Below are 144,179 nucleotides of genomic sequence, written 5' to 3'. Positions count from 1 at the left end.
CTGGGATATCCAACCTGCAAGTTCCACTTCAGAGGAAGAGTCCTAGAGGAGTTCCATCTATAAAACTGGGATAATCACATAAAGATTGTTTTCAGGATTAAATGAAATTTGAAAACCTTAATGGGCTTTATAAATGTGAGCTGCTGCTGCTGCTACTACCAGTACTACCAGCACCTCCACCACTACTGTTACTACCACTACCACCACTACCACTGTTACTACTACTATTCTTATACTACTACTACTACTATTACTACCACCACCACTATTACTGCTTATGTTACAACTACTACTGCCACCACTGCTACTACTTCTACTATCACTACTACTATTACTACTGCTGCTATTGCTACTGCTGCTACTACTAGTGCTACCACAATCACTACTACTTGTGCTACTACTGTTACTACTACCACCATTACTACTGCTTATACGACGTCTACTACTGCCATCACCATTACTACTTCTTTTTTTTTGTTTTGTTTTTTTAGGCAATTGGGGTTAAATGACTTGCCCAAGGTCACACAGCTAGTAAGTGTCAAGTGTTTGGTCTGAGGCTGGATTTGAACTCAGGTTCTCCTGACTTCAGTGCCGGTACTCTATCTACTGCCCCACCTAGCTGCCCACCATTACCACTTCTATTATCACCACTACTACTACTACTGCTGCTACTACTACTACTACTACTACTACTTATACTATTGCCACCACCACTACTACTACCACCACCACCACCACTATTACTTCTGCTTATGCTACAACTATTACTGCCATCACCACCACTACTTGTACAATCACCACCACCACTACTACTGCTATTATTACTGCTGTTGCTGCTACCACTACCACTACCACTACCACCACCACCACCACCACCACCACCACCACCACCACAACTACTACTATTACTGCCACTACTACTACTACCACTAAAAGAAAGAAATGAAAAGAGGGATAGAATGTGGGGCCTAAGGAGGAAAGAATCAGGAAAACAAAAACCACAACAGGGTTTTCTTGAGTCAAAGACAAGGGAACACCAGCTAGTGGTAAAGATGGTTCTACTGTCAGAATAGAAGCTAAAAGTGTAAATGTGTAGTCCAAGGAGAAAAGAGCCTTCATCCTGCAGAAATAAAACATAGAATTATAAGGATCATAAATTCTGAGTTCATAATTCTCTAGTTTAACTCCATTTTTCAGATTAAAAAAAAACAACTGAGTCCCAGAGAGTTTGAGTCTCTTGCAAGGTGACATAAGTAATAAGTGGCAAGGGGGTTTCAGGCTGAGTTCCAGTAACTCAGGTGCATCCCTCTCTCTAATGCAATGCATTTGGTCCAGGATGGACCAAGATACATTCCAAGGGAGCAAAATGAGTACCTGCCTGTCCAATGCTGTTTTAAACCTGAGTGAGCAAGATGGAAAGTAAAATATCTCAGTTCTAATTATTTCTGCCCTAAAAACCCTCACACCAGGTAGTCAGACGGGTTTGATCACTGTCAACATAGACTTGGGAAGGTTCAGAATACTAAGTACTATACAGGTAAAAGGTGCCAATCTCCCTTATCTGTCATTTTTGTTACTAGAGAAAAAAACTCCAAAGAGATACTTGGTCAGGGTCCAAGGCCTTAGTCATACCCCAGGTGTTTGAGGAGAAGCAGGAAATCCTGCCATTAATGCTCATGGTTCCTGATTGAGTTCTTGCTTTCTACATTCACTATGTCAAAAACTTGGGATACAGTTATGGTATTGAATCATTAGTCACAGCCTGAGGCCATAGCTCCTGCTTCAAAGGAGAGAAAAGCTAGGTCTGGAGGTGCAGTACTAACAGACAAAACACAGCACAAGATTGGGGGGGGGGGGGCAGAGAGAAAGGGAAACTAACAAGCTTTATTGAAGAGACATGGTAAGGGAGGTTGGACCCAGGGCAGACTACTGAGGTACTCGATGGAGTTTGGCTCCCCACTGGGCTCTAGAGGGAATAGGGCACCCTCTTCCCCCACCAATAAAGTCTGGTGGGGTTTTTTTACATTTTTTTATTTTTAATTTTCAACATTCACTTTTATAACATTTTGAGTTCCAAATTTCCCCCCTCTTTCCTCTTCCCCCTCCCTCCCAGACAGCATGCAATCTGATATAGGTTATACATGTACAATCATATACAACATATTTCCACATTACTAATGTGAAAGAAGAATCAGAACAAAAGGGAAAAACCATGAGAGAGAAGGAACAAAAAAACCCAAAAATTAGAAAATAGTATGCTTCAATCTGCATTCAGACTCTGGATGTGGATAGCATTTTCCATCATGAGTCTTTTGGAATTGTCTAAGATCATTGTATTGCTAAGAAGAGCTAAAGCTGTCAAAGTTAGTCATCGCAAAATGTTGCTGCTACTGTGTGCAATGCTCTCCTGGCTCTGCTCATTTTACTCAGCATCAGTTCATGTAAGTCTTTCCAGGTTTTTTCTAAAATCAGCCAGCTCATTATTTCTTATAGCACAATAGTATTCCATTACATTCATATAACACAACTTGTTCAGCCATTCCCCAATTGATGGGGAATTTTCAATTCTTTGCCAAAGTCTCATGGGTGTTGTTGTTATTCAGTCATGTCTGCCTTTAACCTACTTGGGTTTTTCTTGGCAAACATTCTGAAGCAGTTTGCTATTATCTTCTCCAGCTCATTTTGTAGATGAGGAATTGAATTAAGTGACTTGCCCAGGGTCAGACATCTAGTAAGTACCTAAGGCCAGATTTGAACTCAGAAAGATGTCTTCCTAACTTCAGGCCAAGCGTTTTATCCACTACACCACCTAGTCAACCTATGCAGCTCTTATGTGAGTCAAATAGGACAAAGCATTGAGGGCAGGGAGTGAGAAGCTTGGACTTGGGAGGTATGGCAAGGTTCAGGACTGATGCTGACTGTGGGGAGTGGGGGGGGGGAGGAAGATGTGGAATTGGCACACAGTTGATATTTACTCTCCCCAGTTGAAGGTGGGGTGGGGACCATCCTCTGTTATTGCTGGTCTTACATTGAAAGATGACTTGGGTTTTGTTTTTTTTTTGCTTTGTTTTTGAGGTTTCCTCTCCTAGCTGGTAGGGAATTTGTTCTATTCCTTATAATCACCCAGTAGGTTGCTGTCCTTGTTTCATAGTAGAAGAGGGTGTGGGAGCTGAAGGGGAAGCTACCTTCTTGACCCAGAACAGATCCCAGAGCAAAGGGGCCTTGTCTTATAGCAGAGGAGGAGCCAGGGACTGTGACAAGAGGAGTTCTGATGCTTGAAAAACATTTTAGAGTGATTGTGATTATTGATTGTGATTATTGTGATTTTTAAGTCTTGGGAGATCATTTTTTAGGTTGAAAGAGGACAATAATTGATAGTGTTCTTTCTTTTTGATTTGTTCAATGGGGAAGGAGAGAGGAAGAGAGGTGGATTAATTATTTTAAAGAAAAAAAAATTTATGCTATGATCAGCCATAATTATTTCAATATAGTTTGTTGATGTTCAGTGATGTTGCAACAAATCATAATTTAGTTATGGAATCACATTGACAAAGAGAAAAAGTGAAAATATGTTACATCATCTTGTTACTGAAAAAATAGTGTTCAATACACTGCCTGAATGGGGTGGGAATGCTATTGATATTATTGTTATTGGGAAATAATGGGTAGTATCAATTGAAGAAAATAATATAGAATGGTTGAAAATAAAGAAAATAAAGCAGATACCATTTGTATTTTAAATCATATTGCTAAGACACATATACTGTATAATAAATTTTTTAAAAATGTAAATGAATAAAAGAGGGGCAGCTAGGTGGTGTAGTGGATAGAGTACTGACCCTGGAGCCGGGAGGACCTGAGTTCAAATTCTGCCTCAGACACTTACTAGCTATATGTGACCCCGGGCAAGTCACTTAACCCTGATTGCCTCAAAAAATAAAAAGAAAAAAGAAATTTCTGGTTAAAATGGTGGTGTCAAAAATCCAAATCAGTCAAAAGAAGATCCAGTACCCTATACAAGACTCAGTTGATATTTGAAAAGTACCCTAGATAGACCAATGATAATGAAAACCAAAGAGAAACAGAGGTAAGCTCTTCCAGCTAGTCCAAAACTTCACAAAAAGATGGCTGGAAACTATCACAGGCTCATAAAAGGATCATATTAGGGAAGCCAGTGCAAGCTCCCACAAATCATACTGAAGCCAGCTGGAACTTTGAGGAGAGAATGAGGGATGTCACAAGCCAACTTGAGTTACAGAAATCGGAAGTCTGAAGTCAGCTCTCAGGTCAGCCTGTCATAGGTTGCCATACAGGGAGCTAGAGCCTGTCTGTGCATTTTTTTTCAAGCACTGGAAGCCAAATTGGGTGGCAAGGCCAACGTGGTACCTGTGTGCTAGCAAGGGATTGGATTGGGTCAGGAGAAGAAAGAAAAGACATTAGGGTTGTGCAAGATGTCTGAGATTAGAAGGATTTCCCAATCCAACCCCAGTTGAATGTGGCCTGCCAGGGCCACAGCTGGGGACTAAGCCAATTTTTAATGAGGCATTGTTCAGAGAGATTGAAACAGAGACCTGTTGAGACTAAATCCTGCAGTAGACCATCAGGTGCCTGAGAAAGAAACCAAGGATTTAAGAAGAGGATGTCAGCCCTGCTCTATCCATACTAGCATCAGTAATGTCATCCAGACCACAGAGGAAATAGGACCAACCCATCCAAGAGTTTTGTGATGGTAAATTAGGCTATCTTTTGTCTCAGTTCTTACCCAGCCCTTAGTCATTGAATGGGTGTGGCCTCGGACAAACTGAGATCTGGAAAAGACCTTAATTTAGAAAGGCCAAGATCATCTACTACATCCTGGGTCATTGCCAGTCCTCTTGACTGTTGTCTTGCTACTGGATTTCCCAGACTCTGGAGAAGACAGTGAGGCTGACAACTTTGTAGAGCTCTGTTTCACTTAAATCCAATTTCCGCGCAAGTGAAGACATCATCCTCGTGATATCATTGCTCCTCTTTCAGAACAAAAACAACAACTGGAGGGGAATAGCCTGAACCCAAAATCCCAATCCAAGAACTAAGAAATGAAAGGGTGAGTAAATAGAAGAAAATTCTGAGAAATTTAAGAAGTAAACCCAGAAAAAGAGCATGATCTCACAACAACTCTAAGCAGAACCTCGAAAGAAAAAAAATGGTTTATCCATAAGGACTGTGACAAGCACCTGTAAAAAATGAAGCAAGGCATAAAAAACATGAAATTATGAATAAAATTAGAATTCAATCAATCAACAAATATTAATCAAGCACATATTATCTACCAGAAACTGCACTAAGGAGGGGAAAAAAGGAAAATAAATAATTTAAAACAAGATAGAAAACTTTATCCACGTTATAAAATCTGAAAAAAATGGAATAAATGGAAATACACACATACACACACATATATACATACACACATACACACACATATATACATACATGCACATATGTCAAAAATTTGAATATCATATTTTAGTAAATTATAAAGAAAATTTAAAAATACAAATGGTATCTGCTTCATTTTCTTCATTTTCAATCATTTCACATTATTTTCTTCAATGGATACTCTTCATTTATTCCAAACAATAATAGCAATAGCATTTAGTAAAACCACAGGGTACAGTGAAAATAGAAAAAAAAATGCGCTGATCCACCTCCTAAAAGAAATGGACATACCTAGGAATGTCAGAGCCAAAAATGCAAAACTTCCAAGTCAAATAAAATGTACTGCAAGAAACCAGAAAGAAAGAATTCAAGAACTGAGGAGTCATGCTGAAGATCATAAAGGAAAATGTCACAAAAACTAAGGAGGAAAAAAAAGTTGGAATATAATTTCCCAAGAGACAAAAAATCAAAGGTGTATAACCAAAAATAATTTAGACCGCAAAATAATATAATCCTTCAATATAACTCTCATAGAATCAACAACTTCCAAATATTCCTGATGAAAATATGAAAGCTAAATAGAAACAGTAAAATGCAAAAACAGGAGTCAGGAGAAATTTCTGAACAACTGGAAGGAGCTAAATGATCCTGAACTTCTTACATTCAAATAAGAGGAGAAAAGTCTGCCTTTAGATTGCTGCTATCTGCAAGGTTTACAAAAACAGTTCAGTAAAACAATAGAAGGCCTGGGTGTGGTTTTGTTCTTTTTCATTAGTTTTAATAGAGTAGAAAAAGGGAGGAAAACTAGTCAGTTAATAAACATCTATTAAGTGCCTACTCTGTGCCAGAGACTGCACTAAGCACTGATATTACAAATCGGAAAAAGACAGTTCCTGCCCCTTAGGAATATGTCATGTAATGGGAGATGATAACACAAAAGAAAACTGAAAAGGAAGATACAGAAGGGAAGATATCCATGTTAGGGATAATGATGGAGAAATACAAAGGAGTGCACTCAATGGGAAGTGAAGAAATGTCTGACCTGGGCACCCTTCTTAAATGGAAGTTTTGGGTGGAGCTTACCACCCTCCAATCAGAGGAACCCTAGGGCAGAGGGTGCTGATTAGGTAAGTTCCAAGGCTGGAAGGATGTAGGGATTCTGGAGCAATGCAGCCTGGTAAGAAATGAAAGAAGATGGAAAGCATTACTAAAGTAATGAAGTTCCTGAAAGAGAATGGAACAAACCAAACTTTAATGACTCCAGGATACAAAAAGATTGAAAAAACAAAACAAAATGAAACAAAGTGTCCGCTATCAAGAATAACTGGCTTGAGAAACAAGCATGCTGTAGGGAAGAGAGGAGAAAAGGTGGGAGGAACTTAACAATTTTAAATAAAAGGGATGTTCAAAAAGATCATACAAACATGAAGGAATAGGTGGAGGATCAGGCTTGTCATGAACCTGACTCTTAGGTGAACAAAACAAATAAGGGTTGAACACAGACACAGACACAGGCACACACACACACACACACACACAAACACAGAGTTTGACATAGAAATACACAGGGAAACAGGATGGACACAGTAAGACAGAAGATGAGAGGAAGAGTAGAGCTAGGTAGAGAATAGTCACAAGCAAAATAGTTTTAAACTTCAAAGTTTTAACCATAAAGGAGGGATTAAAAAGAGAGAAAGAAAGTGTAAGAACCAGAGATCAGGATCTGGTTTCATGAAGAGAGAAGAGAGGCAGAGGTATAGGAAAAGTCAACTTCAACTGATTATTAGTGTGAAAATCAGATCCCTTCTCTTTCTTTAGGAACTTTTTTGTATAGAGCAGGGGAAGGGGAAAAGAGAAGGGAAAGTACTGAAGGATATGATAGAGGGAAAATTTCCGATTAACTTTCTTAGCAGTGAATATGAATGAAATTAATTTACCCATAAAACAGGAGAGAGTGGCAGAATCAATTAAAAAGCAGAACCCAATAATATATTGTTGATCATAAAAATACATGAAACACAAAGATTCAAAATGAAAAGGAACAGAATGTATTATACTTCAGTTGATTTTTAAAAGCAAAGTAGCAATTATGATTTCAGACAAGCTAACAGTAAAAATAGACATAATTGAAAGAGATAAGCAGGGAAACTACATAAAGCTTAAAGGAAAATATATATAATTAAAATAATATTAGTACTATGAAATAAAAAAATACTAGTACCATACTCTGCATTTTAGGCATGTCTGCCAAAAATAGTTTTTATGAATTTGTCATTATTCTAAATCCAAGTATTTCTAGCTAAGAGACACAGAGATGCCTAAACCAGCAGATGCCCTTGATGGCTTAGGACATGTCCCTAGACATCTTGAAGTAGCATTTCTAAGAATCTTTAGAGGAAGAGGTCACAATATGATTTTTTAAAAATTGGTTTTACATATTACTCTATCTAATAGAAAATTAGTCACTTAATCTTCTCCTAAAATTATTCAGTTTTTACTTTGACTACTCCTCTTAGTTATTGCCCTGGAGTAATCAAAGGACCTAATCCCTTCCAAGGGGTAAAGAAAGAGTGCTGCCCTTCAGTGAGTCATAACTGTTATCTCTTCAGGGGATGGAGAAGGCATTGATCTTAACTAGATAAGAAGGATTTTTGGTTCTTTTAATCACCACTCAAAACATTTTACTTAGCTTTTGTCCTTGACTTTTTTTTTTTAACAGTTTCTTATAAGGAGAAGTCTGGAAATGACTTTAAACCATAGAAACATATCTTAATATTTTCAGTTGAACTAAAAAGAAAGTTTTTACTATGCTTCCGTAGTGCTTAAAGTATAAGCACCAAATAGCATAGCACCTAAGAAAAAGTTAACTGAATTAGAAAGAAAATTATAATGCTTATAAACCTCATTGTGCCCCTTTTGGACCTAGACAAATCTAACAAAAAGATACTAACAAGAAGGAAATTAAGAATCTTTATAGAATTTTAGAAAAGTTAAAATTAATAGATTACTATTGATCAGTTAACGGGAAAAGAAAGTTTTACATTATATACATATATGTGCATGTGTACACACATACATGCATATATATTATATTTATGTGTATTTATATGTATGTGTCCATCAAAAAAAGAAAAAATCAATTGAGTATGCAAATAAAATGTAGAAAAGCAACGAAGCGAAACAAAAAATAATAAACAAATACAAAAATAGAAAGTCTAAAAATTAAAGAACAGATGAACAAATTGAAACCACATAGCCACTGAGTTAATTAATAATTTTTTTAAAAAATGACATAAATATATATTTAACTAATCTGATTTTTAGAAAGTGAGAAAAAAGTTGTCAGTAGCAAAAACCAAAAAGAACAAATCACAAGAGGAAATAAATGCAATTATTAGAAACTATTTTTCCCATTAAGTTCCAACAAAAATGACAATTTAAGTGACATGGGGAAAGATTCACAAAATATAAAATACCCAGGAAAAGAAACAGAGAATTTAAGTAACACAATCTCAGGAAAAGAAATTTAACATGTGAGAAAACTGAGGCAGACAAAAATTATGACTTGCCCAAGTTCACAGAGCTAGTAAGTGTATGAGGCAGAAAAGCCTTTGAAATAAGGTCTTCCTGACTCCAAGTCCAGCACTCGACCAGCTATGGCACTTTAGCTACCATATAAATCAGGGAGAGCAGAGAAAAGACTATGCATCTCTAATGAATATGGCTGTAAAATATTTTTAATTAGCAAAAAAGGTTACAACTATATATGTGTATATGTATATATATAATCATACATTATGAATATATATGTATATATATATATATATATCAGGAATTCAGAAATTAAATGAATGTTCAATATTAGGAAAAATAAAATTTAACAGACAACATACATTTAAAAAATTACAAAATAAAGTCACATTTTTATTATGCCAAAAATTATATCAAATAGCAATACCAAAAATATTTAAATCAATTATATCAATAGATGCAGAAAAAGCTTTTGAGAAAGTACATTAGCCCTTTATGACAAAATGTTATAAAACATAGAAATAAATAAATTGTTTCCTAATATGATAAGTAGGGTCTACCTAAAACCAAGAGATAGTGTTATCTGAAATGGAAATATTCTAAAGGCTTTTACAATAAGATAAAAGTAAAGTAAGTATTCCATTATTACCACTATTATTTGATAATTCTAGAAATATTAGCTATCTTATTAATATAGAAAATAGGCGTAGGCAAAGAAGAAACAAAACTGTTGCTGTTTGCAGATAATATGATGGTCTAATCCTAGAGAGTCAACAAAAATTTACTAAAACAATAACATCAGTCAAGAAGCAAGATATAAAATTAACCCACAAAATAATCAGTCTGTCTGTATATTACCAAGAAAACACAGCAAGAAGAGATAGAAAGAGAGAAATTTCATTCAAAATAGTTATAGAATGTAGAAAATATCTGAGGATCCCAGCTACCAAGACATAGAAGAGCTATATGAATATAAGGACAAAACATTTTTTAAAAAATAAAGATGGGCTATTTATGATTGTGTTGCCAATATAATAAACATGACAACGCTGTCTAAATTAATTTACTAATACAATACGAAGCTAACCAAAACCATTAAAAAATACATTTGAAGGAACACAAGGTCAAGAAAAAAATTAAAAACAAAACTGGGAAGGAGGAAAGCCTAGAAGCACCAGATCACAAACTATAACACAGATCAGTAATCATCAAAACTACTTGGCACTGGTTAAAAATATACAAAAATTAATCAGTGGAACAGATTAGTTCTACAAGACCCCACAACAATCAAACACAGAAGCACAGTATTTGATAAATCCAGGGTCTCCAGCTATTGGGATAAGGAATCACTATTGATAAAATTGCTGGAAAAACTGTAAAGCAATCTGGAATAAATTGGGTTTAGATCAACATCTCATACCATATGCCATAATAAGTTTCAATAAGTTTTGAACAAACAAAAGCAATATAATTTGAAAAAAAATAGTTAACTGGGAAAATTCTTTATAACAAATTTCCTTGATACACACTTTCTATCTGTGTGAACCTGGGAAAGTCATTTAACATCTGTTTGCCTCAGTTTCCTCATCTGTAAAATGAGGATAATAGTAGCACCACCTCCTAGGCTTGTTGTGACGATCAAATAAGACAATAATTGCAAAGAACTTAGCACAGTGCCTGGCACATAATAAGTGCTATATAAATGTTAGTTAGCATCATCATCATCATCATCAAAAAGGTCTGATATAAAAGATACATAGGGGTTGATGTAAAATACTTATTGATATGAATTGAACTGAGTTATCAAGCTTTTTCTATAATGTCTGAGATCAAGGAAACTCCACAAAGCAGCAGCACAAATCACGGACCTTTTTCCTGTAATTATTTGAAATTTAAACAAAGTCTGTGCTTGAGTTATTGCACGGGGTTATTGCTGCAACTTCTAACATAATTCCCAAAGTATCACACGTGACAAAACTGTAAAAGGATTAATTTGTGGACTGAAAATAAAGGAATTCTTATGGGATGAGGTTTTCTACTCCAGTTCGTGGAATACACTGTTTACTAGTCATTGCCTAATTCTGTAAAGATATATTTAAAATCAAGGCAGAGCAACGTTCAACATGACACAATGTGCTGGAAACTGTGCCCTAAAAAAAAAAACCCTCTATAGCCAAGTTTATATAACCACTCTAACGAAAGATAGAGGTGCTAATCTAATGAAGTCAGGCTGAGCAAGATAAACTAGCATGACATAAATTGCATTTGCTCAATATTTGATTTTTCTTCTGGCCTAAATCTTTCTAGCTAAGCCAAGCAGCTGACACAGCTTCCCTCAACTGAGGTAAGTTAAATTTATTATCTGGCTGATAATATAAATATTATTATTATTATATAGGCATTGTAATATAGTATATATTATCTGGCTGATAATATGTTTACCTATATTACATATAGGTAGACATGGGAGTTATGGATTAGACTTTTGATTTTATTAATATAAAAAATTACTAGATGAGGAAATTCTTTCTACAAGTGAAGGTTGACCCCTTCCCTACAATTTATAGTTTTGAGAGAGTTGCTAGATCACTGAGGCTTAAGTGACTTGCCCAGGGTCACACAGCCAATATGTGTCAGGGGAAGGACTTATATCCAGGTCTTCCAGATTTTGAGGATGACTCTTTATCCATTATATTCTCTGGGTAGAAATAGAATTGTACAATGTTGAGTTGGAAAGAAAGTTAAGGACCATTTAGCCCACCCTTTTCATTGTCCAGATGAGGTCACTGAAGCCGAGTGAGGTGAAGAGACTTGTGCAAAGTCACTAAGCAAGCTAGTAGTTATGGAAATGGAATGAGAACCCGGCTCCATTGATTCTAACTCATGTGCCCAGGGTTTGTTATGTGGTGTAATAGGAAAGACACTAGGACCAGCTCTGAGGCTGACTCTCACTTGAGAATTCAGAAGGCCTAGATTCTAGTCCTGACACCACCACAAATGAGCCCTTTAGCAATAATGAGTTAGCCCATCAATATATAGATAGATATAGATATAAATGTGCATACATATATGTATGTATGCACACACATACAGTGTGTATATACACATATGTGCATGCATATGCATGTGTATACACATATTACAATCCATATATGTATGTGTATATATACAAGTGAGTATACACATGCATATATATGTATATATGTGAGTATGTAGATAGACAAACAATATATAACAGATGCTATAGAATCTCAGGGGTGGGGAACCTGTGGCCTCAAGGCCACCTCTAGGTCCTCAAGTGCGGCCCTTTGATTGAATCCAGCCTCTGTTCCACGAAGTTGGAACTAGATCCATGTGGCCTCGAGGCTGCAGGTTCCCCACGCCTGCTGTAGATGGACAATAAGATGGACCCAGAAATGAAAAAAAAAGGGAAGAAATTCGTGAAATTGCCCAGCGCTTCCCATGAAACTGAGTTGTCTTTGTTTGTAAAAACCCAATTTTTTTATTCTTTTGGTGATGCTCTATATCCATGAATCATGGAATGCCAAAATCTCCAAGGAATCTGAGAACTATTAAGGGTTGACCTAAGGACAATGATGTAGAGATTACATCAGTACTTTAGGGCTGAAGTCTGTCTTGGACACCTAGAAAGACTTCATTGGTAGCCTCCACCACGTATAATTTAATCTATCCAGAAATTACTTCTGATGGCTTCTTCTTACCCTAAGATACAGACATGTGCTTTATGGGCACTTATAATAATTTAAAAATGTGCCGACATGACAAAAATCATTCCAAATTTCCAATCATAACTAATCTGTTTACTAATAAGGCAGACAGCTGACAGCTTTGAGGCTGATCCCATGCAAAAGGCGTTGTAATCTCTTGGGTGTGGTCCGTTCTAGTCCCATAACTCACTTTTGGCCCCAGAAATTGTTTATTCACAACTGTGAAAAAAATGATTAAATGAAACAGCCTTACCAAAGCCTTTTCAATTTAATTACTAAATCTGATGACCTCTTCTCTATCCTCATCCCTGAATTTTCTGCAACTTTTGACATTGTTGAACACCTTTACCTTCTGGATACTATTTCTTTTCTGAATTTTCATGATACTGCTCCTTCCTAGTTTTCCTCCTACCTAGCTTCTATCTTCTTGGTCTCCTCTGCTGATTCATTATCATGTCAAACTCTGTAATTGTGAGTATTCCCAGAAGCTCTGTCCTAGGCATTCTTCTCTTTTATTTTCTTCTATACTCTCTCTTAGCAATTTTATGCACTCTCATGAATGCAATTATCATCTCTATGTAAATGACCCAGAGGTTTACATATCTAGCCCTTGCCTCTCTAAAGCTACCTCTTGCATCATGAGCTGCTTATTAGAAGTTTCACACTGAATATTTCAAAGGCACCTCAAACTCAATATGTCCACAAAAAAAACCTCATTGTCTTTCCCTAAAAACCTACCAATCTTTCAAATTTTCCTATTATCATTAATTGCACTGCTATTCTCCCAGTCACCCAGGATGGCATGCTCATTAACTCCTCACTACCGCTCATCCTACCTATCCAATCAATTGCCAAATCTTGTTGTTTTTATCTCCACAACATCGTTCAAATATGTGCCATCTTATCCACTCACACAGCTGACAATCTAGTTCAATCCCATATTCTCTCTCTCACCTGGACTATTGCAATGACCTCCTATTTTGTCTCCCCGACTCAAGCCTCCTTCTAATCTATTCATTAATGTTAAAAATTACAATTGTTTCCATTGTCTTGGCCTGACTCTCATTTCCTTGGAAAAAAGTGCTTGGAATTGGAGTGTCTGGAAATTTGGGTTTGAATCCTGGCTTTGTCATTTACTTCTTATGTGACTGAGCAAATTACTTAACATCTCTGGGTCTCAGTTCCTTTATCTGTAAAATGTAGTGCTCCACTTAGATGGCTTCTGAGAATTACTACCTGAGGGGCCTTGAGAAAGTTCTCAAGTTTCCCTATATGTAAACTGATTAGAGGTCCTCTGAGGTCCTCTCTGGCTCTAACTCTTTTCCTCCAAGATACAACTCAAGTTTTACTTTCTAAGTAAAGCTTTTCCTAATAGCCCCAACTACTAGTGCCATCCCTCCCAAATTATCTTGTATTTAACCATTTTGAATTTATTTTCTTTATGTCCTGTATATACTTATAAATGTAGGTGTTGCCTTCCTTGATAGAAAGTAAGTTCATTGAAAGGAGGAGCTTCATCCTTTATATTTGTATTGACAGGGCTTAGTACAATGACTGGCACCTAGTAGGTGCTTAATAAATGCTTGTGGATTCATTGATTGATAGTGGAAGTTTTGGATCCACTGTTTCTCAAGACCAAGTTCACACAGGCTAATCTGACCGCTGAATGAATGTCTTTAATGAGCCATGTGGAGATTAGTTATTATAGTCAATCAAAAGGCTACCATGACACCCGTTAGTTCTTTCAAACATTGCACTTTATACTGACACCATTCATGTCCTGATTATGTAATGTATTTATTTGGGCAATGTCAGCCAGTTGGCTGAGTAAGCCCTGTTGTGTGGTTGAATAGAGGTGTCATTTTCCCACAGAGATAAGGATGTGGGATTGAGGGGGAGGAAGTTAGAGGGGCATTTGACTTGCTGTTTCCATTGCTGGTCTGGGTATGGGCACTAAGCTGGAATGAAGAGCAAATAAGCCAGTATCATTGAATCTCAGAGAATGTGGAGAGGGGTAAAGTATAAGAAAAGTGGAAAGGTACAAAGGGGAGTGGTACGAAGAGCTTTAAAGGACAAACAGAGATGGAGCAAGGAGGGAAAACACTCCAGTCTTAGAGGATAACCAGTGACAAGGTACAGAGATAGAGTGTCCTAAGTGAGGTCTCATCCAGCTCAAGTCACTAAACATTTATTAAGTGTCTACCATGTGCTAGGCACAGTTTTAAGTGCTGGGGATACAAGTAGGAAAAATAAATAGTTTCCCTCAAGGAGCTTACAATCTAATAGGTGAAGACAACCCACAGAAGGAAGCTGGGAAATATGGGAAACCAACAGGTGCCCAGCTTGGGGGCATCCTGTTCCATGGGATTGAAACTAAGCAGAACAGCAGATGGCTAATGTGGGTAGATGGTAAGGACTGGAAAGGCAGACAAGGGCCAGAGTATAAAAGGCTTTTAAAACCAAGCAAGATTTTATATTCCTTTCTAAAGGTAATAGGGAGCTACAGGAGTGTAATAAATAGGAGAATGACATGGTTAGACTTGTGCTTTAAGGAAGATCACTTAGTTGCATAGAGGATAGACTAGAATGGGGGCAGATTTGAGGCAGAGGCTATTGCAATAGTCCCCACATAAAGTATTGAGGGTTTGTACCAGGGTGGTGGCAGTGTCTATACAAGAGAAGGAGGATATACTAGAAATATTGCAAAGGCATAAGCAGTAGGACCTGGCAACAGATTAGATATTGAGAAGGTGAGACAATGAAGAGTAAAGAATGACATGATACCCTTCATCATTCATAGCAAAGTTAAAAGGTAAGTCTTCGGGGGGAAATAATGTGTTCAGTTTTAGATATGGTTAGTTTAAGATGTCGGCGGGATGTCCAATTTGAGATGTCCAATAGGTAATTGGAGATGTAAGATCGGAGGTCAGGAGAGGGATTAGTGCTCAGCCAGTTGTGTGTGTTTAGGGCAGGGAGGGAAAGAGAAGAGTTGCATAGAAACTACTGTGAAGTTGTAGAAGTCTGGAAAAGGTGCCTGGAAGACAATGGAATGGCTGCCTAGGGAGTCTAGGAAGCTCCCCCTTTTTCTTGGGAAGGTATAGACAAGGACGCTGTGGTAGAGTCGTAGGATCTTGGAGAAGATGCCTATAGCACAAATTAAAATTTGAATTTTATTTTATTATTATTTTCAATATTCCTCTCATTTAAAATTCTGAGTTCCAAATTCTCTTCCTTGCTCCAACCCCTTCCCACACCCACCGAGAAGGCAAGCAATATGATGTCAATTATACATGTGAAACCATGTAAAACAACTTTTCACATTAGACATTAAAAAATAAAACAAGAAAAATAAAGAGAGAAAATTATACTTCATTTTGCTCTCCAACTTCATCAGTTCTCTCTCTCTGGAGGGCATTTTTTTGGATATGGATAGCATTTTTTTTTCATCATGAGAACTTTGGAATTGTCTTGGATTATTGCATTGATGAGAGTAGCCACGTCTTTCACAGTTGATCATCATTACAACATTGCTGTTACTGCGCACATTGATCTCCTGGTTCTTCTCACTTTGCTTTGCATCAGTTCATAATTATTTTTCTGAAATCTCCCCCTTGTCATTTCTCACAGAAAAATAGTTCACCATCACAATCATATGCCGCAATTGTCCAGCCATTCTCCACTTGATGAGTAACCCTTAGATTTCCAATTCTTTGCAATCACAAAAAGAGCTGTTATAAATATTTTTGTACATGTAGGTCCTTTTCCCTTTTTATGATCTCTTTGTGATATAAACCTAGTAGTGGTATTGCTGGGTCAAAGGGCATGCACAATCTGTAGCCCTTTGAGCATCATTCCAAATTGTTCTCCAGAATAGTTGGCAAAGTTCACTACTCCACCAGCAGTTCATTTTAGTATACCTATTTTTCCTTTATCTCCTCTAGCATTTGTCATTTCTGATAGACATGAGGTGGTACCTCAGAGTTGTTTTAATCTGAATTTTTCTAATTAATAGTGATTTAAAGCATTTTTCATATGACTATAGATAGCTTTGATTTCTTCTTCTGAAAACTGTCTGTTTATATTAATACTTATTAATAAATTGGGGAATGGCTCTTAGTTTTATAAATTTGGCTCAATTCTATACTCAATATATATTTGAGAAATGACCTTTTCAGAGAAACTTGCTGTAAAAAATTTTAGTATTACTTCACTGTCTATAGTATCACTTAGAAAATGTAGTTTCCCTGATTATCTCGTTTAATTAAATCTATTTTTGCTTTTGGTTTGCCTGAGATCATGATTGCTACCCCTGCTTTTTTTTTTCTTCAGCTGAATCATTGGATTCTGCTTCAGCTCTTTACTCTGTATGTCTTTCTGTTTCAAGTGTGTCTCTTGTAAACAACACATTTGTTGGATTCTGGTTTCTAATCCATTCTGCTATCTGCTTCTGTTTTATGCATGAGCTCATTCCATTCACATCCACATAGTTATGATTACTGTGTGTTTCCCTCCATCCCATTATCTTTTGTTTCTTCCTCAATCTTTTTATACTATCCCTCTTCAAAAGTCTATTTTGCTTCTAACTACTGCCTCCCTTAATCTGCCCTCCCTTTTATCATCTTCCCTCTTTCTCTTATCCCCTTCCTCTCCCATTTCCCTATTGGGTAAGTTACAATTCAATGTGAATACTGTGTTCTTCCCTCTGAATCAATTCCAAAAAGAGTGAGATTCAAGCATTGGCCCCACCCCACTTTCACTTCCATTGTAAAAGCTCTTCCTTATGTACCTCTTTTATGTAAGGAAAATTTCCCCACTCTATCTTTCCCTTCCCCTTGTACGTCCCTCTTTCTTATCCCTTCATTTATTTTTTGGAGATCATTCTAATGTAATTAATTCATATCCATGCCCTCTGCCTATGCAAACTCCTTTTAACTGCCCTAATAATGATAGAGTTCTTAAGAGTTACAAGTATCATCTTCCCATATAGGAATGTAAATAGTTAAACTTTATTGAGTCCCTTATGATTACTCTTTCATGTTTACCTTTTTATGCTTTTCTTGAGTCTTATAATTGACTGTCAAATTTTCTATTCAACTCTGGTCTTTTCATCAGAAACGCTTGGAAGTCCTCTGTTTCATTAAATATCCACTTTTTCCCCTCTGATGGATTATACTCCGTTTTGCAGAGTAAGTGTTCTTGGTGGTAACTCTAACTCCTTTGCCTTCTGGAATCTCATTGTTTAATGTGGATGCTGCTAAACCTTGTGTGATCCTGACTATGACTCCACAATTCTTGAATTGTTTCTTTCTGGTTGAATGCAATTTCTCCTTGACCTGGGAGTTCTAGAATTTGGCTATAATATTCCTGAGAGTTTTCATTTTGTGATCTCTTTCAGGAGGTAATCAGTATATTCCTTCAATTTCTGTATTACCTTCTGGATCTAAGATACTGGGGTAGTTTTTCTTGATAATTTCTTGAAATATGATGTCTAGGCCTTTCTTTGATCACTATTTTCAGGTAGTGCAATAATTTTTAAATTATCTCTTTTTGATCTATTTTCCACATCAGTTATTTTTCCTATAAGATATTTCACATTTTATTCTATTTTTTTCATTCTTTTGTCTTTGTTTTATTGTTTCTTAATGTAACATGAAGTCATTAGCTTCCATTTGCCCAATTCTAATTTTTAAGGAATGATTTTCTTCAGTGAATTGTTGTACCTCCTTTTTCATTTGACCAATTCTGATTTTTAAGGAGTTCTCTTCAGTGAATTCTTGTTTCTTTTAACATTTGGCCAATTCTGTTTTTTAAGGTGTTATTTTCTTCCATATGTTCTTGCATGTCTTTTACCAAGCTCTTAATTCTTCTTTCATAATTTTCTTACATCACTCTCATTTCTTTTCCCAATTTTTCCTCTACCACTCTTATCTCTTTAACTCTCCCCAAAATTCTTGTTGGGTTTGGGTCCAATTAGCATTTTTCTTTGAGTTTTTTTTTTGGTAGCTGTTTTCACATTGTTGTCTTTTTCTGAGTTTATGTCTTGGTCTTCGTTGCCATCATAGTAGCTTTTCATGGTCAAATTCTTTTTTTGTTGTTTACTCATTTTCCTAGCCCATTTATTAAATTTGAACTTAATTTTAAAGTTGGTCTGCTTACCTGGGGGTGGAGAGGGACCATCTTAAGCTTCAGGCTTTTTCATGCTGCTGTTTTCAGAGCTAGTTCTGGGGGTTTACAAGTTTTTGGTGCTTCTAAGGTGGTGTGATCCTGGGAGATGTACGGTCTCTGCTGTCCTGGTCTGTGCTCTGTTATTTACTCACAGACCAGAGGGCCCCTGATCCCCTGCAGCAGTAAGTACTAGCACTCTTTTTTATTTTAGAGCTGTGATCAGGGCTTCTGTTTCCTTGTGACCAACCACCGGTATTCCTCCCTGCCCTGGAACTGCAATGCAGAACTGTGTATGGGCAATAGAGTTGCCAGTCAGTTCCAGCTGTACCCATTGCCAACAAAGGATCCCCTGTAATCTCTTTCTGACCAGTTGTCCAACCTCTTTATTGTCTTTGGGCTGAGAACTCCCAAAGCCACTGCTGCTGTTGCTATGGCCATCATTGCTACCAGTATGTGTGTGTGTGTGTGTGTGTGTGTGTGTGTGTGTGTGTGTGTGTGTGTGTGTGTGTGTATGTGCACATACTCTGGATAGGCCTCCAGTCCCCTATGCCACAGACTTCTCCTGCTCACCTCCTAAGTTTTCTTAGGCCAGAAAAAGTATCTTACTCTGACTTTTTGTTGGCTCTGCCACTCCAAAATTTTATTTGAGGCATTATTTTAAAATTAGATGGGTGGCTGCTCCTAATCAGTCAGCTTGGATTAATGGCCAAAAGCCATTAATTTTAAAAAGACTGGCAGAGAAGTGTTTGCAACAGAAGAAGGTCTAGAGGCATCCAATAATTTAATTCAGCCTTCCTTCATGCCTGACTGTAGAAAAGGCTATGGTGGGACCAAAATCACGGGAGGTTGGGTAGGTGGTGGGTGGGATGCTTTAGAATAATTTTCTCAGAAAAAAACCCCTTATTGATAAAATAGAGAAGAGTCAGTAGTATTTCAGAAATGTATCAATAGGTTAAAAATTCATTGCTTTGTGATTAAAAAAACTAAATTGTTATAGTTTTTCTCATGCATTTCCATACTTGCTGGACTGATAACATATTGAAAGTAATTTAAGGCTTACAAAGCACTTTCCTCACAACAATTCTATGAGACACAGCATTAGTACTATTACGTCCACTTTATTTTTTTAATTTTTTATCATAATTTATTTATTTTTTAGTTTTCAACATTTACTTCCACAAGATTTTGAGTTTCAGATTTTCACCCCATCTCTCCCCTTCCCCCACCCAAGATGGCATGCATTCTGAATATCCGTTCCCCTAGTCTGCCTCTCTTCTATCTCTCCCCCCTTCTCTTATCCCCTTCCCCTTCTATTTTCCTGTAGGGCAGGATAGATTTCTGTACCCCATTTCCTGTATTTCTTATTCCCCAGTTGCATGTGAAAACATTTTTTTTAAACATGTGTTTTTAAAACTTCGGGTTTCAAATTTTCTCCCTTCCTCCCTCCCCACCCACCCTCATTGAAAAGGCAAGCAACTCAATATAGGTCACACATGTGCAATTATGCAAAACACTTCCATAATAGTCATGTGAAAAACTAACTCTATTTCCCTTAATCCTATCCTGCCCCCCCATTTATTCTATTCTTTCTTTTGACCCTGTTCCTCCTCAGAAGTATTTGCTTCTGATTACCCCTTTCCCAATCTGCCCTCCTCTCTATCATCCCTGCTCTCTTGTCCCCTTCTCCCCCCATTTTCCTGTAGGGTAAGACAGATTTCCATACCCAATTGAGTGTATATGTTATTCCCTCCTTAAGCCAAATACTATGAGAATAAGATTCACTCATTCCCTCTCACCTTCCCCTGTTTCCTCTCCACTATAAGAGTCTTTCCTTTTCTGCTTTTTTGTGAGATAATTTACCCTTCTACCTCTCCCTTTTTCTTCTCCAGTATAATCCTCTCTCATCCTTAATTTTATTCTCCAGATATGACCCCTTATCTTCAACTCACCCTGTGCCCTCTATCTATCTATCATCTTCTATCTATCTATATATATCACATACATATAATTTTTTCCTCCAACTACCCTAATACTGACAAAGGTCTCATGAGTTATAAATATCATCTTTCCATGCAGGAATGTAAACAGTTCAACCTTAATAAGTCTCTTATGATTTCTCTTTCCTGTTTACCTCTTCATGTTCCACTTGAGTCTTGTATTTGAAAGTCAAATTTTCTATTCAGCTCTGGTCTTTTCATCAGAATGCTTGAAAGTCCTCTATTTCACTGAATGACCATTTTTCCCCTGAAGGATTATACTCAGTTTTGCTGGGTAGGTGATTCTTGGTTGTAATCCTATCTCCTTTGCCCTCTGGAATATTATATTCCATGCCCTGCGGTCCCTTAATGTAGAAGCTGCTAAATCTTGTGTTATCCTGATTGTGTTTCCACAGTACTTGAATTGTTTCTTTCTGGCTGCTTGCAATATTTTCTCCTTGACCTGGGAACTCTGGAATTTGGCTACAATATTCCTAGGAGTTTTCCTTTGGGGATCTCTTTCAGGAGATCGGTGGATTCTTTCAATTTCTATTTTGCCCTCTGGTTCTATATCAGGGCAGTTTTCCTTGATAATTTCTTGAAAGATGATGTCTAGGCTCTTTTTTTGATCATGGCTTTCAGATAGTCCAATAATTTTTAAATTCTCTCTCCTGGATCTATTTTCCAGGTCAGTTGTTTTTCCAATGAGATATTTCACATTGTTTTCTAATTTTTCATTCTTTTGGATTTGTTTTACAGTGTCTTGATTTCTCATAAAGTCACTATCTTCCAATTGCTCTATTCTAATTTTTAAGGAAGTATTTTCTTCAGTAATCTTTTGGACTTCCTTTCCCATTTGGCCAATTTTCCTTTTTAGGGCATTCTTCTCCTCATTGGCTTTTTGGACCTCTTTTGCCATTTGGGTTAGGCTATTTTTTAAGGTGTTATTTTCTTCAGTATTTTTTTGGGTCTCCTTTAGCAAGGTGTTGACTTGTTTTTCATGATTTTCTTGCATCACTCTTCAGTTTTTCCTCTACTTCCTTACTTGCTTCTCAAAATCCCTTTTGAGCTCTTCCAAGGCCTGGGACTGATTGATGTTTTTCTTGGAGGCTTTGGATGTAGGAGCTTTGACTTTGCTGTCTTCTTCTGGCTGTATGTTTTGATCTTCTTTGTTACCAAAAAGAGATTCTATGGTCTGACACTTCTTGCGCTGCTTGCGCATGATTCAAGCCAATTACTTGAGTTATAAATTCTTTATTAAGGTAGAGGTCTGCTTTCAATGTGGAGAATGTATTGTCCCAAGCTTCAGAGGTTTGTACAGCTGTTTTCAGAGATACTTCTAGGGACCTGTAAAATTTCAGTTCTTCCAAGTGATATGATAAAGGGTGAGGTGTTTACTCCTTTCCTGGCCTGTGCTCTGGTCTATTAGTGACCACAAGCACTCCTTTCTGTCCTGGAACTGTGAGGAAGGTTTCTTCTCCATAGCCTCTACAAGCTCCACCACGCCAGAACTCCTCCTCCTCGCCCCAGGACCAACATCCAGAACTGTGACTCAGATCTAAACACAGGCAAAGCAAGAGATTCCTGCCTCAGCACTGACAAAGAGATCCCTGCAATTCCCCTCTGATCAGCTACTGGATTCCCCCTCAATCTGTGAGCTGGAAGCTCAGGAGGCAGCCACCACCTCGGGGCCAGCTTTGATGGGGAACTGAGGCTGAGATCTAGCTTCTCTCTCACTGCAGAAAGAGACTTTTCCCAGTGACCTTCTGAGTTGTCTTTGGTGTCTATGGGTTGAGAGGTCTGGAACTGCCACAGCTGTCCGCAGTTCAGTCCTCTGAGGCCTGCTCCAGGTTCTCTGTGGCCTGCACATCCATACCACACTGTACTCCTCTCCCTGCTTGGTGTGATAGACCTTTCTGATCAACCATCCAGGTTGTCTTGGGCTGGAAATTTGTTTCACTCTGTCTTTTTGTGGATTCTGCTGCTTTAGAATTTGTTTAGAGCCATTTTTTATAGGTGTTTGGAGGGGTTTGGGGGCAAGCTCAAGCAAGTCACTGCTTTCACTCTGCCATCTTAGCTCTGCCCCCTATTATATCCATTTTAAGGATAAGAAAACTGAATTTCAGTGAGGTTGTGATTTGCCCATGGTCACACAGTTGACAGATATTCAATCCGGGACTTGAACCCTACATGCTCTTTCTCTGTCCACTCTCATGACAAGGAGTACCTGTTCCAAAGGAATTACGGGGTCAGGGTGGCAGTAGGTATATTCAAGTGTTACTAGAAGCCTAATGCTGGAATAATAACTCCTCACTGTTTCTTCTTCTTTGCTTTTGAGTCCATATCTGACCCCCTTTCATTAGTCTGCTGGAGCCAGCTGTAAGTGGCTCTGCAAAGGCAAATATTAAATTTTCAGTGTGAGTTTTTGTGCCTTGAAAAGATAAACATTATAAATAAACATTTATAAAATAAAAGATTATAAAAATAAAACATTTATTGTTTTGATGTCTAGACTTAAGAAAGTGATGAAGAAAGTATTAATAATGCAGATTAAGTTTAAAAATGAGTTATATGTATATATATTTTATATATATGTAAATAAATATAGATAAATACATAAGCACCTATATATATGTGTATATATATATATATATATATATATATATATATATATATATATATCTGTATACATGGAGAGACAGAGACAGAGAGACAGAGAGAGAGTAGTTTTGTTAAACATTTACAAACACATCCCTACCTTTACTTCACCTCTTTTGAGATCTCAAAATATTTCTTCTTCCCTGGGCAACTCCTGAATTTTTCTTCTCACCTGCTCCTGGCTATCTCTGAATCTCAGTTCTTCCCTCCTATGACTCACCCCTGGAATTCCCTAAAACCCTTTCAGGTAATCCATGAGGTCTAAACTATCTTTATAATAATACTAAAATATTTTTACTTCCAATGCGATAAATATCAATAGATAAAATCCACATAAACTAAAACTCTTTGGGGCCCTAATGATTTGAAATGATGATTTAAAAGAGTGTGAAGGGGTCCTGAGACCAAAAAGTATGAGAATTCTTTGGTGATTTAAATGATGAGATGTCAGAGAGCAGTGAATTTTCAAATAGCTAAAGTTTGACCCTCTCAGCATCAAAATTGTTTTCTAAGTCGTTCTGAAATGGATGGAATACTTTCTTTCTTCCTTAAAGAGTATCCTGAACATTTTTTATGTTTCTTGTTTCATCAAGATCATCATATTTTCAACAATGATTGGATGAGGCTACAATAAAATGATGTCCTCAGAGGCTCTTCAAAGTATGCAGGCCTATCCGCATCTACTTTAAATTACCTGTAGGTTATTCTGCTGAGTTCTTCTATCGTTTCTTATTTTCAACTTCTCTGTCAGTTGTTACTTGCGTATTATTATGTCTTTCTGTTGTGTGCTCCCTCCTTCTTTTTCCCCTTAATTTGTTATTTTTAAACTGCTGTGGGCTAAAAATCCAGAACTCTAAACTGCTTAGAAAAGCAAAATAGGATCAAATAGGAATTAAGTGATAAATAAAGAAACAGGCTTTACACTCTCGTGCTCAAAAGGTATTTTTTTTTTGCTTGCTTTTCAGGTATATTTTTGGTTTGCTAAGGTTTCCAGAAGTCTGACCTACAGATACCTGAGGTGTTATTTTAGAATGTTGTTTTTTTTTCAAAATTTGTTATAAAATAGAAATAATAAAATTTCAGAGCTGGAAGGGATATTAGAAATGATTAAACATAAACCCCTCATTTTATAGAAGAGGCAACTGCAAATTAGTGGTAAAGCCAAGACTAGAACATGTGGTATCCTGATTCCCAATTTTGTGCTGTTTCCAGTATAGCAGTGTTACTTTGAGAGCTCAAAAGCTGGGTCATAAGTGATTTATTTAAAACTTAAATTTTATTTTTAAGAAAAATAAAACTTCTGTATGATTTCCTTTTGGTCTGTATAGTATCATTTCCTTTAAAAAAAAACCAATAATCTAATTTCAAATCTTTAAAAGAAAGCATATAATTTCTCATTCATTCTCTCAAAGTATATATTAAAAAAAAACCCAAACCCAACATTATCCAGCTATGTTTCACAGAAAGTACAATTCAATATTCATCACTAAGTAGGGGAAAAAAAGAGTTTATTTGTTAGGTCAAAGTATAGCAACCTATGAAATGTTTGTTCTTATTACAAACAATTGCTGCGTAGGAGGGAAAAAGTGTAGAAGAAAAATTATGAAACTTGAATGAGGAAATATAAGAGACAATATGGCATAAGCCTGATTTTTTTTTTAATGTAGCTTCTTTCAGTCCAGGTATGGCCCTATTAAAAACTTGAGCTCCATACAGGAAGTCCCATGTCCAGATCTAGAGCAATAGAAGACAATTTGAAAAATTTATTTTAAGCAATATGGTACCCTGGCCTTAGGACAAATTGATCAGTTTAAGAGGTCTTACAAGCAGAGTTTGGGCTAGAAAGTATAATTAATAATAACATATTATGTATTATATCATAATATAATAGATGATGTAATAGTATAATTATTATATAACATATAATAATTCTACAGTATTTTTTCCCTAATTTGTTTAGAATTATAATAACAATAATAATACACACAATATACCACTTTAAGGTTTACTAAGTATTTTCCTCACGATAACCTAGGAGTTACACAATGCAGAGAAAGGAAAAAAACAACTTTATACCCATTGCCTCCACTTCCTCTCCCCTCAATCACTTCTAGAAACCTTTGCAATCTGGATCCCATCCTCATTGTTGTTCAGCTGTGTCTGACTCTTTGTGGCCATAGCACACCAATACTGGCTATGGAATTTTCTTGGCAAAAATTCTGGAGTGGTTTGCCATTTTCCTGTCCAGTGGATTATGACAAATAGAAGTTAAGTGACTTGCCCAAGATCACGCAGTTAGTATGTTTCTTAGGCCATATTTGAACTCAGGTGTCCCTGACTCCAGGCCCAGCACTCTATCCGCTGAGCCACCTAGCTGCCTCCCTCCACTCTCATTACTCAACTAAAATTGCTATCTCCAGGGTTACCAGTGATTACTTAACAGCCAAATGTGATGACTTTGTCTCAATCACTCTTGACCTCCCTGAAGCATTTGGCCACTCTTTCCTCTCTGAGTACTCCTGACACTGCTCTCTCTTGATCCTCCTACGTATCTAAATCCTCTTTCTCAGTCTCCTTTGCTGGATCTTCATCCACCCCTAACTGTGGGTGTCCGCCAGGGTCTGCCCAGTGACCTCTTCTCTTCTCTCTCCCTACATCCTCTCACTTGCTGACCTCATTGCCTCATGGATTGAATGATCATCACTATGAAAAACCCAGACATTTCAAACTGGGTGTTCCATAGGCATCTCAAACGTAACATGTACAAAACAAAACCTATTATCTGTCCCCTCCAACTCACCCCACTTGTGCACTTCTCTGTTTCTGTCAAGGACACAACCATCCTTCCAGTCACCCAGGTTCACAACCTCAGTGTATTATCAAATCCTCACTCTTTCTCATTCCATACATATAAACACAGTTGCCAAATATTTTAGTTTCTCCCTCTGCGACATCTTCTCTGCACTCACACAGCCACCATCCTATTTCAGGCCTCTCTTTTGGACTATTGCCACAGCCTCCTAATTGGTCTTTCTGCCTCAGTTCTGTCATCTTTCCAGTCCATCCTTCACCTGGTTGTTACAGTAAGTTTTCTAAAGTGTAGGTTTGACTTTGTCAATGCCCTTCTCAATAAACATTAGTGGGGCCTTGTTACCTCTACAATCGAATACAAAATGTAGCATTTAGAGCTCTTTACAACCTAGTTCTACCCTACCTTTCAAATCTTATTACACATTAAACCGTTTTGTGCACACAATGGCCTCTCCAAAGTGGATTTCTCTTTGTCATTTTTTTTTAGGCAATCAATGTTAAATGACTTGCCCAAGGTCACACAACTAGTAAATATCTGAGGCTGGATTTGAACTCAGATTCTCCTAACTCCAAGGCCAGTACTCTATCCATCGCGCCACCTAGCTGCCCCTTACTCCTTATCATAAATGGCTCTTTCTATCACGTCTTTAAGTCTTTGTACTCGCTATCCTCCATGGCTGCAATGTAATCCCATTTTATTAAAATCCCTGATTTCCTCATGACTTAGTTCAGATTCTACCTTCTATATGAAACCTGTCTTGTCCCACCCCGCCTCTCCCTGCCCAAGCTTCTAGTGCCTTCACCTCCAAAATATTTTGTATCTATATTATTTTTATGCTGACTACATTAAAAGCTCCCCAAGGATAAGGCCAGGGTGGTCTAGGGAATAGATTATGGGACTTACCAGTCAGGAAGAAGTGGATTCAAATACTACCTCTGATATTTGTCTGATATGTAACTTACTCGATAAGCAAGTACCTTAAACTATCTAAGCCTCCATTTCCTTATCTGTAAAATGAGCAAGTAAGACTAGATTATAATAATAATATAATTTATACAGCACTTTAAGGTTTACAAAATGCCCTATCAATATTATGTCATTTTATCTTCACAACAATTCTCAACATTTCTTCTCATTTTACAAATGGTCTCCAAGTTCCTGTCTGGCTCTAAATCCCTGATCTTACACATTTGTCTTTGTAACCCTAGTGCTGGGCATAAAATGAGCACTTAATAAATGCTTATTTATTGATTATCTCCATTTTAGAAATGAGGAAACTAGCACTTGGCACGATCATAGAACCGTCCAGGTCAACTGTCTCATTTCGCTTTCCCTTTTCTCTGCCTCTTGGCCTCTCTCACTACCTTTACTTTTTCTTTACCAATGTATTTTCCTACTCATAGCTGATCAATAAATTCATTATCTGTTTAAAAAAAAGATTAAACTCAAATCTCATCTTCTGCATGAAACCATTCCCAGGTCCAGTTCTACTCTCTTCTACTGCCTTCCCTATAATATTATCTTCTAATATATACATGCATATATAATATTATAATATATTTTATTATCATGTTGTATATATTTGTTATTAATATATATTATATATTATACACATACACACATATATGCATATATATACACATATAATGTGTATGTATGCATATGCAATTTTTTGCATGAAATCTCCCCCATTAGAATGTGAGCTCATTGAGAACAGCTACACTGTGGCTCATAAGTCCATACCAGTGTTCTTCCATTTATCAATCAGCCAGTAAATTCAATTAGCTTTTCAGAAAAGTCATTTACTTAAAAGGCATAGCAGGAATAGTAATTACAAAGTCCTTCCACCAAAACCTGGGGTACACTCTCCCACAAACACGCAGAGTCTGTTAGGGGAAGAGTGGACAGGAATTTAAATAGTAGTGAGGCACAGGTGAAGGGAAGAGACATGACCAAGGTAACTCACAGCTTTGGAACCGAAAGCCTTCCCACCCCCACCCCCATTGTCACCTCCAGAAGATTTTCATAGTTTTCTGTGGTGCTGGATTCTGTGAACATTGGTGATGAATGATGAGTACTGATACTGGACCTAGTAGCTCCTGGGTTGGGTTGAGCAGATGACTCAGCTGCTGGGTGAGCTCTGCTCTTCAGAGGGTGAGGCATCTTTGTGGACGGGTGAGTCTGTGGTTTCCACGAACCTGTTATCTGGTGGGCAAGTGCAGTCTTCCTCCCGTCCTCTGCCCTGTCTTGGTGTTACAGTAGGTCTTTTCAGCTGGAGTGCTAAGGTGCTCTTTCAGCAAGGACAAGAACCCTTAGCCTGAGATTGGAAGCAGCCTCTTCTCCTTGTCCCCCATAGGACTTTGGCAAGGAGGTTTATTATTTTTCAGTAGGAGGTGGAAGCAGTTTAGATTATTTGTTGATTCTTACTGGTTCCGAATAGGTCCCCTCAGTGAGGTACTCTACATTTACTTAGGATGATCAGGCAATTACATTTCCCAGACGACTGTTAGTGCCTCATTGAAAGGAGCAGCTAGGGACAAAGTTTTTGAAGCATTCTGTCTGCTGGGTGGAGTGAACTCATTTTCCTGCTGACCTTTTAACACGTAATTGAGCTATTCAAGTCTCAGACCCCTTCCAAGATAGAGAATTCTTCCTTTTTCACCTTAAAAGGCTTCCCCTTTAATTTTCAACAATTCTGTTTTTTCTTCTTCCAATGTTCTGTTTTGCCAACTTCTCTGTGCAACAGACTCTTCCACTTTCTTTTGTGGGTCGCTAAGGAGCTACTTGGGTGTCTTTACTAGAAAAACTAATGTAACAATTTTGTAAAACTGACAACTCCTAGTGATAGTATTTTAATTGAAATTTGATATAATAATGAAATTGAAGTAATAACTACCAATAAAAGTTTTGGACCTAGCAATAGTGAATGATGTTAAAATTGAATGGATCAAAAGAAAAATAATAATCCAGAATCACAGAGTGTCAGAGCTGGAAGGGACCTTATACTTCAAAGCTTTCATTTTTATAGTTAAGGAAACTGAGGCCCAGAGAGATAATGTAGCTTGTCAAAGGTCGCACAACTAGTAAACACCTACACTGGGACTCAAATCCATGTCTTCTAATTCAGTTTCTAGTGTTCTTTCTTTCTAATCTTCCTCCAGAGTTCTAGAAATCTGCATATCCAGGTGGGCCAGCAGAAGTTCTGTTAGTTCTATGTCAAATACTAAATAATGCAATGACCTTGGTCAAAACTCTGGGTTTCAGAGTCTCTAAAGATCTATCTATAAATGATGTCCCTTTCTTTTAGAGGGCTACCATAAGTTAATTTCATAATTAAAAAATAAATGTAAGAAGAAATGAGATTGATGTAGAAGTACCTCAAAATAAGACCTCAGTTTCCTCATTTATAAAATGAGATAATTAAGAGCATTCACAGGGTTGTTGTGAGGATCAAATGAGTTGACTTTGTAAAAGAGAGATAACAATAGGACTTACCCTATAAGGTTCTAGTAAGGATTCAGTGAGCTAACATTTGGAAAGCACTTAGCACACAATGCGGGGCATGTAGTAGGTGCTATATAAATGTTTATTACTTTCCCTCCTTCAAAGTCTAAAGTATAAGATGCTTTGGAAACCCTAAAGTGCCACTGAATGCAAGTTATTGTACAAATCAATTAATTTATTATTTACAGGCTTGCAGTATGCAACTCTAGTCCTACCATCCCATGAATATACAAGGAATGGTGGCTCAGGCACACTGTGGATTGAGTACACCTGTTGGAAGCCTAGATTCCCCTGGCCTTCTGCCCTTACTTATATCTGATGGTTGTTGCTAGGCAGATTCACAGGGTCTGAGTCAGAAGGTGGGCTTCCGGGGCAGTCAATCCCTCGGTAAATGGACATTGACCTGGTTCCCCATTTCCCTTTCAGACCCTGAGGGCATTGTGGTTAGGAAACTTTGGTAGCCTTGCTACATGTACTATGAGAAGTTGGATAAGGTGATAGTTTGCCAACACGAATTCCTAACTCTCAATGTAGCTAACCAAGCCAGTAATTGGGTACACAAGAACTTCCTGGTATATAGGCAAGTCATCAGTGGTCAAACATTGTCAGTTAGGGCCAAGCAATATGCCAATCATAGGTCAATGATCCCAGTCACACGAGTTGTAAATAGTAGATCCTCTGACACCAGAGCCATGCTCTTTCTACTGTACCAAGCTAGCTCTGTCTCTAAGTTTTATGAATACATATCTTCATTTATGAATAGAGTCAGAAAAGTAACATGTGGTTTTCTAAGATTCCCCAATTCAGATTATCTTGATCACAAGGAGTCAACTCAACTTATGAAGAATTGTAATGATGACAACAAAGAGTAAGACAGCAAGCAGTGAGAATGAACTTGGAAGGGGGGGAAGGGAATTATCTCGTTGGATCCTCACTACAACCTTGTTGGGTAAGTACTATTGTTATCTCTGTTTCACAGTGGAGGAAACTGAGGCAAACAGATGAGGTGACTTGCCCAGAGTCACACAGCTAGTTAAGTATCTTCAGCTGGATTTGAACTCAAGTCTCCTTACTCCAGGCCCAGTGCTCTATCCACAGGACCACCAGCTGCCTCTAACATTAAGAGCTGTGTTTTGAAGCCATTTTGTAGTTATAAATTGCTATCCCTCACAGCAGCTTTAGAGAGTTAAATTCCATCCATAGAAACACACAAAGATTATTTATATCAATCAGGTATTGTCTTTTGTTTATAACTTGGATAAAGTATATAGTCTTAGGACATCCCCATGATTACATGATGAAATAATCAGATCTTAATGGATAATAAACCATTACTAAGTAAATAAATCAGAAATAAAATATCTGAAATTAACATAAAAATAGAAAAATAAAATAAATAACAAATAAATAAAAATAAATGGCAGACAAATTGAGGGAAAATGTGATTCAAAGGATAATCCTTTCATCTTGTATCAGGAACAATAATAATAGCATTTAGATGTTATGCAGGGGCAGCTAGGTGGCACAGTGCATAGGGCACCGGCCCTGAAGTCAGGAGGTCCTGAGTTCAAATCTGGCCTCAAACCAAACACTTGACACTTAGTAGCTGAGTGACCCCGGTCATGTGACTCAACCCCAATTGCCTTAAAAAAAAAAAGAATTTATGCAGTAATCTCAGGTTTGCAAAGCACTTTTGCAAACCTTAAAATTTCTCACTTTATCCTCACAACAACCTTCAAAAGTAAGAAAAATAGTAAAAAAAAAAAGTAAGAAATTTTAACAAAACAATTATCAAAATTAAGTTCTATTATTATCCCCATTTTCAAGATGGGAAAAATAAACAGATTAAGTGGCTTGCCCAGAGTCTCACAACTAGTAGGTGTTTGAGCAGTAATATGCTGGAATGTTTAACAATGGGCTTCTGGGGGGTGGGGATGGATATTGGACATACTTGCATTATTAACATTTTCTTTATCACTTTCTTAAGTCTAGACAATCAGCAAAGCAAATAGTAATAAATCAAACCCTTCTTTCCAGTGTTTGCCGATTGTCAAGGTATAAATGCTTATACTAAACATTTCACAATCAGAAGATCAGCTCCAGCACACCCCTCTGTCAAAGGTACAATTTTAACTGGAGTCTTCTAGATACCAGGACCAGCACTCTAACCCTGTACCACTAGCTGCCTAATAAAATAGTCTAAGGCAGGCCAAATAGAAGGTGGTAAGAGAAACCTGAATGATTGAAAGAGAGGTAAAAGTTGCCAATGATGAAACTGAGGGTTGAGCGTATACACAAAATCTGGTGAATTACACAGACTCTGGAGAGAGAATGGCATGGCAGCTCAGTGGCCAAAATGTAATGGCCCAAAGGCTCTGCCAAGTCTGTGTAAGAATCCCTGTGATTCCTGGAGCTCTTACAAAAAATAAACTCAAGTTGGCCAGTATAGCACTAGCTTGCCAACCTCTCCAACCCCTAATTTAGAAATAATACTCTCCCCACCTCCAACACACAAACCCATGACTTCTGGAAAAATCATTCTTAATACATTGGTGTGAGGCTCAAACAAGATGGCAAATTTATTTTGTTCCACTTTCTCCCATTATTCACTCCCAATATAAGGAGCTTGGCTTTTAGTAAGCTACAATGGAAATTTTAACAAAACAGAACTATTTCTGATCTTTTTTCCCCTACAGCTTCAAAATATGCAGGCTTAATCTTCTGGCTAAAAAGATTTTTGTTGCTGAGTCATTTTTGAGTCACATCCGACTCTTCGTGACCCCATTTAGGGTTTTCTTGGCAAAGATACTGGAGTGGTTTGCCATTTCCTTCCCCAGCTCATTTTACAGATGAGGAAACTGAGACAAACAAGGTTAAATGACTTGCCCAGGGTCACACAGCTAGTAAATAAGGATTTGAACGCAGGAAGAGGAGTCTTCCTGACTCCAAGCCCAGGGCCACCTAGCTGCCCTGCTAAAATGATGTTGTGAACAAAACCAACAGAGACATGCTCACAGATTATTTAACTTCTTTTATGATAACTGTGAATTCTCTACTTTTTCAAGCAGCAAATTCATTTTAATAAGTTGTGTGGTTATTGCTGAATATCGTTCCTGTGATTTCTTCAGTGTAAGTGGTACCCGGTGAAGAACTACCTCTATCAATGCAGATCCAAATCTTTTTTTCCCAAACTTGCATTCTTAGAGAGTTGCCTGAGGGTCCCAAGGGGAAAAGTGGCTTGTCAGGATTGACATAGCTATTTATTTTAATAGTGCTGGCCCAAATTAAGCAGAAATGGTTTAAATCTCTCTGCTAGCCTACTAGCCTTAATTTCTCATGTCTTACATTTCCAGTAATTACATAAGAAAAACCAAATCCCCAGATTTCATAAGGCATAACATTCAAATTGGTTGGATAAGATTCTTTCAGTAAATAATAATTACTGAAGACATTAAACAACATTGAATAGTGTTCATTTAAGGGGCAGTGTTAGGCCTTGATTGCAAATGGAGAAATATGAAACCAACAATTCTTGAGTAATTTTAAGAATAGAAGTTTACTCACTTTTTTCTTTTTTAAAAAGAATATTTGTTAATACAGCTAAGGGGGAAAAGGGCATTTTCCCCCCTTAACCTCACAAGTAAAAGATACTTAATATTATCAAGAACATTATGATCATTTGTTATGAAATAATTTTCTTAATTAATATCTTGCTCAAATAGATCTGATTTCTGGGTATTCTCTCCAATGAGGCAGATCACAATCCTTCTACATGTGCCCATTTTGTGTGCTTTGTCCATGTCCTCTCAAAAGCTCATCACAGAGGATGTACCGTAAGTGCTGGGGGACTTCCTTTTCTTTTGATGTGATATGACAGAGAGACAGAGAGACAGACACACAGAGAAAGACTAGACAGAGACAGAGAGATCATATATTCTTATGGCACAATAATTCAATATAATTCAGTAGGCCAAGTGAGGATCTTTTAAGAATGGGTGAGACCTGATCATTTTGTTTCTTTGTTTGTGTTTGTTTTAGGCAACAGTGAATTTGCAAGCACATAGGAAGAACCTGAAGATTAGAAAAGGAAGGGGAATGATGTGGGGACGGAGACAGAAGAAGTTGGTATCAAGGCTTCAAACTGAGGGTCCATCTCTTTATCAGAGACTGGTGTAAAGAAGAGAATAAGGGTGATCAAAAGGTGTCCTGAGGTATAGAGAGGGGAAGGAGTGCACAAGTTAACAAGTATTTATTAAGTGGCTACTATATGCCAGGCACTTTGCTAAGCACTGAGGTTACAAAGAAAGGCAAAAACACAAGTCATTGCTCTTAAGAACCTCAGCCAAAAAATTTAATTTAGCTCACAGCAAATGGTCTTTATTTTCTTCACAAAGTATGAGGTGAGGTGGTCCACTAATGTGAGGAAGAAGAGGTATGGTGTAGGAGTCTTGAGAGAAGAGAAATTTTGGAATATCCACTATAGGGAGTGAAAGAGTGAATCAGAGAAAAATAAAAAAGATTGCTTTCCTGTGGTGAAAGCCCAGTTAGTTGTAGAGTTATATAGAAAACATAAAATTGTGGTGGACCCAGTCAATACAGTTGCATGACTTCTCCCAGCACAATTAAGTAGTATATGAATAGTAGTGGAGGATGTCTTCAATCCAGTGGAAATTATAAGATATAGGAGAGTTGGAATTGTTTTATTCATTTTTTATTTTATTTTCAGTTCCTATTTCTCTTCCTTCCACCTCTCCTTCATCCACCCACTGAGAAGGCAAGAAAAACAAAACCAAAATATATATAGCCAAGAAGAACAAATTCCCTCAACAGCCAGGCCACCCCAAAGGAAAAGAATACATGTTTCACTCAGTACTCTGAATCCATCAGCTGTCTGTCTGGAGATGGGTAACATGTTTCGTCATGAGTCCCTTGGAATTGTGGTTGGTCATTATGTTGATCAGAATTGGGGCATAGTTCAAATTGCTTTCTTTTTTTTCTTTTTTTCTTTTAGGCAATCGGGGTTAAATGACTTGCCCAAAGTCACACAGCTAGTAAGTGTCAAGTGTTTGGTCTGAGGTCAAATTTGAACGCAGGTCCTCCTGACTTCAGGGCTGGTGCTCTATCCACTGCGCTACCGAGCTGCCCCTTTTCAAATTGCTTTCTAGAATGGCTGGACTAGTTCACAGCTCTATCAATAGTACCTATTTTGTCACAGCCCCACCAACATCTGTTATATTAAATTTGGAATTCTTGATCATCAAAGTGGAATACTTCTGAGTAATGGTTTTAGAGTATAACAGTTCTTGCATGTGGCTGTGTCAGAGTGGAGTAGGTCATGAGAGCTGAAACGATTGGGATGTCAGGGAGTTTGAGAGAACATCAATATTTATGTTGAAGATGCCTAGTATGTGACAGGGGTTTGGGTGGACTATAAACAGGTACTGAATTACTCGAGAAAAAAGATTAAAATCACTTAGGGGCCAGTAGACCTGGATTGGGTGAGTGAACCTCAAAACAGAAGAGTGCCACGTTATGGTGACAGAAGGGAATTCTAGAAATAGCGAAGAGTATAACAACTCCCTTCATAAATTAGACATGGGGAAGAGGAACACTTGAGAAGGTGTGACCAATATTGGAGAGGCTAATTAGTTATATCACATTTTCTGGGAGGAGGCAGGTCTGTGTGAGTGTTAGAAGATGGAAAGGAACACATGAGGAAAGGTCTAAGAAGAAGAAGTTTGTTAACATTAGAGTGGAGATCCCAGAGAACATAATGGAAAGGGTAGCCAGAGCCAGATTAGGACATGGTGCAAATAGGGCTGAGTTGCTTGGAGATAACGGAACTAGAAGTCTGGGAAGTTAAGGTTGCTTAATGCCTGTTCTGAATCACAAGGACGGGAAGAGTAAGAGGTAGGACTTTGTAAGCCATCCAGGACATACTATATTTTGCCTGCAGCTCCCACTCTCCATTCCTGCAAACTGCCAAGGATTCACCAATTCTATTATTTTTCAAGTGTTAAGGAAGAAGAGGCATCAGGCTTGGTGTTACCAACTCTTTAGGTAATTGAGGTTTTGCTAAAAAAAAAAAAAGGTCTGGTATCTGAGTCTTTGTCCTAACCTAGATCCTTTAGGTGAAGACCAGTTGTTAGAGGGTCTCGTCCTGGAGGTAAGGGACCTGCTGCCTTGGCTTTAGAATGAGGGGTCTAGTTATCTGAAGAATGGGTGTACACTGGCTCCTAGAAGCAAGGACCTGATGTCTGCCAGAAGTTGACCTGAGCCAGATAGCTTAATTGCCTCTAACTTATGTTGGTGAGGGAACATTGGGGGAAAGGTAATGGAGGGAAGAAGTTCAGGGTACAGGGCCTCCTAATCTAGATAAAAGGTACTTGATGCATTTTTTTTTCTGTGTGCCTAATAAGACCAAATTTTGGAGTGATTATACACCTAAATTAGCAGATTCCAAAGTTCTGGGACTTGACAAAAACTGCATCAACCTCATCAAGGGGATCTAGAGAAACTCATCATTTATAGGGAATGCCTTTTCAATTTGGACTCTGCGCTGGAACTCCTCCAGGACATGGAGAACACCTCTGGCAAATATCCATTTTCCTCTTTATGCTTTAGTTGATGTCAATGAGCAGAGGGTCATTGAGGTTATTTGTTATATACCTGGTGGAATCTTGTATAATTTTGATGATATATATGAGAGACACCTTGCCAAAGTAGCCTTTGAGGTGATATTTTGCTCTACCAAAATAAGTGGTTTTTTTATATTTAACAAGTGTTGCAAAATTAGATTTTGAAATCTGTACACCTTTCAGCTGACTGTGTGATGATAAAGATATTGCAGGATATCATTTCTGAGAACCTCTGTTCCTTTTTAGTCATCCCATCAAGGATTGCTTCAATGCACGTCCTGACTATTCTCATAATAATTTTTACGTAGCTGAAAAAGGAGGTGTATGAGTTCTTGGTTAATGATGTTCACTCTGTCACTATTTTTATCACTGTAATGCCTTTTGCATGTTCTCCTTGCTTCAGGGACCTTCAGGGAATTGATCTGTCAGCAACCTCAGATGTGTTTGACCTCCAGCACTGACCTCCTCTGTATGTGCTTGGTCAAGTCCAGCTGCTTTTCCCATCTTGAGTTTCTTCAGCACCATTTTCCATGTCCTCTATAAGGCTATCCAGGACCATTGCTGTCACATGCACTATCATCCTCCCTGTCACCCAGGGTCATAGCCTCAATGTCTTCTACTCCTCACTGGTGCACACCCCACATATCCAAGTCTCTCAGGATGCCTTGTCATTTCCACCTTTACATCTCCAGTAGGTCTCTTTCTTTTCACTCACAGTTGCTATCTGGTGCAGGCCCTCATGCCTGGACTATTGCAAAAGCTTTCTGATTGGTCTCCCAGCCTTGCCTCTCTCCACTTCAGTCCATCTTCCACTCGGGTGCCAATGAGATCTTCCTGAAACCACAGGTCTAACTATGTCATTCCCCCTAGTCAATGAACTCCAGCATCTCTGTATTACCTCCAGGATCAGGTATAAAATCTTGTCTGGCTTTTAAAGCCCTTCACAACCTGGTCCATTCCAACCTTTCCATTCTTTTTCCTTTTACTTCTTTCCATATAATCTGTGATCCAGCAACACTAGCCTTTGTTCCTGATCTTCCTGCCAGTCCTTTCCTTCTGTAGTTCTCATCTAACCTTTACATATCTTTTATGTACATATTTATGTGTTCTTTCTACCCATTTGATTGCAAGTTCCTTGAGGCCAGAGACCAGGTTTTTGCCTTTCTTTGTATCCCCAGCACTCAATACACCTGGTACATAGTAAACACTTAGTAAATGCTTAACTAGAACATAAAAAACTGATGTGGCAATTCCACTACCCTTGATGGTTAAGAATTTATTTTCATCCTTCCAGTTTCAACCTTAAATGCCGTCAAGATGACATTGCTTATCTAATTCTCTTGCCTAATACTCTAGTTTTTCCCTCCAGTGTTCTTCCCTGTTTTGGGAAGCAATACTGATCTTTCACCATTCTTCTTTGTAAGATTTTATAAACAAGTTCATATCCAAAACCATTGTTGCCCCTGGCTGCTATGTATCTCTAGTTGGCAAAAGAAGCATTGTACTTCTACATCTGGAAGGGAACTCGGAGGCCATCAAAGAAGCATTGTACTTCTACATCTGGAAGGGAACTCGGAGGCCATCTAATCAACTTCATCATTTTAATGATGACAAAAGTGAGACACAAGAAGATGATGCGACTTTGGTCAAGATCAAACATGTAAGAGGCATGATTTAAATTTAGATTTTTTGACTCCAGGGTCAGTATGCTTTGCATTCTTCCATGTTACCTCCCCTAAGTAAAAGTGTTTTTAGGCTTTTTTAGTCTTATTATTATACTAGATTTGCATCAAACTTTCCATATAAAATTGCTATAAAATAGGTCAATGCCCCTTCCTTCATCCATTTTCCACTTTTTAGTAGGAGAAACTTATTTACAGGAGTCAGATTTGAGTTACACATTTTATTTTTTCTAATTTTTTTATTCTCATGGCTTTATGTTAATTTTAATCTTCTAATAAATTTATGGTATGACTATACACAGATAACTGATTCAAGAATAATTCCCACTTCAATGTCATTTACTGTTTTTAATCAAGTTCATTTTTTTTTGACATTACTTGGGGCTTATCATGTCAAGTACTATCCTATTATTTTCTCAAAGAAAATATTCATGATGTATAGGTGTGAGGCTCTTGTATCTGTGTCATCTACTGAGTCTTTTCTTACTGAAGAATGAACAAAAGCATATAAGCCAAGCTCTGCCTCAAAATAATTCATATGAAGACCCAGAAAGTCTTCTAACTAGGAACAGTTCTTAGGGACTTTCACAGTAGTTCTGGTTTCACTTGTCTGCTGCCGACCCTATTCAATACTAAAACACTCCTCAGTCATGTTTTCCAATATATTTTTCATTGTCCTTGAATTATGTGCAAGTTAAATAAGCATATTTAATATGATACACAGTTGCTTCCCTGTAAGATGAGGAAATACATGTTGGAAAACATGGTTCAGGAGTAAGGCATAAAAGAGGTCCAAGGCTTATAGACTAGAAAACAGGGTAGTGCCGAGTCTCTGTGTACTTAAGCTAGTATAAACAGTCTCTGATTAGGACCATATTCCAAGTTTTTCCAGTATGGTAAAATCTGACATCCCTTATACTCTGCTGAAACAGACTTTGAAAACCTAAGAACTCAGGGTAATCATGTCACGAGAATGCACTGAAGGAGGACTTTATGGAGGTTCATTGGCTTACAAGAAAATAAAGAAAAACCTCTGTAAGATATCTACCTGTTTCTGTTCAGTCATTTCAGTCCTGTCTGACTCTCTGTGACTGATCCCATTTGGGGTTTTCTTGGCAAAGATACTGGGGTGGTTTGTCATTTCCTTCTCCAGCTCATCTGACAGAGGAGGAAACCAAGGCAAACAGGGGTTAAGTGACTTGCCTAAGGTCCCACAGCTAGTAAGTGTCCAAGGCCACATTTGAACTCAGGAAGATGAATATTCCCAACTCCAGGCCCAGTGCTCTATTCACTGTGCCACCTAGCTGCCCTGTAAGGTACCTGACACTTCCAAAGTAAAAAAAAGTATTGGCTAAATCAGTTGGTTGGAAGGCTTATTAGAAATTCCAAATACATTTTGGGAGATGGAAACAGGTTTTTTTTTTTTCTCAACTGATACAAATATTAGGCAAGATGCTAAACTTTTTTTTAATAATAAACTACTCCTAAATTATCATGTCCTACACAACTCTTATGCTCAATTATTTCATTTGCTCTTAATATTACTTAAAATACTAGAAATCTATAGTGATAGAATCACATAAATTTCACACCAAAAAAGAAGTGAAGGCTATTCAAAAATAAAGGGCATCTAAAGTTTGACAAAAGATTCCCTCAATTTTCTCTGCTAAAGTACATTTTAATTTAGCTATCATAATTGTTGGAGTAATTTATATTAAAGTTCCTACTGGACTAGAAATGTGTTTTTCTCTTTATCCTTTGTCATGAACCAGCTGTCATACATCCCTCAATATTTTAAAGATTCTTTTAGAAAGATTGTGCTTATTTTCTCTTATTGGTCTATTCTTCCCATTTTGACCCTTCAACCTCAGTATATTCTTGTCTGTGACATGACAACTCAAATGACATTAAGTGAAATGATCAATTCTCTGCAAAAATTTTCAACTATATAATCACTGTTTAAATTTAAGATCAAATAAAGGCAGATTCTATAATTGAGATAAGACCCATCTAAAATTGCTTTGCTACGTCAGTAATTTCTTGTTTAAAGTCTTATTAATAGTTCAACATAATCTTTTTATCAATTAGGATTTAGATTTCCTGAAATATAGACTTTAAATGTCTTGATGAGTCTTAAACTTCCTTTTCATTCATCCATTCTCTAGACCTGAGGGGTAAAAAAGAAAGATATACCATTCTTCTTTTTTTCTGTGCTAAGTATCCAAGAATTTACATTAAACACCCTTATTACATATTGTTATACAGACTTATACAACCATTTTGAAGCTGTATGCCTGTACTTAAAGAAATTTGCAGGATTGAAAACTTTCAGTTTTGGTAGCATCACCAACTCAAAATGGATAGGAAACTTTTAATTCTTACTGAAGAATGAACAAAGGCATATAAGCCAAGCTCTGCCTCAAAATAATTCCGAAGATGCAGATAGACATCTCTAACTAGGAAAAGTTCTTAGGGACTTTCATGATAGTTCTAGTTCCACCTGTCTGGTGCTAACCCTATTCAAGATTAAATAAAACAAATCCCCCCCCAAACCAGGCAATTCAATTATCTCCACTCTTTCATAGAAGTTTCAGAAGCTTTAGGAAGCTCTTTAGAAGCTGGGAGGAGAAAAATGTGCTTTGCTTCTCTAGTGAGGCAGATTAACTATACTCCACCTATGTATAGCTTAAACAGTCCACACTCTGACCCACGGGCAAGATAATTGAGCTGCTACTGATAATATGAAAATACTCAATAAAGAAGAGACCTGGTTTCTGAATTTCATGAATTTCAAATAATAATTTGAAAGAAAAAAAAAGCAACAAAATAATCTATTCAAATAATAAACTCAAACTGAGAAGCAATTTCCACATTTAACATTTACTAACCAGTACCCATGGTTTCTGGGACACTGAAAAGTTCAGGACAACAGTTCTATCAACATTTTTGCACTGCAGCAATGGGGTTAATGATGGGGTTTTTTGGTTTGTTTTAAGGTGAGTACCAGGACTACAATCTCAGCATTACAGGAGCATTTACAAAATATCATTTAGGGATCCAAGACTCAATGAGAATCTCTTCAGAATACTGTAATGTTTTAATTAGTCCAAGAGGACTAACATTGCAAACTACTATAATTACTGATGAATCTACACCTTTAAGACTGGTGTTCTTTCAAGAGCGAGCATTTCCTTCCCTCATATGTTAAAGCCTCTAGCACTAACTAGGGTTTTTTTCCCTTTGTTGTTTTAATTGAATTCTTTTATGTGGACATAAGATTGCTTAGAAAATTTGCAAAACATCTTATGCAAAAATATGCTAAGCGAAATATATAAATAAATAATAAATACATTTTAAATATATTTAAATATATTTTATATATAAAATTATTATTTAGTAATATATTGATTATTTGGCTAATATTTTATCTATTTACATATAAAATATATTTTAATTATTTAAATTATATAAACTATATTTTGAATATATATTATAAAATAATAAATATAAATATATCTAAAATATAAATAAGTAATAAATATAAATACATAAATAAAATATATCTAAAGTATGATCCATGATAACATCAATGCTTTTAATAACTTTTAAAGAGAGAAGTAGCAGATTTCTTTTTCAGTGATCTATTACAGCGCGACATGAATAAGAGAAGCACAGGATGACAGAGATATGCCATACAACTTCACAGAGTATTCTGCACCAATGAGGTCACATACCATCAAAATATTGAATCACGGAAAGTTTAGAGTAATGTTACTAGAGAAGAAAGACCAATCAGAGGATAAGCTGTAAAGATAAGGAATTTTAGGCATAAAATGAGTCTTTAAACTTTGAAAGAATTAATAACTGCAAGTCCTTTTATTATCGAAATCAGTAGGATTTGACAATTCTGTTGGATTAATTTTAACAATGATCTTCCTCATTCATTGAAAAAAAAGAAAAATTGCAAACACAAGTTGGTTTATCTAAAAGTTTTGTGTTCAAATGTCCCCTTTTTATCTAATTAGAAGTGTAAGTTATATTCAAAATGGTTCTAAAACTATAGGCTAACAGTCTAGAATAAGAGACCATTTTTTTTTATCACCCTGTATTTTCCTCAAGTTAACTTCTTCCAGAGGTCAGATACTCAAGGAAATTCAAATGACAAATACAGTACAAGCATACTTCAGAGTCTAAAGGGAGATACAATCTTCTTTGTGCTGTTATTATCAAATAGTCCATTAGCACTCCTACAGCGGAGGTATATCTTGGCTTTTATTACACTCTACTACTAAGCACACTTGAGAAAGGTATAAATGTATCTCTTCCTCTGATAAAGCAGTGTTATTTACCTACTTGATAACCATATGCCTTCTGACCTCTTTCACCAAAATCTTTAACTTAATTCTTTCCCTAGTCTCTTACCAATCCCTTTTCCTAAAAAAGGAAAAGCTTTTCGACCAAAATGACTGGCATTTCTTGGCACTCTGACCTTTTCTTGTATTGGAATCCCACTCTATGTGTGTGTGGGGGAAGGGGTGTGGGTATGTATGACAGAGAGAAGAGAGAGAGTATATAAACACTTTTGTAATAGTAATGCTGCATTTGCAACAACCAAGTCACCAGGAATTGCACTGATTTACCATTAATAAAATTGGAATTCTCCTCAAGGGAAGAGAAGACTATCACAAAATTTTCATATTATGGTTTGTGGTGAGGAGGTAAACAAGAACCAGCCTGGGTCCAAATAACATCTCCTTGGAGGAACCACTGAGCTATTATATATCTTTGTGTTCATGATGCTATCACCTGAATTGGAATGGAAGGAAAAAAAAGACAGCAGGCAGGGCCTGCTGCCAAGATTTCTTCAACCTAAAGAAATAAAAAAAATTACCCTGAACTTTACAATGCTTCCTTATTGGGGAAGGTGGTGTGATACTGTTGGAGGTGTTTATAGGGAAAGAGAAGTGCTTTGCCACTTTGTATGAGGTCTGCACATAGCCTGGAAGGGATGGTATAGAGGTAGAATACATGCTAATGGGTTCCCCTACCCAACCAGGGCGGGAATGGGAGGGGAGGAAGAAGAAAAGGGGGCCTTTATTTTGATGGGTCCTAGAAATTATGGCTCTGAGGAATGCTTTGGCCCAGGGCAAATGCCTTTAGAACTACCTTCTAGCAATTTTGGTTATCTTCAAGTAAGTCTAAAGTTGGGACAATGGGAGGTAGTCATTGCATCTCAAATCCTAACCTGATCTGTAGTACTATCTATATGACTTGAGCAAGAATTTATTAAATAGAATATCTTTTCCATTGCTTTAGTGAGTGACAGTGACTTCAATATAAGTACAAAATATTCTATCATTAAGGGGTTATGTACAGAGTCTATTGCATAGTCTTTATGCATATTGCATATGCATAATGTACAGAGCCTATTGCATAGTCTTTTCTGTGGAGGGCAATGACACAAGTAGAACCTTATCTTATAAGGTTCTATAATATCTATATTATCATGGATAGTCTTAGCATTTTGTACCTCAATGACTGATGCAGATTGCCACGTGATTTTATTTGGTCATGGTATCCACTATCTTAGAGAATGTCAAAATGTTCACATCTAGCCTTCTCACTGTCTTGTTTGACTATCACAAAAGGGCAAGTCTAAAAATTCAAAGTTAGGCAACTTGGTCTTACCAAATGGAAAAATTTCAAACCAATGGCTCAAAAAAAAAAAAAGGAAATGTAAATAATGAAGCTATACTATTAACAGTTTCCATAAAACTGGGCTATTTACATCTGCAGCTATGTATTGATTTATTTACTCTGGTAAATAAATTTTGCTTCCATCACCACTTATAAGTGACAATTTATAAAATTACAGTGTTGTTAACAAATTTCAATTTGTCCTGATTTTTTCAACTAATAGCTGCAAGTGCCCCTCAACTTTAATCCTGTTATCATTCCTAAGAGTGTAACACACCAGAGATGATTTATTGAAATGTACTCACTGAAAACAATTTTGCTTGTGTTTTTTAAACAATGCAAAAAAGTTACATATAGATACACTGTCATGAGTTTAAATAGTTTCAAAGAATCGTAAAAATTGCTTAGTAAAAATTATTCAATGCCTGAATTCAGTTTTCACATAAAAAAATATATTTTTATTACAACACTGAACAATTAAGGCCACAACACTTTAGTTAAGATTTTCAGAATGTACTCCTTATACTAATATTATCAGTAGAAATAAATACCAATACCATGGTCACAATGTCCAAACCCCAAGAAAACAAATAATTAACTTACAGTACAAAGTTCATTATCAGCAACTTTCTTTCAGAAGTCATAATTATTTTCAAGTATAAATTGCAACATGTGCTTGGAGACCACAAACAATAAATATATATTTATAGAATTGTACACGACTTTGACTTTCTCTCCTGATTAGCTGATGAAGGTTCCATATGGTTTTGCCCTGTGTGGTTTTGGTTTTCATCTTTTCTCTCTTTCCCAACATTTGCTTGATCTCCTATTGGTCTTGCTTCTACAACTACAAGTGGCTCAACAGTAGGCTTTGCTTCAAGAATACGCTGCACATTTTTCTGACTTGTCATTGACTTCCTCTTAAAAAGAGAAACCTAAAAAAAATGCAATTGACAGACTTTTTGAAAGAACTGACAAAACAAAAGACTTACACTTAATGACATGCATATGCTAACATCTTTCCATTAGGTATCATAACTATTATGTCACATCTTTAGAGCACAAAGATTATGAGTGTGTAACACCAGGATGAAATGTTCCTACAAAAGGAAGCATCATTTGTTTCTTCTTATTATCTGATAATGTTCAACTCTATCAAAAACTAGTAAAATCAAGTCCCAGGGCATGACTTTTACACAGTCCATACTTTACCCAGTTCTGGAAATACCTGGAGTTTTAGATTTAATTTTAAAGTTAACATTATAAATATAATACCCTGGGATGGTGTTAGTCTAGATTTGATGACTAGAATTCATCTAAGATAGCTAGATGGTCTATCCTGGATTTTAAGTCCATATTAAGCATTTGTGTTCTTTTCTTTATAGTTCAAAGGTCATTTTCTTGGGAAACAAAAGAGAAACAAACTAAGAGTTGGGTATTTCTGTCTTCTCTCTATTACAGTACTTGTCATTCATCCATCCTGATCAGTGCTTTTCCTTTCTCCATATACCTTTTAAAAATCACCCCTTTTTGTTATTATTAGCATTTCCTCACCTCATTCTGAACTTTAGAGTTCTTGACACTATCTTTATAGAACCACAACATGCTTTTGTATTTATACTGCTTCATCTGCTTTTGTTTCTGGGATCTTTTGTATGTGTCTGCTTTAAATCTACATTGTTCCATGATCAGCTTCTTTAGACAATTTCTCCTTCACTGGAATCCTTTCTTTTTGTGATCTCAGAATGTTTCTGCCTCCACTGATCTTTACTCAAATATTCTTCATCATACTTCCCTGTTATGATCCCTGAGTTTCCTTGCATACAGTGAGTACATTTTCTTACTAGATGGTACTACTACTTTCCACTTCTCTCTTTTACCTATTCTATTCCTGCATAAGATAACTTCAAGTCTGTATTACAATAACATGCCCATTTCACAAAATCTCAGTGATATCTGTGAGATCAAATTTTTTTCTTGATTTAGGATTGCTAATTCCCCTTATTAACCATTTTGTACATTTATAATAAATAGACATCAGAGGTCATAAATTTTATCAATGCCTTCTTTCTTGGATTTTGAATTTCTGAGCTTTTCTACTGCTCCTCTTCCTAAGTATAGCTATTCTCCATGGTATCTAACTTGATGGATAAATACAGAAAGTCTTCTCCTTCCTACTTTCTTTTCTTTTGATTAGATCTGTAAGATTCTAGGAAAAGACATACACATATACACACACATCATATATGTACACATATATGATGTGTGTATGTATGTATGTATGTAGTATGTAGGTATGTATTTTACCAGTCGCTGTTAAATGTCCTTCATTCCTGACCAAGAGTTCATCATATTTCTGCATTTTAAGCTGTGAACCAGAAATCTAACACCTTTCTCACACACTGCCTGCTCAACAGAGAATGTCAGAAGTATTTGGCCCATGGTGTCATTCAGAGGGTCAACTGTTTCCCTTATTCTACAGGATATATTTCTACTGATGTTTCCTGAGTTTCCATGAACTTTTCTGGCTATCATGTCACACTGTTGAGTGTACTGAACTCACAGTCCATTAAAATGTTTTCTTTTTTCATTTGAACTGTTGTCTGACCATGTCTTCCCTCATATTATAATCATACGGCTTATTTTTTGAGCCTACATTTTAAAATGGCATGGGATTTTACATCCATCTCAATTATATTCCAACTTATTATATGGTATCCAAGTAATTGTTCTAGCCTATCAAGATATTTTCGATTAAGTTCTTTCATCCCTTTCAATTTCATGTCCTCTCTACATGTAATAAACATGTCACTTATGGCTCAATTCTATCCCAAAGCCCTTCGTGTCTTCATTTACTCTCCAAATAATTTGCAGATATTTTGAATGGTTACAACATTAACATAAGGAATCACTGTTCTGTAGATTTTGGTTTTAGAAGCATAGGAAACATTAATGTATGCAAAGTATATATATGAATAATAAGAACATCAATTTAAATATAAACATAATATACAGTCATAAAATAATCACTTATTTGGTAATAAGTAATCATGGTCTTACTCCTTAATCAAAGTAACAAATCAAATGCCCTCCTAAACAAAAAGTGATAGTGAACAGAAGGTTGACTCTCAGGGTAAGGTTAAGGGTTCCTGTGTTAAAATGTTAACACAGGGAGTTAGATGTGAGTACTTAAGTATACTGGTTACTGTAAAGGGGATCCAACAACCTGAACTTGAGAAAAAGGGACACTTTCATTTTCGGCTGGGGCAGAGTGCTGAAGATGCCAGAGTTAGAATTAGGAATAACTAAAGTGGTTTTTTAGAAAAGGGTAGCTTGACATAGAAGGGGAAATTTTTTAAAAATATGGGTAAGTTATATCCAAGATGTTTAGTGAGTGGGAAGAATAGCCCATAAGTAGGGTCAAAACGCATGGGATACAGGAGTAAAACAGTATTTGTAGGGAACAGTGGTTGGGGATATCTGGGAACAGCTGGTTTCTGTACTTAAGGATGGTAATTAGTCAGAGCTGACAGAAATTTCAATCAAAAGCCAAAGTGCAGGTGACCCTCGGGCCCAAACAGTCAAATGGAAGTGGATGTAATGTAATTAGTTAAGCCTAGGATTGGGGAGTGGTTGCTGACTAACGTGAATCATAGTAATCCCAAAGGTAAAGACCAAGAGAAAAATCTATTAATGCAGTCAAAGCCTGAGCTAGCTTATTTTTTTTTTTTGCTGGTTTGTCACAGTGTTGATTACATTGATCTGACAATCTACTAAAACCAAATGGGAAGTTATGATAGGGAACAGCTGGAAGGGAATGTTTAGTACTCTGAACCCCTGCCAAATTGAGTAAAATGAAACTAGTTATATACTTGAACTGTCTGTGATGGACTTCAATGGACAAGATGGGAAAAAGGTGTATATTGCTGGAGAAAACGAGACCATCAGAAAAGCAAGGGGCATGATTCTTAGTGAATTAATTTCATTCCTTTATAACCTATCATAATGTTATTAAAATGTTAACTCTAGATCCACCTGAAATAAATGAGACAAGGAATCAGCTGATGTTGCTGTACCCTGTTTTGTTGTAAAACTCTAGAGTTTAAAGAATGAATCCTAAAGAAAAGTTTTCTGTTTTATTAAATAGCTCACTGAAGTAGAACATCCAGATGATAGTGTTTTTTGAAGAGCTAACAACATTCAGATCCAAATAAATTGCACTGATTAGTCTGCAGGCAAAACAGCTGGTGATTCCTAGATAATGCCCAGGCACAGAGTAAGTGTCCTTTGCTGTCCATTAAGAAGTAAGCTGCTAACCTGGCTATCAGCAAAATTTACGACAGGGGGCAGAGTTCTGGCAGACAGTGATCGTGTCCTATGATTCTCTGCATTCCCCAAAATGCCCAATACCGTGCCTTGCACACAGCTGGCAGTCACTATCTTTTGACTGACTGATTTGGTACTAGAACCAAATGGTAAAAGACCTTGAGAGTCAGCACACTTTTTCCTTTTTGCTAGCACTAATTTACAAGGGTGGCCTTAGGGTATAATTTATTTAATTTCTTTCTGCCTCAGATTTCACTGAAAAATGAAAATATTAACATCTTCCTATACTCAGTTTCATGGCAATGTTGTATGGGTTAGGAAAAGTCTAGTTGTTAGTTAAGAGACACATAAGAAAATATCAATGATGGAGATTTTAAGAAATTTCTACAACTTGGTAAAAATTTCTGATTATAAAAATATTTCCATTTTGTCAGATTAAAGAACTAAGTACTTTGACATTTAAAAATGTGTAATTTTATGGGTGTGGTTAGTCTTGTGACCTTGGATAAGTCACAACTGAGCCTCAGTTTCACCATCTGTAAAAAAAGGGAGTAGGACAAGATGGCCTCTGAAGGCCATTCCTGGTCTAAATCCATGATTTAGAATCCATGCTCCATTTTTTCAATTTTTTTTTATTTTAGTAAATATTTCCCAATTACACGTAAACAATTTTTAACATTCATTTTTTTAAAATTGAATTCCAAGTTCTATCCCTCCCTCCTGCCCCTCTCCTTTCCTTGAGAAGGCAAACAATTCGATAATAATTATACATGTGAAGTTATGCAAAACATATTTCCACAGCAGCCATGTTGCAAAAGAAAACATGGACCAAAAAAAGGAGAAAAATAAAGTTAAAAAAAGGATGCTTCAATCTGCATTCAGAGTCCACTGTTTATAGGTCTCTTCTATTGATGTAGATCACAACCCTACTATAACTTACTCTGTCTTCAAAAGCTGCTGAGGCCAAAAATTCCATCACCCTATAACTAACCTGATGATGATCTTTAAAGCCTCCTGACTATAAAAGTTTTCATTTGTTAAGACTATGACAATATTGAAAAATGTATGTCATTCTATATTCTGGAGTCAGGAATCCAAAATTATACATGTAAAATTTAAAAATACCATATATAAATATTAACAATAAATAGCAATATTAGTTCTGTGAATCAAGAACTTCAGAGACGAAAGGAACCTTAGGGATCACCTAGTCCAACCTCTCATTTTATAGACTGAAGACCAGAGAGATTAAGCAATTTGCCTCAGATGACAGAACTGGTTAATAAAAGAGGCAAGATGAGAATCTATCTGTTTTAGGATTATGAGATCCTAGATTCAGAGTTGGAAAGTACCTTAAAGGACAATTAGTTCAACCCTTCATTGTACAAATGAGAAAAATGAGGCTTAAGTGCCTACAAGTGCTAAGCTGCAAAAATGGGATCTGACTGAATGAAGCCTTGAAGACAGGCAAAGACTTCAATAGAAGAGCATTCATTCCAGAGATGGGATCATATGAGCAGAAAAATGGAAAAATGAGAGCACTATGCAAGAATGTGTGATGGAAAGGAGGCTAGCTTGGCTATCCCTGGACCTAGTCCACTAGTGTCCTTTCCACTACACCAGAACTATGGCAAGATAGTTCATGGGACACTTCTAAAAAGTATATTTAGTTACTTATTTGATAAATAAGTCACCTACTTCCAACCATTACCAAAAACACACTGCTAAGATTCAAATATTTCCTCCATAGTTTGCCTTCCTGGTTTTACTCAGGTCTTTTCCTTTTTCTCACTCCCTTACTTTTCAAATGTCTTCCCTCTCATGATTTTTCTCTTTTATACATTTCTCCTATTTTTGATGTTGATAATTATTTCTAATTCACTAGAGTGTTCACCCCATAACAATTCAAACATCTCTATATCGATTCTATATCAAGGGGAATCTGTTCAGTTTTCTCCTCCTGTGTTTAGTACCCCACAATACAAAACACTGCTACATAACTGAAAAGCAGTATGTTTAGCTAAAAAAAAAGTCCATAAAACATGACAACTGCTGGTCCATTCTGGTAGTTGTTCTCCTAAATGCTACCATTTTCTTTGCAGGAAACAATGTGAAATGTAATTCCTACATAAATGCTTATAGAGTTCATGTAATCCTTGAAAGTATGGCCTCAATTCATTTGAGCACTGCAACCAACCTGTAGGCAAAGGAAGCCTGTCCCCATTTGTGCTACTGCCTAGATGTGCTTTCATACTTTTAGACAGTCATCTTTGTATTTCCTTCTTCCTTCATGTCCCTCCTGGCTCCTCCTTTTCTAGTTACTACACTAAGGGTTTTCCACTACAGTTTTAAACCCAAGTAATCATTTCTTATTTTTAATTTTGGTTTTCAATAATATTTTTATTAAATAACTATATCAATATGAATGGGAGAATAAAAAAAAACCACTATGACAATTTTGGCAAAATAGTAAGGAGAAAAGATGTCATATTAATCTGATAAGAGGCTTAGAGCAGTTATTTGTCTCCTCACTCAAATATAGGCAGGAAAGAGAACAAGGCTGAAAAGGTTGAGTCTCTGGAACTTTTTGTGTATGAGCTCTGTTCTAGCTCACAAACCAAGAGAAAAATCTCCTTTCCATACTGCACAATAAGCAAACCAGAAACAGCCCCATAATATGTGTAAATACTTCACAGTTTGCAAAGAGGATGGCATAGGGCTGAGTTCTCACTGACCAGTGCCCTGTACCACTACATAAACATATGGCCTCACTTCTCCACATCTCTATAGGCCATAAAACATATATCAAAGGAATGAAAATATCTGAGTAAAGAAACCAGAAGTATTAAATCAATACTCATTTATCTGCAGCAAAAGAGAAATTTAATTTCACTTACCGTTCGTGATTTTTTAAGAAATCTATTTGGTACTACTATAAAATATTCCTGGACTTCTGAATTGCGTGGCATACGTTCATTTGTGTTTCCTAAAACAGAATTATACCTTTAGAAATATATTTCTGATTACTAAAAAGAAGCATGAACTTAATATTTCCATTGAAAACAACCAAGATCTGAATTTGAGAAGATGATTCAAAAAACTGCTAATAATACTTGGCACTGCTGAGCCCACAGATGGAAAATTGTGCTCAGTTCTGGAACACCACATATAAATGAGATGTTGACAAACTAGAGTGTGCCTGGGGAAAGGTTTATTGCTGTTCAGTTGTTTTAGTTGTGTCCAATTCTTTGTGACCCCATTTCTGGTTTTCTTGGCAAAGATACTGGAGTGGTTTGCCTTTTCCTTCTCCAGCTCATTTTACAGACAAGGGACCTAAGGCAAACAGGATTAAGTGACTTGCCCAGGGTCACACAGTTAGTGTATGAGGTCAGATTTGAACTCACAAAGATAGGTCTTCCTGACTCCAGGCCTGGTACTCTATCCACTGAGCCACCCAACTGCCCCTGTGTGTAGAGGGTACTGCACCTGAAGGCACAGAACCTGAAATCATGTGGGTGGGGATAATTTGCAAGAACTGCGGGAATTTAGGGGGGAGAAAAGATGACAATGGTACAGCAGAGAGAATACTGTGATGTGATGCCTGAGTCCTTACTGTGCCATGATCCCTATAGGACTTCGAACAACTCACTTAACTTCCTTGGGTTTCAGTTTCTTTGTCGGTAAAGTGGCTGGATGTGACCACTCAGGTCCTGCCAATTTTACTTCTCTTGCTTCAAAACATAGCTCCTGCACTTCCTTCTCTGTAAAGTCTTCAGACTGCCTCCACTGTTGGGCCCTTCTTCTCAGACTCTTGAATCTAATCACTTTGTGTTTGGGGCAGCTAAGTGGTACAATGGACAAAGAGCCGGGCCTGGCATCAGGAAGTCCTAAGTTCAAATCAGACCTCAGAAACTTATTAGCTGTGTGACCCTGGGCAAGTCATTAATCCTATTTGACTCAGTTTCCTCATCTGTAAAATGAGCTGGACAAGAAAATGGCAAAGCACTCCAGTATCTCTGCCAAGAAAACCCCAAATGGGGTTACAAAGATTCGGACATGACTGAAATAACTAAACAACAAAACTTTGTTTTTAATCTCTTTATATTTACTGTTATACACTTATATTCATTCTTGTTGCTCCCCTCCCCCACCCCCTACGTCTTTAGACTGGTTCCTTGAAAGTGGTTATTATTTCATTCATTAAAGCTGTATCCCCAGAGCCTGGCACAAAACCTGGTAGGTAATAGGTAATAAATACATATTCTTTGATTTACTGATCTTGTGTGATGTTATATCTGCTTTCAAATAGCTGACATATGGAAAAGGTGGTAGATTAATTCTATACAGGTCCAAAAGACAGCTAGAGCTAATGGGAAAAAGTTATGGGGAGACTCAGTTTAACAGAAAACATTCTAACATTCAGACTTAAGAATAAAACTGGGTGCCTTGTGAGGGAGAAAGCTCCCTGTTACTCTAAATGTTGAAGAAGAAAGGCAGGAAATTATAAGGGATTCCTGAATGGTGTAAAAAGTTGGACCTCTAAATTCTTTGCTAAATTTAAGACTCTATGATTCATGATTAAGTATATTTAAATAGGTTAATGTTCAATGACGGCACAATACCATTATAAAAGAACATACAGACAGCAGACAAATGTCCAAAATTTGCTTCAGGAGCTAATGTTAAATATGAACTAAAACATCAGAAAATATCTCCTTGATGAATGAACTGTTTGCTCTTCAAGGAGAAACAGATTACAGGTGTTCTGATTTACATTTAAACTGCAGTGAATTTACCTAGGTGGAGCCTCTATGGATATTTCAATTGTACTTATGACTCATTGCTTCAATTTCTTTTAATTCAAAACATTAAACAAATTTAAAGTGAATTTTTGAATAGTTTTTCAACTCTCTAAGATGCATGCTAAGAATAGAAATAGTGACATATTAACAAATGAGTTAAGTAAGAAGCAAGGACAAGTAATAAAGAATGAAGGAAAAAGTATGACACAGTTCTGAAAGAACAGTGTCAAGAGTGTCAAAGCTTAGGAAGAGCTGAGGCAGTTTTTTAGTTATAAGGGGAAAGGAAGAGGCTTAAAGAAGGGAGAAGACAATTTCTTGGGGTGGGGCATAGACAAGATGACAAAAAGAGGTGAAGGAGAGAAGAGAGACATTCTGAATCCTTTTTCTTTGCCAAGGAGAATAACCTTGGAATTGGTGGAATAGTCAGAATTCAGTTAGTCTGAGAGCTGAGACCTAAGACAGAAGGGGGTAAGAAGGAAGCATGTAGATTTTCTTGATGAATTCAATTCTTACCAGAGGAAATTCATCAAGCAACCAGCAAACATTTATTAAATACCTGCTATGTATTAGGCATTGTACTAGGAGCTTCAGGATAAGAAGAAAAAATGAAATAGGCTCTGATCTGCAGATCTATATGGTGTGACAACACATCTACCTGTCTAGGTTAGAGAGAAGATTAGATGTGTGATTTCACTGGTACAGAGAATTACTGGATGCAGAACTTCTTCCTACCTCCTTTGGTAGCCCCAACTAAAACCCTACCTTCTACAGGAAGCCTTCCCTAACCCCTCCTAATTCTGGTGCCTTCTCTCCGTTAATTATTTCCATTTATTCTGTATGTAGCTTGCTTTGTATATATTTATTTTAATGTCTCCCTCACTAGATTGTAAGCTCCCTTAGGTCAGGGACTGTCTTTCGCCTCTTTTTGCATCCCAGTGTTTGGCAGAGTGACAGGTATATGGTAAGACTTTAATAAACGCTGACTGATTAATTAATTAAACTGTGTGAAATGGTAACTGAAAAAAAACACCTGTCACAAGGATTTTAGGACGAGGCAGATTATAGTCTCATCGTTCTCTGCCTTGGCCAGGCCATAAGCTGAGTACCAGGGTCAGCTGAGAGCATCATCTGTTAGGGAGGCCAACCAAAGAGTGTGCTAAAGAGAATTCAGAAAAGTATGAACAGGATGGATTTCAAGAAGATGTGGGGGGACACAAAAACTGTCTTCAAGCAGTTAAAGTGACATAATATGGCCAAAGAATCCACATGTTCTGATTGGCTCCAGAGGGCAGAACTAGGGGCAACTGGTATAAGCTTAAAGAGGCAGATTTAGACTTAATGTAAAGAAAATCTTCTCAGCAAATAGACTGATTCAAAGTGGACTGGGATGCTCTGGAAGCAGGTGGCCTTTAAGCAAAATCCAAGTGGCCACTTGCTCAGTATGCTATTGAAGGATTCTTATTTACCCCCGGCAGTAAAAGAAATCCACTTAGCATTATTGTCCGTGTCCCACCTTTACTGGGTGAATGGAAAAATAGTTACTCATAAGGCTGTATAAATAGCTAAAAATGGAGACACAGGGTTACTAATGAATAATGAGAGTTTGGATTTTTAAGTGGGTTTATTTAATAATAATAATAATAATATGATAAATAGTTTATTAATATATCCAGTTAGCATTTATAAAGCACTTTCTCACAATAACCTTGTGAAATAGATGGTGCAAAGTGTTACTGCTATTTTATAGATGATGAAGCATATGATTGGGGTTTAAGTGACTTATTCAGGATCATGCAGGTGGTAAAAGTTAGCACTGGGATATGAACTCAGGTCTTCTTAATTCTTAAGACCAATGTTTTTCCTGTAACATTATGTGGTCTCTCTAAATTACGGCGATTGGAAAGTCCAGCTGATTAGGAGCCAAGAGACCTGGTTTCTATCACTGAGTTTGGGCAAATCACTGAATCCCACTAAGCCTCAGTTTTCTTCATTTGTGAAATAGGACTTGTCTTATCTTCCTGTTATGAGGATTAAGTGAGTAGGTAAATGTGAAAAGTATAAAATCCTGGTATAACTGCAATATATGCTACCACGTACTTTCTTTAAAAGTCTAACTTTCAGTTCCATTTTTAAAAGCAAAAATATTCACCTTTCTGACTTTCATTGCATTCTTGAATGGCTTGTTCATCTTGCTCCATGTTTTCTTCCTACAAATGAAAAGTAAATCATAAAAATCAAATATCTGCTATGTTTCAACAAACATTTATCATTTGTTATTACTATACTATTACTACTAATTCATGTTTAGAAACTAATTCTTGTTACGTGTCACTATCCTTCTTGGCAGAGATGCTTGGACATGACTAAGGTACACTGGTCCATAGGATCATAGATATAGAGTCTGAAGGGATCTTAAAGGATATCTAGTCCATTCTACTCCACTGAGGCCCAGAAAGGTGGAGTGATTTACCTGAGGTCACTCAGGAAGTAATAGGCAGAACTGGGATTCCAAGACATGTACTTTGAATCCAAATTCACTGCTTTCCTCACTGTGTCACAAATAATATATCTTTATCATATTACTATGTCAAATGGTATCAACAACTTCTGATATTTCACGATCTTAATACATCTTGTGATTTAGTGAATTAGAAGAAATTAAAAATTCATTTATGAGTTCTAAGAAAAGCTATCTTTTAGCATGAGCTGGTAAGTATTACAAGTCCCAATAACAAAATAATATAACATTAACAAAATTATAACAAAAATTAAAATTATATAACAAATGATTATAACAAAAATAATAATTACTATGAATTTAATGATTTCAGAATCAGAAAACATTACAGGTAGAAGACTGAATGAAGATAATAAGATAATTAAAGATTAATTCAATCTCCTAATTTTACCAAAGAAGAACTTGAAGCCCAGAAAGATGAGTAATTATCCAAAACATTTAATTAGTATTAAAGCTTGGACTTGATTGTATATCTTCTGATCTTAAGTACAGTTCTACTATACCATGCTGGATATAAGGACACAAGATACCAAGCAAAACAGTGTTGCAATTATTTACTAGCTAATTTGGGGGGGGGGTTAGTTGTAGAAGGAAGAAACAAAAAGGTGTCAAGTTTAGTACTGTGAAGTTCAAGAATAGCATAAAACCCTGGTCAGGACAAACCCGAGAAAATAGTGCATGTGTTGATGATGATGTCTTTAAATTTACAAAGCATTTTCCTTACAATATCCCTTTGAGATAACTAATTTGAATATTGTTATCACCACCTTACAAGTAAGTTTAGCTTAAAAAGATGACATAAACGTAATACAAGAGAAATGGGAAATAGCAAGATTGGCATTAGAATTAAGGTCTTCTGTTCCCAAATCCAGTTATTCTTTCCAGTTGTCCACACTGCCCCTCAGGTAGTGGTGGTGGTTGTTTTCCTGCTCCAAATCTCTACTTTTGGGTCTTTTTCTTCCCTGACTTCTTCTGCTCACCCCTTTGAGAAATCTACTGTACTCATGTATCAAAATCTATTTTTAGAAGAGAACCTAATACAGTTGTTCAAGTAGGAATATGATCAAGTTCTCTCTTAGAAATATTTTTATTTTACAGGGACCTACTTCTAATTGTGCAATTTCAGGCTTTAGCAAGTCATTAAGAGAGGTGTTTGGGGAAGCAGGGATATTTTTTTCAGTATCCTTGAAAACAGATCACACTGACAGCTGCTTAAAATGTAAGGTTAGCCCTGCTACTAGACATGAATAGATATTTACCTTTGGGAAGAACCATTTTTCTCCCCATGAGGTTGAGAAAGAGCTTACAAAGACGGGCATAAAGCCCATATGTTTCATCTTGCTTACAATAGTGAGTCTCACTCTTATTTGATTCTCCCTTGTGATAATCACAGTCCAAGAACGGATCTAGCCACAAAGAAAAGCTCAGCATCAGGAGTAAGCAACTGTTGATGGTTTCTTTGGCCATGAGACCAACCCATGAAACAAAGAAAAATACAGGCCCCCAGCGCTTCTGCCTCTGAAGTGACTGCATGATGTGTGAGGACAAATGATGAAAAAAATCACATAGTTTTTGGAATGTTTATAAATGTTAACTTAAATGTGATATTAAAACGTGAGGTTTTTGGCCAGTAACAAATTAACAAATGGGGATCAATTGAAGTTAACCAAGGATAAAAGTTCAGGGAGAAATGATAGCTGTCTTCAAATTTTTGAAGGACTGTCACATAGAAGAGGAATTAACTTACTCTGCTTGGCACCAGAGGAGAGAGATAGGGCCAATGGTTAGAAGGTTCACAGAGGCAACTCTGGGTTTGGGATGATATTTATCTCTATATTTGTTTTAAAAGCTGATAGTTTAAAAAGGTTAAAAAAAAACACCACTTGATACAGAGAGAGACTATTTTCCTTTGCTAGAATAGTAGCCACTTACAAACAAATTCTGTTATTGGAGTGACATCAAGAATACCTAAAAGCTAAACCTAAATAAAATCCTTTGATAGCCAAGCTACAACAAAATACCTTTTCAAAGGTTTCAGCTATGGCGGCACTGGTTCCTTCTACTTCTGCTTCATCATGGATCTTTGATTTGATATCCTCTTCCATCTTTTGTATTACTTTTCTCTCTTCATCTGCAGGTTCATTATTAGCTTCCATGCCTCCGTCATCTGTTTCTGGTATTGCTCTTTCCTCATTTGACTCTTCTTGATCCTGTGACAAAATGAATACTCAGAGAAAGTTTTCATTCTTGCCTTTTAAAACAGAAATTTTTCATATTATCTGTCCTACATGATTTCTACTATCTATCAATACTTCCTATTACATTTATTCTAGTACTAAAATAATAGAAAATAAAATGTCACACAGTTCTCACAAGATATTACCTTACCTCATGTATGAAAGCAAACTGCTGTGTTTAAAAATTTTCCCTAGGAGTCTTGAGATTTGTGTCCATATAGGCAAAAAGAAAGAAATCAATAAAGTACTTAAACATGTCATAAATTCTTTAAAAAATATCTTTAAAGATGATAAAACTTCAGAGGCTTTGTGACCTACCATGATCATATTTTCTATACATCAAATATACTTTTCTCCTTAAAGATGTCAAGCCAAGTACTAATTGAGTGATATCCATAAAGAAGGGAGCAGGTATGCTTCGATAAAGACACAAAACCATATTTTAAAAGATTCACTCTTTGGACATTTAAATCAGCATCAAAACCAAGAAGAGAGGCAGAAAATTTGATTGATGGACTGCTACTTAATAACCCCTCAATATCTTTGAATTAGAAATAACTCATATTTTTAAAAAATCACCCTTAAACTATTTTCCTTTTGAAGTCCATTCTTTGGTTAGGACTTACTATTGCTAAGTAAAAGATTAATTATATTTTCCCCCTAACTTTCCAAATTATGTACTTCATTGAACATAAGGGACAGATATGATAAATTTGTGGTTTCACACATAATCTCTTATTACCTAATTACAATTTTTTTCCTCGAAGACCATGTATGCAATATTTGGTTTATTACTTTTTCCTCCTTCAGCATCATAACTTGCTTTGTGTTGTCAAGCTTCCCAGCAATTCCTTGACTAAGCTATGAATGTGGCTTGACTTAAAATTCTACCAACAAGGTATACAGTGTCGAGGTTGAAAATAATGGTGTGTCCCCAAATCTTTTACAAAGGAGATGGGAATTGACAAGTTGTGGAATATTGCATATAATGTCTGATCAATTTTACTGAAAATTTTTTTTAACTTTCCTCCTATTTCTTTCTTAAAAAAATTCTTTGTTGTAAGGAATGTTTCTCTGGCAAGGGGATCAAGAAAGATATAAAGGAAAATTTAAATTACGTAAAAATAAAAGATGACAATAAATCTATTAAAAAGAAGATAATGGTATAATAATTTAACTGTTCCTGTTTACATATGTGAAATGAAAGATTTAAGTAAGGGAAAAGTATGTTTTTATATAGTAATACTCTAATTAACCAACAGACAAATCTCAAGCAGCTAGAATGACCAGGACTCTAGAAGCCCCAAACTCATGAGTTTATGACGCTCTAAGATTTTCAATTAACCTCTGAAGCCTTAATAAAAATAACAAAGCATAGGCCATTTTGAATGGCTTTACATAATGCTAATCAAGGACCACTAATAAGCTAAGTAAGAGTGAGGGAAACTACCACTGCATTCTAACTAAAGCAACTACAATAAAATGTTAGAAAAATATTGGTTAAAATAATTAAAGCTAAGGCAAAACAAAATTACTTCATTTGCCTGCCATTATCTAAGAACTTCAAAAGATTTGCCTGTGTAGTTTTTGTCTGAGGGAAAATAACATTCAGCTTATTTTCACTGTAGGCTTATTTTGCCAATTAAGAAAAACCAGAAGCAACTTGAAATTCTTGTTTGTCACCAATTATTTTATTTTATTTTTGGAGGCAGTAGGGGTTAAATGACTTGCCCAGGGTCAAACAACTAGTAAGTCTCTGAACACACATTTAAACTCAGGTCCTCCTGATTCCAGGGCCTGCTCTATCCACTGCACCACCTAGCTGCCCACGTTAATTACTTTAATAAGTCTTTGTTTTTCCCTCTGGAGTCATTCTGTAAGTCATCAGAGACAACTTTAACTTCGAAAGTAAACAGACACTACTTACACACAATAGGCACAGAGAACTGATGACTAGAACAAATATGTGTTAAATGCATTATGTCTAAAAATACACAAAAACTAGAATTTCACAACTGGAAGAGAACTCAGAGATCTAGCCCAACTCCTATCTGAAATATAAAGTTTTTCTCTTATACTGAAATCTTTATAATTTTTAGGCCTTAGTTCTACTCTTTGAGTTGTCAATAAGCAGAGTTGTCTTTCACATGCTGATCCTTTTAGTACTTGAAGATAGCTACAATATTCTCCTCTCTTATGTTTTTTCTCCAGACTCCATTATACTCATTCCAACTTTCTGCTTACCTGTGTTCATCTTAAAATGTGAAACTTATAATTATAGGAATTCAGAACTGGTAAGACCAGTGGGACTACCACCTTTCTTGTTCTGGATACTAATTTCTATTAAAGCAGGCCAAGATCATACGAACCTGTTTGGCCCATTCAAAACCCCCAAATACCTCTCAGGTGAACCACTATATAGTCAAATCTCCCCTACTCCTTGCGCAGTTCTTAAAAGGACTAAAGCCAAAGATTTACATTTATCCCCATTAAATCTCATTTTACTAGATAGAGTCCAATATTCTAGCATTTTGGATTCTGATTCTTTCATAAATAATTAGCAAAAGTATTATGAATAAAATAAGTCTAGGGACAGAATCCTGTGACATCGTACTACAGACCTCACTTCTAGCTGATGTTAATCTATTAACCAAAACTATGAATGCAGACATTTTTCCATCATTTCCCCAGGAATAGGCTGATGTCAAATTACCCAGTCTTCTAGCAGAGTCTATTTCTTTGAAAAACAAGTAATAAATTACAAAATAATCAGATTTTTACTTTTGTAGTAGGTCACCAATTTCACTACATAACTCTCAATCACCATTCCCTCTTGCTAGTTCTGACCTTTGAGGCTTAGTATAACGAATTTAATCTTTCTCCACACCAGAGATGTGCAAATACTTGAAAAGGCTTTCATGGCCCTTCCCTGTCTTCCCTTCTCTAGGTTAAACAACCCCAATTCTTTCATTTGATTTTCATGTTGAATGATTTGTAGGCTTTTCACCATTTTCTGGTCACTTTCCAACTTATCACTGCCTTTTCTAAAATGTGGCACCTAGAGATACAGTATTTTTCCAAAGGCAGTCTGATAAGGACAGGAAACAGTGAGGCCATCACTTTGCTAGTCTTGTGAAACAGTTTTCTCAGTGTAACCTCTTATCCCATGAACCTTATTGGCTACTTATTTGTTGTTCAGTCCTGTCTGACTCTTCGTGACCCCATTTGGAGTTTTCTTGGCAAAGAGGCTGTAGTGGTTTGCCATTTCCTTTTCCAGCTCATTTTACAGAGGAGAAACTGAAACAAACAAGATTATTAAGTGACTTGCCCAGAGTCACACAGCTAATAAGGATCTGAGGCCAGATTTGAACCTAGAGAGGTAAGTCTTCTTGACTCTAGGCCTGGCACTCTATCCACCAGATAGCTGCCCCTCTACCATATTATTGACTCCTATCAATCCACCAAAACCCCTAGACTTTTTTCACCTGAACTGCTTCTCTCATCTTTTATTTGTGAAGTTTAATATTTGAAACAAGAGTAAGACTTGAAGTTTATCTCTATTAAATTTTATCTTACTTGATTTGGCCCAATGTTAGACTGCTTATAATCTGTCAAGATCTTTTTGGATCCTGACTCTGTCATTTAAGGTGTTAGCTATGTTATTGTAGCTTTGTATCAATATGCAAATTAAATAAGCCTGGCTTTATGCAAGTTGTTTATGAAATTCTTTTAAAAATAATTTTTATTGGTCTTTTATTTTTATATTACCTACACCGTACCTTGGAATTCCTCACTGTCATCTAGTTCACAACTCTCCTTATCTACAAGAACAGCCTAACAGTTGGGGGAATATTGAGGGAATAGGTACTACTGGTCTGGTGAATAGGAAACTAGTTTCTTCCTTTTTTCTACTTTTGTGCAGGCAGCCACTCTTCCAGTCACTTTTCCTCTTTTTTCCATAGTTAATGCCCTTGGATCCATTCCTCTCCTTTGAGAGGGAGAAAGCGCAAAAGTACAGGAGGAGAGGGAGGAGAAAAGAGGAAAGGGTAAAAGAGACACACAAGGAGGGAGAAAAAGAAGAAAAGGAGGAGGAGAAGGAGATGGGAGCACAACAAACAGAAGAAGAAATATTGATTGAGGTGGCCCCCTGTACAATATAAGTTCCCACCTGTGCTCACAACCTTATCCCAGCAAAATGCGCTAGACTCATTTTGTGTCTAAACATTTCAGATCTATAATGTTCCCTGCTCTGATGAAAGCATAAAAATATGAATCAAAGTAGTCCTCCTTCACTATAGCTGCAAACCCTACTTGTGCCAACAAAGAACACAAAAGCATTAAGATCTTTCTCTTTCCTGATGTACCTCACCACTCATTAACTCTTCCTCAAGTACCTTTAGTAATGAACTCCATAGATCAGTAATGCCATGGTTAAACATTTATGGGTAAGCTTTATCTTAATAATAGCTTTTAAATACTAGGTGAATGGAAAGGAGATAAACTTTAAAGAAAGAAATAACAGAAAAAAAAGCTTTGTAATTAATACATGGTATCCTGGAGAAGGAAAAGGCAAAGAAAAATGGAATTACTGCCTTGGAACTGCCCCATTGGGTGAAATCAGCAAAACCAAGATGGGCATAAACATGCCTAAGGCCTAGAGTCCAGTACCAGTGACTTCATCACTGTTCTTCTCCTGCTACCACTTCAGTCACTCTCCATGGCCCTGCTTCCTGGTCTCTCAATCCCTCCTTTCCTGGTCTCCAGCAAGGATGCTGCTGAGGCCCCAGTGCTCCCTCTTAAATCTAGTTTGGGAGCCATGGCAGCCCCCTCTCTCTTGATGTCTCTAATTTTGCTTGTACTTGGGATGCAACACCAATGGCAGGCTCTCTCTCTCTCACTGCCTCTGGCCTTCTCCCTCCCAAAAGCCTCCCCCTTACTCACCCTACCCATGTAGCTTTGCCTTCCCCTTTCCTCTCCCTCAGGAATGGGGGGAGGGTGGCATAGTCCTCCAAAACGCTGACGTGACTTTGTGGAATTTCCTACCTGACAGCACACACACTGGCTTTCAAAGTTCTATTACAACAGCATGAGAAATTTTTTGCCAAATGCTTTACAAAAACCTAGGTAAACTAGACCTTAGAGTATCCCCTTGATCTAGTCTAGTAACCCTATCAAAAAAGGAAATTATTTGATATGACTCGTTCTTGATAAATTCACCCTGGTTCTTTGTGATCACTGCCTTTTCTAAATAGTCACTAACCATCTCCTTAATTCTTCAATTTATAATTTTCCAAGGAATCAAAGGCAAATTCACTCACCTACACTTTGTAGATTTCTTTTTTCCTCTTTTTGAAAAAAAAAAGATATTTTTCTCTTCTCCAGTCCAACCTGTACCACTCTAGTTCTCCATGCTCTTAAATATAACAGATAAAGCTCCCCTCAAAAAAGCAATCATATCTACTAGTTGTTTTGGTATGCTGGGAGTTCGTCAGGGTCTGGTGATCTAAATTAATGGAGGCCAGACAGGTACCTCTATTATCCTGAATAACAATTCTTTATTAGTCATTTAAAACCTCTTCTTTTTAGACCTAAGATCACTTTCCTTAGCATAAAGAAGCATCAGACCAGCCTTCTGTCTTTCATTTTCTCCTCATTGCAATTATTTTTCTTAATATGTTCAGAATTTCTTTCCTGATAGCTTTTCAAGGGCTTATCAGGTGATTTTCCATAAAGAATTTTAGTTTATGGGATACTACCTATGATTTCTTTGAAGTCTTTGAAATAATAGTTGGCGATTATATAGCACTTTAAGGTAAGCAAAGCACTTTACATTTATCATTTTATTTGACTCTCTCAAAAACCCTGTGAGATGCAATTATACCCATTTTACATATAAGTAAAGTGAATTGGCAGAGTTAAGCAAGAACCCTGATTGTATAGCTACAATTCAGTAACCATCTGAAGCAGGGTTCAAGCCCAGGTCTTTGTGAATCCAAGTCCTATGCATTAGTTGCATCATGCCACATAACTCTCTGTAAATCTAGGGTATACATCAGACTATGTCCAACATTCTTTTCCTTCTCTATCATAAATTCTAAGATAGAGTTGTAACTTCTCCTCCTTCACCAAGATTCTCATCATTTTTCCTTCAGCAACCAGTTCTTCCACACCGGCAATGACTGGGTCCAAAAAAGCAATTCCCCTCACTGTTTCTTTTACATTTTAAAGGACAAAACTGTCATTAAGGCAAGCCAACAAATAATTAACTTTTCACTTAGCCAAAAGGTGATTTCAGTAGTTTTCCAGGTATTTGAAGTCCTCCATCACTACTGTACTATGGCTTCATGCTAGACTTATGAACTGCTTCCCAAACATATATTTCCTCCTGTTGATAGGCGTTTCAACAACATGACTCCTTTCTGCCTCTGTTGAACTTATTTCCCCTCTTGAGTAGATCTTATTGATATATGATGCCATTCTTCCTCTTATTTTACCTGTCCTGATCCTTTTGAACAAGGTATTGACTTTCTTGAGCTATATTCCAGTCAAAATCCTATTCCAAGTCTCAATGATACCCATAAGGATCTATAATTTCATTTTTCACTTGTTACCAATATTTTGGCCATATGCATATAAAAATTAGATGCCATGGATATAACTGTTTTCTCCTGCACTGGATTTTGTCTCCTTTGAATTTCTAGGTGTCTTGAAGGCTATTCTTCCTACATAGCACCTACCTCATATGGTAAATCACCCTCGCAATGTAAGGCTTTTACTAGTATGTTTGGAGGTACATGATGTACTCTGTGTTATGTGAATCCATGCTATCTGAGGTTCTATTATACTTTTGGTTCTGCTGTATTTGGGAAATGCCATTTTAAATAGGCCTACTTTCACCGTTATTCCTTTTGTAGTTTTGCTATGCAATATTTAGACAAAAATAAGGTTCAATAGGCCTAGACCATAGGACTATAGATTTAGAGCTGGAAGGGATCTTACAAGTCTTCTAGTCTAACCCCTCAAAATGAGGAAGCTGAGTCCCAAAAGGTTAAGAGGTTTGCCCCAGGGCACACAGCCAGTAAGTGGCAAGGCTGGGTTCTCTGACTCCAAATCCAATACATTTAAGCTTTACCATTGTTCTTCTCCAGGGGATTCCTATACCAGATCTACAAATGCCATGGGAACTGCATTTAGGACTTTGTGCTACCATAAGACAACATGCAGTTAAAATTTTAAAGGCAGATTCTTTGTCACCACCTGCTTGTGGTACTTCTTTCTACAAGCGTGAGGTGAGAGGAGAACACAGAAATGGCAATTCCAGCATTGGCTGAGGGTTCTCTGTGCTCGGGGCAACAGCTCTGTTAAGCTACAGAGAGCTTGTCTAATACTACACTATCACTTTTCAGTAATCTCTCAGGAAGCTGGTGGTATGGGAACAATAGCTTTTCTCAGTGGAAAGGAGCAACTGGTTTATAAAAAGGAAAACACATTGCATGAGTGCATAAACACGTATCCATTGATAAGAGCTTTTTAGTCAGAAAACCTGAGTTCAAATCTGGCTTCACACACTCATTAGATTTATGATCCTGGGCAAGTTACTTAACCTCCATCTGCACCAGTTTCCTCATAATAATAGCTCCTACCTCCCAGGTTTGTTATGAGAATCAAATAAGATATTTGTAAAGCGTTTAGGCACAGTGCCTAGAACATAGTAAGCACTACATTAATAACAGCTACTAATATTTTTATTATTCACAATATTATCTAGAATGACAAATAATAAAACAAGCATAAAGTTATTCTCATGACATAGTATATATTTATACTTATATTAAATGGCTATATAACAGATTTTTTAGAAGCATTTCTCCCACTTAAATAGTGTATGTGTATGTATCTGTATGTATGTGTATAATAAGCTGTATTTTTCAACATTTAGGATTTTCTCCAGATTTTTACGTTTTTCTCAATATGCCAGAATTGTGATCTATAAAACTGGCTCATTACTCAGCTTTGTATTAATTCTTCAAGATACCCATTTTCTCACTACGTGAAAGGAATATCCATAAACCTCTTCCTTGTGGTAAAAGTTTGGTTTTTCAGACCCATACTTATAAATTAAAGATCTCCTCATCATAATTAAGTTGTATATATAATGGGGAGAACTTTGATTCTGTAGGTGTAGTCCTGAAAACCAACATATTATTGATCTAAAATATTTCCAGCCTCACTCACCTCTAATCTTGCTGCTGAGGAGTAGATGCCTTCTGTAGCCCCTCTTCATGGCTTATCCTAAAATCCTTGGTCACACAGTCCTCAGGGTGAAGCTGTAAATCAGTACTTGCTATACACTGTCACATTACTACTAGTTCCCACGGTACTCATTATTGACCAAATACAATAAAAACTTAATAGGTTAGGTAAATGGGAAGATTGATTATTCAAATTCAGTTAACTAAGATTAAACAGGTGGTATCCATGATTTCTTAATAGCCAAATCTAAATGGCCTTTTCTCAACAGTCATCATTTTTGACCTGTCCACTGCCTTCTGACACTGCCAACCACTCTCTTCTCCTTAATACACTCTTGCCTAGAGAAAAGAGAGTATTTCCATGATATTATTTTATTCTGGTTTTCCTGACCTATGCTCAATCTCTATTGCTCTTTGTCCAGGTCATATCTGATTAAAAGTAGATTATCCCAGGCCTATGTCCTGGGATAATCTTATTTTCTTTCTTTTTTCCTCCTATTTTATACCTCTATACTATTTCACTTAGTGATATTATCAGCTACCATGGATTCAATTACCACCGCTATGCTGATGACCCTCAGATCTATTTATGCTCTCTTCTAACCGTTAGACTCCCATTTACAATTTCCCATTGTACATCTCAAAGAGGTTGAGAGGCACCTTTGACATTTCCAAAACTGAATTTGTTATCTTTCCCTCCTCCCCTTTCCAAGGGCACCAGCATCCTCCCAGTCACCAGGTGCACAACTGTCTTAGATGTTATCCTCACCTTCTTTCAGTACCTATATCCAATTTATTGCCAACTCCAGTTGATTTTTATAACATCCCTTACACACATCTTCTTTTCTCCAACACTGCTACCACTTTGGTTCAGGCCCCCAAAATTTTGCGCCTGGAATATTGCAGTAGTCTTCTGGTTGGTCTCCCTTCTTCTAGTCCCCCCTCCACTCAACTGTCCAAGTGATCTTCCTAATGCAAAGACCTTACCATGTCACCTCCCCCTCATTCAATAAACTCTAATGGCTCTCTATTACCTCTGGGATCAAAGATAAAATCCTCTGTTTTGTGTTCAAAGTCCTTCACAACCTGGCCCCCTCCCACTTCTCCAGTCTTCTTACATCTTATCCAACTAACTCCATAAACTCTGTGATCTAGTGACACTGCCCTCTTTCTGTCCCTTATACAAGAGACTGTACATTTTCACTGTCTGTGTCCCATGCCTGGACAGGGAGAACTATTTTCCCTTCTCATCTCTGCCTCCTGGATTCCCTCTGTTTCATTCAAATCTAAGCTAAAATTTCATCCTCTGCAAGAAGCCCTTCTCAATCTCCTTTAATGTTATTGCCTTCCCTCTGATATCATCTCCAATTTATCCTGTATATAGTTTACTTGTACATAGCTGTTTTTGTCTTCTTCTTCAGATAGTGAGCTCCCTGAGAGCAGAGAATGTCTTTTGCTTCTCTTTGTATGCCTAGTACTTAGTACAGTCCTTTACACACAGTAGGAGCTTAATAAAAATATACTGTTTTTACCTGACAAGTTGAGGGAGGAAAGGATAAAAGAGGGTTAAGAATGGTGGAGAAGGAAGGCTGAAGGGGAAATGTTAATAAACTGAAGATTAGTATCAGGGGAATAATAAATGCTACTTTCTAAAAATCACTTTACCAAATGATAAACTAACACTACTTGTCCTAAAGAATCATAATATATTAGAGCGAGAAGAGGCATTAGAAATAATCTTGTCCAACTCCATTTTACAAATGAGAAAACTGAAATTAGGACAAATTAAGTGACTATATTAGTTAGGAATCAAAGCTCAGATTATATTCCAGACTCAGTGATCTTCCTACAACAATTCTGCTCATGTAAATACTCATTATTTAGTTTGTAGCTATTTTGGTGGAAATGAACAAAAGGGAAGCTGGTGTAGATTCACTTCTACCAACCGAGGATGAGCTCTACTCAGTTACATACTCATTTAGTGGGTTTCCTTTTATACAGCTCAAATCTGTCAGATATCTTATTCAATAATTATGGCGCGTAACACTATTTTAAAAACTACCACATGATATGGTTAATTCAATGTTCGATGTGTTGTTACATTCAAAATACAGATAAACATAAACTGGTCTATAGCTATAGAATTTCTTATATAGGTTGTTTCAACTCAATTTAGATAAGATGGAAATGATTCTTGTACATATAACAGTCAAAATTGATAATTTTGCTTCTGGGAATGTCATCTTGCTTTTCCCTTAATCTTTCTCCCATATTATTATTCACATATTCCTTCTATCCTAATTTTTAAAGATTCATGCACAGAAAGCACTACACAAAGTTCATAGGAAGCCCATTCTCTATAACAATTCCTATTAATTAAAGAATTTCTCTCAGATAAAATATGGAAAAAACAGGAAAAAATTATGCTAAAAAGAATTAGGAGCAAATGGTTCACCTAAGGAAAAATAAATATAATTTTGTACACTTTATACCTAAAAGTGAACATATAAATTAACCTTTTCTTAAAAAAGTACTAAGTATGCAAATTTAATCAAGTATTTTATTTGAAACATTCCAATGAAAAACAGATAAAAATGAAGAACATAGGAGGATCAACAAAGAACATATTGAAAACACACAATAAAGAGAATGACGTACAGTACAGATGTTTGGAAAGCTAGAGAAGATAAAAGAGCAAAAGAACTTTACTCTGCCCAATTAAAAATAACAATAATACATGGAAAATTAATATTATTTTAAAATGTTAACCATTTAGAGAAATTATTTTTTAAAAATCAAGTATGGAATCAAATCAGTCTGGTGACTACTCAGAAAATAACCAATTCAAATAAATTTATTCCTAAGTCAACCATTTCTTAAAGGTATTATACACTTGTATTAAAATTCATAAAATGAGGATTATTTTTTATTTTATTGGTGCAAATTATATCCCTAAGTGAATGAACACAAATCCTAATTAATCTACATTTCAATGGAAAAAGTATACTCTAAAGATGATTTATTGATTTACTATTAAGGAGTGAAGCAACTATGACTCTTATAAGAGAAACACAATTAAAGGATTTTAGAAAATGGAAACATGTAGATGTGTAAGAAAATAAAATGATGGCACTGTTTCTTTATAACCTGTCTTATCAGTTATAGTTTTAATTTATATTATATGTGTTATCAAGTTATAGTCACAATTTATATTTTAAGAAGATCAATCAACATGGTAGGCAAGTCTAAAATTGAAATCTATGGTATTAAATTTGTTGAGTTTAGACTTTCACAGATATTTATAAAATTTTTTGAATCCTTAAGTTATACTCTTTTAAATTATTATAATTTACATATGCAAATACTTAGACATTTTAGAAACAATTTTCTAAATTTCTCACTAAGGATAGTTACTTACCTAATACCACCTTTATATTATGTTACAAGTTTACATAAAAGATTAATATTACAAGTTATCTAATTAATTGATAAAAATCTACTAATGCTCCAAGTTGGCACCAATAATAATAATGCAATCCATTTAATTGCCATTGTGGTTAATAAAACCTGAAATTTTGAACTTGTTTGGCAGAATACTATAATATTAAATCAGAATTTCAAATCCATTATCTCAATGTTAGGTAATGAGGGAGTACATTATTCCAAAATGTTTTTGAATCTGATAACCCATTCACTAAATGTTGCTTTGACTGTGATTTCATTTTAGACTGCTGTATATTACTTTCTTTCATCTCTGACTTGGTACTAGAGTTTCTTTGGTATATTTTATGTTTGTCATATTTTATAGTTCCTTTTATTTGACTCACCTTTTTCTCTTCCTCACTTTCACCCTTTCCCTCCTCTTCATGGTCTTCTTTTTCACCTCCCCTTTCATCATCCCCCTCTTCTTCTTCTCCTTCATATTCCCCCTCTTCTTCCCCTTCCCCTTCCTCCTCAGCTTCCTCTACCGCCTCCTCCTCCTCCTCAGATTCCTCTACCTCCTCCTCTTCAGCTTTCTCCATCTCCTCCTCCTGCTCCTCTTTCTCCACCTCTTTTTCCTCCTCCTCCCCCACCTCCTCTTCATCTTCTCCCACCTCTTCCTCTTCTCCTACCTCCTCCTCCTCTCCTTTCTCTGCCTCTTCATCCTCCTCTTCCCCTACTTCTTCCTCATTTTCCTTAAATTTATCTTCTGCCCCTCTTTTATCCCAGTCCTCTTCCTCTCCCTGCCAACCCTCTTCCTCTTCTTCTCTTCTTCCTCTTCCAGTCTTCCTATCTTTCGCTTATCTATCTCCTCCTCCTCCTCCTCTTCTTCCTCTTCCTTCCCCCACTCGAGTCCCTTGTTGACTTCAGGGCTCTCTTCCTCAAATACTCTTTCATCTCTGCTCTCAGTAGTTTCCAGCTCATCTTCCTCTTCTGTTCCCCACTGATCTCCCTCTACTTCACTCACCTCTGCATTTTCCTCTCCTTCACCTGTCTCTTGCTCTGATTCTTCTTCTTCTGCTTCATTTACAGCCATATTTTTCTCATCTAAGGAAACCAAAGCTTCTTCATGTTCCTCTTCCTCCTCTTCCCCTCCTCCCTCTACCATCTTTTCTCCTTCCTGTGTCTCTGTCACTTGGCCATCTCCACCATCATCTCTGGCATTTACTTCTATTTTTTTCTCTTCAGACTGTTCCTCATTCTCCTGCTCATCACCTTCTAGATTACAGAGCTGGTCATCTATCTTTCCAATATTTGCCTTTCCTTCATTATAACATTCCTTATTTGACTGAAATTGCTTAAAATTCTCAACTACATTCCATTCACTATCATTTTCACCCTCCTTGTTATTTTCTGACTCTTCTAAAGATTCTTTTTCATTGTCAGAGCTTTTATCTTGCTTCTCATTTGTAAGTTCTTCGACAAAGCCTTCATTTTCTTCATCTTTAATTTTAATTTCACTTCTCTCACTATGTTCATTCTGGGGAAGTTCTTCCTTTTTGTCTTGCTCCTGTGGACCATCAGAGGATTTATTATCATTATTTTCTAAATTCTCTCCTCCCTTTCCTTCATCCTTCAGACTTTCTATTTCTAGTTGCTGACTTGTGTCTTGCTCTGTTTCATTGTCAGAAGCTATTTCTATTGTTTCTAAATTCTTCAGAGTATTTACTTCGTCACTTTCCTCCTCCACTACTTTGTGACAACAGCTCTCACCAGTATTTATTAACTCATCTTCACTTTTAAGTGTCTCCTTCTTTGAAATTTCTTCAACAGGATTTGCTTTTGGTACAAACAGGGCTGGGTCACTATTTATAGGTTCAGCTGAAAGTGATTTAGCTACTTTTGCTTGCTTCATAAGCATCTCCTCCTCCAAAGACTCATTCTGTGTCTGCCTCTCTTTGCTTGTTTCTGACATCTCTTCAACTTCGCTAACATTTTTACATTCAGTCTCAGAATTGTTTTCAGTATAACATTCAAGTTTCTTCTGTTTCTTGGTTGTTTCAAGATTCTGTAAATTGATAAAAATAGCTTATCTACTCTAAGATTCTGCTTAGTTTTATATTTTTAGGCTTTTGACTAGTAAAATAAAAATCTTAAATTTCAATAGACAGTTCTTTTCTCCATTTTCATAATCTGTGCTCATTAAGTTTGTGGTAGATCTAATTTACCACATTTTAATATACTATGATGTACCTGTGTCCCTATTTAACAATTTTTACATTCTTACTGTTTCAGTTTTCTCACTAATGATGTTCTTCTAAATCTGAATCTATTCTTTTACATTCTGAATCTACAGACTGTTTTTTAAAAGAACCAGAAAATCTAGAACACTACATAAGAGATATATTTTAATCTTTCCATCTTCCTCATTTTTCAGTTTCATATTTTTATTTTTCTTCAATTCTATGGGAAGCACAAAATTAAAAAGAAAAGAATGAATAAAAGCATAAAAGGAGAAATAAATTGTTTTTAAAAGAATAATGACTTAATGGAATGAAAATATCATAGGGCAAAGGAGGTTTTAAATGGAATCATTTTTTTCAAATTATAGCAGACAAAAATGAATTATCTTTCAGTACATAATTTTCTACTCACTTAAAAAGTTTTAGCTGGCCCTCTTTACTAGTTTTATTGTGGGGAATTTCTTTTTTGGGTCAGACTTATGACTTCATCAGTTTAGAGAATTCCCAGTGTGGAAACTTCCTCCATAAATGAAACTCATCTGTAACATAATCTTTACATTATTCCTGAGTCACTGAGGGGTGACTTGCCCATCCATAGTCATGTAACTATCATGCATCAGACAAACAAATTAAACCCGGGTATTTCTGATTCAAAAGCTGTCTCTTAATCCACTGTAAGATGCAGCTTCTTACGTTGTTCAATGGAAAGATCACAGATTTGGGAGTCAGAGGACATAGGTTCGAATTTCACCTTGATCTGATACTTATTGCCTGTGTGACCTGGCACAGACTGCTTAATCTCCCTTGGCCTCAATTTCCTGTACTGTAAAATGAGCTGGATAAGATACAAATGACCTTGGATGTTTTTTCCCACTTTAGAACTATGATCCTATAATAGATCAGGTTATTTAATTAAATCACCTTACATGACAGGCAGAATGGAGTAGGGAGAGAACCTGTCTTGGAGATGGTAGAATCTAAACACAAGTCTGCCTCTGACACACACTGGCCTTGTGACCCTGGGCAAGTCACTTAACCTGCAAATGATCCAGGCAACTCCTGGAAACTACTATAAAGAGCAGAACAGTTGCTGATCTGCAGTGGAAGAGGTAGTTTCCTCAACAGGAAGCCTTTCTATATCAATGAAATCACAGGCTCATACCATGATATTAACTTTAATAATTCATAATCCATTAATTCATAAATTATTTTTTAAAAAATGATCCAAAATGGGAAAGATTTTTTCCTCGCTTCTCTCTTATTTCTCTCTGATACACATGCGCGTGTGCACGCGCGCACACACACACACACACACACACACACACACACATACACATAAGGAGAGTCCCAGAGTCTGAGAGTAGACACAGTGACAAAGACACCAGAGGTTTACTTGGGACCCATCTTACTTTCTATACTATCATATCTGATAAGGTGTGGACAGCTCAAGGAATCTTCCTTTTCTACTATTCACAAGTTCTTCATTTATGTGATCCTCAGCAAAACATCCATGATGAATAACAAAGATTTCCTATATTTCATTCCAAATTAGCAAGATTTTACTTTCTTTTAATAATAAAAGTTCATAATTTCTTCAATTACTTGTTAGTGAAAACAAGCTTTCTATATCTAAGCTCTCACTTTCCCTTCTAATTGTTAAATGTCTACAATACAGATTATTAGAACATCCTCCAATGTTTTAACAGTCATATAATATCTTTCCTCATTGTTTATGACATGTTTTGTGCTCATTTAATTTTTCTCATTAATTCACTAATTTGGTAATCCACATACTTTCTCTTTGTAAACTTTAAAGATTTATTTCTTTTAAAAAATCATATTCCCAAGGACATTCCCATAATCACAGCTCAAATTGAACTCTGACAATGCAATAATTGAGTATTATCACAGCATCTAGGTTTTACAAGATTTTCTAGTTAGTACTTCCCAATCCAAACCATTCTGTGGATTGGTAAAATATTAAAATTCTCTAGCAGGGACCTTCACAGTCATAATACAAACTCTCACAAGGGAGCAGAGGTGAGCAGAGCAAGAAAAAGAGAGAATAAGGATCACCTTTTTTAAGCATACAGGTTTTAAGAATTAAGAACCTTTGATATTAAAAACAGTTTACGAACTCATAAAAATTCACTGAGGAACAGTACTAGACCACTGACTAGCAACTGAAAAATATCTGATCTAGCCCAATTCTATCATATAGATGAGAAAATGCGGATATAGACAGATAAAATGATATCCAAAGTCACTTAAGTCAATATAACAACAAAAAATATTCACATTTATATAAAGAGCTTTAAGATTTACAAAGAGTTTTCCTCACAACACTGTGCAAGTGTTATACCCATTTTATAAATAAGCCTTACAAAAGTCAACTAATTTTTCCCATGGTCACAGAGCAACTATGCCATGAAATGTTACAACGTCATCTTACTGCCTTATAGTCATGTTGTCATGGCCAAAAAAAAAAAAAAGACAACAATCCTAAATAGCAAAGGTACTAAACAGCCAATATAATTTCAAAATATAAATGTATCCTATGTTGAATAGTACATATTGAAGCAAACTTTTTTTCCTATGTTCTGAAACATAGGTAAATAGTTACCTATTTTTTGTTGAAATCTTCCAAGAAACCAGTAAAGAAAAATGTTCATTTTCTAAATAGATGTCGAAAAGTACCATCATTAAATAGCTCTTAGTACTTTACCTTTTGTTTTTGAATTGGTGACAATCTTAAAGATTGATCAGTGGGATTCAGGCTGATCATATGTGTCTGAAATGAATAAAAATATTTGCTATAAAAAGAATGTGATGCCACAAGTTGCATTGATAAAAATGACATAGACTAGTTCAATAAATATAATTAACTCTCAATCAACCACACTAATAAAGGAAAGACTTGGCTTGAATAACTTAATGTATCAATCAGATAAACCCAAGATCATTTGTTCTTCACTTTGGTATGTTATCTCATTTTCTGGCAACAAGCTTACTTTTATAATTATATTTACTTAGATCAATATTAAAACTAGTTGGTATTGTTCTGAACAGTTGAGGTTGGTAACTTGAGAATTACATGGGGTTTCAAAGCGGCCAGAGATTTAAGATTTTTACTGTTAACACACAAGCAGATAACTGAGAATTTATTAACTTGAGATTTTCATCCTGTTGCTTAAGTGCTTTCACAATTGCCTACAACTCATATATAACTGCTCTGAAAAGTAAAAGGGAAATAAACACATTCCCTATGAAACTTCAAAAGGTGCTTCTCAGTTCTAGTATTTCATGATTTTCTGTGCTTTTTATCATATTTCCTCTTAAAATCAAATCGAGTCAAGTCTTAGACTTTCTTTTCCTAGGTTAAGGTCAGGGTGGAATGTAAGGAAAAAATTCCCAACAATTAGAGCTGTCCAAACAGAGAGTGGGGCTTCCTAGGGCTCTCTCAAACTAGAATTCTTAAAGCAAAAGCTACAGCACAATTACATATTTGGATATGTTAGAAAGTGGACTCACAATTGAATTAGGTGGACTTTGAGGTCTTATTCAACACTGTTATTTCTGATGAAGTTAAAGATAATATTAGCTTATTTTGGGGTATGCTTATTTGTTTTCTAGTTTTTAAATTGCATTCTCTATTTATTAATACTATTTTTTTCCTATTTTGTTAACATATGTTTCAAGGTTTTGAACTAGGGTACATTTAGAGTACTAAAAGTCAAATTACATTGATTGATGGTCTAAAAACTTTGTGATTCTTAGTGACCTCTGCCTCTTTCCCCACTATTCTGACCACTAGCATTGGAAAAATGGAAAGGATCTATCGAAGAATGAGGATCACCTCATATTTTCATTTCTTTAGTTGCTGTGACCCAAAAAGAGTCTTCATCATGTGGCCAGCCTTTTGGCAATTTATCTTTCCATACTTAGCTTGATTGGTCCTCAGAAAACAGGCTTAAGTCTGTTACTAGGGCCATGCTCAAAGCCAGCATGGCTAGAAGCAGATCTTACCTTCCATTGTCATATCCTTTAAGAACCCAGATCACTTTTATACTATATGAGGCATCGGAAGGGAAGAAAGTTTGAATTTTTCCTCTGAGAACTGCTTTAGTTACATCTCAGAAATTTTGGTATGATGCCTCATCTTCCTCATTTTCTTTCACAGTTAATGTTTCTCTGATTTGTTTTCTTACTCCCTCACAGTTCAAGTTCTCATTATTTTCTTGATCTAAGTATGTATATTTTGATTGTATTCCCTCTTTTTATTACTATTTTTATTATGTTTTGCTCTATAAAGGATGTATGTAGTAACAATGGCTGTGCAAATTAATTAGAACAAAGGAAAATAATTAAATTTACTGATAGACTATGAAAACCTTAAAGATTTTTACATCTTTAAAAAGTTTTAATGTATACTTTTTTTGTAAAAAAATCATTTATTCAACACGACTTGACATTGAGTTCACAAGACTTGGACACACACTCTTGAATTATTTTTTCACAATGGATATTAAACATATAATGATTAGTCCTTTTTCTAAGACCAGCCTTCATTACAACCCATGGGTTTTCAATGGGGTTTAAATTAGATGAGTTCTCAGAGGACTGAAGCTTGTTCTCTTGGAAGAATTTATTTTTTGTGATGTCTGATACAATGTAAGGTAATGTTACAGTATTCCATTTCCATTTGGGAATTTCTCTAATTTCAGAACAATTCTGCTTCTCTGCATATTAATATATTTAACAGAGTTCATCATTCCTTAAATAGGACCAAGACTTTCAGGAACATTGGAAATAAAGACTGTCAAATATTTTTAGTGGTGGGTGTTTTGCAGTCTCATCAAGATGCTCAGATCTTACTAGCTCACCCAGACTCTTGACAATGGTTCTAGTACAGCCTTGAATGAAAACATTTGTTTCATCAGTAAAAATTATACTTCCTAATATTTAAGACTTTGTATTATCTTGCTCATGACAAGTATTTTTTTCTTCATAGCCAGTAAACAGCTCTTTTTTTGTTTAACTGTTTTCCCTGATGTTATTTCAACTTCAAGAAGCCCACTCCACACTGCAGAGGAATCAATAACAATTCTTTCAGCTGTCAGGTACTTCTGATGGTTTTTTGCTTATTTTCTAAGGATTTAAGTAGGCTATTTTAATGCAATCCTCTGTAAATTCTTGGCAGTTTTCCACTTTTGATTACACTTTCCTTTGCTCTTCAGTGGAACTGTTATTATTTCATCATGGGTTTGAATGATCTTTGAAATGCTTAACTTCTATACACCAATAGCTGCTGCAATATCTCCAAAAATTGAAGTGTGCTCTTAAAGAGCTATAACTTTTACACATTTCCTTGGAGCAATAGCTATTCTTTAAAAAACCCAGAATTAAAACTTAACAAAAGGGATCAATTAAATGTGTTTATGGAATGAAATCTAGCACTGAATTAATAGAGAATTAAAGGTAAAGAAACCAGCTTAATCAGTTTCATCTGGTCAAGGTCAGATATTCTGAGTCATCCTAATGTCAATGGAAGCACATACACATGCAGACTATTACTGTCACAAAGTGAAACCATATTAAAATTACTGCTTGCCCCAAGTAATTCATACACTATTATATTTCTGCTTTTTAATGTTATTTAATTGTTTCTTTGTGCCCTACCTAGCACAGTCTTTTTTTTAAAAGCACCCCATGGTGCTAAGAGGTATGTTTTAATGTTTAATTTAATAATCTTTAATGTTCCCATTCAGAAGTGCCATTAAGTTTTTCAACTAAAGTTTCTACTTATTTCTATAAAGTTTTTATTTTTCACTTTTTTAATTATCATTTTATCTTTTATTATTCAGATCTGAGAACATAAAATTCTCCTATTAATTACTGCATCCTATAATTATCTATGTCTATTTGGAATTTAGTTTATCTTTATGAATTTAGATGTCATGTCATTTGGCATATGTTGGTATTGTTTTATTGTTTGCTATATCTTTAAGCAAATGGTAGTTTCCAAGTTGATCAATCTCAAAATTGTAAATTTTACTTTGCAAGCTTGAAAATTTTTTTTTATTATTGAAATCGTGAAATTTAACCACTATATGATTTACGGTTTCAAGATGACCACCTATGGTTCTGAGTAATCTTTTGCTTTATGTTGTACTATCTTCAAGAGTTATATGCAGTTTTATCATTTCCTGCCACATTAGTATTTTTTTAAAAAATTTATATGTTCCTCTGAGAAGTTTATAATCTTTAAGTTATTTCTGTATATTCTATTTTCAAAATCAGTCACTTTGGCTTGTATAGAATTCATGCACTGTTCTGAAGTTGTTTCCTTTTACTTTTCTTTTGACAAATTTTCTTCCCCTTCTCTATGTGTTATAGATCTCTTATTTTCTCACAGTGCCTCTAATCCTTTGAAAAGATTCCCCAATGTGACTTCTAAATTATGTAATCTATATACTTATTTTAATTCTGCATTGAGAATTCTGATTTCTGATTTAACTTCAACCTTGATATCTTCTTTAAAGTTTCATTTCCCTTTGGAACCACTCTGGATTTTTTTTTTTTTGGCTGCTGTTCAATGGCCTCAGACTACTCTGAAGAATTCCCTTTACAACTAAGGAATTTTGGTTCATTTTTTTTTCACAGTGTTCCTGGTCATATGGTATGGACTCTTTCAGTAATTTTATTCATTTGCACTATGTCTTTGAGCAGGCTGGTGGTAGCTTCAAGGAGTATAAACCTTAAGCCAAAGAAGAATGCCAACTATCAACTCAAAAACAGAACTTCTAAGCCTAAGGCATTAGAAGCTCTGGGTCACTCTTTTACTATCTGAATACCCCATATGTGTGGCCTAACCACCATTCTACACTAAAAGTTGAGCCCACTCTTTCTGTGGATCTCTATGGTTGTGAGAGAGTCTAATAGCTGATTATTAATTGGAAGCACACCAGCGAGATCAAATGAGTGAAAGTTTTAGAAATGCAGCCCCTCAGTTAGAACTTAGAATGCTGAGAGCAGCAGTTGCCCCCAACCTTTGAATGTGCATGCAAGTTGGTGGAGTGGTCTCAGTGGTAGAATTACACTATTTTATTTTGTCTAGAGTAAAGACAATGCTTAATGGATATCATTCAGTTCTCACAATCAAATAATTTCCTAATTAAGCTGATTAAAAGTAGAAGTTTCAATCTTTATCTTATAAATGAGGCCAGGAATTCAAATCATTTATGTGACTTTATTTCTTGCTAATCATATTTTTTTTCTCAATTTTAAGGGATTTTGAGGATTGATAAAAAAAAAACAAGCAGCTCAAAAACGATTCCACATTTTTTAGTCCAGGACATTATACTTCTTGTCACACAGTTTACAATTTAATAACACTATTCATGGGAAAGGACATATGGTATTGTGGCTCAAGAAACAGTCCTGGGGTCAAGAAGACCTGCCTGTCAAGTCCTGCCTCTGACACATATTCTGAGCAAGTCACCCCACCCCTCAGTGTTCCAGGTAGCTGTCTCAGACAGTAAGTTTCAGAGATAATATGTTGATATTCTGATATGCTGATGTTCATAATGGCTGGTATTTATATATCACTAAGTTTTGCAAAGCATTTTACATATTATCTCTGCTTTGGTAGAAGGACTTTCCTCTCCTTCCTATACCAACGAAATCACAGGCTCATTCCAAAAATTCCCCAGGACAACAGACAAAAGCCTTTGAACTGATACCCAAATCCAATGCTCTGATCTTGCAAGTGAAATTGAGGTTTAGAATTCAGAAAAAATTCTTTTAACTTTGTTGAAGGACACAAATGGAAATTAATTCAATATAAACAAACAATTTTGAGTTTCTGAACCCAATTCTGGATTCAGCAGAACACCAATATATCCTTAAGGGTATGCTGATGTTCATAATGGCTGGTATCTATATATCACTTTAAGGTTTGCAAAGCATTTCACATATTATCTCACTTGAGCTTCACAACAATTCTGTGAATGATCAGTTAACAGCAGTACTATTATTATTCCCATTTTACAGAAAAGGAAACTGAGGTTAAGAGAGGTTAAATGTCTTGCACATGATCATATATTAATGTCTGAGGCAGGATTTAAATTAAAATTTTCCTGAATTAAAGTCCTGCACTCTGTCTGCTCTACCACCTATGTTAATCAATAAAGACAATCAACTTCTCATCAGACACAGAACAAAAAGGATCTAGAAAAGCTATAAGCATAATAAGTGCTCAATAAATATTAGTTGAAATTAAATTGAATTTCATATGTACCTCAATGCTTATTATGCCCAAATAGAATTATTACCATATTTAGAACATCAGTAGTGTCTCCAAGACTTCTCTGCTCGTTTTCAGGTTCTGACTCTTCTGCTGAAGAGCTATTTTTTTCTTTCTCTTGAATTGGTTCATCTTAAAAACAAAACGATTGAAAATGAAATGTGCAATGTATAAATGAAAACATGCATCTTTAATTTGATTTACTTTTCAGAATGTGAGCTAGACTTTTTTTAAAGGAACTTTATTTCAAAGGAACTTTACTACTGATAATAAACAGACTGAACATAACCCACTCAAAGATAATTTTTTTCAAGTCTATTTTCAATTTAATTGGACACACTTATTAAATGTTTTACTATGCATAAGTGCTATGGATATAAAAATAAAAAGTGAAAAAGTTCCTGAACTCTTGAGTATAATGGGCAACAGCATGAGAGTTGGAGTCAGGAACACCTGAATTTGAATTTTTACCTGCATCCTTACTAACTTGGTGACCCTGAGCAAATATTTACCTTCTCTTAGTCTCTGTTGCACAAATTGAGGATAATAATATTTACAGGATATACCTCACAGGGTTGTTGTGAAGTACATATTTTGTAAGTCTTAAAGAACTACCTAAATGACAGTAATTATTACTATATCAATATAGTTTTTAAAAAGATTGACAAAACATCCAATTAAGAAGGGTCATTACAAGGTCATTTAAAGATGAAAATGGAAGAAAAACCAGAAAAAAATCTTTAAAAAGATTTAGAACAAACCGTTTTCACAATCAAGGACCACCACATACTGATTCTAACTGTCACATTCCCTGGTGCCCTTATGAAGAGGTGAGAAATAGAATGAAAGAGAATAAAGGCAAGAAAAACAACCAGACCAGACCAAGTATACATAGACATGATTGGTGCTGGAAAATGACACAGTTTTAAGATTTATGAAAGATCATTTCACAAGGCAATTAAAGGAGGTGAAGATATTAAATGTAAAAAAAAAAATCACAAATCTTACTAATGCCAAAAAAAAAGTAAGAGAACATCAGTAACTACCAATCTGTATGAGTAGTTTACTGCCTATACAAAATCTTTTATATACAAATCAAGGGCATCTTCAATGAGGGCATCAATAGGGAATATGCAGTTTTTGCAAGCAATATGTTTTAAGTTGACCATATCTTTACTATCTTATAACTGACTGAAAAATATAGAGGACAAAACATTCTACTGGGCTCACTGTTTGTTGATTATGAAAAAGCATTCGATTCAATAGAGCCCAATGCTGTCCTAAAGGGATCTCTTCCGGAAAATTATAAATGCTGGAGAAGATGTGGGAAAACTGGAACACCAATGCATTGTAGGTTGAGTTGTGAACTGATCCAACCATTCTGGAGAGCAATTTGAAACTATGCCCAAAGGGCTATAAAACTGCGCATACTCTTTGACCCAGCAATACCACTTCTAGGGCTGTATCCCAAAGAGATCATAAAAATGGGAAAAGGACTGATGTGTACAAAAATATTTACAGCAGCTCTTTGTGTGGTAGCAAAGAATTGGAAATTGAAGGGATGCCTATCAACTGAGGAATGGTTGAACAAGTTGTGGTATATGAATATAATGGAATACTATTGTGCTATGAGAAATGATGAGCAAGTGGACTTCAGAAAAACCCAGAAAGACTTATATGAACTGATGCTGAGTGAAGTGAGCAGAACCAGGAAAACACTGTACACAGTAACAGCCACACTGTGCGATGACTAACTTTGGTAGACTTAACTCTTCTCAGCAATGCAAGGATCTAAGACAACTCCAAAAGACTCATGATGAAAAATGTCATCCATATCCAAAGAAAGAACTATGGAGTCTGAAGAGATCACAGCATATTATTTGCTCTCTCTCTTTTTTTTTGGTTTCTTCTTTTTCATGGTTCCTCCCATTCATTCTAATTCTTCTTTACAATACAACTAATGTGACAATATGTGTAATATATGTACAGTAGAGCCTGTATCAGATTGCATGCCATCTTGGGGAGGGGGGAGCGGGAGGGGGGAGGGGAAGGAGGCAGAGAAAATTTAAAACTCAAAAGCTTATGGAAGTGAATGTTGAAAACTAAAAATAAATTAATTCAGAATTTTAAAAAAAGGATTTCTTCCAACAAAATTTCTCTCATTCATTTGCCAAAATCATTCAAGATCCTTTGAAAGATATTGATAACCAAAATAACCCTGTATGATGACTCTCTGATCATAAGCATGAAGCAGGCATGCTTACCAAAGGATTTCAGCCCTGCGATGGAGGCGATCCAGTGCAGTGTCCATGTTCAAGAGGGATTCTCTACAGATACTGAAATATTCCACATGCTCTTGTCAGTGGATGGCACTGCATGTGTAAAGCTCCAGAATACTACAGAGTCTCTAAAGAGTTTGGCTTGACCATCCGCATAGGAGAGAACAAATGAATAAAGACTATCTATTGCCTAGATTATGACATAGAGATGAATGGACCACCTGGCACATACATCTGGCTTGGAGAACATAAATGTACAATGAGTTAGACCCAGAACAAGTTGGGAGAGAGTGGGCTGGATTTGACTTAAAGAAATTACAATGACCCCATACTTCTCTAAGAAAAAGTCTTATCTTTTTCACACCAATATTCTATCAACAATGCTGTATGGTAGTAAGGTATGGAATACTACCAACTCTGAAGAACTGAAAGACAAAAATACAAAAGAAGATGGAGAAGCACATGGTGGGAGTGAGTAAGCTGAAAAATATAATGAAGGATTCAATGAAAAATAGGGAGTAAAAAGTGTCATTAAAAATGTATGGTAGGTAGAGAAGAGGTGGGGGTAAGGGATAACAGGTAAAGGCACCCTTGAAATGGAGGAGGAATGCTTTCGGCTAGTTTAATGAACTTAGGGGAAGACATAGATGAGAGTCACAATGAATGGTCAGGCATGAATGAACTGTGATCCACGCTGTTGGAGGGGATCATCCAAATTGACTAGATCAGAGATCTGAGTGAGAATAACCGAGTGGATAAGACATATATATAAATACTATCATACAAATGCATACATAGGAGAGAAGTCATAGCAACAAGCAAGATTTGGGGATAGAGGGTATCCCTTTATTTAGCAGAGTCAGGGGAAGTTTCATGGAAAAAAGGTAGCATCTGAGATGGGCTCTTGACGACAAAGAAGAATTTCAAAAGAGAGAAATGTAAGGAGAATTGATACCAGGTATGGGGGACACTGGTCACAAATGCACTGAGGTAGGAGAAGGCAGGGAGAGATTAGGGAATAGCAAGGATCCCAGTTTCACTAGAACATGTAATATGTGAATGAGAGAATTATAACATAAGGCTGAAGGGAAGAATACAGATAGATTGTGAAGGACTTAAATTTTAGGATGAGTTTACATCTTATTTGGTAGGCAAAGTCACTGAAAGTTTTTGAATGGAGAGTTATTACAAAGGTAGAATGGATATGACTTGGCAGATGCCTGAAAGTGGAGGGCAGCCAGAAAGGAAGAATTTGAGGGTTTAAGCCTATGTAACTGGGAAGATGGAAGCAATGCCAATAGACAAAGGGAATGCAGGAGGGCCAAATTTGCAGGGAAAGTTTGGGATGATGAAACAATGACAAAGTAGATCCACTCACTACAGCAGTTTGAAGGCAGGCCCTTCTTTGTGAGTTCCAATTTTAAAATGAAGAGACTTGATTAGTTTCTCCTATCTACTTCAATTCCTACAGGAGATGACAAAAGCCTATCCAAAGAATGATTGTGTGTTAACTGATTATCAGCGCTAGAAAATACACACAAGACTTAAAGGTCCAAATGACATTTATTAAACGATATTCTATATAGACAACCAAAGCATCAGGAGGGCTAGAAATGGGTTAAGAGTACTACCATCCTCCAAAAATGAATGCAAATTAGGATGGTGGCGTGGTAGCCCCAAAGGTGGCTTCTTAGCTTTTCTGTTTTGCATAGACATGGTCCCATTTCTCACATACGCTAAAAATGCTCCCTCCTTTTTTTGTGTGTGTGGGAATTAGGGGTAGGAGTGGGAGAGATTCCCAGGATAGTGATTGGTGATATCTGCTATCTTACCCTTCTAGATTTATACTTCAGGATCTTGGAGTGCTGTAACTGGCTGAGGAAGATGAGAAGCAAAGGATTAGAATGCTTCTTCCCTACCCCCAATCACTGTCCTAACATACTTGAAATCTACAAAGAAAATGGCTGTAGAGGATCATCTTACCTATGATCCCAGGAGTTAATGGCCTATTTGGGCAAGTGAGAACTTATTTATGAAGTTTTAATTAGAGAGACAGAGACTTTCTAAATTAGTCCTAGGAGTGAAAACAAATTGAAATAAGAAGAAATTAAAACTATATATTTGCACAGGATAGTAAATAATTAATCTTTCTATAGAGAGATGCCTCTTAATTTCCCATCGCCAGAAGGATGGATTTGGGTTGTCCCCTCAAAAGAAGATCAAAGACCTTATAATGAAGGTGTTTCGGACATTTCCTCTTAGGTTGTACACATGAAAGTTAACACAACATTCTTTAGGGGAAGATGGAAAAAAAACCTTATAATACATATAAAGCCTCTATTTATATAGGTATGTACAAATATCTGTTTTCATGCAAGTAATACCAATTCATTTGCATATCTGAAAGGAAAGGGAACAGTTACAATTAAAATATTATAAGACATACATCTTCATATACATTGTAAGGAGGATCATAATAATCATAAACCAGACACTATGAAATAAATCTTATCAATCATGGTTTAACAGATCCTACAACAAATCCTACAATAGATTCTACAATCTTTAGGTTTTGTTGGCAGGACACTAACAATATCCAGTGGGCAGTTGGAAATATGTCAGATATAGGGAAATATCTTGGGGGTTATCTATATAGAGTTTTTAAAGATTATCAATGAAATAGTGACAGCAGCCAAGATAACTAAAGCAGTTTGTACAGAAAGAGATCAGATAGGCAAGGGAAGAGTGGCAGGGGATCTAAATTTAGGGGAAAGCCCTCATAGTCAGAAGAAAGAGGAAGAATTACAGAAGAAAAAGGTGAGGTTGTTAAAAATAAGGAGGAGCATCAGAAGAGACCAGAAGGAAGAGGCTATATAATTATACACACATACACACACACACACACACACACACACACGTATATACTCACTGTATTTGATGTGTGTTAAATTCAGAATAAAAAAATAATTTTTCAAATAGAAGTAGGTGCCTTCTCACAACTACACCTAATGGAATTTTTTTTAACCAAAGAATATTAGAGATCATAACAGATAGAACAGATACTTTCAATTATATTAAACTGAAGAATTTTTGCAGGAAGAAAATAGAAACAGCCAGGATAAGAAGGGAAACTATCACCTGGGAAAAAAAAGTCTTTGTACCAAATATCTCTAATAAGCATTTGATATTCAAGATATATAGAGGGGATTAACACAAATATGTACAAGACCAAAAGCCATTTTCCAATGGACAAGTAGTCAAAGGACATGAACAAAGAGGTCTCAGAAGAACTGTAAACTACTGACAATCACACAGAAGATTTTTCCATAATCTAGTAAGAGAAATCCAAATCATCACAACTTTGTGGTTCCAACATATCAATTTGGTAATCAGAGTACGTGTAGGAAAATAAGATATGATAAATAATCCTAGAAAGAGAAGCTGGAGCCAGATCATGAAAGACTTTATTACAAACACAGACAGTTCTAACTTTACAGAAATTACATTACGCGAGTTTGATTTTACATAATGAATTCTGAAATTCACATTCCAAAAAAATAATGAAAATTCCTTACGTAAAGCAAACGTTCTACAATAAGACATTGTATAATGCAGGAAGCATAAATGCTGGTGGGAAGAAGAAAAGCATCTCTACTTTTCTGCATGTTTGCAGACAGTGAGTGATACTGTGCAACTCCCTATGTTTGACAGTGATCCTTATATTTTCACTATGGTTGGCGGCAAATGTGTGCTTGAGAAAAAGAGTGAATCATCTTGTAAATGTAAGCCAACAGATTTGGAAATGAAAATGAAAATAATTAGAAAATATGAAGGACAAAAATTGTCACTGACAGCAGGTGAACTTAGTTTTGCCATGTGGAATGTAAACACTGTACTGAAAGATGGTGTCTGAATAAAGAAGCACACAAAAGGCAATGTTTGCATGCAGTTGACTTATCTGTCAAAACAAAGAGAAGGTACTAGTTTAGTGATGGAGAAACTATTAACTATGTGAACAGAAGACTAAGCTCAGAAGAACATTCCTTAAAGCTTGAAGACAACTTCAAGGCTTGAAGCCTCTTTGAGGATTTAAAGGTAAAGTATCCTGAAGGAATACAGGTGTTTACAAGAAGCTGTGGTTGGTTTGCATGATTTAAAAATCATGCAGGATTTCATAATGTGTAAGCATCAGGAGAGGCTGTTAGGAGAGATATTAAAGCAGCAAAGAAGTTGCCACAGTTCCTGTAAAAAATGCTAGACAAAAATCTCTACTTGCCAGAGCAAATCTTTAATGTAGATGAAACCAGCCTACTTTATCAAATAATGTCATTTTTGAATCTGCATCTTGGAGGAGGAAAAAACTATGACAGGACATAAAGCTTTGAAAAACAGCACGTTACTCTTTTGCATCCAGAACTTACAAATTAAAATCTATTCTTGGGCACAACTAAAGAAATCCCAGAGCATTGAAAGGAATGCACAAGGCAACACTACTTGTGCAGTATTTTGCTAACCCTAAGGCATGGATAATCCTCTTAGACAATGGTTTTTGCACTGCTTCATTGCTGAAGTTGAGAAATTTTATAATGATAGGCATTCCTTTCAAGATTCTACTTAGTTTAGATAATGCCTCAGGTCACCTTTCCCATCTGGATGATTTTAACGAAAATGTAAAAGTGGTCTACCTTCCTCCTAACACCACCACATTATTATGACCTATGATCAGGAAGTGATTGTGAATTTCAAGGGGTATTATTTACACACTACATTTGCCCAGGTAATTGCAGCTTTGGATGCAGATAAGGGCTTGAAGTTGAGAGACTTCTGGAAGACCTATAATATTTACCATGCAATCCCGAACACTGCTAAAGCATGGGAAGATGTAACAGAAACATATATGAAGAGAGTTTAGAAAAAAGTGTGCCCATGGTTCATTCCCAATTTTCATGGAATGACAAAGTTTGAAGAAGTGAGTAATAAGATTGTAAAATCAGCACAAGAATTGGAGCCAGAAGTACATGAGAATGACGTGGAGAAGTTGATTGATTCTTATCAAGAAGAACTGTTGAAGGAGGATCTGATTGAGCTACTAGTTGCAAAAATAGCAGAAGAAGAAAGGGAAGCTTCAGAACCCGAGGTTGAACCAAAAAGGTTCACAACAAAACAGTGGGCAGAAGCATTTCATCATTTGAGTAAATTTTTTCTCATGTTGAAAAGATGGATCCAAATACTATAAGATGTTTAAAGATTAGCTGGGGATAATATTGCTTGTTAATTCTCATCAGTCATACAAGGAAGAAGAGAGCCACTGTCCAAACACTTCTTGATAGCTATATAAAAAAGTTGCACAGCCAATGACTAGTGATAAAGGCCAGATGCAGTGGGTGGGGAAGAGGCAACATACAGCACACTTATGTTAATTTTACTGTATAGTACTAAGCATATTTTATCACTAACTTTTATCTTTCATTTCACAATTCTGTTTATTATCATGGCATAGTAATATGTTTGCATTTCAGTATATTTTATGACCTATAAAGGGTATTATTTTGTGTATGCCTTTGTTACACAGACTAAGTGAAGTAAGTGGGTAGGGGCAAATTCACATTATGTAAAAATCGCTTTATGTATACAGAGGTCTGAGGAATGGTCCACTTACATAAGGCAATAACTGTTTATAGAGGAATTTGTGTTTTATCATAGAAACAACTGGGAACCACTGGAGCTTCTTAAACATGGGAGTAATACGGTCAGATTTGTGCTTTAGAATTAACAAAGCAGCAACAAAACTATATAGAACCTCATGTGTTCCAATATCTATACTGAATGGAAGAGAAGAGACAGGTAGAACAACTTCTTGGAAAGCCATAAACTTCTCCTTTTATATTTTATTTATGTTATAAATAAATACTGAAAGGTATACTAAGGGTTGGCCTCAGAATGAATTCAGGAAGATCAAGGTTTAAGTCCACTCTTTAACATTTAATAGCCTTGTGATCACGGGTAAATTTCTAGGTCTGCAGGCAAATCCTTAAGATGAAAAGTTAGATTAATTGTCAATGTGCATCAATGGAAGGAGTTTCCATACTAGAAATTCCCTACCATAAAGTTAGAAGGTTTGACTACCAGAATCTGCTGTTTCTCACTTTTTACTTCAGCCAGATGTTACCAATTATATGCTATTAGGTAGCTAGGAGGTACATATAGCTACTACATAAATGCTAATTATTATTATCATTATCATCATCATTACTATTGTCATTCTCCAACTGAAGGACAAACTACTATGGGTCTGATTCATACTTTAATGAGACTATTATTAAAAGCTCTAGCCTTCAGATGGCGAGCTGGCTCAGTAACAAGATCTTAGAGCTGATGCCCTATATCTGCTGCACCATTTCCTTGCTGGATTCCTGATCTTTATCTCAGATTGTCTCTCTAGATTATAGACTTGTTGCCTGCCCTAACCATCAATAGCTGTCTGGTCCATCAAGTGTCTTCTCAACTCTCCCATTCCTAGTTCCTTACCTGGTATCTAGGCCCCAGTGTTAGATATACATGAATACACTTTCACAAGTCTGTAAATTAAATTATTTACAGTAGGTCTATGGTAGTTAAGGATGGAGGATAACATCTTAAGAATATACATCCGAGGTAAGTAGTGCTATTATAGTTCCTGGTGGCTCTTTCTAGTTGTTGAGTCTATGATGGATTGGGAAATGAACAACTCAATCATTCAGTAAATTAAAACATGATATGAAGAGTTTTAAGGGAAAACAACAACAGCAATTTTTTTCAAGAGAAGACATAACACTAAATATCACCTGCATCAATTAATTGTAGGTTGTCATTTTCATTACTTGTATTTGCACCAGGATAATTGTTTATTGGGAACCTGAGAGGGACTGTATTGTTGGAAGCAGGTACTGGGGGTTTGAAAGGAACTTCCAATGGTGGTAGAGTTCTTATCATTCGACCAAGCTGTTCTGGTGAATTTTCCTTTGAAATAAGAATGAAAACAAGACTGTTATGAGATTGATTAAGCACTGAGTTCCACATTTAGTATTAATTTATTGCATTTGCTAAAAAATATGAAATAAAAAAGCTGCTACTATTCCATGATGCTCACATTTCAATGGTCCTTGAAATTGTAAAAAAAAAAAAATTTCGTGAGCTGTTCTTTTCAATCTTAATACATCTATAATTTCAAAATGGGAGACTTTGATAATGGCAAAATGTAGAGTTTTGCTTCTACAAAAAAGTTATTTACAACTTTCCACATTATTTTTTTTTCCTCAGGGAAAAATTAAATATAAAACCTTTACCAAAGAGCATTTAGAACATCACTCCTCTCCAAGCTGCACTCCACACATTCTCTACCACATCCCTTAATTATTTTACTCCCACACAAACATTTTTCAGCTTCCTTTTACGTGCTATCTTCCCCTATTAAAATGTAAGCTCTTTTAGAGCTGAGACTGTTTTTCTTTCTGACTGCATTTGTATTCTCAGAACTTAGCACAGTGCCTAGCACATTAAAAAGTAGTTTACTTATTTAAGAACTTTGAACCAGAGGAATAAGACTGGGCCAAAAGAATCTTCTGCAGTTCTTATTGTTCCTTCTGAGATGACATCCAATTTACCCTGGATATATCTTCTATACACATGCATGCTGTCTCCCTCATAAGAATGTGAGCTCCTTGAGAGTTGGGCCTGTTTTTACCATTCTTTGAATCCCAAGGACTTAGCAGAGAGCCTGGCACATAGCAGGAATTTAAAAAATGCTTCCTGACATGACTAGGGTATCATTAATGTTGTGACTTGGGGGAGCAATTTAAGAGAACCCCTAACTCACAAAAAATTCCACAGTTCTTTTGTTATTTATGATTTTAGTTAGCAGTACAAGAGGTAGTGTGGTATAGTGGATAGAGAACTGGCCTCAAAATCAGGAACACTCATGTTCCAGTCCTGAGTGACATATCATGGCAAATCACTGAACCTTTCAGGGTCCCAAACAGCTTTGGAAATCTACAAGCTGCAGAGTCAGGGCTGACTTGTTCTGGAAAGGGAAAGGAAGAGAAGGGAAAGGAACAAGCATTTATACAGAACTTAAGTATGTTCAAGACACTGTGCTAAGCACTTTGTATGGAGGATTTAATTTGATCCTTGAGAGATAGGTGATGCTATTAGTCTCATTTTACAGTTGAGCAAACTGAAGCAGAGGTTTAGTGATTGGCCCAGGGTCACACAGCTAGTAAATGTTTACTACAAGATTAGAACTCATGTCTTCCTGACTCCAGGCCCAGCACTCTATCCACTGTGCCATCTAGCTGCCTGCATTGGCAAAGTAAGGTTTCTTCTACCAAAATATACCTCACATAAAAATATTATGCTGCTTATGAAACATAACCCAAAAAATAAATCACATGAAAAGCATGATTAAAAGTAAGAGAACCACAAAGCTTATACTTATATACTGAATAATATTTCTAAATGTGAATGTTTTGCTCTTAGGGAAACAAGGCTGGCTTTCATAAATATGCTTTTTACATCATAATATCACAAATAAAACTTTTCCCAATGATCATTTTGAATATGCTGCTTTTTCTACCTCACAAGCAAACTAAATATTTAAAATTTTAAAAACTAATTTTTGACAACATAAATCACAAACATTCTAAGCTAACAAGTTTAAATTGAGAATTCTAGTAGTATTTTTAAGATCTTTTAAAAGTATTTTTCATAAGTTTTCTTCACATTACTAAAGTAGTCATTAGAAACAGAAAGTGCAATAGCTACCCTTTCTCTTCTCCGTGACCTTGCAGATAATGTTCTCTGCAAGGTGTTTCCTGAAGGTTGATCATCACCAAGAGAAGAAACTACAGTCAAGCCACTATCATTTACTTTTTCTTCCGTAATTTCTTCGGATTTGTTGAGCCTTGGAGTAGCAAAAACTAGCATGTGGCATCCACCACAAGCAACCTGGAGCAAAAACACAGACTAAATTAACTTATGCCATCTTCAAATGGAAATGAATTTAGAAGTAGCTTTTAGTTAAAATGTTACTTAATGAGAGCCTCTCTTGTCAAAAAATACTTTAATCACTGTAATTTAAAGCAGAGGACAATACTAATCCCATTATTTTATTTTGACTAGTATAAATATATCATGGAAAACAAAACTGGCAAACTAAATGGCAAATACTATTTCTCTTAAGAAGTAAGGAAATAAAAGGATTTTTAAAATAGTTTAATAATTTCAACTAAGAAAATGTGGGAAATGAATTCCTTAAATACTGGCAGAAGAAGAATCAAGGGAAAAAAATAACAGGAAGAAACAACCATCTCTTTTGGCAATTACGTTTCCAGTCTTTAGCAAATACTTTATATTAAGACCACTCTTTGGACTGATTACTCTGTGTGTGTGTGTGTGTGTGTGTGTGTGTGTGTCTTTCCCTGTGTGTGAATGTACCCAGAAACTTTTTAGCACGTTTAAGTGCTCTGCACCACAGATGTCAAACAGCTTCCCTCCCACCCATCCCCAACTCAAAGCTAAATCAATGTGTGGTCCACAGGTAACCTTTTGTATGGATTGGTGGCCCTGTTTCAATTTGAAACATCACTGTTCTACACTGCATTATTTATCTAAATAGGTGTACACAGTGTTTTGGAGTGCCACAGAGTCTACTAAAAAAGTAAGACTACATAAGACAGTGGTGAGGCCTCATAGCGTAGTGGGAAAAGGTCTCTAAAGACCTGGGCTTGAGTCTTAGCTTTACTAGCTGTGTATCCTTGGGCAATCCACTTAACACCTATAATCCTCAGTTTTCTCATCTATAAAATAGAGATAATAATATTTAAACTATCTCATAGGATATCATGAGGAAAGTAATTTGTAAACCTTAAAGTATAAATGAATTTTTATTATATCGTCAGATTACTGTTATGAACATAATTGGGTAAATAGAAGTCGGAAGGGTGAAAAACACCAGCTACATTTTTCCAGTAAGATACCTCTAAAACAACAAATTTCCCAGCACCACAAATCATGCCTTATATAGAATAAGTACTTAAATAAACACTAGTTGAATGAATATGATGAGAACTTATTTTCAAGAATTAGTACTTTATAGCATTTAAGAATCTAATTAATATCAGACTTGAAATAAAAGATTGGCATAAAGACAAAGAAAGAAAGAGGCAGAAGAAAAGCTAGAGAAGGAAATTGAAGGAGATAATTTTTCAGGGCAGAGATGACTGAAAAAAATGGTTTTTAGAAAACCTGAAACTATAATTAACATAAAAATTCAAGATTTTTTCATCTTAAGAATGAAATATTTCCATGAATTTCTAGCAGGCAAAATATAATATCAACATCCAAACAAGGAAATGTTATATCCTTACCAGACGGACTATAAATTTCAAAAAATTAGAGCACAACGTGGGTACAAATTGATTAGTAAAATTTTCCTGTCCAAGTCCTAATTTTCCATGTCGACCATCTCCAAAAGTATACATATGGCCTGTATCTGAAATATTAACAAGCGTCAGAATATTTTCTTTTATGAGGATGCTGTTTCTAGGACAGCCACACCCACTACAACGTACTAATGAATATTGCAATTACAGTTTTTTGTTCCCCAAATACAGTACTGAATTTACACAAACATGGTTACTAAATGATGATCTTGTACTTTGGAAATAAATGGATGACTAGAAAATTACATTCAAAAAGTACATAAAATCAAAGTACAGTTATATATGACATTGTGGACACTATTATTTGGACTAGCAGCAATGAAATACACATAGCACACACTCACTTTATACAGATACTATTACATCAATATATTTATGAGATTATGTATACACATATAGTATCAGAGATCCAGAGATGGAACACCTTCTCATTTTGAAGCTGAGGAAACTAAGGGTAAAAGTAATGAAGTGTTCTGCCCAAGGTCACACAGAGCACAAGTGGCAGAGCTGAGATTTGAACTTAAATCTTTTCATTTCAAATATGGCACACTTTCCACTGTCACCACACCAATACATAATCTACAAACTTTTGGTTTCTTTCACTTGTTGATCCTGAACAATATTTTCCAAGATTGTTTTTACTGTTCTCCCATATGCCTACTTTGCAATCAAATCATCATGTATTAAAGTATATTTTGATTTAAAATAGAGGGTCTTAAAATTTCCCTGCATTCTCATTACACAAATTCGTAATTAACGCCGTGGTGATGGTTTGCTTATGCTGATCGTATGCCATGCAGTGCAAGATGACCAGGTGTTCTATGAAATTATATTTCTTGTTGCCTTTAGAAGAATAAAACCTATTCTGTTAATTACTTTATTTGCCTCTCCAAGAACATGCAAGCCATTTTTAAATTTAATTGAAATTTCCTTATATCTTTTGTCAATAATGATATAAACCAGTTCCCCTCCTGTGGTATGTCAACTCAATGGTAATTAGAAAATGAGTACCAAAAGCTAATTAAATTAATATTTCTAAATGATCTAAAAATTGATTCTTAACTTCTCCCACTCCCTTTTCTCACACGTGCTACCATCACTGCTGAAATGGAAAGCGGGTTACAGAGAAACTGTGGAACACATCACAATTTTTTTTTACTTCACGGGTTGTCTTGGCCAAAGAACTCATTACCAAGTTGCCAACTTACTGTGTGATGAACCTTTCTGTATTATTTCTCAAGATTTAAAAAATTTCCTGTCCTTATTTTTCAACGGAATATATTTTTAACTCCTCTAATAATCTGAACTTAACAGTTTACCATGAAAATAATCACTGACTACTATAGCAAAGAAATAAAACTTTATTTCAAATGTATTAGTTTTTCTCAACAGCAATAATTCACATGGAAAAATTATTTTCAAGAAAAATGGTAAATTAGCGAAGGTTGCAAGCAGGAGATCCAGACATAGAAGTATTTTTTTTAAAAAAGCTTTACTTTGGGGGGGAAATAGACAAAAGAGGATTAATAAGTGGACAGATAGGGTAATTTGTATTCATGGATGAAGGTCTTGAAGTTTAGTATGAGGCTCAAACAACGAATAGCTTTTGCATTTACCTACTATTTTTAAGGAATTATTGCACGAGTGAAGTCAGTAGATGATTTAAGGAGAGTATGATGTAGCTAAAAAAAATCATTTTGGTTGTGGGAATATGACTGAGGTAAAGAAATGGGGTTTTGAAGATTTGTATGAACTGATAAGAATACAGCAAGCAGAACCAACAGAACAATGACAGAGACAAACAACTTTGAAACACTTAAAAATTCTGTTCAATTGCAACAACTTGGGGCAGCTAGGTGGCACAGTGGATACAGCACTGGCCCTGAAGTCAGGAAGACCTGAGTTCAAATTCAACCTCAGACCAAACACTTGACACGTACTAGCTGTGTGACCCTGGGCAAGTCACTTAACCCCAACTGCCTTAAAAAAAAAAGGCTTATGGAAGTGAATGTTGAAAACTAATAAATAAATAATTTTTTAAAAAGGAAAAAAAAGAAACAGACCTAGTAGTGGTGTTGCTGGATCAAAGGGTATAGGTAGTTTAATAACTCTTTGGGCATAATTCAAGGTTGCTCTCCAAAATGGTTGGATCAGTTCACAATTGTACCAACAATGAATATAAATACACTCTTTGAGGGCAGTGACTGTTTCATTTATCTCTTTGTATTCCCAGTACTTGCCACACAGTAGATACTTAATAAATGCTTGACTGATTAGATTTATTCAGGTACCAGAATATTGAAGTTTCTTTAAAATCTCTAATTTTTTACTTATTATTTCTTTGATTGCTTTTCTGTACCATTCTTGTGGCTGAGTTACTATGTTGTTGTTTCAGGGGACCTTGTCAAATATACTGTGATATCTTCACCCCCTTCAAGAGATTTTGATTCAATTTACTTTGTACTTATCCACTGAGATGTCTCTTTTTTTAACAATATTTTTCCTCAATCTGTTATCATCTATATTTGTTACCCTGAAGATTTTTCTATGGTGTCCTTGCTGTCAACACTTCTAGCCATCAATATTTTCCTTTCTGGCAGCCTGGGACTGTTTTGTCCCTTCCCCCGTTAGACCAGGGTTGGATGAGATCCATGGTCGAAGAAATAAAGGCGATCAGTTGGGGCACCCTGACAGGCCACTGTAGTTGTACTTATTCTTCACCTTCCCCAGTCCCACTATTCTGGGCTCCACCCTCCTCTCTGAGACTGCCTTTTTTTTATTCTTTAGGCTTACTTAGGGGATGATTACAAGGGGGTAAGATCAGGGTCTCTCAGATACTGATGAGGGAGGGGGGTCCTTTTTTCCACATTTTTATCACTGTGGGCTGCCTATTTACTCTTGTATCTTAAAACAGCACAGTCTTTCAAGTCTCCTTTCTCCTCCACAGTCCTCTACTGTAGCTCTATATGCCCCAAATGATTTCATTAGTGAGTTACAAAGTGTGACATGAAGTCTGGGAGGAAAAGTCATTGCCATCTGGGGGTAATGAGGAAGTCTTCTTAGATGAAACGTGATTTGAGCTGATGGGAACAGACAGCATTCCAATAAGGGGAATAAAGCATGAGTAAAAGGATAAGAATGCAATATGTATTTGAGGGGCAGAGTTGTCCAAATTTGGTGTGAGCATTGAGTATGCAGTGAGGAATTATATAAGATTAGGCTAGAAAGATTAAGGTTATAGGTTGCCTTGATATAGATGCCAGGTTATAGGTGGCATTGCATGCCAGGAAGGAAGTCTGAATTTGACTTGTGAGGCAAGAAAGAGTCAAGAAAGGATTCTCAACAAAGGAGTGACATAACCAGATCTATGTTAAGAAAAAATATTCTGGTAGTAGATGAAAAAAGGATTGGAATGAGGAGAAAGTAGAAACAAGAAGACCTGTAAAAAGGTATTGCTGTAGCCTACGTAAGAGGTAATGCAGTCCTAAATTGGGCTGTTAGAAGCTGGAATAAAGAAGAGGGAATTCAAACAAAAGATGTTGAGGAGATAAAACTGAAATTGAAACCTCACCTCAAGGGTAAGGGAGAAGGAAAAGTCAAAGAAAATTCCAGTTACATGAACATGGTAAACTGGGGGAATGGTCATGCCAGAAACAGAAGTAGTAGAGTCAAAAGGAGGAGCAAGTTGAGGGAAAAACATCATGAGCTCAGGTATGAACATATATATTTTGACGTATCAGAGGGACACCTGGGTCATAATTTCATTGGCAGTTGGAAATTCAGAACTCTGGAAGGACAAGACTAGATTTCAATTTTGAATCATATAAATAAAAAGGGTACATTTTAAGCTTTGGAAGTAAATGAGTTTACCAAAGTTAAGAGCATGAGAGACAAAGGGTTTTATTCCAAAACTTCTCATTCAAAAGTGTGACTGATAGACAAAACTCTTCCATTTTGCATTTAAAAACTTTTACAACCTGGCTCCAATCTACCTTTCCAGGCTTATTACATGGTACTCCTCTTAAAAATGCCATAATCCAGTCAATGTGACTTTTTTGCTGTTCATCCCACATAACAACACTCCATCTCTCATCAACATGCCTTTGTACAGGCTGTCCTACAGGCCTTGTCCTCACCTCTACCTCTTAGAATTCCTAGTTTCCTTCAAGAAAGCAACAACTTAAGCACCATATTCTACACGAGGCCCTTCTTGATATTCCCTTCCCCTACTACCACAGCCCTCAGCTGCCAATGACTCTCTCCTCCCCAATTACTTTGCATTTATACACTTATTTTGTACATATACATATGTAAGGGGTCTGTGTGTGTGTGTGTGTGTGTGTGTGTGTGTGTGTGTGTGTGATGGTCTTCCCCAATAAACTCCCTGAGGACAGGAATTATTTCATTTTTTCTTTATATCCACAACATCTAGCATAATGCCTAGAACATAATAGGATAATAAATGCTTACTTTTTAAAAATAATTGTAGGCAATTTACTTTACCTTTGGTGCTTCTGTTTATTTATCTCTGAGATACATAAGTCAGCAACCCAGAGATGGTGGCTGAGTCAGCAGTCCCTGCCTGGGACCACAGAAAAAGTAAGCCAAAGCCAGGCAGACATTCCTCCACAATAAGACCACCTAAGCTTCCAGAAAAAAGTATGATTTTGGTCAAAGGGTTAATTTTCTTGCATTCTGACTCCCGAACCCAACAGATTCTCTCAGCTTTGAATTCTAATAAGCAACAACCCTCTCACCCTTCCAGTCACCTGATGTCAGTCTCTAGAACATCAATGCCCTAAAATTACTCAGGTAAGAGCCTGCCCTGATCTTGAAATGACACATTCTCTTCTCCAGTGTAAATTGCCCTTACCAGATAAATAACTGAATAAGTGGAGGAACTAAAATAATTCAGCACCTCTCCTGAATGGGAAAATCTCCAATTGATAGCATGTACTCACTTGTCCTGGAGGCTGTATCTGATAAGAGTCTGAACTAGATTATTTCTAAAGCCAAAACCTAAACTTTGTACTTATCTCTAAATTCCTAGATGATTTGATTTTATTTCCACTTGGGGTTTTTTCTAGCCACAGGGGGAAAAACCCTATAAAACTGATAGTAATTTCAAAAAAACTTACAGAGTTCTGTCAAGGCTTTAGAATAAAGTCTTAACATTGATATCGTTGACATTCACAGAACCATAAGATCTTAAGAGTTGGAAGCTTATTCACTAAAACTTCACACTAAATGCAGAAAATCACTCTATAATATCCTCCAAGAGATGATTTTTATAGGTCTCAAACACTTCCAGTAAAAGAGAAGTCAACAAATTACAAGCAGGATATCACATCTTCTGACACTTATAATTATTAGAAACTACTTCTTTTATATTGCGCCAAAATATGCCTTACAGTTAGTTACTTCTACCCCTCAGTTCTGATTCTGCTCTCTGGAGCAACACAAAATAAATGTAATTCCTTTTTCCATGTAATAGCACTTGTACAGTATCACTGTATTTAATCTTCTCTATGATCTTGCAAGGCAGTTACAGTTATCCATTCTGTAGATGAAGAAATTGAAGTTACTCAATTTTGAGACCCCTGACAGAAGGAATGGTCTTATTTATTTTTATATCTCTCCCTCCGTTAGTCAATAAACACTTACTAAGTATCTAGTGTGTCCTAGAGGCAGCTAGGTGGTGTAGTAGATAAGAACACTGGGCCTGAGTCAGAAAGGCCAGAGTTCAAATCTGACCTCAGACATTTACTAGCTGTGTGACCGGGCAAGTTGCTTAACCCTGTCTGCCTCAGTTTCCTAATCTGTAAAATGAGCTGGAGGGGGAAATGGCAAACCACTCCAGAATCTCTGCCAAGAAAATTCCAAATGGGTCACAAAGAGTTGGACATGCCTAAAACGACCAAACAACAAGCAGCACCTACTAGGAGTCAGGCACTGCGGGAATACAAATACAAAAAAGATAATGCTGACCTCAATAAATTCACAACACACAGAAAGGAAGCTGAAAGGGAAGTGAGAGGAGGGAGAAAGAGTGACGCAAGGGGGCTTGATGGAAAAAGTCCAGAAGACTCCTGCAACACACTGCTTTGCACATTATAACACTCAAATACTCTGCATAAATATTCCTTCCACCAATGAAGATGACAATCTTTCTGTAACTTACAAATAACCTTCAAGAGTTGCTCTGGAGGATTTATTACTCAACAAGAACTTCTGAGAATACTGGAAAGGAGTTTGGCAAAAATTAGGTTTAGACCAGCATTTCACATACTTCATCTGACAATAAGATTCAACTATCTAAGATTATTTATTGAAAAGTAGGTGCTGATCTGCATTAGAAGAAAGAATTTTTTACTGAGAGCTCCCTACACTGGTAAAATCCTAGGTCTGTCCCAAAAATGGTTCTTAATAATATTCCATTGCATTCATATGTCACAATCAGCTTTGTTATTCCGTAAGCTATGGGTATCCATGTTGTTTCCAGTCTTCTGCTGCCACACAGAACAGTTATGAATATCTTGGTCTAAACAGAATTTTTTTTTGTCATTAAATTCCCTGCAGTATGATATCCAGTAGTGATCTCACTGCATCAATGAAAATTGTGTGAACAGTTTAGTGACTTACTGTCTCAATCAAATTGTTTCCCAGAACAGAGGAATCAATTTATAGCCAAGGTCACACAGTTAACGTATGTCAGAGGTAGGATTTAAACCAAACCCACATGCATCTTCCTGACTCAAGGCCAGTTCTCAATCCATGACACCATGCTCACTGCTCATGGAAAATGACGCATGTGTATTGATTTTTTTAACGGCCTGTTTTGAGTTCAATGAATTCCATGTCTCAGTAAGCACCATAAGAAGTAACACAAATGAAGCACTTAGAGAAATATGAATAAATTTATATGAACTGATGCAAACCAAAGAAAGCAAAACCAAAAGAACAAAATACACAATAATCACAATAATGAACAAGAAAACAATACTAAAAAACATTAAACTGATATCAGCACACTGACCAATCTTGACCCCAGAGAAATGATGATGGCATATATACATATCTGCTTCTACTCAGCAAAGGCAGTGGACTGAAGGTATGGAATGAGACACAGGCTCTCAGACATCATTGATGTGTTGGCTTGTTTTGTGTAACTGTACTTTGTTTAAAAGATGAGTTCTTTCAGGAGAAGGGGTAAATTGGGAAATGGCAACAATGTAGGGTAAAAAGCATCAATAAAATTGTAAAATTTTTAAAAAAGGATTGTTCTGACCATCATCATCATCATCTCTGCAGCCAGTCTGGTGATGAACCTCTCCAAACTTAGTTAGGCTGGCTCCCGAACAAGACATGTAGTATCTCACCTTTCCAGCTTGAATTTCAAGCCTTTTCACTTGGTAGAAACTACCAGAACTCATGACTCACGAACAAACATATACATGAATTTACTTCCTTCCCTCTCACTCTTTTTATCTCTTGAAATTTTGACTCTCCCCACCCTCCCTGCCCCATACATTGTCCACTTAGCTGTTAAATCCATTTTCCTAATGTACAAATCTAATCATGTGATCTCCTACTGAACACCAGTGGCTCTCTATTGGCTCAAGGATCAAATCTAAAATCATCTGTTCAGTTTTTAGTTTTCCATAACCTGTCCTCTTCTTATGTTTCCAGTCTTCTTATACCTTACACCCTCCCCTTCTCCCCACCATATAGCTGTGATCCAGTGACACTGGCCTCTTTACAGTTCCTTGCACATGACGATTTCCTGACTGAGCATTTTCCTCATGCCTGGAACTCTCTCCTCATGTTTGCTCCTGGCTTCCCTCAAGTCTCAGCTAAAGTCTCACCTTCTGCAAGAAGCTTTTCCCAGTTCCCCTTTATTGTAATGCTTTCCCTTTGAGACTACCACCAATTGCCCTGCACATGGCTTGTTTGCACAGAGCTGTTTGGATTCTGTCTCCAAACTTAGATTGTGAACTGCTTGAGAGCAGGGACTGCTCTTTGAATCCCAGAGCTTAGCACAGTGCCATGCACATAGAAGGTGCTTAAAAAAAATGTTGGTTAAAAGACTGTATAGACTTTTGACAATCCAGGGTCACACCATGATGAGCCATCAGAGTAAAACTTAACAGAGGGTGCAAAATGGTGCATGTGTGTTGATTTTTTTAACTGCTGGTTTTGAGTTCAATGAATTTCAATTTAACAAGCAATTAATAAGCCTACTGTGTGCTATACAATAGGAACTGGGAAAGATCCAAAGTTTAGATATCAGCCCCAACTTCATGGAGCCAACAGTCTAGTAAAGGGGAAAGATACCAAGAAATATTACTACAACATATGATGTGATATAAGTACATTAGAAAGATGCAAAATAAAGTACTGTGTAGGGGTTTGAGTCAAAAAGTTATTAGTAATAGAGGGGACCACAGAAAACTTTACACAGCAAATGTTACTTGGAGGCAAGCCCGGATCACAGATCTTCTGACTCCTAAGTCCAATTCTATTTCTAGTATACATCCTCCCTCTTGCATATGCTGTGTATCTGGATTTTTAAGAGTACATAACCCCAATCCTAACCCTTTATGTATCCTATTTTAAATAAAATAGAAAAAAGGTTAAGTGCTCTTATAATTAAAAAATTTAAATATCAAGAAAATATAAAAGTGTTTCCTGAAAATTATATTTGTCTCAATCATGATTCCTGTGAACAATTATCACATAGAAACATTCATTTTATTATAGTGTTAAGGTAAAAAATATATTGTTACACTGAATCCTTACCTGATATTAAAGCTGTATGGTTTTCCCCACATGCAATATGACGTATTTTCTGATTCTGAAGATGTTTAATAACCTTTGGTTGTGAAGTTTCAAATATAAAAGTGCCAAGACCTAACTGACCAAACTGTCCAAGGCCAAATGTATATACTTCTTCCTCTGAAAGTGGAAAGGAGCAAAAGAAAGTTTTTAAAATTTAAATAGCTTTAAATAAGAACAATCAATATAGTGAATATTGTAACTTTAAAAATGGACTATTATAGACATTTAATATTTTATTAAAAAAATTAAGTCTTATTTTTTAGAAATGCATTCAAAGAATATCCAATATCCAAGTTAAAAATTTCAATGACAAAGGGAATCTGGAAGAAACAGTAAAAGAATCAAGTTTCTTGATACCAAGGGCCTGGGCCCGATCTTGTCTAACATTTTAGCAGGATTTCTACAATAACTCGTATTTATCTGCAAATAAGAGGAGTTATAAAGATACAACTTCTTGTAAATGTAGTCCTTTACTACAGGCCCACTCTTCTCTGATATGTCATTCTCATATATTCATATATATAAACACACATATGTATATGTATATATTAAATTTATTTTAAATAAAAACTACTGCCACAATTATTTTAATATTATTATTATAATACAGGATATAGATAGGGACTGGACCTATAATTTCGCTGGCATAGGAAATTCCAGGTAATTAAACTCCTTCTATCAATGCAGGTTGACACCTAATGACTTTTCCAGGGTCATACAGCTAATATATGTCAGATGCAAGAAGACTAGGAATTCCACTATACCATATTGCTCCTAAGATATTAAATTATCTTAACAAAAAAACACGGATTTTAAAATATATGTTACTATGGAATTTTTTTTAAAAATACAGAAAAACAAAGCAAGGAAGAGGATCTCCAAGATCACTGGGTCCAGGCTCTTTCTTTTAGGTTAGTGATTCAGGAGAAAAAAAAAAAGACTTCTTTTTTTAAGATCTCTAAGATTCACAAGCAACTTCATTTTTAGTATTCTACCTTCTATTTTTCAAGTGGTCACTTTTCAACTGAAAAGTGATATATATTTAATACTTAAGTCCTCAAGGACTTACCTTCTACTGAGGGAGACAATACATACAAATAAAGGTAGCAGTAAGGAACTGTAACCAATCAGAGTGGATAGATGCTCATCAAATGGAGAATGGCGAAACAAGTTGTGGTACATGAAATGTAATAATACTGTGCTTTATGATGAATACAATGAATATGATGTATACAGAGGAACATGGGAAGTTTTGAATAGATGCAAAGTGAAATAAGCAGAACCAAGAAAACCACATACATAATAACTGCAATGAAAATGGAAAGAATAAACTAAAAAATAATTGAAACTGAAACGCTGTTAAATTATAATGACCAAGGTTGGCACAAAAGAAGAAATATGAGAGGACACCTTCCTGGCTTTCTTTTTTTACCTTTTTTTTGTTATAAGGGATGACTTTCTGGTAGAGGGACAAAGGAGATTAGCAGTCAATATTGGGAAATGTAAATGACACAAAAACAAAAGATAATTTACTTTTAAAAGAAAATTTATTTAAATGTTAAAAATTATTTTTTTAAAAAAAGTACTACCAATTCAAATCACTACAGGTTATTCAACAAGGGCAAAAAAATGAAAGAATAAACTAGAATGTGATATATCAAAAAGCAAGGAAAATCACCCTTTACTCCAAATTATTTCCTTTCCTCTTCATGTTCCCTTAAAAAGCAACACTCCCATGTCTGCTCATCCTGTGCTGCTCTTGTGCACACCATTCTATAAATCCATCAAAGAAGGGTTGCTCAGGCTATGGAGGGCTTTCTTTGCCCTCTGGAAACACTGCACAAACACCAATAGACAGCCTTTCTTTTATTTTTGGTCAAAAATTTCCTCTCACATAATTCTTAACCTATAATGTACTGCAGCCTGTTCATGTCTATCATGTGCTTCTTCATTGTCTTTTAGGTAACTGTCACCTTAATTCTGTAAAGGTCTTACACTATTCCCTAATTTCCATAACTGAAATATTGGCACTTTAAGAGAAAATTCTTAATGGACTTTGATTTCAGAGAAAGGCACATCATAAGAAGAATTTGTAATTTTCTAAAATTCAACCTCCTCTCCTTCTGCTCAATTTTAAGTCCAATTAAAATGACAGGCTACATGTAGTTTGGTAAACAACCCAAGAAGAGTATGAAGTTACTTCAGAAGTTGCATTAATTCTTACTAGATGACAAGTAAGCAACTTTTATTACATGAATCTACTAACTAAAAGTTAATGAGCTTCAAAAAGTGAAATATTTTACTTCATCCAGTAGAATTTGGATTAACAAAATCAAATCTGAAAAGATTAAAGAATTCTATTCCTTCGTCAAAGTTGGTAAGCAGGTGGACAAAAAAAAAAGGTGACAAAATCTTACTAAGCAAATTCATAAACCAAAACAGATAATACAAAGAAAACATTTTCAAAATATTTTGATCATGTCTTTTAAAACCAAACATAGAGCCATGACATGACCCTTCTTCAAATGTTTTTGTGTAAGCTCCATAAAATATTAAACAAATGTTTCCTTTATGTTAAATATGAGAGAAAAGACACTACTGAGTTCTAAAGCATCATTCATTCGAAGACTATGAAGCAAGTTTAACAAGGAGAAATATTAAGTAGATCTAAGGTTACTACAATAAGATACTGAGCTTCTCCAAAGAAAGAAATTATAGAAATAAAAATAATCATCATCATATATTAAGTAGGAATAAAAGTGAAGATATGGGTCTAATAGATATGTATAGAGACACACTGAATTTTTTAAAAAGCATTTAAAACATTTTTGTCTTTGAAAAACTAGGCCACAAAACAGCCCACATCAAATTTATAGTCATTAAAATACAGTTATGGTTACAATGATACTCAAAATGGCAGTAGTTTTACTTTTTTCCTATATCTTTTAACCATTTTACACAAATAACAAAAGCTACGTTAACCATAGATAATACAAAAGGATTTTTATTACAACAGACTAGAACACATATTAGAGATTACCTGAAAGTCTAAAGTTATTCTAGCCTATCAATGTACACGTTTCTTGTTAACCAAGACAGAGAAACAGGCGAAATCAATCCAAAATTCCTTTGGGTACCAACCTGTTAGAGCTACTGTATGCCCTCCACCACAAGCCACTTGATTCACCTTCCCAGGAATTCCAAGAACCAACTGGGGAATTCTATGATTTTTCAGTTGCTCAGGTGACAGACCTAACTTTCCATTCTCTGGTTCTCCAAAGGTATAGAGTTCACCCTCTGCTGTGGAAGATGAAGGAGAGTAATTAATCATAATTCACCAAAAGTTAATATATTTTCTTTCAAGTATGGGCCCTAAACTAGGTCCATGTTCATATGTCCAACAGTGACTCTCAAAATATGAACCTTTTTAATATAACTGAAAATTTAGCAAGGGATTAAGAATGAATTTTTCCTTGATACATTTTTATTTCAATAACCCACAAAATCATTACTTCTTATGTGAGTCTATATACACATAAGTATACTTGTAATATATGTCATATTAGGTGACTTACAAAGTAAAAATGACATGCTATTTGTTCTCAATATGCTTACAATAGAAAAAGACAACAAACAGGTTCTTTGTCAGGGATATTTCTTTTTAAAAACACTAATATTTAAAGGAAATAGTTTGTTGGTGGTTCTAGGTGAGGATAGTCCTCAAATTCCATTCATTTGTAACTTTTTTGGAAGTAGAATTTTAGGAAAGCTATGAAGGCAGATGATTTAAACTAAAAAAATACTATAAAATACTCTAACATATTATGGTATGATGCCACCTGAGGTTCATCAAGACAGTGTCCAGGTTCAAGGAGGTAACAGCACCATTCTACTTTGACCTATTCTGATCAAATTTGGAGTGCTGCACTCAGTTCGGCACATCATATTTTAGGAAGAACACTGAAAAACTGGAGAGCTCCCCCAAGATCTCAAGAACATGCCAGATGATGATGAATTAGAAGAAGGGTTATAGAGCCTTGAGAAACAAAGACTTAAAGGATGGTGGGGCAAAGGAGAGGGCAAGGAATGGCCATCTTCAAGTATCTAAAGGGCTATCATGTGGAAGAAGGAACAGAATTATTCTGCTTGACCCCAGGGGGTAGAACAAGGGGGAACTAGTACAAAGGGAAATTTAGGCTTGATGTAAAGAAAACCTTCCTAACAAGGAAAGGAACAGGCCATCTCAGGAGATGGTGGGCAGGTTCAATGGAGGTCTTTGAGCAAAAACTTGATCTATGTCAGATATGTTATATACTTTAGACAGAAACTCAAATTTTTACTGAATTGTTTTTCTTTATTTGACTAAGAGCACATAAAATGGAAACAGTTAAAAGTTTAAACTGTTTCTGCCAAAGATCAATGTCATTTACTATTTAGAAGTCTGTTACAAGGTTGAAAGTTAAGTTTACCTTACTTAGCTGCATATAGTACAGGACCTAGCTACTGATACCTTTTTAAAAGTTTCTCTCCCCCCTTTCACTGTAACAACATATATATTAGTAGCATACTGATTCACACTTGGAAAAATTTTTATTCAGATCAAATTTAATACTCTTTTGAGATCATCCTTTTTACATTTTTTCTTACATGGGTTTTAAAAAACAAACTTGTAGGTGCTATATTTCATAATAGTTATTTAAAACAAATAGTAGCAGATCAAAACATTAGCAGAAAACCTGAAAAAATTAGTATTTTAAGTATTATCAGGTTTTTACTGTTTTCCATGTGTAGATTATAACCCAAGTTGCTGAGCCCTGACATCTGAAAAAAGAACTCAAAGTGTTAAGGCGAAACCTTCCCAAGAAGAACAATGTCATTGGACCTTATTTTGCATACAAGGACACTGAGGCCCAGAGAAATAAAGTGACTGACTGAAGTTATACACTCTGAGGCTGATGAAGGCAGAATCTGTACCCAGTCCTCTGACTCCAAATCCAGGGTTCTTTCTATTTCATCACACTGCCCCTTCCTTTTATTCAGGATTATACTGCCCTCTCTTGCTAATCTATTTTTTATACATGCAAACCCAGCACTATTATACTTAAGGATTCTTTTCCACTCAGAAATGAATGAATCAAACAGAATAACAAGGGAGACTACTTATGCATGTGGTCCACAAAGTTTTATGGGGTTGTATATCAGAGTATTCAAAGTTTATATGGGTTCTAGCCCAGGACAGATATTCCCAATGAGTACTCTTGACCCCCCATCTAATACTTACAGAAACTAAGGAGCAAATTAATTTCAAAGCCTAAATTAAGGCGCTTAGTTCTGCTAAATACATATATACATATACAATTCATAAATACATGTATGCATATTTCTTTTTATAGAAAATAAAGGTAAGATTTCTGCTAACTAAATAGTGCTAAAAAATATTTTCTGCTGTGCTATGGGGAAAGCTGGCCTTGAAGCAAGGCATGCCTGGGTTCAAATTCTGCCTATAACATATAATGGCTGTATGACTCTGGGAAAGTCATTTAGCTTCTCCAAGTTGTAGGTAACTCCCTAAGACTCTAACTTAAAGAGAAGGTACCAGCCTGCATTGGTAGAGGGATCTTCCTCTTCTGTGTTCCAGTCCAGCATCAATGAAATCTGTGTTTCATTGTTTGTTGTCGTTTTCCATTATAATATACTTCCTTTCACAACAATAGGTGACAGAGGTTAGGCATGCAAGAGACAAGGATAACTAATGTTCTTTGGGTTGACTGAAATCGCTTCTTTTTTTACAATGAATGGCAAATGGAGGAAGAAGTAAGGTTCATAGGGCTTTCTCTCTAAAATGGTCTACAAAGTTAAAGAACGACTGTTATAAAAGGCTTACACCACAACAATGTATTAATATTACAAAGTAAATGTAATAACGTGAAGCTTTTAAAAAGATTTCATTACAATCTTCCCAAGTTATAACTAGTTTGTTTGTATCAGTAAAAAGGAAAATAACTATCTTACTAGTTACAAAGGCTGAATGGTAATATCCACAAGAGATCCAGGAGATAGGTTTTCCAATGACTACTTGACAAGGGACACACGCATTAGATTCATCTGCTAGACCAATCTGCCCTTCAGAATTGTCACCCCACATGAAAAGGTCCCCATCCTCTAAAACAAAAAGACAAGAAAAAAGGCTTAAAACAATGTGCCAATAAGTGACTAAACATTTCCAGAAGATTTTGTAACACTGTATTTATGAACTCTGAATAATCAATAATTCCCAGAGGAAAAAGATGCCACTGAGACACAGTTAAACTTAATATTTAGAATAATTTCTATTTAGGAGTTCAATTTCCATAAATAAGCACTTACATAATGATTAAGGACAGAAAATTTTACTGTACATAACATCAGTCACATTCATATTTTTCAACCTAGTAACAAGATAAATGGATGCTCTTGGCCTTACAGCTGCCTTTTCTTTATATGAATCACTTTAAGCAGAATATGTTTTCTTCTCTTCAGAAAAGCATACTCGCAACTGAACTAATAGCTAAAACTACATACTTTCAGGAGGGGTTCCCCCTTGAAAGGGGTTTATGTATTCTTGCTCTTTAAGTACATTATGGAAGTGATATTCTTAACCTTCAAAATGAGTGCATCCTAAAGAAAGGAAAAAAGAAATTACTGTATATCTGATTACATCATTTATTATTCACATTCAGTGGTATACACACAAAAACAAAAATACTGGTAAGTATGATAATTTGAACAAAGAAATATGTTTCAAAAAAGACTATTCAATTACATCTGCATAGGCCATGTGGTTAAAATGTTGTCCCCTAGAAAAGAAGATTAAGTTACAGCCTTAAAAGAAGTTTCTCTATTCCAGAAAATGTTAAAAGTTTAAAATTTTTTCAAATAAAAGACAATTAAATAGCAACATCCAAATGCATGATGTGTCCTAATTTCAAAGCAGTTTTACCTATGAAGTTAGTCTAACAAATTTTATGACTGCAATCTGTATTTTCAACTACTTGGAAAATACAAGTGGCCTATGAAATAAAAGGAAATGGAAATGATGTCTTCAGTTTAGTAAGTACTTGAGAGTCTTGGTGAAAGAAAAAGAAAGAAACCTTTAAGATTTCAAAATGGCAAAATTTAAAAAAAAATCTTAGAAGATCTATCCAAGCTATAATGAAAATATATGATGTTTACATCGAGGAAAGAAAAAACAATCCCAAGAGGGTTTGGGGTTTGTTTTTAGGGATGCTAAAGAGATTCACTGGGACAGTGAGGATCTCTATATTTAGTGATCCATGAGCCTTACCAGTTAGTGCAGCTGAAGTGTTGGATCCAGCAGAGAGCTGTTTAATCTTGTACTGTGATGTAAAAAAGCTGACTAGGTGAAAAGTAGTTCTTTCTTCAGTGTCACCAAGTCCCAACTGCCCTTCACTATTACCTCCAGCTGCGTATACGTTCCCTTCTTCTACACAGAGAAAAGAACATAGAAGTACTGTATGTGCATCCTTACTATGGAAATAATAAATCAAAAGACAAAAAGTTTGGCTTATAACTACAATTTCTTTAGCTAACGAGGTTAAAAATGAAAATTATTATTTATTCAACAAATTGCTTCAATACAACTGAAGGAATGTTAATCTGAGATTAATTTTTTAAATTCCTATGTTAACTAGCTATTGGAATGTGCAACTTGAATGGCATGTATATTCTTAGTAAAACTGAACTCTATTTATTTTGAATACAAAGGATAAAGAATGTCGCCTGAATTAAAGTCCAAACTGTAGAATATTTTAAATATATTTTTATTATTTTCTAGTTCCATATCTATTTTAACAGATAACAATGAATATTAATAAAGATGAGACAAATTGCAATTGTGAATAATCACAAAAATAAAAATCTGATATAATTTAGATTCTTCAATATTTAAAGGAGATATGATTCTATTGTTTTATATGTACAAACTGTTTCGTGTTTAGGTAGGGTCAATTTGAAACCAACTATATTATTAATAAAAATCCCTTAGTTCTTTGTAATGCAAATCCATTTTTTTTAAAAGAATGCTGTAAACAATTTTGGGGAAATCTGCTACGGTTCCTTTATTATGGGTTTTCATTATTATTTTGCTTAGAAACCTTTTCTTCATGATGACACAAAGATAAATGTCACTCCAGTTATGTCCCAAATTATCAAATAAATTTCAGTGCAGTTATATCTAAATTAATGGGGCTTTATTTTATTCTGTATATATACTAGCATTTGGTAATGCAAATTTGTACCAAATAATAAACAAAAATTAATGAGGAAAAATAGAAAGAAAATGTTACACAATACTAAGAATGATCAGAATATTTTATGCTGATATATATTCAGAAATCTTTGGTGGAAAAAATTAATTCAATTCAACAAACATTTATAAAGCACCTACTATATATGAGCCACCGCACTGGAGAAACAAAAGACAAAAACTAACAATTCCTGCCCACAAGATTTCATTAGCTATTAAATTAAATACAAATAAAAAGTCATTCAAAATCTCAGGTTTCGCTTTAACACTTTCATATAAAAGAGTGGTTTGTCATTTTTTTTAAATAAACATGTTATGTATCCTTCCTATTTGGTATGTTAGCGTACCCACTAGTGGCCAGTTGCTGACTTCCCAGAGGGGAATCTAAGGAGTGCTAAGTAAGAGCTGGTCATTGGATAACTGAGAGTTTCAAAAAATCTGAGTTAGAAGAAACCTCTGAGGACAACCCATTCCCAAAAGAATAATTCTGTCTATATCATCACTTGTGTGTGAAAGAGATAACCTCTCATTAGGAAGAAACCACAGCTGCTCCTGAAGCAGCCCATTCTACTGCTGATCAGCTCTAACTTTTTTTTTCCTGACATCAAGCCTAAATTTGCTGCCTTGCAATTTCTACCTAAATCTAATACTCCTACTTCTACTCTCTGGGACTGAACAGACTAAGTCTAATCCCTCTTACACAAGACAGGCCTATAAATACTGGAAAGCTCTAAGTACCCTCAAAGTCTTATCTATGCTCAATAACCCTACTTCTATCAATAGATCTTCATAAGCATGACCTTGAGGCCATTCACCATCCTAGTAGGTCTCCTCTAGACACTTCTCAGCTTATCAATGCCCTTCTTAAGATGTGGGAACACAATACTCCAGGTATGATCTCATTAGGGCAAAGTACAGCAAAACTGTCACCATTCTCACTTCACACTACACCTCTCTTAATGTACCCTGAGACACTTACTTTCTTGATTGTGAATGTGAATTTCTCTTGAGCCTACAATCCATTAAAAGCCCAAAACTTTCTTTTTATATGAACTGCTCTCTAACCATACCTGTACAAGCTTATAAAACAGATAGATATCTGAAAACCAATCCATCACACAACATTTGTTAAACACCTTTTATGGGCCAGGAACTACCTAGGATGCTGGGGATACAAAAGCCAAAGGGATTATTTCCCTTGCCCTCAAGGAGATAAATTTTAATGGGGAAAGCAACAAATGTGCATATAGAAACACTATACTTACAAAACAGACAAAAGGTAAACTTGCTGGGGGGGGGAGGGGGCAGTGGCACAAAAGCAGGAGAGAGTTAGGGACCGGAAAAAGTTTTATGCAGAAGACGTCACCTGAGGTAAACAGAGGTAAGGAGGGACTTCCAGGTAAGGAGCAACCTGAGCAAAGCACAGAGACAGAAGATGGGAGTGTCCTGGTGCAAGACAGCAGGCAGGTCAATGTGGCTGGACCATAGAGTACATGGAGGGAAATAATGTAAGAAAATGAAAAAACAAATTGTGAAGAGCTTTAAATATCAAAAAGCATTTATATTTAATCTGGGGGATAATAGGGAGTTAGTAAAGTCTGTTAAAGTGACATTATCAATATGATCAAACCTGCCCTTTAAAAGCACACTGTGTAGGGACTAGAATAAGGACAGTCTTGAGTTGGAGAGAGCAAACTATTACAAAAGTTCAGGTGAGAGGGATGGCCTGAACCAGGTTGTGGCTTTGTGTACAAAGAGGAGGAGATGTATGTAAGAGATGCTGGGGGGGGGGGCGTGGAGCCAAGACGGCGGAGTGAAAGCAGTGACTTGCTTGAGCTCTCCCCCAAACCCCTCCAAATACTCATAAAAAATGGCTCTAAACAAACTCTGAAGCAGCAGAACCCACAAAAAGACAGAGTGAAACAAATTTCCAGCCCAAGACAACCTGGATGATTGATCAGAAAGGTGTATCGTGCCGGGCTGGGAGCACAGTGCTGCGTGGGTGCACAGGCCACAGCAAACCTGGAGCAGACCTCAGAGGACTGAATCGTGGGCAGCTGGGGAGGTTTCCAGACTCCTCAATCCACAAATGCCAAAGACAACTTAGAAGGTCAGTGGGAAAAGTCTGTTTCTGTCGGTGGTCAGAGAGGAAGGCGGGGTTTCAGCTCCATTCCCCAAGAGCGTGGCCCTGGGGGGGGCAGCTGCTTCCCGAGCTTCCAGCCCACAGAATGAGGGGGAATCCAGTGGCTGATCAGAGAGGTATTGCAGGGATCTCTTTGCCAGTGCTGAGGCAGGAATCTCTTGCTTTGCCCGTGTTTGGATCTGGGGCACAGTTCTGGGCAGCAGTGCTGGGGTGAGGAGGAGCACTGGCGTGGTGGAGCTTGTAGTGGCTGTGGAGAGGAACCCCTCCTCACAGTTACAGGACAGAAAGGAATACTTGTGGTCACAGGCCAGGAAAGGAGTAAACACCTCACCCCTTATCATACCACCTGGGAAGAACTGAAAATTTACAGGTCCTATAAGTATCTCTGAAAACAGCTACACAAACCCCTGAAGCTTGGGACAGTACACTCTCCACATTGGAAGCAGACTCTTACCTTAACAAAGAGTTTAAAACTCAAGTAATTGGCTGGGATCATGAGCAAGCAGTGCAAAAAGAGTCAGACTATATTATCTTACTTTGGTGACAAAGACGATCAAAATACACAACCAGAAGAAGACAACAAATCAAAGCTCCTACATCCAAAGCCTCCAAGAAAAAATGAATCAGTCCAGGCCTTGGAAGAGCTCAAAAGTTTTGAGAAGCAAGTAAGGGAAGTAGAGGAAAAACTGGGAAGAGAAATGAGAGTGATGCAAGAAAATCATGAAAAACAAGTCAACAGCTTGCTAAAGGAGACCCAAAAAATACTGAAGAAAATAACACCTTAAAAAAGCCTAACCCAAATGGCAAAAGAGGTCCAAAAAGCCAATGAGGAGAAAAATGCCCTAAAAAGAAAAATTGGCCAAATGGAAAAGGAAGTCCAAAAGATTACTGAAGAAAATACTTCCTTAAAAATTAGAATAGAGCAATTGGAAGACAGTGACTTTATGAGAAATCAAACACAGTAACAAATCCAAAAGAATGAAAAATTAGAAAACAATGTGAAATATCTCATTGGAAAAACAACTGACCTGGAAAATAGATCCAGGAGAGAGAATTTAAAAATTATTGGACTATCTGAAAGCCATGATCAAAAAAAGAGCCTAGACATCATCTTTCAAGAAATTATCAAGGAAAACTGCCCTGATATAGTAGAACCAGAGGGCAAAATAGAAATTGAAAGAATCCACAGATCTCCTCCTGAAAGAGATCCCCAAAGGAAAACTCCTAGGAATATTGTAGCCAAATTCCAGAGTTCCCAGGTCAAGGAGAAAATATTACAAGCTGCCAGAAGGAAACAATTCAAGTACTGTGGAAACACAATCAGGATAACACAAGATTTAGCAGCTTCTACATTAAAGGACCGCAGGGCATGGAATATAATATTCCATAGGGCAAAGGAGATAGGATTACAACCAAGAATCACCTACCCAGCAAAACTGAGTATAATCCTTCAGGGGAAAAAATGGTCATTCAGTGAAATAGAGGACTTTCAAGCATTCTTGATGAAAAGACCAGAGCTAAACAGAAAATTTGACTTTCAAATACAGGACTCCAGTGGAACATGAAGAGGTAAACAGGAAAGAGAAATCATAAGAGACTTATTAAGATTGAACTGTTTACATTCCTGCATGGAAAGATGATATTTATAACTCATGAGAACTTTGTCAGTATTAGGGTAGTTGAAGGGAAAAAATTGTATGTATGTATATATAGATAGAGGGCACAGGGTGAGTTGAAGATTAAGGGGTCATATCTGGAGAATAAAATTAAGGGATGAGAGAGGATGATACTCGAGAAGAAGAAAGGGAGAGGTAGAATGGGGTAAATTATCTCACAAAAAAAAAAAGAAAAGTCTCTCACAGTGGAGGGGAAACAGGGGAAGGTGAGAGGGAATGAGGGAATCTTATTCTCATAGGATTTGGCTTAAGGAGAGAATAACATACACATTCAATTGGGTATGGAAATCTGTCTTACCCTACAGGAAAAGGGGGAGAAGGGGACAAGAGAGCAGGGGGTGATAGAGAGGAGGGCAGATTGGGAAAGGGGTAATCAGAAGCAAATACTTCTGAGGAGGGACAGGGTCAAAAGAAAGAATAGAATAAATGGGAGGGCAGGATAGGATTAAGGGAAATAGAGTTAGTTTTTCACAACATGTCTACTATGGAAGTGTTTTGCATAACTGCACATGTACAACCTATATTGAGTCGCTTGCCTTTTCAATGAGGGTGGGTGGGGAGGGAGGAAGGGAGAAAATTTGGAACTCAAAGTTCTAAAAACACATGTTTTAAAAAAATGTTTTCACATGCAACTGGGAAATAAGAAATACAGGAAATGGGGTACAGAAGTCTATCCTGCTCTACAGGAAAATAGAAGGGGAAGGGGATAAGAGAAGGGAGGGGGGGAGAGACAGAAGAGAAGGCAGACCAGGGGAAGGGGTATTCAGAATGTATGCCATCTTGGGGTGGGGGCAGGGGTGAGAAATTTGGAACTCAAAAACTTGTGGAAGTGAATATTGAAAACTAAAAATAAATAAATTTATATTAAAAAAAAAAAGAGAGATGCTGTGGGGTAGAAATGACAAGACTTGGCAATCAATTATCTACGGACCTGAGTGACAAACAGGATAAAGATTATTTCAGTGGAAACTGGGAAGTTTGGAAGGGGGTTGTGGGGATAGGGAGAGAATTTGTTTTGGATATGTTGAGGTTGAGATGACTATTGGACATCTAGTTTAAAATGTGCAAAAGCATAATTCTAAGATTTCATATTTATTATCTACTAAATTTTATCTTATTAGAATGAGTCTAATGATTCAGCCAGTCCAAAACTTTTTGAATCCAGACGATGACATAAAGTGTGTTTAGCTATCCCATCTCAGCTTTGAGTCATCTACAAAGTTCATAAGTATATCATTTATATCTTTGTCTAAGTAACTGATAAAAATGCTAAAAAGGGGCAACTAGGTGGAGCAGTGGGAAGAGCTCTGGCCTTGGAGTCAGGAGGACCTGAGTTCAAATGCGGCCTCAGACACTTGACACTTACTAGCTGTGTGACCCTGGGCAAGTCACTTAACCCCTACTGCTACACCAAAATAAAAAAAAAATGCTAAACAGCATAGAGCCGTGCACAGCTCCCTGGGTCATAACCCTGATACAGAACTATTCATGACACTGAGCAGGTTCAGAATCTACTCAGTTACACATCTAACCCACATCTATCCACCTTTTTTTTCCACAAGAAGAACACAAGAGAGCATAGGAATAAAGGGAATGTCCCTAAAATGATAAGCAGCATCTATCTAAAACCATCAGCAAGCATTATCGGTAATGGGGATAAGATGGAAGCCTCCCCAGTTAGATCAGGGGTGAAGCAAAGATGCCCATTATCACCACTATTATTCAGAAAGGTACTAGAAATGTTAGCTATCGCAATAAGAAAAGAAAAAGAAATCAAATGAATTAGACTAGGCAATGAAGAAACAAAATTATCATTCTTTGCAGATGATATGGTATATACTTAGAGAACTCTAGAGAATCAACTAAAACACTACCTGAAATAATTAACAACTTTAGCAGAGTAGCAGAATATAAGATAAACCCATATAAATATCAGCATTTCTTTGTATGACCAACAAAGCCCAGCAGCAAGAGACAGAGAAATTCCATTCAAAATAACTGTAAACAATATGAAATATTTCTGAGTCTACCTACCAAGACAAACCCAGGAACTATATGAACACAATTTCAAAACACTTTTCACACAAATAAAGTCACATCTAAATAATTGGAAAAATATCAACTGCCCATGGGTAGGCCAAGCCAATATAATAAAAATGACAATTCTGCCTAATTTACTTATTCAGTGCCATACTAATCAAACTACCAAAAAATTATTTGATAGAGCTAGAAAAAATAACAACAAAATTCATCTGGAAGAAGACATGGTCAAGAATATCAAGGGAATTAGTGGAAAAAAGTACAAAGGAAGGTGGCCTAACAATACTAGAGCTCAAACTATATTATCAAGCAGTAATCCTCAAAACTATCTGGTACTGGCTAAGAAATACTGAGTGGTGGATAAGTGGAATAGATTAGGTACACAAGACAGCAGTCAATGGCCATAGCAACCTAGTGCTTATAAACCCCAAAACCCCAGCCTTTGGGATAAGAACTCACTATCTGACAAAAACTGCTGGAAAAATTGGAAAACAATAGGACACAAACTAGGTATAGACCATATACCATCTCACACCGTATACCAAGATAAGGTCAAAATAGGTGCATGATTTAGACAGAAAGAGTGACACCACAAGCAAATTAAAAGAGCAAGGAATAGTTTACCTGTCAGATCTATGGGGAAGGGAAAAACTCATGACCAAACAAGAGACAGAGAGCATTACAAAATGTAAAACAGATAATTTTGATTATATTAAAATAAAAAGCTTTTGTACAAACAAAACCAATGCAACCAAGATTAGAAGGAAAGCAGAAAGCTGGGAAACAATCTTTACTGTGTCTCTGATAAAGGCCCCATTTCTCAAATATATAGACAACTAAGTCAAATTTATAAGAATACAAAACATTTTCCAATTGATAAATGGTCAAAGGATACAAACAGGCAGTTTTCATACGAAGAGATCAAAGCTATCTACAGGCATATGAAAAAGTGCTTTAAGTCACTTCTGATTAGAGAAATGCAAATTAAAACAATTCTGAGGTACCACCTCACCTATCAGACTGGCTAATATGATAAAAAAAGAAAATGATAATTGTTGGAGAGGATATGGGAAAACTGGCACACTAATGCACTGCTGGTGAAGTCGTAAACTGATCCAACCATTCTGGAGAGCAATTTGGAACTATGCCCAACGGGCAACCAAATTGAACATACCCTTTGATCCAACAATACCACTACTAGGTCTATATCCCAGAGATTACAAAAAAGGGGAAAGGACCTACATGTGCAAAAATATTTATAGCAGCCCTTTTTGTGAAGGTAAAATATTGGAAATTGAGAGGATGCTGAATAAGCTGTAGTATATGAATGTAACGGAATACTATCGTTCCATAAGAAATGATGAACAGGCAGATTTCAGAAAAACCTGGAAAGACTTGTACGAACTTATGCAAAGTGAAACGCGCACAACTAGGAAAACATTGTCAGCAACACTGTGATGGTCAACTAGGAATGACTCAGCTTTTCTCAGCAACACAGTACAAACGACTCACAAAGGAAAATGCTATTTACATCCAGATAAAGAACTGACGGACTCTGATTGCAGATCAAAACATATTTTTTTCACTTACTTTATTCTTTTTCACATTTCTTCTCTTTTGATATATTTCTTCTTTCACAACTGTGACTAATATGGAAATATATTTTACATGATAGCACATGTATAACCTATATCAAATTATCTACCATTTTCAGAAGAAGGGAGGGAAGAGGACGACAAAAAATTTGGAACTCAAAATATTGTAAAAATGAATGCTAAAAATTGTCTTGACATGTAATTGAGAAAAAAATACTATTAAAAAAAGAACACATGAGGCTTTAACAACTGCTTTACTAAATTCAAGGTAAACAACATCTACCACTTTAGCAACTCTGTCAAAAAAGGAAATGTGCCTCATCTGTCATGACCTGGTATTGATTATGCATGACCTTCTTCTTCTCTATAAAATCCTGAAGATCAGAATTGGAATGTTATGTATATAGAAGAGCAACAGGTCATTATGGATAGATCAGAGTGTGGGAGGTGAAGTAATGTGTAAGAAGACTGAATAAATAGGAAGAAGCTACGCTACGAAAAGACTAAAATGTTAACAAAGGAGTTCAGATTTGTTTTTAAAGGTTATAATTGGCAGTGTTTTGCATGTGTGCGTGTGCGTGATCTGATCAGACCTGAGCTTTAATAAAATCACACTGTGATTGGCTGTGAGAAGGATGGATTATATGGGGAGAAGAGCTTGCATTAGGGGACCTAATAGGAGCCCACTGCAATAGTCCAAATGAGAAGTAATTATGTCAGGAACTAGGGTGGCAGTTGTCTGAGTAGAAAAGAGAGACACATGCAAAAGATGTGGTGACAATAAAAATGAGGAAGATGGGGAAAAGGAGCACTGTTTAAATGGATGAGATAATGACAACTATGGACCGAAAGAAGGCAGACCTGCTAAGCTATTTTTATCTTTTGTTTTTCTGTTTGTTTGTTTGTTTGTTTTTGGCCAAGAAGAATGATCTTTGGACTAGAAAGGACAGGACAAAAACGGTAACTAGGAAGCTGATACCCAAATTAAGCTTTTCTTGCCATCCACAGATCATTTTGAGCTTTAGTATTATTGATATTTTTTGCAAGACTACGTCTTTCTTTTGTATTTATTTTTCAATATCCTTTCCTGCTTCTATCTTCTGTACATGTCTTAACATTCTAAGTTGATTGTGAATTATCTATGCATTCATGCAGGTCTCTATAGAATACTTTGTCTCTTCACTGGATTTATTTTTCTTTGGGTCTCCAGAATTCATTCTCGATTACTTACCATCCCTCCTCAGTTAACTTTCCCTGTAGGAGTCCATAGACTCCTTTGAACCCCTTTAAAGCTGCTTTATCAAAATCTAGAGTGAATGCTAGACTATTCCCAGATTTCCTCCCATTCTCTACACAAATTCTAAAATGGAACAGTTACTTCCTCCCAAGGTTCCCATCATTTGTGCTCTAGCAACCAGTTCCTCTTTGCTGGTGAAAATCAGATCTAGAGAAGAATTTCCCTTTCTTGGTTCTTTCACATTTTGAAGAATGAAATAAACATACATCAAGTAAAAAAATATTAGCAGTTTTGTTTTTGGCAGAAAATTTCAGCAAATGGATGGAGAGGTGAAGTCCCTTATCACTACTGCATCATGCTTCTGTTTCCCAACTCCTCACCTACTTCCTCTTTTGCCCAGTTGGTCTGTACTCTCCTCTCATGACAATGTTGCTTCCATTTTGCTTCTACTGATCTTCGCACAATTGCTTTCCACTATCCTTTCCTCTAATGGTTCCTGCATCACTTCATATGAATATGTCTTTTTAATATACAATGCTATCTCACACCCCTTTCAACACATCCCCTTTCTTCTGAATAAGGTATTCCACTTTCAGAGGCAACCCCAGATTTCTGAGGCAGGGACAGCTGAGCTTGCACCTGATAATCAGCTCCTGGGAAGTTCTCGTGAGCAAGGAAGAAGGACATGTGACAGCAGCAACCGGCCCTAGTGCATGCAGCAAGGCAGCAACCCTTAACAAAACAAGTCCAATGAACTTCTTCAAATGGATATTTTATAAATAATAATCCTAGAAATCATTTGTATTCTGCTACTAAATATTCATTTTGCCAGTTTTTCCAAAGGACAATTTAAGTCTACCAAACATTTTTACTTAGAAACTTTTAAGCAGTGCCTTGTACGGAGTCAATATTGAATAAATGTTCAAACTATAGCTGAAGTAAATAATGCTTATTTACGGAAGTATGAAAAATCCATAAACTTTACAAAACCACAAAAACACATAATGTAGCCCTCAGATTTTCCTAAGAAATTATGCATAATACATATACTGTACCTGTGTATACCAAGGTGTGGTTCCTTCCACATGCAGCAAATTTTACTTTTTCAGGTTTTAAAGCTAAAAAAATGATAAAAATATTCAGGTTGTTTCTGACAAATGAAAATTCATTTTTGCTTACAGAAAAAAATAACTTTCCTTTAATCATGTCATTATACTACTCAATGACTTGAAGTACCTCCTACAAACTTCTGACAACTGTCTTCAACTGCCTAATCAACTTAACATTGACCCCACTGCTGCACCCTTAGAACCAACTTCCTGACTTTCTCTTCGCCCCAGTAGCTCACTTTACTTTTAGGCATGGTTTCCTCAAATTCAAGAATAAGCTCTTTGAAAACAAGGGCTGTTTAAACTTTTTCTCTTGGTTTCTCTAGCACTTAGCCCAGTACTTGGTACATAGCAGATCCCTAACATTCTTTTTCTCATCCATTCAAAGCTTTCCATCATCCTCCTATTTTTCATATTATTGCCAAGAATACACACACACACACACACACACACAGCCAAAACTATAAATGTTATGTGTATATGTATGTACGTTTATACATATGGAGCCTTTTTTCCAAAAGTCAGTCTATACCATTGTCCTTCATATTTCTCTCTTTCATCTCCAAGACCTTTTCCAAGGCTCATTACCTGTGTGTGTGTGTATGTGTGTGTGTGTGTATGTATACATATACTTATACATATATATACATATATATATACACGTGTGTGTGTGTGTGTGTGTGTGTGTGTATCAGTTTACTCTCCTTTCAATCTCAATCTGAAGTCCTTATCCTTCAAAGAAGTTTGGTTTTTTCCTTGACTATCTTCCACGCATCATCTACTTTTCTCAATTAATAGTTTCCCTTTATCTAGTCATTAGATTGTTGTAATTCTTTTACTTAGTTCATGTGAGTTCATTACTTGAATTCATGTTGGCCTATTTTCTTCCCTATCACACTATAAGAGATACGATAACAAAGAAAATGTCTTTGTTGCCTATATATTTTAAAGAATTTACTTTTTTGACTAATACATAAAATTCAATTTGGATTGACATAAAAACCAATTCACATTAAGATTACGATTTGAAATTAGAACTTCCACTATTAAAAAAAAACTGTTTCTAGCTCTATCACCGTTAATCTTTTAAACTATCTCTTAGTTTGATATATATGACCATATATTACAGTGCCTGACACACAGCAAGTGCTTAATAAATGCTTGTTGATTGACTGATAGATAACTAAAGGTTTTAGCATGTGAGAACAATTTATAATATAGGAAAGTACACTATGTATAACTAGAAATTACATAGAATCTGATGTCAAATCTCTAGCAAGAAAGAGCTCAAGATCTTGATTTAGGAAAAAACCCTATATAACTCTTGTGATCATCAGGATGATGATGACAATAAATAATAATGACAGCATCTATTACATGCCAGCCACTGTGCTAATATCTCTAATATCTTTAATATCTTTACAAATATCTCATTTAATCTTAACCACAATCCTGGAGGTAGGTGTTATTATTAGCCCCAACTGAGGCAAGACAGAGTGACTTGCCCAGGGTCACATAGCTAGTAAATGTCTGATGCAGGATTTGAACTCAGGTCTTCCTGATTCCAGTCCCAGCATCATCCACCATGCCACCTAGCTGCCTCATCAAGGTCAATTTGAATTTGAGGCACTAGGACATAATAACTTCTTGAATGTCACATACATTAAAATTCTAAATATTAATTAACATTAAAATCATGATAGGCAGTATGGCATAGTGGACAGAGAGGAAAAAAATGGGCTTAATTTTGGCCTCAGAACCATTTCAGTCACATGACTCTGATCAAGTTATTTAACCCCTCAGTGCCTCAAGCAACTTTCCTAGGCTGTAAGGTGCTCAATGGTTTCCTCACCAGGTGTTCCCCACACTGATAAAATCATAGGTTCTGACAAAGGGAAAAAAAGGTTTTTCAAGTTAATCTTAAACCAATTTCATAAAAATTTTATAGGACAAAAAAACTTTAACAGTACTTTAATGGTTTATTAGTAAGCTACTTGTTAAATGGGCAAAGAATAAAAAAGCAAACAAACCTTTGACACAAGTTGGCTTGTTGATTGTTGTCTTTGATCCTAATCCTAACTGGCCCCAGTTGTTGCTGCCAAACATGTAAAGTTTATTATTTCCTGAAAAAAAAAAGAGAAAATTAACAAAATTGATCATCCTAAACATAAAATGTTAGACAAGACCACATAGCTTTAGGTAAGCCATTCTTGGAAAAACAGCACTGTTATCTTACCTTTAATAAGCTACTTTGTATACCTACTTATGTTTAAATTATGTTGGGCACAACAGAATTTCTACTCCTATATGATAACATTTTTTTATGTTATAGAGATGATCTTACTAATCCAATCAATCTACTCTTAGAAAATTGTATGTAAGATTAATTGTACTGTAAATTTAGTAATGGAACTTACAATTAAAGTAAATCTTTGGTGAGTCCTTTGGTCAACTGAATAATCACTCTTATTCTTTCTAGGTTTTTATATATCACATTGCTAAAAGCAGGTTATAACTGTATAATTACAAGAAAATAAGTTTCCCAAATTTTATTTTCACTATATAGGGTTTTACTGACCTGTTATAAGAGCAGTATGTTCATCTCCACATGATAGATATGCAGGTATGTCATTTTTTAACCAGAACTTGCTGGGAATATTTTCTGCAAACTTGCTTTTTCCAAAAGTGAAAACCGCACCTGAATCTTTAAATATAAATATTTTCTATTTTAGAATTTCTACTACATTGCCCATCAAAATAAATCAAACAAAAAACACTTCAATAATACACTTATACACAAGTTTTATCTCACCTAGCTTCTGCTCTGATATTATTTATGTCTTCATTCTTCTAATAATGAGTTAAATTTATTTTCTTTAACAAATCTATTAATATTGACAGAATCAGGGACTTTCAGAGTTGGAAGGGATCTTAGAGGCCATTTATTCTCAAGTGGCCCCATAAAGGAAGCCCTTCTGTACTAAGTGTTTAATCCAGCTTTCTTGAAGACTTCCAAGCACAACAAATCACACTATCCCATGAAGCCAGTTATAGATGGCTGAAATGGTTAAGGAAGTTCTTCCTGAAAACCAGCTTAAGTTTATCTCCTGGAAACTTTCACTCCTTACTCTTAATTCTATCATATGAAGCCAAACAGAACAAACCTATCCCATCTTTTATGTGACAACTTCCAAATGTTTGACTTCACACCAAGTTTTCTCTTCTGCTGGATAAGCATCGCTCATGCCTTCAAATGATCCTCATAGGGTAAGACAGTCCTTCACCATCTTGGTTGCCCTCTTCAGGTTACTTTCTTCATCTTATCAAAACTGTTCCTAAAATGTGGTGTCAAGCACTCAACACAATACTCTAAGTATGATCTAACCAGGTCAACATTTAATAGCACGACCTCCACAGTCCTCAGAACTACAACTCTCAACAAAGTCTAGGATTGCATTATTATTGAATTAAGGAGGATGTAAGAAATATACTACTTCAAAGGACCCATTAATCTATAGAAACCAATTTTTTGTTAGTACATCGTTTTTCAGGCACCAATTGTGGGTTTTTCCCCATCTATCATAAATAGGGAATTTGTGAACAGAAAGGGATACTTAGCTTTACATATATATATATATATATATATATATATATATACACACACACACACACACACACATACATATATGTGTGTGTATGTGTATGCAGTTGTTATATATGTGTGTATAAACATATAAATATACAGAGATAACTACTTTATCAATTATTTCAATATAATTGGTTGCATTTATAATCCTATGTATTTTATTTTATGTCTTTGAAAACATCATCTGAGAAAGGGTCCATAGGTTTTACTACATTGTCAAACGATTCCATGACATACAAAAAAAGACTAGGAACCTCTGCTCTGGAACTTATCTCCACTAATGGATCACTTCGTTTGTTTGGTTTTCCTATTAACAGAATAAGGGTCTCTGGTGAGCTATAATTTATGCTCACTAACACAAGACCTCACCATGATCACATCCCATCTCATCTCCTGAATTCTCTGGCCTGAAATGATATCCCTCTTCACTGAGCTTCAATGATAATCTGTGTCATTCATTTGGGAGACATGTTACCCTAAGACATCCTTTCTATTACTGTTTCAAACTTTTAAAATATTTTGTTACTTATACGTTCCCATCCCTCCAACTAGACTGTAGAACTCAGGAAACGGGGCTATGTCTCATAATCTTTATATCTCTCACCAACCTCCACCCCCAGCAACCACATAGTACTCTGAATATAAAAGATGTTTAATAGCTATATACATTGCCTCATATTTTTCAACAAACAGTTTTCCTATGGTACCAGTGAAGCCTCAATCCCGGGGATTTGGTCACGGAACAGGAGCCCTTTGACAGAGGAAGCCTACACTCTAATTAGTACAGATGACAGAATTTCCAAAGCTGGTACCAATATCAGACAAGGTAACATTTCACATATGTCCTCTCTAACATGGAGAACCTGGGAAAGTAAAGAACATGAAAAGCAAAGGACTCTAATGGCTTTAGCCAGCAGGGATAATTCTAGCCTTGCAGTGATAGCATTGTGATTGCACATTTCAGGAAAAAAAGTAGAACAACAAACGCCTGCAAAAGGCAACAGTAGCCTGTTTTCTATTCCAGCATTTCCCAAACTACGTTCCACAAAACCTTGGTGTTTTGCATAACATGAACAAAAGGGCTATAAGAAAATGTCAATACTAGACATAACTTGCTTCCTTTAAAACACTCCAGCTTTTCAATGCTTTAATGGATCAGTGAGTATTCCCTCCACAATATAGATCACATCCATGCTTTCTTGATTCTACACAGTTTTTATCAGCGTTCTCATACCGGCCTTCTAACAATGCTAGAAGTTTTCCTGTGGTTTTTTGTTTGTTTACATTTTGTGGTTGGAAGTGGAGCACTTGCACAGTAGAACTGCTACATGCTTTCCTCTTGGCTTACCTCCTTTATTGACTGTACATTTATTTCTTCAGTGATAGCCCTTACTGTATTTCCTGACCATGGTCTCAACACTGGAAACATACTATATCCCACTTGAACCCACTGTGAATCTCTCTATTATCTGGGTCACCTAAAATTTTATTCCTCAGAAATTGTTGTGTTCTGAGATCTTCAGCTACACAGAATTGCAGGGAGAATGCAGGTGTTGAAAAGATATACTTTTGCACCAAGGATCAGCTTGAAATAGATAAAAGTATTACATAATTTCCTAAATGTAATCCCCCCATTCTTTCCTTCATATTCATTTCTGGGTTCAACTCACTGTCCATCTGTAACACCTATACCAAATACATGTACTCATGTACTAACTCAAAGGACTGGCCATCAACTACATGTTGCAATTTGGACAACAGGCCTTATTCATCCACTTAGTTTTTTCTGCATAGATTGTTAAACCAATCACTTTTGGCTACTAAGCCAACTCACCAGAAGCCCTATGATATCCTAGGTTTCATGAAAACAGCACATTATCATCCATGTATGGAGTATGTCAAAGAACTCACCATCTACAGGGAATCCTATTTCTATTTGGACCCTGCACCAGACATCATCCTAAGGAGTGGAAGGAAAAACAGGTCTAGACAAAGCTTTGATATGAGAATCAAATAAGCCATATCAACGAAAAGCATACATGGATGATGCTGGTAGTAGGATACAAAATAGAAGTAAAATGGAACAAGTTTGTCAACATTTCTATAATGATCTATTTTTCATCATCAGTGATGGAAGCACCATAATTTTGGACTTTAACAATTTAGTATCTAACACTATACTAAGAAGAAAGCTCTAAAGGCAGTAAAATCGGGGGAAAACAACAACAACAACAACTGGACTAAACCAAGTATACACTAAGGATTCCTTTACAGGACACTAATGAGAGGAAGGATAACAAGAAAATGGAGGAAAATACGGATGATATTAATATCCCCCAAAAAAGATGAGTTCTAGAGAACATCAATAACTACTGACCAACAGGCCTTTCTCTTCTTTATAAAATCTTTATGAGAATGACTCACACATTCTGAAAGCATCATTGATCAAAATTTGAGAAGAAAACAGTCAAGCTTTCACAAAAGATTCAGCAGCACATTGTACAACACCTTTCTTCACACAACTAATAAGAAAGCATTTGACTCAGTTGAACAAAACAGTCATAAAGGTCCTCACTTCAACAAGGAGTCTCTTGTGCAAACATTAAGATCATCTACGATTCCTTGATAAATGTAACCACTGACCTGACTGTTAACATTCAGTGCCTCCTATAACAATCTTTCCCTCCAACGTTCCACTCTAAAGTTACTTATACCTTCTACTGTACTCTCTGGAATGTCCCATAGGTAACAAACTTGCTTTCATCTTCAATCTTTTCCTTTACCACTTCTTCCATCTCACCAAGAACAGTGAATATCCCTCCTGATAAGTCTTCTTGTTCACCCTTCCCAGCACTGACTGCACTTTCCCTTACCCCCACCTCCCCACTCACTGAGATGGAGGAGTTGGAATACTCCTTGCTCTCCATTACCACTTTCAGTTTCTTTCCCCACTATCATCACTCAGCAACCTCCCATCCTGTGAGGTTTACTCTATCCATATCCAATACCCAATGAAAATTCTGGTAGTTGTTGTCTACTAACCTTTAGAACACTCTCCTTTCCTCAACACATTCAGTGAGTCTCTCTTTCTCTCCTTCTCAACTCTTTACCTTATACCGGAAGGCTTCAACATATATACAGATGCTCCCTCAAACACCACAACTTTACAATTCCTCACCTTAATGGCATTTCCCATGGCCTACTCCTCCACTCCACCTTACCCACACGCAAAGATGGTCATACTCTTGATCTTGTCATCACCCACAGAAGTCTTATTTCAATATTCATGAACTCTGAAATTCCCTTATCTATCAAACCTAGTGTCATTTGATCTCTCCCTAAGCCTGGCAACTCCAAAATCGGTTTGGTTTTGTTTTTTCAATGCCTTAACCTCTCAGTCCTTTCCCAAGCTATCATCCTTGCACTAGCTAGGCTACTCTGGCGAACCAGTTCAACTCTATATTTTCCTCTTCTTTTGAGTCCCCTGCCCCTTAACATATCAACAGTCTCTCCCTGACAATCCTAAGCCTTGGATCTCACTCCCATACACATGCTACTGAACAAAGCTGTAGAAAACCACCAAACTGTTCTGACTGGGTCCACTACAAATTTTTGTCATATAACCTTAAATGGGACCTCACTACAGAAAAGCAATTCTTTATTATCCACTCACCACAGCAGCTCTTCCAAACTTTTGACATTCCTTCTCAAACTTACCATACCTCTCTCTCCCTACCCTACTCCCACCACCAAAAACCTTGCCTCAGATTTTATGGGGGGAAAAAAAGTCATTTGCCAAAAACTCCCTTTTTTCTCCTCCTCATCTCAATCCTCTAGATGCTTTCTGTGTCTACCTCCTCCTTTACCCCTGTCTCATAAGAAGCCCTACTCCTTGCTAAGGCGAACTCTTCCACATACGCAAGCGACTCCATTCCATCCCATCTTCTTCAGCAGACTGCCCCTTCTATCATCTTCATCTTCCCAATTATCTTATTTCCCTGCCTACTGGCTGCTTTCATCATGACTAAAAAAGTCCATGTCTCCCTCACAAAAAATGCTTACTTGTTCTGTCAATCTGACAGTCTGACAAAGATCTCATTTTGTAGCTAAACTCTTTCAGAAGTCTAACTATAACCAACTCCTCTACTCCTTTTCCTCTCACCCTCTTACAGTCTGGCTTCTAACTTTATCGCTCAAGTGAAACTATTCTCTCTAAAGTTACTAATGATCTCTTAATTGCTAAATCTAATATTTTTTACCAAATCCTTCTTGACCTCGGTTGACACCCTCTTCTAGTTGATGTTCTTATTTCCCTAGGTTTTTGTCACACTAATCTCTCTCCTGGTTCTTGCCCACTTGATTCTTTTCTGTCTCCTTTGCTGGATCTTCAGCTATTGTCATGCCAGATGGGTGCCTGTCTTCCAGGGCTCTGTTCTGGTTCCTCTTCCCTTCTCCCTCTATAGTATTTCATTTGGTTATCTCAATAGCTCCCTCAGATTCAATTACCCCCATGCTGATGATTCAGAGATCTACTTATCCTGCCCTAACCTCTCTCCTAACCTCCAGACTTGTATCAAACAGTCTATTAGACATCTCAAACTGGATGTCCCTTTGACATTAAACTCAACATGTCCAAAAATGGACTCATCTTTCACCAAAAAAACTCCCTTCTGGACTTCCTTATTACTGTCAAGGATAACACTATCTTCCCCATCACCAAGATTCTCAGCCCAGATGTCATCCTTGACTCGTTACTGTCTCTCACTTACCATGGCCAATCTATTGCCAATGCCTGTAGATTTTAATTTTATAATTTTATAACATTTGTTCATGCCTCCCTTTCTCCTCTGACACTTGCATCCCAACTCATGCAGGTCTTCATCTCTTCATGTCTGGAACTATTACAACAGCCTGCTGGCTGGTCTACCTGCCACAAGTACCTACCTACTTCCAGTCCATGCTCCACTCAGCTGTCAAAGTTATTTTTCTAAGTTACAGTTCTGACCATGTCACCTACCAGTAAATAAATTCCAGTAGCTCCCTATTACCTCTATGATAAGATATAATATTCTGTTTCACATGCAGAGCTCACCACAACCTGGCCTCCTCACACTTTTCCAATCTTATTATACCTTCCCACCATGTACTCTTCAACCACATGACTTTGGCCTCTTTGCTGTTCCTTGTGCAAGACGCTCCATCCTTCCACATCTCTCCTCCTGGATTCTATGGATTTCTTCAAATCCAAGCTAAAATCTTATCTTCTGTGAGAAGCCTTTTCTGACATCCTTGTTAGAACCTTCCCTTTATTGATGATCTCCAATTTATCCTGTGTATATCTTATCTGTACACAGTTGTTTTCCTGTTGTCTTCCCCATTATACTGAGTTCCTTGAAAACAGGGACTGTCTTTTGCCCTTCTTTGTATCCTCAGTACTTAGCACAATGTCTGGCACATAAAAAGCACTTAATAAATGATTATTGGCTGACAGTTCAAATCCTACCTTATGTTTCAAGAGGACTCTCCCAGTCCCCCCAATTCCTACTGCCTTTCCCTCTGAGACTATCTTCCAACTATTCTGCACTGTACTGACTTAGTTTTTCACCTGTTGCCTCCCCAACCCCAATTAGAATGTAAGCTTCTTAAGGGCAGAGCTTTGTTTTACCTTTCTTTATAAGTATTTAATTAATGCAAAGTAAGTAAGCACTTAATAAATGCTTGTTGGCTTAAATGATAAAATAGGTAGTTATATGTTTTTTCCCCTAATCCTCTTCACTATTTGAACTTATATTACCCTATTTTTAAACCTGCAGTTAATTTGTGTTAAGTACATATAAAATTGAATTACTGTTTAAGCCAAAAATTAAACAGAATAAAAAGACTGGAACCCTCCAATCATAAGCAAGGCTGAGGAGAGGAAACACATATATACAGGAGATAATAAAAATAGGAGGAGGGAAAGGAGATTAGGGAAGTCAAAGATTTGTCCATTTCAAAGATAATGAGCAAAGACCAATCTGAAGACAGAGGACAGAATACAAGCTATTGCATAGAGTTAAGCAATTTTCAATAACATAAAGTAATTTCAAACACAGACTTCCAGTTTCAATTTTTATTCCTTTCTGTTGTTGTTTAGTTGTTTCAGTCATGTATGATTCCTCAAGACCCCATTTGGGGTTTTCTTGGCAAAGATGTTGGAGTGATTTGTCATTTCCTTCTCCAGCTCATTTACTGATGAGAAACTGAGATAAACAGGGTTAAGTGACTTCTATGGTCACATAACTAGTAAGTGTTGGAGGCCAGATTTGAACTCAGGAAGATGAGTCTTCCCAACTCCAGGACCGGCAATCTGGCCACCTAGCTGCTCCATGTCTCTACTGTGACTAGAAAATAATACTCTATTTTTCAATAATTTCCTTGCCAAAAAATTGTTTTATTTACCACTGTTTTGAGATCAGTGAGAATCACAGATGGAAGCTGAAGATACAGGAGGGGTCGATAGTTGCTCAAAAAATTCAGGGAGGATTAAAGAAAGACATCCAGAGTTATAGACTCCTATTTTAATAACCTACTAACCCAACTACTCTTCCAAAATCTCAGCAGGCAGAGTGAGGTAGAAGAAAGTGACTAAGGCTTTATGACCCTGATCACATCACTTACCCTTTTGGACTTCAGAGTACTATCTGTAAACTAAGGAAACTGGAATAGATCTCCAAGATCCCTTCCCGGAGAAACACAACTTCTGTAGTAGGAGACCCCAAGTTCTTGCTAGGCTTGGCTCTTGTCAGATCAGGTTCACCCATTTCCATAGGCTTCTCTTCACTACCATTACCCCCTAATCCCTACTATTTCATCTGATATTATCTAATTAACAAACTACCAATATTTGTCGCAAAAGTGAGGGTATAGAGAAGGAAAAGAAAAACCCATCCAATCCCATTACTGCTTACACACACACACACACACACACACACACACACACACACGTGCATAAATACACACAAAGACATACAAAACACACAACTTATAACAGTCACCAAAAACAATTGGTAAGGCTTTTGATAAGGACCTAATGAGGAATATCTTAAATAAATGATTCCCCCAGCTATTCTTGCTCCCCAATTCCCATAACTGGGTGGTATTTCTTTCATCTGTGTTTTGGATTTAGCCTTGGGTGTACACTCTGTCTTCCCCAGTACAGACTTCAAGCTCCTGGAGGTCTGCGGCTGTTTCAATATTCTGCCTCTGTATCCCCACTTTGCTTCCAGCAGGTGCCGAATAGATGCTTGCAGAACTGATGCTTACCAACAAAGGCCCAGCCTGACTCCAACTCAGAACCCCAATCGCCTACTTATTTCCCCAGACTATACCACGAAGGCCCCATCCTTTAAGGACCACTGGGAGGCGAGTAAAGATCCGACCCTGGGGCAACTAACCAGCTGTGTGACTCTGGTCGTCACCTAACCCTCTCTGGGCTGATCAAAAAGGATTTCATGTTTCCTGTGGGTGAGCCTGGGGGGCTCCCCAAAGGGGCGAGGGCTCCCCAGAAGGACCTCATACTTTCCTGGGGGTGGAGGTGGCTTAGCGCTTATTCTCTTCGCCCCCTTAGGCCTCAGCCACGTCTCCAGCCTCGGGGCCTTTATCCCATCCTGGACACCAGACCCTCCTGCCCGCGTCCATCCCCGCAAACCGTCACCTCCGGGCCCTCCGCGGGGCGGAACGGAGAGAGGGGGAGAGGAGGGGAGGCGGAGCGGGGGGCGCGGCCCGGGCCCCCGGCGATGCTCACCCGGCACCAGCTCCTCGGGCTCCCCCATGTCGGGGGCGGCTCTGCACGGTCTAAGGCTGCGCCCCGTCCTCCTCGCTGGCGGCCCCCACGGCACCCATGGCGCGGCTCCGGGCATCGGCGGGGAAGCGCGCTCCCCGGCTCCCGGAAGTCAACAAAGAGCCGCCAGGGGCAACGGGGGCGGGGCAGGCCACAAACGGAAAGCGGCGGAACGGGGGAGGGGAAGGAGCAGGGCAAAGAAGGGCCCGGGGTGCAGAGGATTGGGAGGGAGAGCCGCCCGGGATGGGGCTGGGCCGAGCGTCCCCTCCCGGCCCGGAGGAGTCCTGCGCGGCGATGCGGGATCGGAGGAGGCTGCCGACACACATGCGCACTGCGCACCACTTGTCTGGGTCCTTGTCTCTTTCTTTCTTTTGTCCTTGTATTCATCCCAATGCATTCTTATACTGCAAGACAATGGACCGCAGAGCAACATCTCTTTCAAAGTGGATGTAATCTTATGATTAAAACCTTTCCAGCTTCCAGCGCTTAGCAAGGGCACGTAGTAGGCAATTAATAAATGCCTGTAGACTTAACTGATTTTTCTGTTTCTGTTATTATCTACTGAAGCCACATAACCAGAGACACACTATGTTTTGGATTTTCTGATCGATATACATCTTCCCCTAGTATGGAGGTCTGGGGCTGCTTCAGTTTTTGTCTCTGTATCCCCATTGTGTATCCAGCAGGTGCTTGATAGGTGATTATTCTAGAAAATTCAATTAAAAATCCCCTCTCCTTGACAGAGGAGGCTGTGATTCAGTAATCCTGCCCTTGAACTCTATGGCACATACAAGCTCGTTGTGGCCATAGAGCATTCAGCAGGTGCTTAATAAAGTCTTGTTTAACTGGAATAAACAAGGGATGATTTCCAGTAAACAAAAGCACAGCCTGACTCCAATGTACAAATATCAGTTACCACAATCATTGGAATAGGTCCAGACAACCACAAGCACACAAGGACTCTGGCTGCAAAGTTAAATTTTTGGTGTTTCCTGTGAACTCTTCAGCTCCATAAATTATGGAGGCTCACTGTGATAAAGGAAAGTGTCTCAGGGCCTTGCTGTAATTGGCATATGTGGCTCAGAATGCACTTCCTCACTAAGGGTGTTGTTGAACTTAATGGCAGAGTAACCAAATCAATCCTAAATTCCTCATTTGGGGTGATTTCAGTGACTGCTGTAAGGACAGGTGATCAAGTAAGCCCCTAGTTGGGCAAGTTATACCAATTTGTTGATGTTAAGGGGCGTGGTCCTTTGCCTAAAGGGCACCTCCAATGAAAGTGGACATAATCCTCATGGAGAGGCCGAAGGAAACCCTTCGCATTGGTTCCAGTGATATGCCTCCAAGGTGGTTGACAACTGAGTGGTTAGGGCAAAGATGCTATCAGAGGAGCCACCCTTCCTCCAAAAACCAGCTGATTTGCTTTTGCTCCCTCTTCATTAAGCTTCCGCAGCATAGTGCACAAAAATGACCTTCCTTTGAGGCCAGGGGGAAAAGGTTTCTTCTTCCTCCCTCCTCCGGGAGCATATGACAGATAGTGAGGACTTAGATTTGGAAGTTCTGGACAATGAACTTGCATGTGGCCATAGAGTTCAAGGGCAGGGTTACTGAGTCAATCTCCTCTGTAAAGAAGAGGGGCCTTTGAATTGAATTCCCTAGGCAGGGAGATACTGGAATCTAGCCTCTTAGCCAGAGAAGGGCAATTTCCTGGGCAGTAACACCAGCTCATGTCAATTTGCTTCCATGTTGGAGAATTCAGGATTTGGCCTTCTAAAGTGAGATTTCTTCAGCAGCATGCTTCTTGGAGAAAGAAAATTGTCAACCAAAGAATGAAGAAATAAATACTAAAACCATGGGGGAAGAGAAAAAAAGTATGAAATTAGTAAGAAAATTTGATTTGTCTGAAGTGACTGATGTAGTTGTGCAGGGAACTCACTAATTAACTTAAGTCTTTAAAGAAAAATGCAGAAAAGGGCAACGAGGACAGGTAACTGAAGATGTATGCAATAGTCCCATGAAAACAGTGTCAGAGGTGCTGAATCTCAGAGTGATCTAAGGCTTAGGTGGCAAGCTGAAAACAACCAAAAGGGTAGTTAGTATGTTTGGTTTGTTTGGGTTTTAGATCTATCAAGAGAAAAAGGAAGATGAAAGAAAGTAGAGGACCTTTGTAAGGGGTGGATGGGATGACAATAACTGCAAACAGAGAGAAGACAGAATTGCTCTGCTCTTATTTTCCTTGTTTTCTGTGTCAAGCAGAATGGCCTTTGCACTAGAAATGACATAAAATGACTAACACCAAGCTGATACTCAAGATCAATTGGAAAGTACTTAGTTGCCCTTGATTAGTTCTAGCCACCTTGCCCAGATGAACTACTTCCTCAGCTCCTTAAAGAAATGACAGATGCTATGGTTGAGCTACTATCAGTATTATTTGAAAGATCATGGAAACCAGGAGAGGTAGCAAAATATTGGAGAAGTGAAAATGTCCCAATTTTCATAAATGGGAAGAAAATGGAGTCTGTAAACTATCATCAAATAAACTTGACTTTAATTCCTCGGAAAATTCTAGAATGGATCATTAAAGAGAATATTAGTGAACATGTAGAAAGGGAAGTAGTGATTGCAAAGAATAAACATGGCTTCCTCAAGAACAGGTCATGTCAATTAACCTTATTCACTGATTTATCTACCTATTCATTAATTAATTTATCTATTTATTTATAGAGTCAAGATAACTAACAATCAGAGGAATGCTGTATAGTTGATATAGACTTTAGTAAAGCATTTGATAAAGTATCTCCTATCACACATGCTGAAAATGCAGAGAGGTAAATTAGAAGATAATACAATTAGACGATAATACGATTAGATGGATTCAGAACTGAGTGGATGGCCTGTGTCTGTCTCTACGTGTCTCTGTCTCTATATGTGTGTGTATGTATCTGTCTGTCTGTCTTTGTCTCTCTGTTACTCTCTGTCTCCCTCTTTTTCCCTTTTCCATCTGTCCTTCTTTCTTTCCTTCCTTTCTCTATCTCTCTGTCTTTCTGTCTCTGTCTCTGTCTTTGTCTCTATCTCTTTCTCTTCTCTGTCTGTCTTTCTGTCTCTGTCTCTGTCTCTCTCTGTCTCTCTCTGTCTCTCTGTCTCTCTCTCTCTCTCTCTCTCTCTCTCTCTCTCTCTCTCTCTCTCTCTTTTTCCCCACATATACTCACAAAGAGGCTCATCCTAGCTCTCAACAGCAGCAGCCTGCACAAGGTGAGGGTCTCATCAGGTCACAGGATCAAAGACACTCTCCTCCACACAAAATCTGGATCTCAAGTCAGCTCTAGGAGTAGCTTGGGAAGTTGTCAAGAAAAGGTCTACATAACTTTGAGCTAGATTTCTCTAGGCTGTCCCCTTCCCCTAGTCTGTAATCCTGTTTTCCTAGACTTTCCCCCCTTCAGCTTTGTTTTCCTGCTCCCATCTAGTTAAAGCCTTACTCTGTCAGTTGCCTTGGGAATATTTCCTCATTCCACATCTATATGCAGCAATCAGGTATCATTGGTGTTTGCAGCAGGGTCTGGACAAAACCCACTGTACTAAGGGAAAATGAATGTCCAGATGTCCAGAGACATACAGCCCCAAGGCATATAGATCCTGTTTTGACAATGCCTAAACAACCCTTGGACTGATGGAGCACCTCACTTTGGGGGGGATAAAAAGTAATCACAGGGAGAAGGTGTCTTTGCTACTCTGAACCAGCCAGTCTCTGACCTTCTTCTGCTCGCTGATGCTATCGGGACATAAAATATACTTCTCTGTGAGAGGAAGGGGAGAAGAAAAGGGAGGAAGAGGAAAAAGAAGAGGGGACAGTGAAAGGAAGGAATGGACTGTCTACTTACTGTTATTGGGTTCTGATTTTGTATTACCTTTGATTCTTGTATCTTTTGATGCATTTGAGTAAAGGTATGATTAGCATTGCTGTATTCTGAGGATAAATGCAGCTATGTGGCACAGTGGATAGATCACTGAGCCTGAAGTCAGGAAGAACTGAGTTCAGATATGACCTCAGACACTTACTAGCTGCAAGTCACTTAACCCTGTTTGCTTCAGTTTCCTCATCTGTAGAATGAGCTGGAGAAGAAAATGGCAAACCACTGCAGTATCTCTGCCAAGAAAACCCTAGACATGACTGAACTGATTAAACAACAACAGAATTCTGAGGATGTTCATTCTAAATCAAATCTGGAATGAACCAGACCTGTCAGGGCTGGTTCATCTAGTTTATAACCTGATTTTTTTGGACCATTCTTCCCTCCCTCCCCTTTAGCTTTGTTTTCCTTCTCCCACTTAGTTAAAGCCTTTGGGGTATTTCTTCATTCTAGAACTTTGTATAGTATTCAGGTCTTAGTGCTGTTGGCATCAGGGCCTGACCAAAACCCACTACAGTCCTCAGATGATACACAGGTAAAAGAGACAGCTAATGCACTGGATGATAGAGTCAGCATTCACAAAGATCTCAACAGGCTGACATCTAAGGCTGAATCTAATGAAATTAAATTCAATAGGGAAAAATGTAATGATTTGCATTTAGCCACCAAAAAAAATTAACTTAACAAATATAAGATCAAGGAGGCATGGTTAGACACCAGTCACCCTGAAGAAAGATCTAGAAGGGTTTAAATGGAATGCAAACTCAGTCTAAATCAGTAGGGTGATGTGGCCACCAAAGCAGCTCATAGAATTTTGAGCTGTGTTAAGAAAAGGGTAACTTCTAGGAATAGAGAGGTGATGACACCACTGTACTCTGTTCTCTTCAGACTTGATCTGCAGTACTATATTCTGTTCTGGATGCCACAGTTTAAGAAGGACATTGATAAACTGGAGAATGGCCAGAGGACAGCAGTCAGGGTGGTAAAGGGTCTTGAATCAACATCATATGAAGACTGGTTGAAGGAATCAAGGCATGCTTCGTTCTCAGAAGAGACGATTCAGGGAGTAGAGTTGCTATCTTCAAGTATATGAAGGATTGGCACATGGAGAAGGGATTTAACTTTTTCTTTTTATCCTGAAAAGGCAGAAGCAAGAGCAGAATCTGCAATGAGAAAATGTAGCCCAGATGTCATCAGACAATTAGTGCTGTCAAAAGGTGGAATGTGATACCTTTAAAGAGGTGATGAGTTCCTCCTCTCTGGAGGTCATTGAGCAGAGACTGGGTCACCACTTCTCGGGTATGTCCCTAGTAGGATGATTTTCATGCATGGAGAGGACTAGATAGACACTGCAGCCCCCTTCAACTGTGAAATTCTGTGATTCTGTGAAGAAATCCCAAACTTTCCAATACCACTATTGTTGAGAGTTCCTCAGGCAATGCAGGCCCACTGGAAAGGGTCAGCAGCCCCCTCAAAGTAGTATACTCATTTATGGTGGAAGTCTAGTGGGCTCTTTGAATACTGTTTGTGCTTCTCTAGCATAGGCTCCCAAAGCGGGTCATACAGTCCCCTCGTGGGTGCTAGAACAATACAGCGGGGTAGTAGTAGCCTCAAGTGCAATTGGAGGGGGGTGGCATTGAATAAAAATAAAGAGGTGGTATAAGTATAAGGAAAGAAAAGAAGATAAGAAAATTTTGGAAAAACATTTACAATGTTTCATCTGTTGTGAAACAGAGTTAAAGTCATAGTGATTACATTATGTTCCAAACAAACACACAAAATCCAAGTTATAACCCATCAATGGTCAAGTCCACTGACAGGTCTTAACAAGCAAGTGTTTGCATGTGAGCCTATTGCACATTGTTGGGAAGTCCAGCATGCATCACCAGGAATATGTGCCTGTCATGACTTGTTTATAATACAATACTATATGGTTGCATGATGCAATATTGCATTATCAAAATTCCATGCAGGAAAAAACCCACATATTTACAATAAATTATTAAATTTAAGGTGCATCATTTAAAAAATTCATATTTTTAAATGACACAAATTTAAAAAGAAAATGCTAAATAAAGTAGATTTCCAGGGGGACACTGAGTATTTTTGTTTTTGAAAAGGGGGTGGTAGGCCAAATAAGTTTGTGAACCTCTTATCTGATCATGGGCTTCTCAGAGTCTTTTACATCTTAATAATTTTCTATGCAGGTGAAATAAAGATGCTGCCATGCCTGATGTGTTGTTAGTATGTTGAGTGCCTGAGCAGATGTTGGGGTTCTATTGCTCACTTTTAGGTAAATCTACACATGAGCTACATCTAAGCTTTATTTTGGATATGTCCCCTCCAGCAAAGAGGTGGGGGGAGGGTAAAGAGGGGCAGTAAATTAAAGAAAGAAAATTACTTCCTTTGGTTCAGGCTTCCAGTATTGAACCCATTCTGTGTGAACACAAGATCCATAGACTTCCTAGGGCTATGGGTAATACAAGTAATTATCTTCAAAATACAGAAATCACCACTTATGATAAAATGTAGAGTTCTTAGTAATCTACTATAATTCTGATTATTTTTTGTTTCTGGAAACAAGTAAAATATGAAACTAGGGACAAGACACTTGCTTTAGAGACCACTTTAAGACGTTTACTTTGCTGAAAGTATTTTAACCAAATTTCCAAGGCTTTCAGTCTAATCTAATGGATTTTTTAAAAAATAAATTAGAAATAAAATTTTCAATGCTTCTACTCAATTAAATGGATTCTATTAGATTGCTGTCTCATACTGTTTATTGATTATTAATGGACAAGAAAGACATTATGACAACATGATAGAGAACCAGGATCAGAGTCAAGGGTTTGTGTCCTAACTCTGACACATCTTGTCTGTGTGAATCTGTACAAGGCATTTAAACGTGCATCACCCCAATAGCTCTCTAAAAATATAAGTTATTCAATGGACAAACTATCTAATCTGACTCTACATCTCGACAAGAGGATAGAAGAAGAGACCCCAACACATTGAGGGGATCCTCTATGGTGGATTCATGGAAAGACACTGATGAGACCAGTACATGATAGGCAAGAACAGGTGGATTATGAGATACATTGTTGGAGGTAATATCCACATCAATGAGATCACAGATACATCAGAGTATTAGAATATTGGCATAATACCTATGTAAGCTACATGTGACACTTGGCGTACAGCAGTAGCAATAATAAGCCACTAGAACTCGGGTGCTACTGTTGCAGGTCAGGTCTTAATCAAGCCAGTCCTCTGGTAGCTTAGGTTCCAAGTTGTAATGAAATAAGCTATTCTATTCTGTTTAATGGGCATCTAGGTGGTGAAGTAGGTAAAGTCCTGGGACTGGAGTCAGGAAGACTCATGTTCCTAAGTTCAAATGTGGCTCAGACATATACTAGCTGTGTGACTGTGAGCAAGTAATTTCACCCTGTTTACCTGTTTCCTCAACTATCAAATGAACTAGAGAAGGAAATGGCAAACCACTCCAGTGTCTTTTCCAAGAAAACCCCAAATGAGATCACAAAGTCAGACATGACTAAAAAACGATTGAACAACAAAGTCTATTTAATAAGTAACAAATTCTGGCTAACTTAGTCATAGCAGGGGAAGAGTATTCAGCAAAGATATGCGTAGAGATCACCACGTTGATTCAGTTGAGTGCAGCTTCCCTGCTTTGAATTGCCCATGGTGATCCAATGGTTAAGCATCAGGAGGAAGCTGGAGCTTTTCATACTCAGGGGACCAGGAGGTGATATCAATGGCCTGGGCCTTTAGTGCTCTGAATCAATTAAATAATGAAGGTGGTCTCAATACATTTTAAGGAAAAGAACTAGCTTTACCCATACTGCAGAGGACTCTAACAGATAATCCTCTTACTTCAGCTACATTCCTAAGCTTCTAGGAGCGTAAGGCATCAAGTATCCAAAGAGGAAGTATAACTGCTCTCAAGACATCATCCCAGTTGTCTACAGTGTTTCTTAAATTGTGAGTCTTGACCCAAAATTTGGCAACAGTAAAAGGCTTCTGAATGCTCACCAACCAAATATTAATTAAAAATCGAATGTGTAAAGAATCTGAGGTGTTTCTGGTCATGCTTGCCCATGTCGAATTGTGCAACTTCACTGCAACCTTGGTTCTGAACACAGAGCATGAGCACTTTGCATGCCCTCAGGCCACACAATGCCAACAAAACCTGAAAAGGGGTCACAGCGGAAGAAGTTTAAGAAGTCCCATTCGGGATGACCCAAATGGGGTCACAACCCCAAATTTAAGAAGCACTGGTCTAGATCCAGTCTCTCAGACCATACACAAAGAGATCCTCTCCTCTACCGATAAGAGATGGGATCTTCTTTTGTCACATATGGAGTTGGAATAGGTAAGGATATCCCTCACTTTTGCTATGTAAGTAGTTCATCTTTCTTTCTGGTCAAGACATATGGCTCAGCAAGTTAAAAAACAAAACAAAATAAAAACTAATAGCAAGGCAATTCAAATTTTAGATTAGGACATGATAAAAATAATGGTTCCAAATTGTTAGAAAATTATAGAAAAAATACACGTTTCCACCACACCTTAACTTTATTAGTTGTTCCCCTGAGAGAAAGGTAAACTATCCACCCCTAATCCCCCAAACTAGGGGGTGAAAGGCCAATGGGAATGATTCTTCAGGAAATATGAGCATATTCAGCTTGTGCTCAATGTATACCTATGCTTGAGATTTTTATTCTTCTAAAATAGTAGTGTTCTATTGATCACAGCCATCTGACATCATTGGGAGAATTCTGGCATAAAAAAGGTCAGGTTTTACAACAAAAAGTGTCCTGAATTCATTGCAAGTACTGAACAAATTTCTATATGATCTTCTCTAGATCCATTGTAGAACCAGCTCATTGACTGTAGTGTTTTTCTGAAATATGGGTACTTATGGGCTAACAAAATGAGGTGCCTACCCCAACGCCTATCATGTCAGAGTACAGAAATTTCATTCTACAAAAATCCAAGTTTATATATCATAGGGGGACTGGCTAGTGAGGAATTAAAGTGTGCTTGGATTTGCCTTTCCTGGTGGGTTAGGACAGCTAGTGGTGTATGGAGTGTTAAGGGAGGAGTAGCTAGGAGGTAGAGCCAAGATGGCAGAGTGAAAGCAGTGACTTGCTTGAGGTCTCCCCCAAACTCTTCCAAATACGTATAAAAAATGGCTCTAAACAAATTCTAAAACAGCAGAACCCACAAAAAGATACAGTGAAGCAAATTTCCAGCCAAAGACAACCTGGATGGTTGATCAGAAAGGTATATCGCACAGGGCTGGTAGAGGAGCACAGTGTGGCATGGGACCACAGACCACAGTGAACCTGGAGCAGGTCTCAGAGGACTGAATCTCTGGCAGCTGTGGCAGTTTCCAGACCTCTCAACCCAGGAAAGCCAAAGACAACTTAGAAGGTCAGTGGGAAAAGTCTGTTTCTGCAGTGTGAGAGAGGAGCTAGGTCTCAGAGCCAGTTCCAGAGTACAGAGCACAGAGTGCGGGCCCCTGGGCAGTGGCTGTGTCCTGAGCTTCTGGCCCACAGACTGAGGGCAAATCGAGCAGCTGATCAGAGGAGGATTTCAGGAATCTCTTTTCCAGTGCTGAGGCAAGAATCTCTTGCTTTGCCCGTGCTTGGATCTGGGTCACAGTTCTGGGGTGAGGAGGAGCACTGGAGTGGTGGAGCTTGTAGTGGCTGTGGAGAGAAAACCCTCCTCACTGTTTCAGGTCATTAATAGATTACAGCACAGGCCAGGAAAGGAGTAAACACCTCATCCCTTATCATACCACCTTGCAAGAACTGAAAATTTACAGGTTACTACAAATATCACTGAAAACAGCTGTATGAACCCCTGAAGCTTGGGACAGTACATTCTCCACATTGGAAGCAGACTCTTACCTTAACAAAGAGTTTAAAACTCAAGTAATTGGCCGGGATCATGAGCAAGCAACACAAAAAGAGTTAGACTATATTATCTTACTTTGGTGATAAAGAATATTAAAACATACAACCAGAAGAAGACAACAAAGCCAAAGTTCCTACATCCACAGCCTCCAAGAAAAATATGAATCAGTCCCAAGCCATGGAAGAGCTCAAAAGGGATTTTGAGAAGCAAGTAAGAGAAGTAGAGGAAAAACTGGGAAGAGAAATGAAGTGATGCAAGAAAATCATGAAAAACAAGTCAACAGCTTGCTAAAGGAGACCCAAAAAAATACTAAAGAAAATAGCACCTTAAAAAATAGCCTAACTCAAATGGTAAAAGAGGTCCAAAAAGCCAATGAGGAGAAGAATGCACTAAAAAGAAAAATTGGCCAAATGGAAAAGGAAGTCCAAAAGATTACTGAAGAAAATACTTCCTTAAAAATTAGAATAGAGCAATTGGAAGAGTGACTTTATGAGAAATCAAGACACTGTAAAAAAATCCAAAAGAATGAAAAAATAGAAGAAATGTGAAATATCTCATTGGAAAAACAACTTACCTGGAAAATAGATCCAGGAGAAGAGAATTTTAAAATTATTGGACTATCTGAAAGCCATGATCAAAAAAAGAGCCTAGACATCATCTTTCAAGAAATTATCAAGGAAAACTGCCTGATATTTTAGAACCAGAGGGCAAAATAGAAATTGAAAGAATCCACTGATCTCCTGAAAGAGATCCCCAAAGGAAAACTCCTAGGAATATTGTAGCCAAATTCCAGAGTTCCCAGGTCAAGGAGAAAATATTACAAGCTGCCAGAAAGAAACAATTAAAGTATCGCAGAAACACAATCAGGATAACACAAGATTTGGCAGCTTCTACATTAAACTGAAGGGCATGGAATATAATATTCCAGAGGGCAAAGGAGATAGGATTACAACCAAGAATCACCTACCCAGCAAAACTGAGTATAATCCTTCAGGGGAAAAAATGGTCATTCAGTGAAATAGAGGACTTTCAAGCATTCTTGATGAAAAGACCAGAGCTGAATAGAAAATTTGACTTTCAAATACAAGACTCAAGTGGAACATGAAGAGGTAAACAGGAAAGAGAAATCATAAGAGACTTGTTAAGGTTGAACTGTTTACATTCCTGCATAGAAAGATGATATTTATAACTCATGAGATCTTTGTCAGTATTAGGGTAGTTGGAGGGGGAAAAATTATATGTATGTATATGTATATGTATATGTATATGTATATGTATATGTATATGTATATGTATATGTATATGTATATCTATATATGTATATATATGTATATCTATATCTATATCTATATCTATATCTATACACACACACGCAGATAGATATAGATAGAAAGATGGATAGATAGAGGGCACAGGGTGAATTGAAGATTAAGGGGTTGTATCTGGAGAATAAAATTAATGGATGAGAGAGGATTATACTAGGAGAAGAAGAAATGGAGAGGTAGAATGTGGTAAATTATCTCACAAAAAAAAACAGAAAAGAAAAGGCTCTTATAGTGGAGGAGAAACGGGGGAAGATGAGAGGGAATGAGTGAATCTTATTCTCATAGGATTGGCCTAAGGAGGTAATAACACACACATTTAATTGGGTATGGAAATCTGTTTTACCCTACAGGAAAATAGGAGGAGAAGGGGAGAAGAGAGCAGGGGAATGATAGAGAGGAGGGCAGATTGGGAAAGGGGGTAATCAGAAGCAAATACTTCTGAGGAGGGACAGGGTCAAAAGAAAGAATAGAATAAATTGGGAGGCAGGATAGGATTAAGGGAAATAGAGTTAGTTTTTCACAACATGTTTACTATGGAAGTGTTTTGGGTAACTGCACATGTATGGACTGTATTGAGTTGCTTGCCTTTTCAGTGAGGGTGGGTGGGGAGGGAGGAAGGGAGAAAATTTGGAACCCAAAGTTTTAAAACCACATTTAAAAAAAATGTTTTCACATGCAACTAGGAAATAAGAAATACAGGAAATGGGGTACAGAAGTCTATCCTGTCCTACAGGAAAATAGAAGGGGAAGGGGATAAGAGAAGGGGGGAAGAAATAGAAGAGAGGGCAGAACTAGGGGAAGGGGTATTCAGAATGCATGCCATCTTGGGGTGGGGGGAGGGGTGAGATGGGGTGAAAATTTGAAACTCAAAATCTTGTGGAAATAAATGTTGAAAACTAAAAATAAATTTATATTAAGGGAGGAGTAACACCTCTGGTTTGAAGGCTTGCAAAGTCCTTTTCAGGGTTGCTCATCTACCTTTGGTGCCTATCTCTCACCCAGCTTTCCCCTGTGGCTCCAAGAAGCTGTAGTATGTGCAGTGGCCACATCCTGGTAAAACTGTCTCAGCAGATGGGCTAAACCAAGTTGAGGGTAACTGACAGACCTAAAACCCATGGATGAGTTAGAGGGATGTCTACCCTAGCCTTGTGAAGACTGGCCCTGGCAGAATGGGAAGATGAGAACAATTTGTTCCAATGGCTGTGAAGGCAGCTGAAGCAGATGCTGTGGAGGCTCAGAGCTTGGTCAGACACCAAAGGGCATCCACTACATCCTGAGCCATTACCAGTCATCCTGACTTGTGTCCTGCTGCTCATTGACCCTGGAAGAGACAATGAGGCTGCTGACTTAGTACAACTCTGCCTCACTGAAATCTAATTCACTCAAAAGTCAAGACATCACTCTGTGACATCATTGGTCTCTTTCAAAACAAAGGATGAAAAACAACAAGAAGAGTTAGGTGATGCAATGGATGGAGCACCAGATCTAGAGCTAGGAAGCTCTGAGTACAAATCTGGCCTCACACATTTACCAGCTGTGTTTCCCTGGGCAAGTCACTTAACTTCTGTTTTCTTCAGTTTCCTCATCTGTAAAATGGGGATAACAATAGTCCTACCTCCCAGGGTTGTTGTAAGAATCAAAGGAGAGAGGCAGCTAGGTGGCGCAGTGGATACAGCTCCTCAGACACTTGTAACTTACTAGTTATGTGATCCTCGGCACGTCACTTAACCCCCATTGCCTCACCAAAAAGCAAAAAAAAAAAAAAGAATCAAAGGAGATGATCATTGTGAAGAGCTTAGCATAGGGCCCAACACATAGTAAATGCTATATAAATGCTGGCTATTAGTATTATTATTATTATATAGAGCGTGCATAGAAATTCCCTACCTAGTTCTAATCCAAATGATGGACTTTGAAAATTTG

The 144,179-nt window shown here is 36.8% G+C and overlaps 2 protein-coding genes across 4 annotated transcripts; both read right to left on the bottom strand.

Annotated features, from left to right (window-relative positions):
* Positions 1-41,969: 41,969 nt before the first annotated feature.
* RPGR (retinitis pigmentosa GTPase regulator) lies at positions 41,970-131,510 on the bottom strand. 3 transcript variants are annotated; one of them, XM_020979626.2, is made up of 18 exons: positions 131,045-131,510; positions 122,191-122,316; positions 121,643-121,735; positions 119,559-119,621; positions 108,832-108,990; positions 107,520-107,669; positions 104,649-104,807; positions 101,469-101,624; positions 92,595-92,719; positions 90,991-91,173; positions 89,016-89,190; positions 79,941-80,044; positions 74,333-74,398; positions 70,392-71,432; positions 57,477-57,665; positions 55,087-55,144; positions 51,033-51,121; positions 41,970-44,744 (listed from the first exon to the last, which is right to left on the bottom strand). In XM_020979626.2, the coding sequence occupies exons 1-18, from the start codon at positions 131,157-131,159 to the stop codon at positions 44,514-44,516; spliced, it is 3,282 nt and encodes a 1,093-aa protein (XP_020835285.1). In that variant the 5' UTR covers positions 131,160-131,510; the 3' UTR covers positions 41,970-44,513. The 3 variants fall into 3 exon arrangements, with proteins under 3 accessions (XP_020835285.1, XP_020835286.1, XP_020835287.1); XM_020979627.2 differs by having other exon boundaries at positions 104,649-104,804; XM_020979628.2 differs by having other exon boundaries at positions 70,392-70,934; positions 131,045-131,507.
* LOC144454218 (uncharacterized) lies at positions 68,487-70,215 on the bottom strand (the record flags this gene model as incomplete). Its single annotated transcript, XM_078145651.1, has 1 exon — positions 68,487-70,215. A coding segment is annotated over one exon (645 nt), but the record flags the coding sequence as incomplete, so codon positions are not given.
* Positions 131,511-144,179: the final 12,669 nt, after the last annotated feature.

This window comes from Phascolarctos cinereus, unplaced genomic scaffold, assembly GCF_003287225.1.
Source record: "Phascolarctos cinereus isolate Bilbo 61053 unplaced genomic scaffold, phaCin_HiC Scaffold_726;HRSCAF=1367, whole genome shotgun sequence".
NCBI classification, from domain to species: Eukaryota; Metazoa; Chordata; class Mammalia; order Diprotodontia; family Phascolarctidae; genus Phascolarctos; species Phascolarctos cinereus.
This window is presented reverse-complemented; position numbering and strand designations above follow the sequence as displayed.

Excerpts from the sequence above, each read along its gene's own strand:
- RPGR (XM_020979626.2), bottom strand. The coding sequence starts at position 131,159 with ATGCCCGGAGCCGCGCCATGGGTGCCGTGGGGGCCGCCAGCGAGGAGG. Across the intron at positions 119,622-121,642 it reads CAAGCCAACTTGTGTCAAAG|CTTTAAAACCTGAAAAAGTA; the intron begins GTTTGTTTGCTT and ends TCATTTTTTTAG. Across the intron at positions 101,625-104,648 it reads GCATACAGTAGCTCTAACAG|AGGAAGAAGTATATACATTT; the intron begins GTTGGTACCCAA and ends TTCCACTTTCAG.